Source organism: Zootoca vivipara, chromosome 13 (genome assembly GCF_963506605.1).
Source record: "Zootoca vivipara chromosome 13, rZooViv1.1, whole genome shotgun sequence".
Taxonomy (NCBI): Eukaryota; Metazoa; Chordata; class Lepidosauria; order Squamata; family Lacertidae; genus Zootoca; species Zootoca vivipara.
The window spans coordinates 41,773,610-41,916,996 of record NC_083288.1 but is presented as its reverse complement, the minus strand read 5'-3'; the positions used below and the strand labels follow the sequence as shown (position 1 = coordinate 41,916,996).

Here is a 143,387-nt window from a genome sequence, read left to right as displayed (position 1 = left end):
TTCCCTATCTCCCTTGCATTTTGCTTGCCTCCTCTCCTCCGCTATTTGTAAGGCCTTGTTGGACAGCCATTTTGCTTTCTTGCATTTCCTTTTCCTTGGGATGGTTTTTGTTGCTGCCTCCTGTATAATGTTACGAGCCTCCATCCATAGTTCTTCAGGCACTCTGTCCACCAAATCTAAATCCTTAAACCTGTTCCTCACTTCTACTGTGTATTCATAAGGGATTTGATTCAGATTGTATCTTACTGGCCCAGTGGTTTTTCCTACTTTCTTCAGTTTAAGCTGGAATTTTGCTATAAGAAGCTGATGATCTGAGTTACAGTCAGCTCCAGGTCTTGTTTTTGCTGATTGTATAGAGCTTCTCCATCTTTGGCTGCAGAGAATATAATCAATCTGATTTCGATGCTGCCCATTTGGTGATATCAATGTGTAGAGTCGTCTCTTGTGTTGTTGGAAGAGAGTGTTTGTGATGACCAGCTTTTTCTCTTGACAGAACTCTATTAGCCTTTACCCTGCTTCATTTTGAACTCCAAGGCCAAACTTGCCAGTTGTTCCTTTTATCTCTTGATTCCCTACTTTAGCATTCCAATCCCCTGTAATGAGAAGAACATCCTTTTTTGGTGTCATTTCTAGAAGGTGTTGTAGGTCTTCATAGAATTGGTCAATTTCACTTTCTTCAGCTCCGGTAGTTGGTGCATAAACTTGGATTACTGTGATGTTAAAAGGTCTGCCTTGGATTCGTATCGAGATCATTCTGTCATTTTTGAGATTGCATCCCATTACGGATGTGAGGGACAGGGGATATCGCGAAGTCCCTCCCCTCTGTGACAACACTGTGACAACAGCTTTTGCCACTCTTTTGTTGACTATGAGGGCCACTCCATTTCTACTACAGGATTCTTGCCCACAGTAGTAGATATGATAGTCACCCGAACTGAATTCACCCATTCCCTTCCATTTTAGTTCACTGATGCCCAGGATGTCGATATTTATTCTTGTCATCTCATTTTTGACCACATTCAGCTTACCTCCATTCATGGTTCTTACATTCCAGGTTCCTATGCAATATTTTTCTTTACAGCATCGGACTTTCCTTTCGCTTCCAGGCATATCCGCAACTGAGCGTCCTTTCGGCTTTGGCCCAGCCGCTTCATCAGCTCTGAATCTACTTGTACTTCTCCTCCGCTCTTCCTCAGTAGCATGTTGGACGCCTTCCGACCTGAGGGGCTCATCTTCCAGCGTCATAACTTTTATATGCCTGTTGTCTTTGTCCATGGAGTTTTCTTGGCAGGGATACTGGAGTGGCTTGCCAGTTCCTTCTCCAGGTGGATCACGTTTAGTCAAAACTCTCCATTATGACCTGTCCATCTTGGGTGGCCCTGCATGGCATAGCTCATAGCTTCTCTGAGTTATTCAAGCCCCTTCGCCACGACAAGGCATTGATCCATGAAGGGGATACCAGTTGGAAGGTTGTGTACAAAGGACTATCCCACTGTCTTAGCGACTCCGCTCTGGATTTGTGTAGAGTTTCCTCCTTAGCTTCTTCTCCCCACAAAGCTATCCTGCAAGGCAGTAGGGGATCTGAGATTTCCTTCTTTTAGATGGGCTGCCTTCCCAGGTTGATGTACCCCATCTTAACAGTTAAGGACTGACCTTATGATTACTGTAGAAGACTCTAAGAATAGTTTACCAGAGGTACTGTTGAGGATCCAAGAATTCAGAGAAGGAGCAGGCTTTAAATTAAATATAAATAAAACTAAGACCTTGGTGAAGAACGTGACAGAACAATATAAAAAGGATTTACAACTTATACGGTAGGTATACATAAGAAAGTTGAATATGTGGGTGTATGGCTGACAGCTAAAAATATTAATATATTTAAAGACAAGTACATAAATACTTGGATAAAGAGAAACTTAGAAATTTGGGGAAGGATGACTCTATCTTTGGGGGGAAGAATATCAGTTAATGCATTGCCAAGAATGCTATTTTTATTCCAGTCAATACCAGTGGTTGGCAGCACAGGACGCCTCAAGGAATGGCAAAAAGATATTTCTAGATTTATCTGGCAGGGGAAGAGACCAAGAATAAAATATAAATTGCTAACAGATGCTAAAGAAAGAGGGTTCTTCGCATTTCCTGATTTAAGACTATATTATGAGGTGTCCTGTATCTGCTGGCTCTAGGAATGGATAATATTGAAAAATGCAGATATCTTAGATGTGGAAGGACATGTCAATAGATATGGGTGGCATGCATACTTATGGTATGAAAAATCCAATGTGCACAAAGGCTTTCAGAACCATCTAAAAAGAAGACCAATATTTATGGTATGGGGGAAAATATAAAAATCTATTAGAGTGACTTTCCCCTTTAGAAGCAATATCTCTGAAAAAAACCGAGTATAAGAAGTAATTGGCCGACATATAGAGAGAGCTGTTAACTGAAGAAGAACATCAGGTGAATCTAAAAGATTATGATGAGATTGGGGGTTTACTAACAGATTGACTACAATCTCACCAATTAAATGATATTTTTAAGATAAATAAAAAGAAAGGTTTTAGTTGTGAAATATCAAAATTTCAAAAAGATTTATTAGAAACTAATCTTAAACTATATGTATAGCTTGCTTTTAGAATGGCACACAAAAGATGAACAGGTCAAGTCAAAACAAAATATAAAAATTCCTTCCAGTAGCACCTTAGAGACCAACTTAGTTTGTCATTGCTATGAGCTTACGTGTGCATGCACACTTCTTCAGAAGTCTTCAGAAGTCAGTAATGATACACTGGGCAAAAGATTTGGGACATAATATCCAGATGGCAGATTGGGAAAGGTTTTGGAAATCAGATTTGAAATTTGTGGCATGTTGTACATTGAAAAAAATATATATTAAAATGATGTACAGGTGGTATTTGACTCCTTCTAAGTTAGCAAAGATGTATAGGACAAGTACTAATATCTGCTAGAAATGTAAAGAAAAAGAAGGTACCTTTTATCAGATGTGGTGGACTTGTAAGGAAATAAAAGCTTTCTGGAAGATGATATATAATGAAATGGGGGGAAATGCTTAAAATAACTTTTGCTAAGAAACCAGAAGCCTTTTTATTAGGAATTACAGGTACCGACATACCAAAGGAACAGAAAAACTTTTCAACAGCTGCCCAGATGCTACTAGCTCAGAGATGGAAAGAAGATAAAGTTCCTACCAGAGAAGAATGGCAAACCAAGCTGATGGACTGTGCCGAGATGGCAAAACTGACTGGAAAACTCAGAAACCAAGAGGATAAAAACTTTATAAAAGAATGGGAAATATTTATAAGTTACTTAGGAGACCACCGTAAGCAGTTAGAAACAAAAGCAGGATTTTTACTTCACTTGTAGTGTAAAAATTACCATGGATAATGGGTGTAAATGGTTTGATATAAAAATTGGAGTATGGATGAATATGCAGTGGTAGATGTTTAAAACGAGACCCCATGGAGAGGATGGGAGGAAGTCCTGAGATTTGGAGAATCTCTTTATATAGATACATTTTTTTCTTCTCTCTTTATTTGTACTTTGTATTTGTAAAAACAATAACAACAATTTCAAAAACAACAGCAACAACCAGTTAAGGTTTAATTAATCACTGTGAATTGCTCCAGAGAATGTTTGGTGTAACTTAAAAACAACAGGAAATTCGTCTTTAGACTCCCATTCTAGCAATGGTTTTATATATTTTAGAGATTAATTTTTTTGTTAAGCCCCAATGCTTTGCAACATCCCGAGACCTGAGTGGTCCACTAGAAACTGAGCATTTTGCATTATTCTTACCCCTACCTCAATATTCTTCAAGGAGCAATTTGAGGCAGTATTTTTAAAGTATTCATTGCTTATAAAGAAAAAAGATATACAATGTATTTATTAGCAGAACTTCATATTGAGAAATTATATTAACAAGTAAAATCTACAACAAAAATTTGTAGTGCGGGGTACCAGGGGATTAGGTACACAGTTGCATTTCTCCCTGCCCCCCTCCAGATTTCATCTATTGTTGAGAGCCCAATGTCTGCTTTCGGTTGCTTGGAACAATTCCACCTTCTCCTGCAAACCTCCGTCTCAACCCTGCTGATACAAGTAGTAGTAGTAGTAGTAGTAGTAGTAGTAGTAGTAGTTATACCCCGCCCACATCTGGCTGGATTTTCCAGCCTTGAGTGTGCCTTTACGAGTTATTGTTGTTTACAATTAAGTACTATATAAATTTCATGATATAAAAAATTATAACATGTCTACATACTGAAGGACACCCAGAGCCTAACCACCAGAATTAGTGGGAATGAGAGTAGTCAGCATAGCTGCCAAGTACCCCATATTTCCCTGGAAACCCCTGCTTTTTCTTACCCTTGCCCGCTGATCTCCCCCTTTGATCTCCTCTCCCGTTAATCCCCCTTATTTTGGCTCCTGTCGGCGGCCATTTTTCAGTTGCCGCTTTGCCCATCTATGGGCACCAGAAAATGGCTGGCGCTGGAAGTCGCGTCTACGCATGTCCGGAAGTGCATAGACACAACTCCCGGCGTCGCTTTGCCCATCTATGGGCACAAAAAATGGCCGGCGCCGGCATCGGAAGTTGCGTCTACACACTTCCGGACATGCATAGACGTGACTTCCGGTGCCGGCGCTGGCCATTATTGGTGTCCATAGATGAGCAAATGACACCGGAAGTTGTGTCTATGCAACTTCCGGTGTCGTGCGGCTGCCGATCCCGGATTTCTCCGCAAGAGACCTGGCAGGTATGGTAGTCAACTGCCCCTATCTACTAGGGTCAAAGCACACATTAGTAAAAGATCAGAAGCTTTCTCCCCTTCAGAAATGTAGACACATCAGGAGATCAATTTAACAAATGCTTGGATAAGTGTCTCCATGCAAAGGTAAGCCTCATTTGAGCCAGTGTGGTATAGTGGTTAAGAGCGGTGGACTCGTAATCTATTGAACCGGGTTCACATCTCCTCTCCTCCACACGCAGCTGCTGGGTGACCTTGGGCTAGTCACACTTCTTTGAAGTCTCTCAGCCCCACCCACCTCACAGAGTGTTTGTTGTGAGGGAGGAAGGGAAAGGAGAATATTAGCAGCTTTGAGACTCCTTCGGGTAGTGATAAAGCAGGATATCAAATCCAAACTCTTCTTCTTCTTCATTTGTGTTCAATAGGGTTTACTCACCCAAACTGTGGATAGGATTACAGCCTTAGAAACTTGCATTCTATGCTCTGAAGAGTACATTATTTACCTGCCAGTAACAAATACACACTGTACTTGCACCCATTAAATATAAGCTATCTTCCTCCTGCAATCATTTGGTGGTTAGTGGCTATTTTATCCTGTTGAACCTGATGGTTGATACTCATTCAGATGATAAATGCACTCAGAAGTATAGGAAACTGCCTCATACCAAGCCAGACCATTGGTCCATCCAGGCCAGCACTGTCAATACTGACAGGCAGTGACTCCCCAGCATTGCAGGTATGATTCCCCCCCCCTATCCCTACCTTGAGATGTTGAGGAAAGAACCTTGGATCTTTCTTTTCTCTAATGCCTGATTAATGCATAAAATCACAGAATTGTAGAGTTGGGATGGATACCAAGAGTCATCTTTTGCCAAACAACTGCAATGCAGGAATCTTAGCTAAAGCATCCATGAAAGATGACCATCCAGCATCTTCTTTAAAACCTCCAAGGAAGGGAGTCCAAGGGGAGTCTGTCCCACTGTCAAACAGCTCTTACTGTCAGAAGGTTCTTCCTGATGTTTAGTCGGAATCTCCTTGCCTGCAACTTGAGGCCATTGGTCTGGGTCCTACACTTTTGAGCAGGAGAAAACAAGCTTGCTTCCTCCATCATCCATGTGACAGCCCTTTAGATATTTGAAGATGGCTATCATATCTCCTCTCAGTCTTTTCCATAAAGTTCTACACTTAAGCATGAAGAACCAGATGCACAAATATATGATGGGGGACAACTGGCTTGCAGGTAGTACATGGAGAAAGGATTTAGGGATCTTGGTAGACCACAATCATCACATGAGTCAACAGCATGATGCAGCACCAAAGAAAGCTAATGCAAGTCTTGGGACCCTCGTACCTATGGGACCGCCTCTCCCGGTATGCCCCGCAGAGGACGTTAAGGTCCACAAAAAATAACATACTGGAGATCCCGAGTCACAAGGTGGTTAGACTGGCATCGACCAGGACCAGGGCCTTTTCAGTACTAGCCCTGACCTGGTGGAACACTCTCTCTCAGGAGACTAGGGCCCAGCGGGAGTTGTCATCTTTTCGTAGGGCCTGCAAGACGGAGCTGTTCCGCCTGGCCTTTGGACTGACTCAGTCTCACTCCGGTGTTACCCTCCCTGAAGGCTTTATTCTACAGATATTTAAATGAGGTTGCACTTGTAGATTCCTAATTTTAAAATTGAATTTTAACATTCTATTTAATCTGCATTTTAATTGAATTGTTTCTTTTATGCTTGCTTTGATATTCTTGTTGTTAACCGCCCTGAGCCCGGACTCGAATGGGAAGGGGGGGTATAAATAAAATTATTATTATTATTATTATTATTATTATTATTATTAGTCTTGATTGCATCAAAACAAGTCTAGTGTCCAGATAAAGAGAAATAATAGTACTGCTCTATTCTGCTTTGGTCAGACCACACCTGATGTACTGTGTCTAGTTCAGAGCACCACAATATAAGAAGGATAAAGATAGACTTCCAGTCTGCCGCACTGGAGAAGAGGCACAGCAACCTCGAGCTCCGAGGTTTCTGGCTTGCGGGGGGGGGATTCTGCGAGGGTGTTTCACTGTTTCACCGGTGGGAGGGGTGGAACAGGGAAGGGACTTGATCCAAAAGTCCCCCAACAAAGGGGAAAAACAAAAAGGTTGTCACCCCAGTGAGAGAGGGGGAGAAGGAAGCAGGTGGGGGGGCAGAAAGATTGAAAATAAAATGTTGGGAATACAGCAGGGGGGAGGGTTGAGCAAAACTTAGAATGGGACAGAGCAGGAGTGGGGTGAGGAGGAAGTGAGGTAATTTCTATAGGTGGATAAAACACGGTTTGAACTCGGAAAGCATCAAGGAACTGGCTGAAATCTATGGAGACATCGATTCCAAGGAAAGGGGGTAGATTTAGTTTTAAAGGTGGGGGGAAAAGGGGGGAGATTTTGAAAATTTATTTTGAATATTTTTGGGTAAAAGGGTAGAGAATATTGGGTAATATAGGTAAAGAGAAGTATGAAGGGTAAATAGTCAAAAAGAAGTTATAAATTGGAAGAAAGAATGTAATTTTAGATTGGGAAAATGCAATAATTAGTGATCAATAAGGAACTCAAGAAGGGGGAATGAGGAAGTCTGAAATGTTTAGATTAGAAATTGGAAAATATGATTATGTCTTTTTATTATTATTTTGGTTTTTTTCTTTATATTTTTCCTTCATTCTTCTATATAAAATGAATAAGAATCATTTATGAATAAGGTATGAAATGGGAGATAAGACGTAATTCTATTATGTCTAGTTAAGATTTGGAAATGTTATGAGTTAATTATTAATAAGGACGAAAGAATTTGGAAATGTTATGAGTTAATTATTAATAAGGACGGAAGAAGGGGAAGGGAAGAAGTTTGAAGAAATAAGATGTGATAATATTGTTCTGCATTTTTGTATTTCTTTTTTAAATTTTTCTTTTTTCTTTTTTTTCTTTCTTCATGTAAAACCTAATAAAAATTATTCAAAAAAAGAAGAAGGATAAAGATGAGCTGGAACAGGTGCAGAGGAAGGCCACCAAGATGGGGAAGGCTCTGGAAGTCAAGGCTTCATAAGCAATGGTTGAGGGATCTGGGCATGTTTAGCCTGGATAAGAGGAGACTGAGAGGAGATATAATTGCCATTTTCAAATATCTAAAGGGCTGAGGCTACAGAGGGGGGTGGGGGTGGGATGCAGCTGGAGAAATATCTAAGTGGGAGTGGCACCTATAAGTTGGGGGTCAGATTCGCTGCCCGGGGGATTGGGGAGAGGTAGTCACCTCACATGGCCTAATGGGCAGGTAAGCCCTGCTTTCAGTCAAACCCTGTTTTAGGGCAGGGTTTGGGTGCTTCGAAAACATCAGGGGCTTTGGAGACAGAGCTCTGCACTTAGCAGACAACAGAATTGTATTGAAACCATGAAGGCCTGGTATATCTTCCTCCTCTGCAGGTCAATGTGTTAATGACATACTTGATCTCTGCCCCATGGATGAATTTATTGGTCAACGGAGGGACATTCCTGAAACAGCAACATACATTTTTCAAAATGTTTTAAATCTTAAGCATGAGCCACTCCGAGAAACTGGTTTGCTACCTTCTGTTGAAATTTGCACACTATTTCCCCCTGCTTTCCCTCAACTGATTTTACAGCTTTTTGCTTTGTCTCTCCTTTTCAGGATGTGGTCTTTGGCTGGTCTTTTCCCTTTTATTATTTATCAAACCAGTTAAGAACTGGTGCAATGCGCTCTACGTGGGGCTACCTTTGAAGGTGACTCGGAAACTACAACTAATCCAGAATGCGGCAGCTAGACTGGTGACTGGGAGCGGCCTCCGAGACCACATAACACCGGTCTTGAAAGACCTGCATTAGCTCCCAGTACGTTTCCGAGCAAAATTCAAAGTGTTGGTGCTGACCTTTAAAGCCCTAAACGGCCTCGGTCCAGTATACCTGAAGGAGTGTCTCCACCTCCATCGCTCTACCCGGACACTGAGGTCCAGCACCGAGGGCCTTCTGGTGGTTCCCTCGTTGCGAGAAGCCAAGTTGCAGGTAACCAGTCAGAGGGCCTTCTCGGTGGTGGCGCCTGCCCTGTGGAATGCCCTCCCAACAGATGTCAAAGAGGAAAACAACTACCAGACTTTTAGAAGACATCTGAAGGCAGCCCTGTTCAGGGAGGCTTTTAATGTTTAATAGATTACTGTGTTTTATTTTTCTGTCGGAAGCCGCCCAGAGTGGCTGAGGAAACCCAGCCAGATGGGCGGGGTATAAATAAATTTATTATTATTATTATTATTATTATTATTATTATTATTATTATTATTACATAAGAAGAGCCACAATAGGTCAGCTTCCTGTTCCTGTTGGTGAAGACTGGGGCATAGAACCATAGCCAGATGACTTGAGATTACTTGAATCCATGAAGAAGTCAATTATTTATATAATGCATATCTATGTCTCATCTCTTAAGCCAGTGAGTTATGCCTAAGTAATTAGGTGACATAGGGCATCTTCCAGCTGTTTGTGGAGATCCTGGGTATTGAACGTGGGATGTTCTGGAAACAGGAGGCAATGGGAGAATGTATGCTCAACGAACAGGTCATCTGCAAAGGAGCACAGGCAACATCTCCAATGTGACTAGTGGGGAATGCAGAAGGATCAAGGGGCAACCCCATGGGTGCTCTGTGGGAGACTAATCTCAGCATTCCAGCTTGGTCTTAAACAAAGATATGCTTGCTATGAGAGCGTCCTGTTTGCCTGCCCTCTTCCTATAAAATTGTGCATTCCTTTGGGTCTAGAAAGCAGCTATGAAATGTGGCCCATCTGGATCCACAAGACCCGGTGTGTTACATGCACAAGTGATTGGCCAGGATCTTTCATGACCCACCTCTGCAGCCCCTCACACCAGCTATTTCATGAATGGCTGGAGCCTTTCTGAGCACTAAGGAGAAGAAAGATGCTGTCAATCTTCTTGTTCCTCCTGGTCTGCCTATGTCGTCCATTCATACATGCAGCTTCCTCCATCCCCTGGCAACTTGCCATGTTATAGTGTAGAATAACTTTTGAATTTTAATTCTGCTGGTTGCAAAAATAAATAAATGAGAATGTCTTTGCTATCATCATTACTAGTGTCTACCAGTATTATAATCTTCACTATTGTTATTGTATAGAATCAGAGAATTGTAGAGTTGGAAGGGATTCCAAGGATCACCTGCTCCAACCCCTTGCAATGCAGGAATCTCAGCTAAAGCATCCATGACACATGACTATCCAACCTCTGCTTTAAAAGCTCCAAGAAAGGAGAGTCCAATACCTTCTCAAGGTCTCTGTTCCACTGTTAAACAGCTCTTACTCTCAGAAAGTTTTTCTTTAGAATCTCCTTTCGCATAAGGGGGCATGACTTGCCACGCAAAGGTCTTCCACAGACGTCCTCTTGAGAGTTTGCTGGTGAGAAAGTCAGTGGGGATCTAGCTGCCCTAGCAGGATGGCCCCAATTTGAGGGGTGCTAGGGGGTTTTCTCTACTGGTGCTGCTGGGACCATCACTTGCCTTGGAAACCCACATTGGCAAAAGGGCCTTGTAATGCCATGGGATTTCCTCTCTCTCCAAAGAACACCACCTGAGCAATGCTCACAGCTACCCTTTTAAGTTGAGCTGGGGTGAGAGCCTGTTTATAATGTGGTGCTTAGAACAGGGATGAGGTCCATTTTCTAGGCAGAGAACCACATTTCTCTGTGAGCAGCCCTCCAGGGGCCAGGGTATAGCCACAGGCAAAAGCAGGTGGAGCAAAGATCATGAGTCTTTCCTTTGTCATGAGTCTTGCCTTTGGGGTACATTTTAGCCACACAAATGGCAGGATAATAATAAGCATTAGGAAGAACTTACCCAACCTGGTGCTTTGAGATTCTCATAGATTCCAACTCTCATCAGCCCTAGCCAGGATGGCCAATGGTCAAGGACGATGGGAGTTGGAGTCCTTTGGATCACATCTGTGGATGCTATAAATAGTTCAAACCTTTTTCTTTGCTGAATGGGCAGAATGCAGCTGTATTGCTACAATTACTGGTGCCTATTAAGACCCTTTCTGCAGAACTCAATATTTTAGTATGGCAGGACCCACACTTACCTGCTGAGTTGCAGGACATCTTTGGGAGAAGAAAAGGCTAAGGAGTAAACCCTGCACGAATCATGAGTCAAGTTCCTAAGATGTTTGGATGGTGCTTCCCCTATACCCATAGATGGGGTGCCTAAGATATGCACCGCAGCCACAGCTCTCTCATTGCAAAAGGCTCTTAGAAACTGCCCTCCTTTCTCTTTGCAGATCAAACCAAGCAACTCTGCAGCTGGGGAAGGGGGAAATCGGCAGTGGAGGGCTTAGAGCAAAGGAAACAGCCTTGCAGTGGGGTGGCGGGGGCACAGTTGTCCTGCTTTTGTGCACCAGAACTAAGGGGGGGGGTGGACTTGGGAATTCCTGGACCTTGATATGGATGGTGCCCTGTATGCTTTCCTTTTGACCACATCAGCAAGGCTGAGGGTATGGTTCTTCCCATCTGGGCAGCCCAGGACCTCCATACACATTGCCCAGGTTTGTGCCACAGAGAGGTCAATTCCGTGCCGATAGCGCAGTGTTTTGACTTCATCCCCGGAAGTGCACTTCATTGTCTTTCAAGACAGATGGATGCCAAGAACAACAATTATTTCTTACATTTTCTGGCTACACTGCCTGTTGCAATTGAGTTCATCACGGCGGAGTCTTAAGCTACTCAGTTCCAGACAATCACACAACCTGAGTTCGAATCCCTTTCTGCAGTGAATGGCAAGCAAAGTCTGGGGTGAAAGACTGTGATGTTTAACACAGAAACTTCAGAGACACCAACCTTGCTTTATTGAATTCTTCCCAGCAACAAGTACAGCAGAGGTACGATACATCCCTTGATACACGAATCAGTTTTGGGGAAACTTCCTCCAGGAGACATCAAACAAGCCACCATCACTAATGTTTGTGATGTCTTAAATTGGGATTTAAGCAATAATGAAATGGGTTGAAACCTCAGGTGCTATTCAACCCCCCTCCTGGCTCCTCTATCCAGCTCTTTGGACTCTCCCCAATCTACCTTCCATTCCTTTCAACACTCCACTTCTCCAGGTCCTCCCTGCACTGATTCTGCCTCCCCCCCCCCCTTCCTGGCTGGAATGAGTCCTCAAACTCTGATAAGGCCACTTGGTTGTTTGGATGAATGAATGGGTGAAGGTGTTAGATGGGATGGTATCCTATCATGCAATGGTAACATTCCCATTTGCTGCTTTGCAACCTTTGTCACTGACTAACCCCACTTTGGGCTCTGGCCTTGCACATTGCTGTCATGTGGTCATGGAACTGTGCTCACAAGGGAAGATGGATCTCAGGCTGAAAAAGTTCCCTCACCGCTGCCATAAAAAGGGAGCTGCCCTCCAGTATGCTTCCTTTGATTTCTCAGTGAGGAAGTATAATTTGCCAAGCAGAAGAATAGAATTGTGGAGTTGGAAGAGACCTCAGGCTTCATCTAGTTGAACCCAGTGCAATGCAGCAATCACAGCTAAAGCTCATTAACCTCATAGGGAATAATGGGGGTTGCGGACGGACCCAGAGGAAAAGACTGTTTGTGTGTTAGGGGGTGGGCCTAAGCTGTAAGTGAGAAGATGATTGGAGGGCAGAGTGTTGCTGGGGAAAATTGCATGTAACCATTTCTTGATTGACAGGGCGAGTGCTTAAATACTCAGCGTTTTTTGGTAAACTCATTCCTGCTAGTGATTTCAATCTCCCTCCCGCCCACCTCCTTTTCTTTGCAGGTTTAGAGTGACCTTGCTATGGCGCCGCCTGGATTCAGGGGCCAGTAGGATTTTTTTCCATTTGGCTGACTGGCTGTGCCATCTGGTTTTTCGCCTACTGCTTAGCAATAGTCACAACTTGTTAGGTTGGCGGTTAGGCTTTGGTTGATGAGTTTGGGAGGGGCATCGCATGGAGGTGCATGCCCCTCAGTGTTGCTCTTATAGAAGTATTCCGTTAAAGGAATCCTGGGGCTCCAGGGCTCTAGTCCTTACACCCCCACAATGGTGCGGGGCTGGGGCCAATACAGAGCATGAGCCTTAGGGAACATTTCTGGTGGGGGAGATGGCATGGTTTCAGCTATCTCCACCACCATGGGGTGTTTATTTGACTTTCCTACCGTAGGAAGTCAGAGCTGGTCCTGTCCCACCGTGGGGCAGAAGATTAACCAAAGCCTAAGGCCAACACTCAAAATTAATTTGTAATTTTAAACAAAGTTGTGGCCAAAATTATGCCAAAACCAAAACCAAAATTAATGTGTCTGACTGAATTATTGGTGGGAATTTCTGGGGGTCTTGGCACGCAAAGAATCTGTGACCGATGACCATCCAACCCCCAATGGAGAAGGTTCAACTGCTGGGTGGGTCTTACTGTCAGAAATATGAATATTATCCATTCTATGTCGTATTGCTGAGAAGATTCCCAGAGGATTTTTCAAAGCAAAATCTGCCCAACAACCATTGACAGATGCTGCATAATATTCTCCTGATTGGCAGAATATTTCCTCCCTTTTCTGCATAGCCAATGGAAGTATATTCAATGTTTTCTCTTTATTCATTTTACTCGGTCCAATGTCCCTTGAATCTGGCAGACTTGATATTTAGGGACAGGAATCTTCTGCCTGCCAACTCTGTTCCATTTGGATTTAAAATCTAAAAGAAATAAATAGCAGACTAGAGGAGAGGCCTCTATTTGGCAAATTTCAATTTCCAAAAAAACAAAGTAACAGATCCTGACTATAATTAAGTATTGAGGAAAAAAAATGAAATGAAGGAATTATGAAAATATCTTAGAATCTGAAGGAGAAAGGCAATGAAGGACATTTTTCTTAAACATATCATTTCCCTGGTTATATGTATGCAGAAACAAATATATGTATTTAACAATTTTTGAAAAAGACAAAGAAAAGAAAAGCCCTTGGTGAGAGGTGCTGAGAGAATTAGTTGAGCCCTAACAGCAGATAATCAAAACTGGCACTTTTTTGCATGTTCACTTTTCCAACCATTAGCATAAAGCCGGGAAAGGGCAGCAACATACTCTGCTGGATTTCTATGTAAAATCAAAAATGGTAATTATGAGCCTGTACTAATGCTCAGTCAGTCATCTAGTCCAACCCCTGCAATGTAGGGATCTTTTTGCCCTGCATGGGCCTCGAACCCATGACCTTGAGATTAAGAGTCTCATGCTTTACCAACTGAAATGTCCTTGGAGCTTTGGAATTCAACAATGTAGGGCAGGCATCCCCAAACTACGGCCCTCCAGATGTTTTGGCCTACAAGTTCCACGATCCCTTGCTAACAGGACCAGTGGTCGGGGAAGATGGGAATTGTAGTCCAAAACATCTGGAGGGCCGAAGTTTGGGGATGCCTGATGTAGGGAGCTGCCATATACTGAGTCAGATCATTGACCCATCCAGCTCAGTACTGTCTACATCAGGCATAGGGAAACCTTGGCTCTCCAGCTATAACTTCAACCATCCCTGGCCATTAGACATGTTTGCTGGGAATGATGGGAGTTGTAGTTCAGCAACAGCTACACAGAGCAACCATAAGCATACAACCAGGAAGGGGTTGCATAGTACTCTGCATGGTTTCTATGTGAGATCAAAAATTGTACCTATGGGCCTGCATTAAGGCTCAGTCCCTTGTAGGCATTTATTTTCCAGCAGGCGAGGACAAAGAGGACTCCTCTGTAACCATCTAAATATTCTGTAAATTGAAAATATCAGAAGCCAACCACTAGGAGCTTTATGGCTTCTGAAAATTTCCATATAGGCCATCAGTTATAGGGCAGGTAACTTTTGGAAATGGATTGGTGGGATGCATTAGGACCTCTTTTAAGCCGAATTAGGCCTGTGGGTTAAAGGATCCCCACCACTGGCTGAGGAAGTGGCAGTCCCAGAAGGGCAGCTCTTCGCATTTCAGGCAACTGCCCACAAAACACTAGAGGAGATGAAGTGATTCATTTTTGGCATACCCCCAAACTGAAAGTGCTACCCTAGTAGAAAAAACAGTGCAGCTGTCTCTCTAGCCTTCGGTAGAATCAATGCTCTCAAAAGAGGTTTCTTTGCATTCATTTGTCAACCAATTCTGCCATACCCCACCTAATAAGTAACGGATTTTCAGTCCATTCTGATTCTTGGAGCTTTAGAATTTTGGAATATAGGGAACTGTCTTATACAGAGTCAAATCACTAATCCGTCCAGCTCAGTATTATCTACACTGGGAACGGCTTGGCCTGAGGAGAGTTGTAGTTCAGAAACATCTGCAGAGAGCCAAAAGTTTTCCCATACCTGCTAGGGCCCTCCCCCAAAGTAAGGAAAGCAAATAAAGAGAAACACAGATGGTGAAGTACAAGAGCCTGAAGAGAGACAATTTTCAAGTACCGCAAACCAGAGGAAAGAATTGGCAGCCAATCGGTATGTTATTTTGGGTTAATCAGCTGCTGGTGGCAATGGGACATAAGGAGGTGGCTTAGAAGTATCAGTAAAAGCCAGGTCACGGCAGTACAATATGTTGTCATTGCCGAAACCCATATTGTATTGCCAGACAAAAATGCTGGTCTTCGGAGGAAGATTGAGGCTGAGTTTTTCAGAGATGTCAGCTGCATCGCTCCATGTTTCATCTCTGCTGTCAATCTTTGTCCCACCATATTCAGCTGAAAGGGAAATTTGTGCCTGCAACAGTAATTTAGTGAGACCTGATGCCCCAACTTCCACAGACGAAGCGACTTTCCAGTTGCGTTCAATGCTCTGCGTCTTTTTCTTCTCATATCCAACCTTCTTAGTAATTTGCTGTTCCCAAGAAATACTTACTTTGGCATCATTTCTGATGGTTTTGACAGACTTCCAGACACCAAAAGCTTTACCATTGTTTATAGACACGCCTCCAGGGAGGAAGTTGAGCACATAAGCATGTATGGAAAATGTGGTAGGGCTTTTGTTTGACATGTCGTCGACTCGGTAATACTCAACTCCCCATTTACTATTTGGTCTCAGAAGGTATATTTTGTCCTTGGTTCCCCAGTAATACAGACCATCTTTGAGCTTTGGGTGAAGAGGAAGCTCCTTGGCATCTAGGTCTTGATTCATATTGGTGACACGGCGGTACACTCCCCTCTTCCTGAATATAATGAAAAAGTACTTATCGTAGGAGAAGTAATGGTCCCCGTTTTGGCAGTTCCGATGGAGAGTGTAGACCACACTATGACTGTCAGTGTTCAGGTTGCCTACTCGGCGGTAAGAGGTCCCCTTGATGATGTAAAATAAGTCATCACCATGGGCCAAGTAGTGGTCTCCACCACGGACAGAGTTGTGCAGACTGAAGATCTCCAGGCCATAGCCTAGATTGAAATTAGTAGATCTCATGTAGCAGCCCAGGTCTGAACGGATAATGTAGTAATACTCATCCACACCACAGAAATCAATTCCTTTAGTTTTGCTCTTGGGAAGTATTCCATTCACCCCTTTAGAAGAAAGAAGGAAGAAAGAAATGGCTAGTTAGTACTCTCATTTAGTTTGTTTAGCATCCTACCACCAACTTACTCCCACTGCATATTTCTTAGAGGAAAAACTGGTTTCTTATCTAGTAACAGCAAAAACCAATCAAAAATTGAATCACCTGGTATAAGTCAGGCAAAGATGATAATTCACTGCCACCCTCTACATGTCCTCCTGCAGGACACTCCATTCCATTCTGTCTCCTGTGTGCTTTCCATTCCCATACCCTCAGTCACCATTCCACGACAATTCAGCAAGCTTAGGCCTCACTGGCTGGTTTTCCCTCTCAATCATACCTGCCAAGTCCTGGACTGCAGAATACCAGACTGGCAGCCGCGTGACACCGGAAGTTGCCAGTAGTCAGCATAGCTGCCAAGTACCCCGTATTTCCCGGGAAACCCCCATGGTTTTTTTACCCTTTAACACTGGTCTACCATTTGAGCTCCTCTCCCGTTAATCCCCCTTATTTTGGCTCCTATCGCGTAGACGCAACTTCCGGTGTCACTTTGCCCATCTATGGGCACCAAAAATGGCCACCACCGGACATCTGGAAATGCGTAGACACAACTTTTGGCGCCAGCGCTGGCCATTTTTCGGTGCCCATAGATTGGCAAAGCTGAAAAAAATGGCCGCCGGCAGGGGACCGCCGGGAAAAGGTACGAAAAGGTATGAAAAAACAGGGGTTTCCTGGGGAAAACGGGGTACTTGGCAGCTATAAGGTAAAGGGACCCCTGACCATTAGGTCCAGTCGTGACCGACTCTGGGGTTGCGCGCTCATCTCGCATTATTGGCCGAGGGAGCCGGCGTATAGCTTCCAGGTCATGTGGCCAGCATGACAAAGCCGCTTCTGGCAAACGAGAGCAGCACATGGAAACACCGTTTACCTTCCCGCTGTAGCGGTTCCTATTTATCTACTTGCATTTTGACGTGCTTTCGAACTGCTAGGTTGGCAGGAGCTGGGACCAAGCAACGGGAGCTCACCCCGTCACAGGGATTCGAACCGCCGACCTTCTGATCGGCAAGCCCTAGGCTCAGTGGTTTAACCACAGCGCCACCTGGGTCCATACTCTCAATTACAGCTATACTCTCAATTAATTACGCCAACCCATAAATTTCTGTTATTTGTACTTTGAGAACCTTGGACATTCTTTTTAAAGCTTTATTTAAACAAAATAAGTATTACATGTATTACAAGTAAAATAAAAAAAATTCCTTCAGTAGCACCTTAAAGACCAACTAAGTTTATATTTTGGTATGAGCTTTCGTGTGCATGCACACTTCTTCAGATACACAGAAGTGTGCATGCACACGAAAGCTCATACCAAAATATAAACTTAGTTGGTCTTTAAAGTGCTACTGAAGGAATTTTTTTATTTTGCTTCGACTCAGACCAACACGGCTACCTACCTGTAACATGTATTACAAGTATTTATTACATGTTATTTAAGTATTACAAAACAAACAAGAGGGGGAAAACCCAACAATTCAAAACAAACATATATATTCAATATATTCAAACAAACCTAAAGAAAAAAATAACCTTTTCCCTTTCCCCCTCCCATCCGTCACACTTCCCTCTATCCATGTCCAATCTTCTTTTACCTACTGCTCTATTTATAGTTGCATTGTTCACTATATCTATTTATTTATCCTATCGTTCCTACTAAATTTCATGGTAAAGGTAAAGGGACCCCTGACCATTAGCTCCAGTCGTGACCGACTCATCTAGCTTTATTGGCCAAGGGAGCCGGCGTACAGCTTCCAGGTCATGTGGCCAGCATGACTAAGCTGCTTCTGGCGAACCAGAGCAGCACACGGAAACGCCGTTTACCTTCCCGCTGGAGCAGTACCTATTTATCTACCTACTTGCACTTGACGTGCTTTCAAACTGCTAGGTTGGCAGGAGCAGGTACCGAGCAACGGGAGCTCACCTCATCACGGGGATTTGAACTGCCGACCTTCTGATCGGCAATCTCTTTCATGTTACCTTACGGCTATTAAGTTATACCATATTAATTTTCAGACTCTAGCACCCACTTCCACCATGTGTTCCTTAACACAATTCCACTCTTTCTTAATTGCTTGATTGGATCACCCTCTGATTGATGCTGTTAATTGTGCCATCTCCGCAAATTCAAACATCTTTATTCGCCATTCTACTGATTCTGGTATTTTGTCAGATTTCCAGTTTCTTGCCAGTACAGTTCTGGCTGCCGCGGTTGCATAAAGAAATAGATTCTTGTTGTTCTTAGGGATGTCATTGGAAACTAAACTTAATAAAAAAAAAAGCCTCTGGTTTCTTCAAGATTGAAATTCTAAATATCCTTTTAAGCTCCTCATGTATCATTGTCCAAAATTGTTTCACTATCTTGCACCCCCCACCACGTGTGATACATCGTCCCCACCTCTGCTTTACATCTCCAACATAAGTTCATTTGTTTTTATTCATCTTTGATAGTTTAACTGGTGTGAGGTACCAGCGGTAAAACATAAAACATAAAATGGTCTCAAGAGCTGGGTCAAACAATTACTTTAGACAAATGGGAAAAACTATTGAAAACTGATGTAAATTTTACAGCGTACTACTCAATTAAGGAGAACCTTGGGCATTGTCCTGATCTTTTCTGAATGTTTGTGCACAAATTGTGCTATTTTACTACAGGGACTATGATATTCACCTCTGAAACACCTGAACTGCTTTGATATTTTTTAATGAAATAGCAGTCTAGAATTTTTTAAATAAACAAATAACTATATAAAAAATAAATGCTGTCCCCCATCCTTGGTCTAGACACTCATTTTCTATTTAAAAGAAACCATTACAAAGCACAAGCTGTTCAATACTCACCAGTTGGACCTGGGGCTGAAAGCCCCTGCCCACATAGGCACGGTAGAAGGAACAAGAAGATTGACAGCATCTTTCTTCTCCTTAGTGCTCAGAAAGGCTCCAGCCATTTATTAAAAACTGTAGCTGGTGTGAGGGGCTGCAGAGGTGGGTCATGAAAGATCCTGGCCAATCACTTGTGCACACAACACACCGGGTCGGATCCAGATGGGCCACATTTCATAGCTGCTTTCTAGACCCAAAAGGTATGCACAACTTTATAGGAAGAGGGCAGGCAAACAGGACCCTCTCATACAGGGCCGGTGCTAGGGTTTTTTGCGCCCTAGGCGAGATCACCTTCTGGCGCCCCCCGCCAATCATATTTCAAAACACAGATGTATTTCACATCCAACATGTTCCTTGTAACCATGATCTCTGCTACATGTTCCAAAGCAGTGGCAGTCCTGCTACCACAGAATAATAGTGCAGGGTGGGGAGAGAGGGAGGGAAGGAAGGAAGGAAGGAAGGAAGGAGAGGAAGGGAGAGGGAAGGAGGGAGGGAGGGAGGGAAGAGACAGAGAAGGGAGGGAGGGTCCAGTCACAAATTAGTTGCCATGGGTGGGGTAGGGGAGGTGTGGCACAACACAGAATGAGGGGGAGAACCACCATGGCAAAACTTCCCCCAAAATGGCATTGTCATAGGGAGAAAAAGTTTAACCTGTGGAATTTCTGCCTAGAAAATGAAACACTAACATTAAAAGGGATAGGGGAAACAGCAGCTCTTCAGGACCCCAGAAAGCCCTTTAAAAAATTGTTTATGCATTTTCCATTTGTCTTATTTACACATCATACTTTACCACCATACATAATTTCTGTGCACACTTCCCAACCTGACCTTCCATGGTATTTTGAACGTTGCTGCATCATATAAAGTTTATTAGTCCACCCTACTTTCCCTCTTCTAATCCCTCCCTGTATTTAACTGTTGTTCATAGGAATACCCCTGCTTGTAAATTGATTTTAGTATCTTTTTTAAAATATTCCCCAAAATTATCCTATTCACCCATGTATCTGAAGAAGTGTGCATGCACACGAAAGCTCATACCACAGACCAACACGGCTGTTGTTGTTGTTTAGTCGTTTAGCCGTGTCCTACTCTTCGTGACCCCATGGACCATAGCACGCCAGGCACTCCTGTCTTGCACTGCCTCCCGCAGTTTGGTCAAACTCATGTTCGTAGCTTCGAGAACACTGCCCAACCATCTCTTCCTCTGTCGTCCCCTTCTCCTAGTGCCCTCAATCTTTCCCAACATCAGGGTCTTTTCCAGGGAGTCTTCTTTTCTCATGAGGTGGCCAAAGTATTGGAGCCTCAGCTTCAGGATCTGTCCTTCCAGTGAGCACTCAGGGCTGATTTCCTTCAGAATGGATAGGTTTGATCTTCTTGCAGTCCATGGGACTCTCAAGAGTCTCCTCCAGCACCATAATTCAAAAGCATCAATTCTTTGGCGATCAGCCTTCTTTATGGTCCAGCTCTTACTTCCATACATCACTACTGGGAAAACCATAGCTTTAACTATACGGACCTTTGTAGGCAAGGTGATGTCTCTGCTTTTAAAGATGTTGTCTAGGTTTGTCATTTCTCCCAAGAAGCAGGCGTCTTTTAATTTCGTGACTGCTGTCACCATCTGCAGTGATCAAGGAGCCCAAGAAAGTAAAATCTCTCACTGCCTCCATTTCTTCCCCTTCTATTTGCCAGGAGGTGATGGGACCAGTGGCCATGATCTTGGTTTTTTTGATGTTGAGCTTCAGACCATATTTTGCGCTCTCCTCTTTCACCCTCATTAAAAGGTTCTTTAATTCCTCCTCATTTTCTGCCATCAAGGTTGTGTCATCTGCTTATCTGAGGTTGTTGATATTTCTTCTGGCAATCTTAATTTCGTTTTGGGATTCATCTAGTCCAGCCTTTCGCATGATGAATTCTGCATATAAGTTAAATAAGCAGGGAGACAATATACAACCTTGTCATACTCCTTTCCCAATTTTGAACCAATCAGTTGTTCCATATCCAGTTCTAACTGTAGCTTCTTGTCCCACATAGAGATTTCTCAGGAGACAGATGAGGTGTTCAGGCACTCCCATTTCTTTAAGAACTTGCCATAGTTTGCTGTGGTTGACACAGTCAAAGGCTTTTGCATAGTCAATGAAGCAGAAGTAGATGTTTTTCTGGAACTCTCTAGCTTTCTCCATAATCCAGCGCATGTTTGCTATTTGGTCTCTGGTTCCTCTGCCCCTTTGAAATCCAGCTTGCGCTTCTGGGAGTTCTTGGTCCACATACTGCCTAAGCCTGACTTGTAGAATTTTAAGCATAACCTTGCTAGCATGTGAAATGAGTGCAATTGTGCAGTAGTTGGAACATTCTTTGGCACTGCCCTTCTTTGGAATTGGGATGTAGACTGATCTTCTCCAATCCTCTGGCCATTGCTGAGTTTTCCAAACTTGCTGGCATATTGGGTGTAGCACCTTAACAGCATCATCTTTTAAAATTTTAAATAGTTCAGCTGGAATATCATCACTTCCACTGGCCTTGTTATTTGCAGTGCTTTCTAAGGCCCATTTGACTTCACTCTCCAAGATGTCTGGCTCAAGGTCAGCAACCACACTACCTGCGGTGTTGGTGTACACCCCAGGTACACCAACACGGCTACCTACCTGTAACTATTCCCCCTTTGTCTTTTCCCCCATTCTGATTCCTTTCTTGGGCTGCCATATTTGCAAGTTCTGTGAATTCTGTCAATTTGTGCAGCCGTTGTTTCTTTTCGGTTGGGCTTTCTCTTTCTATCCAATTTATGCTATTTTGGCCACTGCTGTTGCATAAAGAAATAAGTTGTGTACCTTCATAGGGATCTCATCACCAATTATCACTAATATAAAGGCTTCAGGTTTTTTTTTAAAAAAATGTGATTTTAAGAATTCTTTTGAGCTCATCATAGGCCAGCTCCCAGTATTTTGGGGCATGTTTGCATGGCCACCAGAGCCCTCTAATCTGGTGTCCAAGCAGCTCAGCCATCAATCACAATCCTCCCTTCACTCAGCAGCTGGGAAGGACTTGATAGGTACACAGGCGCTGGGCGCATGTCACAGAAACCACCTAGTCCTAGAGGCTGCCTGCAGGTTTTGTTTCATAACGTTGTTGTTGTTGTTGTTGTTGTTGTTGCTGCTGCTGCTGTTGCTGTAGCCTGCCTTTCCCACAAACTGGAACTCAGAGCCACTTTACACATCAAACAGAAGTTAAAATCATGGAAAAGATACAGTTAGGTAGCTGTGTTGGTCTGACGTAGTCGAAACAAAATTAAAAAATTCCTTCCAGCAGCACCTTAAAGACCAACTAAGTTTTTTATTTTGGTATGAGCTTTCGTGTTCATGCACACTTCTTCAGATACCTCAGATGGAAAAGATAATCATTAAAAAGTTATAAAACACAAATAGAATTAAAACAATGTATTGAAAAGATCTATTAGAAGTACAGATAATAGCAACAATAAAAATACCACAGCGCCGGCCCTTTCCTCAAAACACAGTCAGTTCCCATCTGCCAGCAAGGAGGGGGCCCATCTAGCTTCCCTAGGCAGGGAGTTCCAAAGTTCTCTGGGAGGACTAGAGACCTTGCACCAGTTCTTAACTGGTTTGATAAATAATAAAAGGGAAAAGACCAGCCAAAAACCACATCCTGAAAAGGAGAGACAAAGCAAAAAGCTGTAAAATCAGTTGAGGGAAAGCAGGGGGAAATAGTGTGTAAATTTCAACAGAAGGTAGCAAACCAGTTTCTAGGAGTGGCTCATGCTTAAGATGTAAAACATTTTGAAAAATGTATGTTGCGGTTTCGGGAATGTCCCCCCGTTGACCAATAAATTCATCCATGGGGCAGAGATCAAATTTGTTATTAACACATTGACCTGCAGAGGAAGATATACCAGACCTTCATGGTTTCAAAACAATTCTGTTGTCTGCTAAGTGCAGAGCTCTGTATCCGATGTCCCTGATGTTTTGGAAGCAACCAAAGAATGGCTACATGCCCTGAAACAGGGTTTGAATGAAAGCAGGGCTTACCTGCCCATTAGGCCATGTGAGGTGATTACCTCAGGTGTCAGGATCTGCCCAATCCACCGGGCAGCGAATCTGACCCCCAATTTATAGGTGCCACTCCCACTTAGATATTTCTCCAACTGCACCCAACCCCTATCTTACTGTGGCCTCAGCCCTTTAGATATTTGAAAATGGCAATTATATCTCCTCTCAGTCTCCTCTTATCCAGGCTAAACATGCCCAGATCCCTCAACCATTGCTTATGAAGCCTTGACTTCCAGAGCCTTCCCCATCTTGGTGGCCTTCCTCTGCACCTGTTCCAGCTTATCTTTATCCTTCTTATATTGTGGTGCTCCAAACTGGACACAGTACATCAGGTGTGGTCTGACCAAAGCAGAATAGAGCAGTACTATTATTTCTCTTTATCTGGACTTTATCTGGACTTGTTTTGATGCAATCAAGACTAGCATTAGTTTTCTTTAGTGCTGCATCATGCTGTTGACTCATGTGATAATTGTGGTCTACCAAGACCCCTAAATCCTTGCCCCATGTACTACTGGCAAAGCAGTTGTCCCCCATCATATATTTGTGCATCTGGTTCTTCCTGCTTAAGTGTAGAACTTTATGGAGAAGACAGAGACATCTTCAAATATCTAAAGGGCTGTCACATGGATGATGGAGCAAGCAAGCTTGTTTTCTCCTGCTCCAAAGGGTAGGACCCAGAGCAATGGCCTCAAGTTGCAGGGAAGGAGATTCCGGCTAAACATCAGGAATAACTTTCTGACAGTAAGAGCTGTTTGACAGTGGGACAGACTCCCCTTGGACTCCCTTCCTTTTTAAAGCAGAGGTTGGATGGTCATCTGTCATGGATGCTTTAGCTGAGATTCCTGCATTGCAAGGGGTTGGAGCAGGTGATCCTTGGAATCCCTTCCAACTCTACAATTCTGTGATTCTATGCAATAACAATAGTGAAGATTATAATACCGGTAGACACTAATGATGATAGCAAAGACATTCTCATTTATTTATTTTTGCAACCAGCAGAATTAAAATTCAAAAGTTATTCTACACTATAACATGGCAAGTTGCCAGGGGATGGAGGAAGCTGCATGTATGAATGGACAATCCCCTGCAACAAAACCTACCAACAAACAAAAAGCTGGACACAGAATAGCAGCATAGCAAGGAGAAGGCTTTAGTGTAGCTTTCTCGAGTTCCAATGAGCCCTCTGCACAAGCTTCTCCTGTGGAAAAGCTGCAAAGCTCTGTCTGTTTACAATGGAATAAGGCACGCCAACCACCGCAAACTCTCACACACAAATGAATTTTTCGCTAACCTATTGCAGCTCCTTAGTGAAGCAAATTCACTCATACATTTATACCGGTACATTTGTATCTCACTTTTCCAAGTTCAAACCATGCTGTTTGGCTTACCACATGAAGAATTAGTCGTAATGACAACATAATAAAAATAATCATAAGCATTAATCAAAACACCCAAAAGTGCATAACCAAATTGTATAATTTGTATAATTTCCACATAAATTGTAATAAGAACTTTTTACAAAATTAATATAGTGGTACCTTGCTTCTCAAACCTAATCCGTTCTGGAAGTCCGTTCCAAAACCAAAGCGTTCCAAAGCCAAGGTGCACTTTCCTATGGAAGGTAATGCAAAACGGATTAATCTGTACCAGACTTTTAAAAACAACCCCTAAAACAGCAATTTAAAATGAATTGATCCATCAGATGGAAGAAATAATCAATGTACTGTACTATAAAATAAATAAAACAGTATTGTAGATGATAAAAATAAAAATTGAAAAAAAATTCTTACCTACACTGATGATAGTCATTGTTGGGTGGGGGGGGGGCTTTTATCCATTTCCACAGTCACACAATCAATCAATCATAAAACGAAAAACAAGCCACAGACACAAAAATGAAAAAAGCCACACAAACAAAACCACAAAAGATAGCAAAACCAAAAGCACCAAATATCACCTCAGAACACTGCAATAAGAAACGGAAGGCTTTAATCACGATGGGGGGACTTAAATTTGCTGCTTAAGTGTTAAACAGGAGGGGGAAAGGCTTAATTACGATGGGGGGATTTAAATTTGCTGATTAAGTGTTAAACTGGGGGTGGGGCTAAAATTAACTGTGCAACAGTGAAAATGGCAATTCAGGAGGTTGTTTGGCTTCCGGGGCAAACCGGAACACCTATTTCTGGGTTTGCAGCATTCAGGCTCCGAGTTGTTCGGGAACTACCGTAAGCTGTTCGAAAACCGAGGTACCACTGTACTGTATACCAAAATTAAAATAAATCACAACAGCCCTTTCCCACTGCAACTGCACGCCCCTCCAAATCAGCGGGGGAGCAGGCCTTCCAAGTGGTTGGGCGAGCGCAGCAGGACGTGCCCAGGGTACGGGGTTCGGCGGCCTTGTGAGGAGGATGCAGCAGGAGAGTCACATGCCCTTCCAGTCAGACAGGTGCACACACCTGCCAGAGGCCAGCCCAGCGGAGGAGAGGGGCAGCGAAGCAGCCATTGCCTCTCTTCCTCCTTGCCGCTTCCGCCTCTGGTCAGGCCTGACCCGGGAGTGCAGCAGTGGCCAGCCCTCCCTCTCAACTGGCCCGGAGTGGCCCTAAAGAGAAGGAGCAGCTGCCACTGCAATTCCAGGGCATGCGAGGGTCTGTGTCATAGGGTCACCTTGTTGCACCCCCTCAAAAATGTGGCTGGGGCAATGGCCCCCCCAGCCCCCATCACCATTGCCCTAAATCAGGCATCCCCAAACTGCGGCCCTCCAGATGTTTTGGCCTACAACTCCCATGATCCCTAGCTAAGAGGACCAGTGGTCAGGGATGATGGGAATTGTAGTCTAAAACATCTGGAGGGCCGAAGTTTGGGGATGCCTGCCCTAAATTATATACCAGCCCAAGAGTATGTTCAGCAGCCTCAGCTTTTGTAGCTGACTTTTTGGAGCCAGTCAGGGCCTCACCGCCACCACCCCCAGCCCAGGTGGGAAAAGGCCTCCAAGGCAGGGACCAAGTCTTCCAGGACTCACTGCCACACATGAAAGCAATAGCCACACATACAGATTTCGAACAAAGGAAAAATAAGAAGGAAGGGAAAGTTAGCATGGCAGGGTTGAAAAGAGGGCAGGGAAAGTTCTCGGGTGGGGGGGGGGTGGAAAAGAAGGGAAGAAAAGACCAGCTTTGGGGCATAGAAGTGGGGGGAAGATCAGCATTGGCAAATGGAGGCTTTGGCTTTCCCTTCTTCTGAGTTGTCATCAGCTGCCCCTCTCCGGCCTTGGTGAAAAGAAGGCAAAGTTGTTGCTGCACAGGGGCCCGTGATGAAGAAGGAGTCTGAAGCTGAGCTGGAAGTCAAGGTCAGAGGACAGCCGTGGGCTGAAGACCTACGCAGGGGGAAGCACCTATGAGTTGGGGATCAGAACTGCTGAACTGTGGATTGGGCAGATCCTGACACCTGAGGTAGTCTCTGCACATGGCCTAATGAGCAGGCAGGCCCTGCCTTCAGTCAAACCCTGTTTGGAGGCAGATAACCATTTTTTTTTGGGTGCTTCCAAAACACCTGTTACTTTGGATACAGAGCTCTGCACTTAGCAGCCAACCGAATTGTTTCGCAATGATTAAGTTCTGGTATATCTTCCTCTTCAGGTCAATGCGTCATTGACATGCTTGATCTCTGCCCTGTGGATGAATTTATTGGTCACAGGAGGGACACCCCCAAAACCACAACATACATTCCTCAAAATGTTATAAATCTTAAGTATGAGCCACTCTTAAAAACTAGTTTTGTTACCTTCTGTTGAAATTTCCCATTTTTCTTCAACTGCTTTCTCCCCCGCTTTCTCTCAACTGGTTTTTTTTACAGCTTTTTGCTTTGTCTCTTATTTTCAAGATCTTGGCTTGGCTGCTCGGTGACTACTGGTGCATAGAACCAAAGACAGATGACTTGAGGTTACTTGAGTTCATAAAGAAGTGAATTAATTGTATCGTGCATATCTAGATCTCATCCCTGGAACCAGTGAGTTATGGCTAAGGAACCAGATGACACAGAACATCTTCCAGCCCTATGAGGAGATCCTGGGTATTGAATCTGGGATGTTCTGCAAATAATGCAGGTCATGCTCAATAAACATGTCAGCTGCAAGGGGCCACAGGCAAGATTTCCAATATGACTAGTGTGGAATGCAGAAGGATCAAGGGGCAACTCCATGGGTGCTCTGTGGGAGGCTTGGTCTTAAACAGAGATATGCTTGCTATGAGAGGGTCCTGTTTGCCTGCCCTCTTCCTATAAAATTGTGCATACCTTATAATCTGGAAAGCAGCTATGAAATGCTGCCCATCAAGATCTGCAAGACACTGTGTGTTATGGGCACATGTGATTAGCCAGGGTCTTTCATAACCCACCTCTGCAGCCCCTCACACCAGCTATTTAATAAATGGCCGGAGCCTTTCTGAGCACTAAGGAGAAGAAAGATGCTGTCAATCTTCTTGTTCCTCCTGGCCTGCCTATGTCAACAGGGGCTATCAACCCTACGTGAGTATTGAACAGCTAGCGCTTGGTAATGATTTCTTTTAAACAGAACATGAGTGTCTTGAGCAGTGGTGGGAAATATAGTTATTCATTTATTTTTTTAAAAAAAATCTCGACTGCTAAAAAAAAATCAAAGCACTCCTGGTGTTTCAGAGGTGAATGCCATAGTTCCTGTAGCCAAATAGCATGATTTGTGCACAAATAATCAGGGGGTATCAGGAGGCCCACAGAATGTCCAAGGTTCTCACAGTTCAAATAACAGAAATGTGTGGGTTGGCATGATTAATTGGGAGGGGAAACAACCCAGCGAGACCTAAGCTTGCTGAATTTTCATGGAATGTTGACTGACTGAAAGCACACAGGAGTTGAAATGGAGTGTGCTGCAGGAGGGCATGGAGAAGATGGCACTGAAATATAATAATAATAATAATAATAATAATAATAATAATAATAATAATAAAAAATTTACACCCCACCCACCTGGTTGAGTTTCCCCAGCAATTCTGGGCGGCTCCCAACAGAACATCAAAAACAGAATGCTTCTACAGGGAACAAAGCTGTGTTGGACTCCAGCTCTCATCAGGCACACCCAGTGAGGCTAATGGTCAGGAATGATAGGAGACGTAGCCCTACAAAATTTTGGGACACCATGTTGGGGCGGGGATCAGTCTTAGACCTGTCCAACAATCTGGTTTAGTGACCCAGTGCAAGAGTTTTATGAAGGGGGGGGGGGCTATGCACTTTCTCTACATGATGCATACATTTTATAAAACTCGACCTCAACCCCTATACTTTAGTTACCTTTTAACTAAACCAAAAAGGCCCAGACACTACTACTACTACTAATTTATTATACCCCACCTATCTGGCTGGGTCTCTGGGTTATTTGTGGGTCCTGCCTGGTGTTTTTACGTGAGTAGAATGTGTCCTTTTATTTAAAATGCATCTCTGGTTTATTTGTGGGGCATAGGAATTCATTCATTATTATTTTTAAAATATAGTCTGCCCCCCCACAAGGTCTGAGGGACAGTGGGCCAGCCCTCTGCTGAAAAAGTTTGCTGACCTCTGCTCTAGACGGTCCTGAAGGATGTCATGATTGATGGTATCAAAGGCCACAGAGAGATCCAGCAGAACTAGCAAACAGCTTTTAGCTTTATCCCTAGCCTGCCGGAGATCATTGACCAGTGTGACCAAGGTGGTTTCAGTCCTATGATGAGGCCTGAATCTTGATTGGAAGTGATATAAATGGTCCGCATCCTCCAGGCGAGTCTGGAGTTGTTCAGCAGCCACCCACTCAATCACCTTGCCCAAGAATGGAAGATTTGAGACTTGGCGGTATTTTGCCATATTGGCCGGGTCTAAAGATATTTTTTTTTTTTTTAAGAAGCGGTTTTATGACTGCCTCTTTCAGCAGATCTGGCCCTTCCTGGCACACTTTTATAAACCAGGATGGGCAGGGATCAAGGAGAAAGTTGGTTGGTTTCACTTGACCAAGAAGCCTGTTCACCTCCTTGGAGGTAACAGTTTGGAATTGATCCCATATAACATGACTAGACAGGACTCCAGCACTCTCCCACCTCAGTCCTGCTCCCATGGTGGAGTCTACCTCTTTCCGAATCTGATGACTTTATCTGCAAAAAAACATTTGCAAATTCATTGCTGGAGTTCTTGGGGGCCTTACCAGGCCGCGATAGTGCAGGCGGTTCCGTTAAATTACAAACCACCTGAAAGAGTATCCTGCTGCTGTTTTCTGCAGATGCCATAGAGGTGCTGAAGAAGTGCAGCGCCTCCCCCAACGGCGGCTCTTCTGCCTGCCCATGCGAGAGGCAGTGGCGGGACAATCGGCGAGAAAGGAGCCCTTTCTCGCTGCTTGTCCCTCCCGCTTACAAGAGCAGGCAGAGGAGCAGCCGTTGGGAGAGGTGTAGTGCAGCGCCTCCACCAACTGTGGCTCCTCTGCCTGCCCATGTGAGAGGCGGCGGCGGGACCAGCAGGATATTTTTTTTCTTGTTTTCCTCCTCTAAAAACTAAGTGCATCTTATGGTCCGGTGCGTCTTATGGGGCGAAAAATATTGTATGCGTTGGGGTAAGTTGGTGCAAGGAAGCTGAACAACAATTAACCAAACAACTGAGGGAACTAACTAGCCATTTCCTTCTTTTTTCTAAAGAGGTGAATGGAATACTTCCCAAGAGCAAAACTAAAGGAGTTGATTTCTGTGGTGTGGACGAGTATTACTACATTGTCCGTTCAGACCTGGGCTGCTACATGAGATCTACTAATTTCAATCAAGGCAAAGACCTCGAGATCTTCAGTCTGCACAATTCTGTCCGTGATGGAGACCACTACCTGGCCTATAAGGATAACTTATTTTACATCATCAAGGGGAACTCTTACCGCCGAGTAACCAACATGAATACAGACAGTGATAGTGTGGTCTACTCTCTCCATCCCAACTGCCGAAACGGGGACTTTTACTTTTCCTATGATAAGTACTTCTTCATTATATTCAAGAAGAGGGGAGTGTACCGCCGTGTCACCAATATGAATGAAGACTTAAATGCTGTTGAGTCTACCCTTCACCCAAACCTTAAAGACGGTCTGTATTACTGGGGAACCAAGAACTATATATACCTTCTGAGACCAAATAGCCAATGGGGAGTTGAGTATTACCGAGTCGAAGACATGTCAAGCAGAAACCCTTCCACATTTTCCATACATGGTAGTGTGCTCAACTTCCTCCCTGGAGGCGTGTCTTTAAATCATGGTAAAGCTTTTGGTGTCTGGCAGTCTGTCAAAACCATCACAAATGATGCCCTAATAACTGTTGCTTGGGAACAGCAAATTACCAAGAAGGTTGGATATGTGAAGGAACAGGTGAACAGCCTGGAGCACAACTGGAAAGTATCTTCGACTGTTACAGTTGGGGCAGAAGGTCTCGGTAAATTACTGATGACAGCACAATTTTCCCTAACAGCTGAATACGGTGGAGCAAGTATTGACACCACTGGTGAAACATGGAGTGAGGCAACTGAAGTCACTGAGAAAGTCAGCTTCCCTTTGCCTCCGAAGACCAGCATTTATTTCTGGCAATACAAGCTGGGTTTGGGCCAGGCTGACGTATTGTACTGCCGTGACCTAGCTTTTACTAATAGTTCTGGGCCACCTACTTATGTCCCATTGCCACCAGCAGCTGCAAGCGTGGCATAGTGGTTAAGAGTGGTGGACTCGTAACCTGGTGAACCAGGTTCGATTCCCTGCTCCTCCACATGCAGCTGCTGGGTGACCTTGGGCTAGTCACACTTCTCTGAAGTCTCTCAGCCTCACTCACCTCACAGAATGTTTGTTGTGGGGGAGGAAGGGAAAGGAGATTGTTAGCCGCTTTGAGACTCCTTAGCATAGCTGCCAAGTTTTCCCTTTTCTCGCGAGGAAGCCTATTCAGCATAAGGGAAAATCCCTGTAAAAAAGGGATAACTTGGCAGCTATGCTCCTTAGGGTAGTGATAAAGCGGGATATCAAATCCAAACTCTTGTTCTTCTTCTTAACCCAAAATAACATACCAATAGGCTGCTAATTCTTTCCTCTGGTTTATGGTACTTTTAAATTGTTTCTGTTCAGGCTCTTCTATTTCACCATCTGTGTTTTTCTTCACCTGCTTTCCTTACTTTGAGGTGTGGCCCTAGCGCAATTGTAACACATATACTTTCATTCGGTAGGTCCCAGGTTCAATCCATGGTAACTCCAGGTGGGCCTGGTTCAGACCCTTTCTCTGAAACCCTCGAAAGCAACTATCTGTCAATATAGATCAGGTGATGGAAAACCTGTTGCTCTCTGTGGATGTTGCTGAGCTACAACACCCATCTGCCCAGCAAACATTGCTAATGGTCTGAGATCGTGGAAGTTATACCTGGAGAGTCAGAGGTTTTCTAAACCTGATGTAGACAATACTTAGCTCTATGGACCAATGGTTTGACTCCCTACATTCCAAAATTGTAAAGTTTCAAGGATCAGGATGGTGCTGCAAAAGTAACTTTATCTGCATGGGTAACTAGTGGGGGCTGAGGAGTTTGCCCCCCCCAAAAAAAAATTCAAAGAGGGATCTGGGCACCCCAAAACTGTCTGGCAATGTGCACACACACATGAAGGGTATGCCCTCTGTAACAAACCTCTCCTCTCTATTACTAACAGAGTGCTGAAGGAATCTCAGTTGTTGTTCAAACAACACACTATTCCTCCTTCCTCCCAAATAAATTCTCTTTTTATATGGGGTTGCCAGTATATAGAGTACAATTCCAGCTTTCCAAATAACGTGGCTCTGTATCCTTAAAAACTCCAGGCAAATTTTACAGGAACAATCTTGTGCCCTCAGTAAGGTTTCCCTCTCAACTCAGGTTCACCTCAGCAGCCGTTTGCCTCAGCACTTTAGCTCAGGCATCCCCAAACTGCGGCCCTCCAGATGTTTTGGCCTACAACTCCCATGATCCCTAGCTAACAGGACCAGTGGTCGGGGAAGATGGGAATTGTAGTCCAAAACATCTGGAGGGCCGAAGTTTGGGGATGCCTGCTTTAGCTACTTCGTGGCACTCTTTCCCTTCACTTGCCTCTGCTGTGCGTGATTTTGAGATACAAACTATCCACCTGCTACTCAGGCTTAGTTTTATCTCCACTCTTCAGTCACCACTTTTTTGAGTTTAGATAAATTGCTGGATTAAGGAGGAACATCCAATTTGACACAACATAGATGAAAGCTTTATTTAACTGGAGAACATGTATATTTATTTATGGCTTCATTTGTTTAATCTCTTACTTCATATTATTACTTAAAGCTGTAAAACTAGTACATTGGAATTAGCCTAGCATCACACTCAACCTCCTGCTCTTTTTTTTCTTCACCCCAACTGTCATAACTGCTCTTTTCTCCTCATAGAATGTCCATAACGCTGCCCCCACAAGCATGTGCTGTCACTCAAGGTAGAAGATGTATTAACCCTTATACATCCAGGTTGTAACCAAATATATCATCTTAGGGTTATTTCGTTACACCCTCCACGCTTGCACCTTTAATGTCATGCAGGGAGAATGAGGCTGAGCTTGAAGCCAAGCAGCTGCACTTTGCCTCCACATCATCACACTGTGTGGCATGAGCCCCCTCAATTGTGTGTGGGGGGGGTGCATTAACTAGATGATGCCTGGGGTAGCTTCCAGCTTTACAATTCCATGATTGTTCTTCTTAGAAAACTATTGTTCTTCACTGAGGAAACAATGGAAGTGTACTGGAGGGCACCTCAATTCCATGGCAGGGCAGAGAGATCCTTTTCAGTCTGAGGTCCACCTTCCCCACTGAGCACAGTTCCATGACCACATGACAGCAGGATGCAGGGCCAGAGTCAAATGTGGGTCAGTCAGTGACAAAGGGTGCAGAGCAACAAATGAGAATGTTACCTTTGTATGCTATACTAACCCCTCCCCCTTCCGCTTTCCCCATTATATTACTCATCTAAACAATCAAGAGGCCTTATCACAGTTTGGAGACTCATTCTAGCCAGGTAAATATACTGACGGAGTGTGGAAGGCAGGGCCAGGGGTGTGGGGCCTGGCAAAGTGGAGTGTGGAAGGTAGGGAAGGTAGCCTGGGGAAGAATCCAAAGGGCTGAACAGAGAAGCCTGTGAGGCCATGCTCAGTCTGAGCTCTTTTTTTAAATAATAATTTTTATTGGTTTTCAATTACAATCCAATAATAGCCTAATTATAACAATACCAATTTATAATACAATTATTTATAAAACAATTACTAATACCAATTGTTCAAATACTGAATTTAGATAAAGTGGTCCCCCACATGCTAGATTTGATCATAGCTGCCAAGTCTCCCGTATTCCCCGGGAAACCCCCGTTTTTCCAGCTGTTCCCAGCCGGGGAAAAATGGAATTTTTTGTTTTTCCCCAGTTTATTCTGGCACGGTGGCCATTTTGGAACTGGGCGGAGCATGCTCAGAAGTGACTTTTGATGCTGCTCTGCCCAGTTCCAAAATGGCTGCAGCGCGACTTCTGGTGTGGCGGCCATTTTGGAACTGGGCAGAGCAGCATCAAAAGTCACTTCTGAGCATGCTCCGCCTAGTTCCAAAATGGCGGCAGCACTACTTCCGGGCTGCTACTTCCGGTCCGATCCCTTATTTTTCAGGCAGGAACTTGGCAGGTATGGATTTGATGGGTTGATTATTTGCTTTATTTCTGCATTCCAAAATCTTTTCCATTACACTCCAGGCATAATAATAATCCCTTATACAACAACTGCAATATTAATAACTTCTATTCATGTTGACCCATTAAACGATTTATAAAGCTACAAGTGAGGAATTCAAACTATATCCCCACCATCTTTCGCAGCGAATGAAGTTATCTCTCTAGTTCAAACCTTTATGACCTTGGAGCTGGTTCTGTTCCACAGTTTGTGATCTCACCTTTTCTAGCACGAGCCTGTACTTTAGTCCAAATTAAGCTCTAATTAACAAGAGTACCTCTGCTTCTTAATGGTGGCATTGGAGGGTTTTCGTCAGGCGAAGTGCTTTTGCACTCAGTGCATCCCTGCCTCCCGCAATCCATGCCGGAGCGAGACGAACTGTGAGTGAAGCAGATCCCCCCCCCGTCCCTGGGGGGAACTTGCAAGGATAATTACCCTCAATCATCCTTGTTTTTCCTTCGCCACTGATCTCCTACTGTCGTGGGCACTGCCTCCATTATGGCAAAGCAGAACCGGAAGCCTGCTTTATTACACTTTTTGTAATCTTATTGTACACTGCTCAGAAATTACAGTATTAAGCAGTATCTAAATTGCTCAAACAAACAAATGCTGAGAAAGAAATTGACACTGTTTCATTATCTCTAAAATTGGTAAAAATTATTGATCATTGCTTGATTTCACCTGGAGGAATTTCCCTCCAAACTGATGTCTTGCTGCTTGTTTCCCCTTACTGGTGTCTTCTGTACTTGTTGCTGGGAAGAATTGAATAAAGCAAGGCATAGCTGCCAAGTTTTCCCTTTTCTCGCGAGGAAGCCTATTCAGCATAAGGGAAAATCCCTTAAAAAAAGGGATAACTTGGCAGCTATGAAGCAAGGTTGGTGTCTCTGAAGTTCCTGTGTTAAGCATCACAGTCTTTCAGCATTAATCATACCCCTCTCTCAGTATGCTTCAAAGAGCAATTCTTAAAGCACTCATTGCTTATTAAGAGATCCCTATCTATTAGGGAAGGGACCCAGGTGGCGCTGTGGGTTAAATCACTGAGTCTAGGGCTTGCTGATCAGAAGGTCGGCGGTTCGAATCCCTGCAACGGGGTGAGCTCCCGTTGCTCGGTCCCAGCTCCTGCCAACCTAGCAGTTCGAAAGCACATCAAAGTGCAAGTAGATAAATAGGGACCGCTCCGGCGGGAAGGTAAACGGCGTTTCCGTGCGCTGCTCTGGTTTGCCAGAAGCAGCTTTGTCATGCTGGCCACATGACCCGGAAGCTGTTTGCGGACAAACACCGGCTCCCTTGGCCTATAGAGCGAGATGAGCGCCGCAACCCCAGAGTCGGACACGACTGGACCTGATGGTCAGGGGCCCCTTTACCTTTACCTTTATCTATTAGGGTAAAAGCAGACATTAGTCAAATCAGAGCCTTGGAAAGGGTCAGGCACTAGGGAATCATGTATGGGGAAAATGCTATAAATTGTCTTTGTAACCTATGCCCTGGGTCCAGAATCTGCAAAGAATTCCTCTGGCCAATTTAATGCTTTCTGCAAACTGCAATAAATCATATCTCTTTCCACACCACGTAAGTGTTTATTTAAAAGAACCAGCTATCTCCAGACATCCTTTGCAGGGTAACATTTTTACAAGAGCAGCATTTCCACACTTGAGGTATGTCAAAAATGAATCACTTCATCTCCTCTAATGTCTTGTGGGCAGCTAGCCTGAAATGTGTGAAGAGCTGCACTTCTGGAATTACCACTTCCTAAGGCAGATAATGGGGAGAAACCCTTATTCACAACAGGCTTAAAGAAAGATCCTTCTGACTCTGCTGAGGAGAGCGAGCAAGGTAGAAATGCGCAGGTCAAAAAGTGCTCTAACAAAGGACAGCCACCTGAAAGATTTAAGGATGCATTTGCCAAAAAAGGTGTTTGCTGGCAAAGCTGTTTTGGAACCAGAGAGTTTTAGGAAGATTCAGAATTTATCCCCTGAGGAAGCTAAGCCATTGATTGCTGCTATGCAAGCTGAACTAAATTCCTAAAACAAAAACCAAAAAAAGACATGGAAATTAGTCAAAAGACACTCATCCATGAAGCTGATAGATAGCAGGTGGATTTATAAAGGGAAAAGACAGATCAATCTGGTCCACCGGCACCACCTTGCATAAATTATTGAGGGGGCGCAACATAACTTACATGACCTCACACGTACATTGTGTCAGGCAGCTCAGTTTGGAGCAAGGGGAAGGGAAATGCAAGTGGGTCCCTGTCACAAAAATGCTTCCTGTGGCAGCGGCTCCATCCTTGCAAATAACACACCCTGCATGAAGCACACACACAAAGCAAGTTTGCTGCCCCACGTACTGGGGCACTGGAGCCCCTTTCTGCTTCTCAGTGGGGCAGGCGGCAGCAGCAGTTATTCCTGGAGACTTGTCCTCCCTCCGGCTCCAGTAGAACAGCCTTCTCAAAATCAAGCAGGCTTTGGGAAGGTGTTCCTAGTCCATGGGCAATGGTGTTTGCATAGGAAGGGCCCAGAGCAAGGCTTGGATAACTTAAGGTGGTTCTGGGGATTGTGCCAAAAGAATAAATACACAAGTATCTCTTTCCTTAATTGGGCATGCTAACTCATGAAAGAGAGGGGGAGAGAGGGAGAGAGTGTGTGTTACATCATAGGATAGACTTGGGGTTGAGGGTGACGTGGTTATCTTTCTTTGTACAGATCAGCAGTTTATTTAAGTATTAACTGTCATTTCAATATTTTTTTAAAGCTAATGAGTTTGGCAGAACTGTAACACTGTTTATCTTTTTATTAATATTGTAAATAACAACCCCTATTTGCATAAAATTGAAAATATACATTTAAATTATCAATAGGAAGCCAGAAATTAAAAATAAACAGGACTAAAAGAGTAATCCAGAGGCTGTTAAAATATACATATTTAAGAAACACATATTAAAATGCATGTGAGCTTCCTGCAGTGCAGGGGGGTGGATTAGATGACCGTTGGGGGTCCCTTCCAACTCTTATGATTCTATGTACACGACACTGAGATCCCCAGAAGACAAAGGTGGTATATAAATGTAATAAATAAATAAATAAATAAAATACATCAAAAGGGGAGGGAGAGCATAAAAATATTTTTTTTTAATTAAAGTCATCCTGAGGACCTAACAGCATGTTCCATTAAGTGTGTAATATTAGGGTTTGGGGTTGTTGTTTTAAAAGTTGATATGGGGAGGGTGGTGATTTTACAGAGGGACTAAAGTGCTTGGGGGAAAGAAAATTTCAACTTTTGTACCCCAAATCATTTGGAAGGATACAGTTAGGCAGCCTGCCCTACACCTGATATCATATATGATGTATGATGTCAGCTGTGTGTCAGGTAAAGATGCAAGAGGTGCAAAGGGATTTTTTTCAGACAACGATAAAAATCAGTGGTGCCCACAAACCCATGCACACTTTGCTTTGGAAGCACTGGCAATCAGCTGATGGCCATGTAAGGTATACTGAACGCCACCTCTGAAAAGAAAAAAATGTCTATATTTGGTCAAGGGGGGACATACACAAACACACAGATATAATATTGTGGCAAATAAGTCTTTCAGATTTATTGCATAGCCTTTAGCAAGGGAGGGGAGGAAAATGTACATTCTTCAGCTATGCCTTTTGGCATCCTCATTTTCTCTTAACGGGGCTACGAGGTTTGCAGATTCTGTCATGAGACAAAGGTTCTTGAGAGCAGAAGCAGTAAGGCTACAAAGGCTACACAATTATTCAAGCCTAAGCCTGCTAACTGCTAACTGGTAACAGCAAACTGCTAAATCACTGTGACTCGTGACTCATCTTGAGTCATGACTCATTCTCCCTATAAAAAGTAGCCAGCCTCTCTGTGGGTCTCTCTGTGTGTCAATGTGTGTATTGTGTTGTTGCAGACAGAGTGGCTCCAGGACTCTAGTAAATCAGTAACTAAGACTGTGCCTCTGAAGAGTCAGATAGCAGCTAGGAGCACTCTGTGTATGCTCTTTAACTATGCTGTTTATGAACAACTTAATTGTCTTCAGTAAAGTTTTATTCTGTTTATGAAGAAGACTCTGCATTGATTAATTTACCGCTTCACAACAGTGTCACCCTTTCTTGGGTGTAGTACAGAGCAGTGGCAGGCTGGAAGAAGGGTGCTCTTAAGTTCCCATACTCCCCAAGCCAAGCAAAGATGGCAGGTGACCCTGGAAATAAACAATCTACTGCATTACACACACATCCAGCGTTTTGCACATGCCTGAGAAAATGCTGACACCCACCTAGCCACACACTTTTCAACTTCAATTCCCTCAATGGTCCCCGCTCCATTCTCCACAATTTTTTTTTTTGAAAGTCCCTTCTGATTCAAAACTGGTTTGCCTTAAGATACAGGGCTCCCCTTTGAGGACATGGAAGGGAGACGGACCTCAGACAGAACCTGGTCCTTATACAATATTCAAACTGCTGTGACATATGTGCACTCTTCCACTTGACCCAAGAATGCTTTCTTCCCCCCTTCTACTTTCTCTTTCGAATAGGAAATTATAGGATGGCATCTTTAAAAATTTCACCCCATAACATGGTAATGGAAAACTATTAGTTGACTCCAGTCACACGGCTATTCGGAAAGCAGGAAAAGTCTGAGGCAATATTACAGTGATAAAACACTCCTGGCAAGAACTACTTGTACATTACCCATCACCTACTTTTACACAAAAATGGAAGAAAATGCAGTGGCTTTTTCCACCGCCCCATAGCCTCCTTCATTTCTCTATTTCTTAGTGTATATATGATAGGATTCAGTGCAGGGGTGACAATGGTGTAGAATAAGGAAGCCATTTTGTCCACACTGGAGCCGGAGAAGGGTACAAGATATACAAAGAGGCAGGGCACAAAAATAAGGCTGACTACTGTCAAGTGAGAGCTACAGGTCGACAGAGCCTTCCCTCCACTCTCCTTGAAGTGGCCTCGAAGGGTGGCCAGAATGACCCCATATGAGAGTAGTAAAACAAGGAAGCAAACCAGGGAGAGGAGGCCACTATTAGCTGCCATGAGGATTTCAGTGATGTAGGTATTGGCACACGCCAGTCTGACCACTTGTGGGACATCACAGAAGAAATTGTCCAGTTCATTTGGTCCACAGAATGGGAGTTGGACAACAAGGATAAACTGGGTGGCCGAGTGGATGATGCCTCCAGCCAAACAGAATAAGAGGAGCCTAGTGCAATGTGGGCGGTTCATTCTGGCGGTGTATGTCAGTGGATGGCAGATGGCCACATAGCGATCATAGGCCATGAGGGTGAGGAGGAACATCTCACTGCCCCCAGAGAAGTGAAGGAAGAAGATCTGTGTCATACAGCCGCCAAATGTGATTGTCTGGCCAGAACTGGCCAGCTCTGCTATCATCTTGGGGACAACCACGGAACCCACAGAAATATCAAGAATGGATAAACAAGCCAGGAAGAAGTACATGGGGGACTGGAGGAGGCGGGGCTCCACATGTACAGTCACCACAATGAGGAGGTTGCCCAATAGGATTACAGTGTAACAGGTGAAAACCAGAAGAAAGAGAAATATCTGGATGGAACGGGAATTGGAGAGACCCAGCAAGACAAACTCGGTGACATAGGAGTTGTTCATGGAGATGGATGGACCTGAATAGGAGAGAGATACAATGGGTGTTACCATGAGCAATTTTGATCAATCTATCCTACTATTCAAAGACAATACAGAAAAACCAACTATTGTGATATTTTCATAGGTCAACTACTACTACTGCTTCTACAACAACAACAACAACCATAACAACAACAACACTAGTAATTGCAACCTTAGATAAGATTCAGTTAAGTTAAATCATCTTTAAAAAAATTTAATATGATATTGACTTAGTAATTTAAAAGCATACATTGTGATGTTCCAATTATAATCATTGTTATTTGAATATTTTTCTATTGTCTAATGTAGTTCTAAATCATTCTAAATATAAAATATTAGGAATGTAAGAAGAAGACTTTAATTGATTTTAAAAATATTTTTTACCCATCAAGATACACGCACACACACACACACACACACACACACACACACACACACTGTACATCTTTATAATATCCATTCATTATTCATAATTCTCTTCTCCTACCAATAATAACATATTGGTGAACTGTGGAGGAGGGATCTCCCTGTAATTAAAAAGCAACATAAATTATATTGATGCATATTTTTTTTGCCAAATCATTTCCCCCCCCCCCAAAAAAAAATTTTTACCAACTCGGCCACAAAGTAAGACAAAATGAATACAATTTTTCCAAAAATTGGTTTCCCACACTCCGTTCTTGATGTGTCCAAGTTTTCATCTTGTGTTGATGCATTTTAATATATTTTAGTATACTTTTTTACTGTTTTTGAATGTTTTAAATTAACTATTTTAACTGTTTTTATTAATAATTTTAATATTTACTGTAACCTTTGATTGTATCACATTGCAACCTTCGATTGCATTGTTACAATCCAGCAGTATTGTATTCGAATTATGTTAATTAAATGATTTTTAAAAAAAATCTTCATAAGAGGTCATATATTTAATATATCCAAGCAATATTATTAGCAAGACCTTTAACATGTTATCACATTATACAAATGCAATATTAAAGCAACTGCTTGTTTTTGTTTAAATAATTATCTTTGTTTAATCTTTCAGTGCTTCATTAGAATAGAACCCAGAATACCAGTGGATTCTCAAACTTTCACAAGATATGAATTGGATTATGGAACATAATTAAAGATTCAGTCAGAAATATTCATTCAAATCTTTTATGCCAAACTAGTAATAAGGAAACTATTACCCCAGCCCACACCAAGTCACAAATTCATTCCTCAGTGCATTGCAGATATTTTGGAGAGAAAAAAAGATGCAGATATCTGTATGATTCAGTTCTTCCATAGGCTGACTCTTCTATAGTCTATAAGCAGATCAGTTTGTATTTGCCACAATGTGTTTTAAATTTAAAAAGCAAAGGGGTAGACAATGCATGAATGTCTTTACAGTGTTTAGCATCTGTCTGTCTACAGAGAAAATGGAGTACACCTCTGTGGGTGAAGTCAAGCTACTGAGTTAGCAGCACCAATGTGACCTTCCTGGGCACAAGCCAAGCCTGGGCAATCTTTGCCATCTCTATGCAAAAGTAAGTCTCATTGGGTAGTACTCACTCAGATGACAAACATACTTAGCAGTATAGAAACTACTACATTCCAAGCCAGACCATTGGTCCATCCAGGCCAGCATTATCAATACTGACAGGCAGTGACTCTCCCAGGCTCCAGGTAGGATTCCCCCCCCCCCCAGCCTCACTTTGAAATGCTAGGGATATAACTTTAAACCTTTTTAATGCAAATAATGTTTAAGGCATTGACCGTAGCACAATCTTAGAGGATCTGTTTTGTATGCAGCAGCTCCCTATTCAATCCCTGGCATCTCAAAGTAGGGCCGGAAAAGATACAGTGGTACCTCTAGTTACGAACACAATTCGTTCCGGAGGTCTGTTCTTAACCTGAAACTGTTCTTAACTAGAGCCGTGCTTTCGCTAATGGGGCCTCTTGCTGACGCTGCGCCGGCGGCACACAATTTCTGTTCTCATCCTGGGGCAAAGTTCTCAACTCGAGGTAACTCTTCCAGGTTAGCGGAGTTTGTAACCTGAAGCGTTTGTAACCTGAGGCGCTTGTAACTCAAGGTACCACTGTATCTGGTCTGAAACCCTGAAGAGACACAGCCTGTCCATGTAGACAATACCGAGCTGGATGGAGCAAGGGACTGACTTGGTAAAAGGTAGCTTCCTATGTACCATTAAGTTACAGCCCCTCCCAATTATAAATCCATTTCAGCGTAACTAACAATGCAACTAGGAACACTTTCCCATATTATCAGATTCAGAGGAATGGGCTCTCACAACAGCAACTAGAACCAGAGATGCAATGACAAAGCAATTCTGCATGCTTGTCCTTACCCACTTTGTCCTTACCCACAACCACTTCAAATTTGGTGATGACCTGTTCCTCCAGATCAGCGGCACAGCCATGGGCACCCGCATGGCCACACAGTATGCCAACATCTTCATGGCAGATTTAGAACAACGTTTCCTTAACTCCTACCCACTCAAACCTCTCCTGTACCTGCGATACATTGACGATATTTTTATTATCTGGACACATGGACAACAGACCCTGGAAACCTTCCACCAGACATTCAATGACTTTCACCCCACCATCAACCTAACAATGAACCAATCTATGCAAGAAATACATTTTTTGGACACTACTATAAAAATACAGGATGGACGTATAGACACCACCTTATACAGAAAACCAACTGACCGACAAACATATCTACATGCTTCTAGCTACCATCCCAAACATACCAAACAATCCATCGTATACAGCCAGGCCTTACGTTACAACCGCATCTGTTCCAACTCTACAGACAGAGAATCTCACCTAAGAGATCTACAGCAAACCTTTTTAGAACTAAAATATCCACCTGATGAAGTTAAACAACAGATCAACAGAGCCAGACAGATACCTAGAGAGAACCTGCTGCAAGACAGACCCAAAAAAGAAAATAACAGAACACCACTAGTCATCACATACAGCTCCCAAGCTAAAACAGTACAACGCATCATCAGAGATCTACAGCCTCTCCTGGACAATGACAGCTCCCTTTCTCAAGCTCTGGGAGGAAGACCTTTCATTGCCTACAGACAGCCACCCAATCTTAAACAACTCCTCACCCACAATAATACAACCACCAGACTTAACATGGACACTGGTACCAGAGCCTGCAATAAACCCAGATGCCAACTTTGCTGCCACATACACCCAGACAACACCATTACTGGCCCCAACAACATCCAACATACCATCTCAGGACTATTTAATTGCTCATCCTCTAACATTGTGTATGCCATCAAATGCCAACAGTGCCCTTCAGCTCTCTATATTGGACAAACAGGCCAAACCCTACGCCAAAGGATAAATGGACATAAATCTGACATCAGGAACCAGAAGACAGAAAAACCAGTAGGAGAACACTTCAATCTCCCAGGACATTCTATACAAGATCTCAAAGTAGCTGTCTTACTACAAAAGAATTTCAGAAATAGACTGGAAAGAGAAGTTGCTGAATTGCAACTTATCACCAAGCTCAAAACCATGGAGGGACCTGGTTTGAACAGAGATATCGGGTTCTTATCTCATTATACATGATAAGCGATCTTCAGCCATCTCAACCCTTGCTTTTTCATGCAAAACCATTTGCAGTCGTTTGCGGTCATCAACAGCTATCAGTCAGTCAATCACCCATTTCCACCACCCTTCTGGGTGATCCCCCCTCCCCATCCCCACCCCTCCCCACCCCTTCTCTACATAAGTGCCTGGAAACTTCCATTTCACTGTATCTGAAGAAGTGTGCATGCACACGAAAGCTCATACCAAAATAAAAACTTAGTTGGTCTTTAAGGTGCTACTGAAGGAATTTTTTTATTTTACTGCATGCTTGGGACATGGAACATACTCTGATCCAAATGATTCCCCACCCCCACCCCCACGTTAGCATCTACACTGCCTTCACTCAATATCTTCTTCTCATTAAAAGCGAGACATATATCAATGACTTAGTGTCTCTGCAATAATGATCCCACCTCATATTCAGAAACTTGAGGAAAAACCTGGATTACCACGACACCTATCTCTGATGCCTACTTACCATTCATGGATTCAGCACTCTGCTCCATTTCTCACATACCTTATTCTCAACCAGCATTGATCTGTCTTAATATATCCCCCGGGGTCATTGGTCTCCCAAGATGGCGCTGCAAGGATAAAGAAAGATTCAGGGGGAAAGTCTTAAGCACAAAAGGAAAGAGATGGGAAAGTGATAAAGAAATCTGGAAAGTCTTCTCAGATCTCTGTGTAACAAGAGCACCATCAAGGCTTAAGAGCAAGCATTGAACAATTCACAACAGCATCAAGTAGGAAATGTCTAGATGGAATCCTGACGCCCAGTCTTTCCTTTTACTCTAAAACACAAGCATAAGACCACTTACGCTTAGACCCAATGTGCATCTAGCCCACCGATCTGTTTACAGCAATAGTCAGGCTCATAACCTCTCAAGCACAGCATCATAGGTTTCTCATCTTCACACTTACCATCTCTTTAGGAAACCCCATTCTCTTTCTAGAGCTCAGGGTGAGAGATCAGCAGTGCTTGTCCATGCTGCTGGCAAGGTTAGAGGTTCTTTGAAAAATCAAGAACATCAGTAGCCATAAATCCATTACTTTGCTCCGCTTCCAATTCCAGAAGTTCCAGCAGGGCTCTGGCCAGGGAATGAGTCCTCCTCCTTCTCTCTCTCTCACACACACACCTTCCTTCTTCTTCTCTCAGTGGTGAGCCAAGAATATATCTAAAATATTTCAGCAACCCATGATTACATCCCGGGGGGGAAGGGGTCACAAAGGCAAATCCCAGATCCCCATTCAGATACTTTTGCCAAAAGAGATAATTGTTGATTCATAGATGCAGGGCTAGGAGCCAGAACTCTCAAGTCCCTTTTGTCTACTGCATGAGAAAGAAAATGTACATATGTGCTTAAATTCCAGAAAGTCCACTTAATACGATTATAACAATGGTACAACCACAAAGTCAAAGCCATCACACTGTTACACAACACCCCAATCTCCAAGATAACAGGGGTTCCAGGAGTCTATCCAGGGATCACTTTCCTTGGAATGAGGAACAGCAGAAACCACGGACTTTGTGTTTTATATGATTTATTTACAAATATATGCAACCTGAGCCTACAATGGAAGTGCTCACTACCTTCTCCCCTTGTCACAACCTTGGATTCAAGCAGAAATCAAGCATAGTAGCTAATGATGATGATAATAATAATACATAATAATTATTATTTATAACCTTCCCACTCTTGGCGGCTCCCAACAGAATATTAAACAGAATAAAACATCAAACATTAAAAACTTCCCTAAACAGAGTTGCCTTCAGATGTCTTCTAAAAGTCAGATAGTTGTTTATTTCCTTGACATCTGATGGGAGGGCGTTCCACAGGGCAGGCACCACCACCGAGAAGGCCCTCAGTCAGCAGAGCACGTGAATGTTAAACTCAGGGTTGTGGGTTCAAGCCCCATGTTGAGCAAAAGATTCCTGCTTTGCAGGGGGTTGGACTAGATTACGTTTGTGGTCCTTTCCAACCATACGATTCTATGGCTCTGTCTCTCCAGTTGCTGCCTGCATCGAAGCCAGCTCTTTCACAGCACTCTGGCATCAGCACTCTGGCATCTTCTTTCTCACTACTGGTAGCAGTCGTGAGGGAGGGGGACCCACCCATTTGCCCTCTAGCACAGAGCAGCTTCTTTTATTATACTCATGACTTGGGGTCCTTGCCTGGCTAATTCAACAAGGGAATCCTTCATTAGATTTTAACACTTTGATCCAGGGGTTAGATCTAGGAATTAGAAGGGACTCAGGCATAATGTAGCCTAACCTGCTTCCCTTTCCCCACAGAACTTACAACTGTATTTTTCTTGGAATTATAGGAAGAATATCAATGCCATTTTGTTACACTGGGTGTCTTGGGTTCTGTTTTAGAATTATGAGTCCAATTCCAATCCCATCCCAGGGAGTGCACTAAGGTATCCCCATCCCAGTTGAAAATGGAAACCTTTTAATGTTTAGAGGGCCTATTTTGTGACCAGTTTTCTCTGCCAGGCATGCCCCTCATTTGCAATCATCATTACCCTTTGCACAAGGGTGTGAAACTGGGAAATGAGGTGAATCTTGGAAGATGGTCCCTCCATGGCAAGTTAGTAGCCAATGGTCTCTTTGTCTCAATCCCAGCGTTGACTAGTTGGGGTAATATGCAGTTTTTGGGGACCCAGATGTCAAGAGGCATTCATGGAAGTTAACCAAGTGTGCATTAATAATAATTGGATAGGTATTCCCAAGTCTGTAATCCATTCACATTGTGTCATTATCAATGTGAGATAGCATACCAGTGGATGCCCATAGCCCCATCTCCACCCACATATTCAGCTCCAATGAGCTGTTGCTAAGAAATGCATGCCCTCAGCAGGATATGGAGGAAAGGCTTGCCATGGAGTGCAAGTGTGTAGCTCCCAAAAATATGATTCCCCATTGCTGGTGTAAACAGCAGTGTAACCCTGACTGGTTGCAATGATGCAGAAAGGAAGCTTCCCCTCTTCCCACCATTTGCACCCACTGGGTGGGTGGATAACCTGATGTAAAGTCTCAAAAGGCCTGATGAACTCATGACTTGTATCGCTTTATGAGATCACAAACACACTCTCCCTGAATTCCAAGTAATATCCAAATGGGGGATCCTGAAAAGTGGGGATATTGACAGACAGACAACACATTTCTCTACATCTGTGCAAGAGAGGTGGCTGAGATTTTGAGATGTATTCATTTCTGACAATACAGCAGACTGGTCCTCCACCACCTTCAGAAAACGCCTCAATCCGGATTTTATTTTGTTTTATTCTGTGGTAGATTTACAAGAAGAAAAACACAAACCAAGAAACAAATGTTAGAAAGGGGCAAGGTTAGACATGGAGGCACAAATCATTCTCTTTTGGGGGGGAGAGAGAAAAGGCTACCTGGCACTTCGCTCCCCTTTCTTCCCACCCAGGGGCCCCCACACTCTGCCTGACCTTCAGAGCCAGCACACCATGTGGAGCTTGGCCTCAGCAGCAGATGCCTCTTCCTCACCTGGTCTCCAGCAGCTGCTACGAGCTCCCCAGAGGTGGAGGTTGGCAACAGCAGCTAAGGGGATGCCATGGAGAGGCAATGGGATGCTCCCTCATTGCCACCACTACTCGGGATGAGTGCCGCCTCATCCTCCTGCTTGAACTCAGTAGTGGCAGCAATGGTGAGGGAAACAGGGAAATTTGAGGATCAAATCAGAAGCTGGGATGGCTTTCGTAATTCTAGGACTGTCCATGGAAAATCAAGACACTTGGAGGGTGTGTCCTGAGACTCCTCTAGTAGTATAACTGACCAGGGATTGCCACATCCCTCCAACTGGTTTGGGTTTCTTATCTTTCTCAAGAAGTTATTTCCCCTCCTTACTGAATGGAGACCTAAGTGGAGAACAGCTCTACTTTTCCCATCCCCAATTCAGCTTCCCATTTTTTCTCTTGCCTGTATACTTCTAAAAAGACACTAATTAGTTTCTTTCGATCTAAGCTCAGATACTTCCTTCTCTTGCTACAGATATGTTCCTCCAAGTGGATTCTACACACACAGTTCAGGAGCTTGCCCCCATAACCGCTGGGCACAGTGACATCACACGCCCACATTGTGGGCATGGTGACGTCGTGCACACACGCCTTATAGCATGTGCATGCAGCAGTCAGCACACTTTGTGGGTGCCCAGCTCTATTCAAACTGCTAACTAGCAGATGGTTTAACGATTTTCTTTTTTGGATACATTTTGGAATCATGTGAAATTTCCATTTGAGTATCGATGGTATGCACTAAAACATAATTCTAATATTTCTAAATTAAATGGCAAATACCTTTTTTTTCCATATTTCTTCGAAGAAAGTCATTGTTTTTTTAAAAAAGTTACTTAAATATTGTCAACCTATTTCGTATACCAACAGTTCAATTTGAATTTTATCCAAACATTTAGGCAGGGGTGGCTAACGTCTAGCCCTCCAAATCTTCTTGGACTACAACTCCCTTCAACCCTGACCATTGGTCATGCTGGCCAGGGTGGGTGGTAGTTAGCATCCAACAACATATGCAGAGCCACAAATCAACCATCAGTGCTCTAAGCAATGCCTATGTTTTGTGGTTGGCAAGATAAAATTGTGGAAGGAACCAAAATTTACATTCACTTCAAAATTTAGATCTAACCACATGGATTCAAGGAGAACATTTCTTTCTATCTGTGCATATGTGGGTTTTGCATAGCAGCTCCTGGGACACTAGCCATGAAATAGGCACAGCCAAAGACCTCTAATTATACAGAGAGCCAGTTCTCCGTAGGTTTTGGTGGCAAAGCCATTCATAAATCAGGAGAGGAATGTGGGACTGTAGTAGGTATAATATGTTGGGGGAGAACTCATTTTTGTCCATTGACACAAGAATGGAAGAAGATGCAGCGATTCTTCAACCGAACCATAGCCTCCTTCATTTCCCTATTCCTTAGAGTATATATCATAGGGTTGAGTGCAGGGGTGACTACAATGTAGAAAATGGAAGCCATTTTGTCCACACCAGTACTGGAGAAGGGTACAAGGTACACAAAGAGGCAGGGCACAAAAAAGAGGCTGACCACGGTCAAGTGAGAGCTGCAGGTGGACAAAGCCTTCCCTCCACTCTCCTTGAAGTGGCCTCGAAGGCTGACCAGGATGACACCATAGGAGACTAGCAAGATAAGGAAGCAAACCAAGGAGAGGAGGCCGCTGTTGGCTGCCATGAGTATCTCAGTGCTGTAAGTATCGGCGCAAGCCAACCTGACCACCTGTGGGACATCACAGAAGAAATGGTCCAGTTTATTTGGTCCGCAGAATGGGAGCCGAAGAACCAGGACCAGCTGGGTTATAGTGTGGATGAGGCCACCAACCCAACAGGATGCCAGGAGCCTCCTGCAACGTGGGTGATTCATTCTGGTTGTGTATGTCAGTGGGTGGCAGATGGCCACATAGTGATCGTAGGCCATAATGGTGAGGAGGAGCATCTCGGTACCCCCAAAGAAGTGAAGGAAGAAGACCTGGGCCATACAACCACCGAATGAGATTGTCTGGCCATAATTTGCTCGGCCTGCCAACATCTTGGGGACAACCACAGAGCCCAAAGAAGTATCAATGATGGAGAAGTTAGCCAAGTAGAAGTACATTGGGGTCTGGAGGAGATGGGAATCTGCATGCACAGTCACCACAATGAGGAGGTTCCCCAATAGGATTGCTGTGTAGGAGACGGAGTCCAGGACAAAGAGAAGGAGTTGGATGGAGGGGGAGGGGGAGAGACCTAGGAAGGCAAACTCGGTGACACTGGAAGTATTCATAGAGCTGGCTGGATCTGAAGAGGGAAGAGACAAAGACATGTTAAGAGTCAGTAGCTCTCGTCCATCTTTCCCTCACTGTTCAAAGACATCACAGAATAGCCTTTTGTTGGGATTTACATAGAAGTATGACAAGAAAGATTAACCTCAGATAATGATATTCAGTAGACTTAATATATTTTACCACATTATGCAGTGATAATGTTAAAGCATGTGTTTATTGCAATATGTCAGTTTAAATTATTAGCATAGGATGCAGAATAGTAACTCAACTAGGCAGTGGATCCAAAAAGTTCCACAATGCATGACTTTAGGGAACATATTGTCAGGACGATTCGTTGTAGTCTTTCCTGCCAAACCAGCAATAAAGAATTTTTTTAAGGAAAGGAAAGAAATTACATAGACCTAACCCCTTTCTGTGTTCTGATAATCTTCCCTTCTCACCCTAAAGCAAGTAACACCTTCACCATGCTTTCATCCACCCCTCTCTTGCCTTGACAAACCTAATCATGTCCTAGTTTGCATGCAGTGTGTTCTCAGGCATGAGTTTAGAGAAATGTGTGTTTAACTCTTTCTTCTGTTCAAACACATTTTATTAATTTTGCCAAACATCTCTAGTGAATACACTCAAAAAAGTCCCAGAACTGAGTATCAGAAACATGTTAACATTGCCTGCTTTCATGCGAACCAAACACTGCATAACACTGGCAAAGCATTTTGAGATCCCACAAATTATTCGGTGTGTTCTTAAGATACTTTTATCATCAAGAATTATATATCTTATCCTGGAATCAGAAATGCAATCATGGCTTGGACTCTCAGTCTCCATAGTCCCTAGTCTTCTGTGCTTCACTTGACCTTGAAGCTATCATCAAAACCTGTTTGCTGCTCAAGGTGCTATTCTTAGCCATCAGACAAAGGGCACATATAAGAACCAATAGATTAATGCAATAAATTATTTGACCAAAATATCTTGCTGTATGCATTCCCATCCATTTCTACTTTGAAGCCCCACTCAGTCCAATACTCCCAGGAAGTTTGGAAAGGTATGTAGGCTTAAAAGTCTGCAGTCTATACTCTCCCACTGTCAGTATTGACACACATTACAAAAAAACCTGTCTGTTTATATTCTGTAACTGTTTGGTGGCCAGTGACTTTTTTTGCCAATTTACAGTTGGGGGGAGTCCTCATTCATATGCTAAATACAGTAGAGTCATGCACACAGGCAAATGCTTCATGCCATGTCAGTCCATTTGCCTGTCTGCTGAAATATCACCAGCCAGCACTGACTGGTTTTCATATTGGTGTTTTCATACAGGAGTATTTCCAAGTAAAACCTTGACTAGAAACTGGAAACTTTCACATACAACATGTGCACTCTACCCCTGCCTAGTATCAACCCATTTTAGTGTAACTAACAATGCAAAAAGTAGCAATTTATGGGAAGGGGTGAAAATGCTTACCTGACTTTCCATCACTGTAGGTTAAAGGGAGGGAGAGGAGAGTGGAGCCTGGCAGGGGCCTGGAAGGTCAGTGTGGTGCAAACAAACCAGCAGAACTCCTGGTGCAATGGCACCATGCCATGTTCCTTGCTGTCTTTCCCTCCCCCTTTCTGGTATGCCATAAAGAAGCTGATGGAAGCTGAAATATCCAATCAATCAGTTTATTATGGTCATAGACCAGGAAGCTCACATAAGGGCTGTTGCCCCTCCCTTCTTACCATCTCTGAATGCAACCAATAAGCCATTTCAGAGTTAGAACTTCATTGGAATGGGTCCTTAAAGCCACACATATACTGTATTTTTTTGAGTATAAGACTAGGTTTCCCCCCTAAAAAATAATGTCAGAAATTAGGGGCTGTCTTATACATGGATAGTGCTGAAGGTGGGTTGTCTTAAATCTGAGCCCCCCAAAATAGGGGGCATCTTATACATGGGGTCGTCTTAAAGACGGAAAAATACGGTTACTTAGGCATGCAAGGACACTGCCAGAGCAATGTTGCATGTCTGGGCTACTGAGCACACTCAGATCCCAATCTCTTTTTTGCAATAAGCAGATATGTCTTCTCACTAAATTCATGTATGCAGTACTTCAGTGATCTAGTGCTCCCACAATGAAGCCCTCACCTCATATCCAGCAGCTTGAGAAGATCTTGGAACCCCAAGACACCAACCTCCGGTGCCACCTCAATGGTATCTTCCGTCATGCATTCAACATTCTACTCCTTTTCTCACATACCTTGTTCTCAGGCAGCATTGATCTGCTTTAGGGTGCCCTCCTGTGTTGTTGGTCTCCAGAGATTGCACTGCAAAGGTGAAGAACGATTCTGAAGAATAATGTTAACACTAAAGGGAAATAGGAGGAAAAAAGAGGGGGGAAATATTGCTACTTTTCTATGATTTCTTTATAACATGACCATCATCAGGGCTTGAGGGCAAGGAATGAATTACCTTGCACAGGCATTAAGTGTGGACTATCAAAACAGAATTGAGGAATCCAGATTCCCAGCCTTTGCCAAACACAAGCATAAGACAAAAGGTCAATCTACCATCCAATCTTCTTACAGCAATAGGCAGGCAGATGCCTTCAAAAGCTCAAGGACAGCATAATGGCTTCCTCAGCTTGGTTCGAACCTACCATTTCATTTTAAACCCTATTTTTATTTCTCTGTATTCTAGAGATCAGCAATGTCTGTTCTTTGTAGTAGCACAGAGTATTTCTCATCCAGGGCTACTGAAAAAACCTCCAGACTGTAATTTGGAGAACTAGATGTAACCATATCATTACCTTTTTCTGCTTCCAGTACTGGACACCCAGCAGTCTCTCTGATTATGGAACAAAGTGTCCTGCAGTTTCTCTCTACAGTGGAAGTAGAAGCACATCTATAATATTCCAGGAACCTGTGATTATACTCTGGGGGGCAAGGGGCGGATCCCAGCTGCCTTTCGGATACCTTTGCCAAAAGATTTTATTGCTGAAACAATCATAGAGGTAGCGGTAGGAGCAAGAATCTCAAGTCCCTTTTGTCTCATGTATTTCACAGAAAATTTAGGAAGGTGGCCAAAATCCAAAGGGACAGCCTAATGCAATGCATATAACTAACGCAACAACAAACTCACAGTGGTGCTATGCTATCTGGAATATCAACTAGTTGGCGAAGAGGGCACCCACTGACTCTTTATTGGCAGGACGTTCCACAGGACTGGGCTGATGACTTTAAAGGCTCGATTTCTCGTGGTTGTAAAACAAGACTCATCAACTCTGGGAGAGATCAAAGATGCTCCTGCGTCTTGTTGGAATAAGATATCTCCAAGGCATTTGGACCTATGGTTCTTAGCCTAATCCAACAATGCATTATTGTCTGGTTGCAGAAATATGTGGCTGTGCTCCGAGGCCCCCAAGACTGACCCCCTTGAAATAACTTCACACAGACACTTATTTTAGTTTTAAAGTTATTGGGCAAATTTTCCAGGACCCTAGCCCCTCAAGCAGACTTCGGACGAGATCCAGGACCTCCAGATTCCTTTAATGAAATACCCAGATCCTGGAGGTAATCCTTCAGACCATCATGGACTTCGGCCAACCATACATCATTACCTTCATCAAATAAATGAACACCATCAGCCCTAAACAGGGCCATATTTGTAAACTTAATACCTGGGTGGGGAATCGCCCTGACACGGCCAAGGACAACACCTTCCACATCACTTTCCGGTCAATCCATTTCCGAGCATTATCAGTTACAGCTGAGTTTAAACTGTTCTTCCAAGCATGCCGCACCAGGGATCGTGACCAGAAAATAATTGTGTAGGGGCAAGACACAGCCAGCTCCTGTAAGTCTCTTTCAATGCGGGACCTTCAGTCCACCCCCCTCAAAAATAGCAGGTCATTTTCACCTAGCTGCAGAATCATGCAGAATCATGGCCGACGGCGGACCCAGGCTTGCCACCCGAGCCTTCACTAATGGCAAAAGTTCTCTCCAGAGCATTCCACCTCCGCCAACCATGAAATTCTTAACTGAGCAGATAAAGCGATATCACGCCCCATGCTGGTCTCCACTGCTCGCATGCTGGCCCAATGTACAATGCAATGGCCCAGAACCCAAACTTGGAACACTGGTGGCACTAAAAGAAAGAAAATGGCAAACAGGTGAGTAACAAGGAAAACTGCAAGGAATCATCTCACGTAGCCCCTGTAGGTGTCAGACCTCCAGTGCCCGAGATTCTTAATCCTTTTTGGTTGACAAGCCCCAATGAGTGGCAGTCATCCTTGACCAGGCAGGGACCTCCAAGAGTCGATGCTGGAAGTCGGAGTTGTGCTCCCCTGGCCCGCTGGTCAATCTTAGACCTGTGAATCAAAACCTACAAACAATTCTGCTTCCCCCAAGGTGACAAAGTGTTTCCTACGTATAACTTATCACATGGACAGCATATACAGTAGACAACATTTTTAGAATTACAAGTAATTAATGAATTGATTGTGAATGCAAAACATACATTTTAACTTTTAAAAATTGCAAACCCTCATGTCAGATTTTCTAATAGCTCCTGTGGTGTTTCACCTCTAGGGGTCTAGCAAGAGTTAAGTTGCAAGGGAGGTAAACAGCCAATAGGAGCTCTTCAGGCAAAAGCAGGGGAATATAAGGAGAAGCAGGCAGACAGGAGGGGAAGATAAAGGAGTTAAGTTGATGGGAGTTGATGAGAGAGGTGGAGAGGATTTTTAGATAGAGAGAGGGTTAGAGAAGCTAGGGAGGTGAGCCGTGGTGCAGAATCTGTAAGAGTAATAAGAAGGGAACTTCAGTCAGGGAGGAACAGGGGGAGAACTAATACTAAAGGTTAAGTTTAAGTAAACATATTTGAGAAACCATGAATAATTTTTATGCTTCTAAGATCATCACCTAAATAAACTTAATTGTTTTGTTCACTGTTCATCTGACTGGATTCCAATAAATTGTGTACCAGTACACAGACTTACTGGTTGGTAGCAGCGAGGGAAGAAATAGGCAAGGGAGGTATTGGGTCAATAGACCGTTAAACGTCCGGGGGCCCTTTACTGGTGTATCTCGCCACAGCTCCATTCAGTGAAATAATAACACTCTTATGAAACCATCGTCAGTGGTTAGTTTGCCATGAATTGGGTGGAGCCCAGAGTGCATTTCAGTTAGAATTTGAACTCCATTTACTATTTAGAAATGCTCTTGGTGTCTGAAGGTTGTGGCAGCATTATCTTCACGTTAAGGCAGAAGCATTGTGTTATTTGATGGTTCAGCATTTCAATATACAGTAATACTGGAAAAGGAAACCTTATTTTTTTATTTCTTTTGCTTTAGATAAGAGGTGGGAAGGAAGGAGTTTGGGACATACTGGTAGATCTATGTAGCATTTCAGCAAGGACTCTAAGTTAATTTACTATGGCAACAACAGAATTAAGAGATGTTTTAAGCATTAACCATAAGTACGGTAATATTATTTATATTTATATTATATTTATATTAATTTGTCTAATCTCATTTCGGGCTGCTCCTTCCTCGTCCTCTGCCTTTGCTGCTCTCGGCATTTCCCACCCTTGGTTTATACTTAAGTCAATACGTTTTCCCAGTTTTTTGTGGTCAAATTAGGTGCCTTGGCTTATATTCGGGTCATTTTATACTCTAGTATGTACGGTATGAGTCCAACTCCAATCCCATCCCAGGGAGTGCACTAAGGTATCCCCATCCCAGTTGTAAATGGAAACCTTTTAATGTTTAGAGGGCCTATTTTGTGACCAGTTTTCTCTGCCAGGCATGCCCCTCATTTGCAATCATCATTACCCTTTGCACAAGGGTGTGAAACTGTGGGAAATTAGGTGAATGTTGGAAGATGGTCTCTGCATGGCAAGTTAGCCAATGGTCTCCTGTCTCAATCCCAGCATTGACTAGTTGGGGTAATATGCAGATTTGGGAACCCAGATTTCAAGAGGCATTCATGGAAGTTAACCAAGTGTGCATTAATAATAATTGGATGGGTATTCCCAAATCTGTAATCCAATCACATTGTGTCATTATCAATGTGAAATAGCATACCAGTGGATGCCCATAGCCCCATCTCCACCCACATATTCTGCTCCAATGAGCTGTTGCTAAGAAACGCATGCCCTCAGCAGGATATGGAGGAAAGGCTTGCCATGGAGTGCAAGTGTGCAGCTCCCAAAAATATGATTCCCCATTGTTGGTGTAAACAGCAGTGTAACCCTGACTGGTTGCAATGATGCAGAAAGGAAGCTTCCCCTCTCCCTCCCCACCATTGCACCCACTGGGTGGGTGGATAACCTGATGTAAAGTCTCAAAAGGCCTGATGAACTCATGACTTGTATCGCTTTATGAGAGCACAAACACACTCTCCCTGAATTCCAAGTAATATCCAAATGGGAGATCCTGAAAAGTGGGGATATTGACAGACAGACAACACATTTCTCTACATCTGTGCAAGAGAGGTGGCTGAGATTTTGAGATGTATTCATTTCTGACAATACAACAGACTGGTCCTCCACCATCTTCAGAAAACGCCTAAATCTGGATTTTATTTTGTTTTATTCTGTGGTAGAATTACAAAAAGAAAAAACACACACCAAGAAACAAATGTTAGAAAGGGACAAGGTTAGACATGGATATGTAACACATTAGCCCCAGGATGGAAGATTTATTACACCCTGGATTAGAAAGAGTTAATCCACCTCCAGTTTAACTGACAGCGCATCTTTAGGAGGCGGGACGGTGCCCGGTTTAACGTTTTGGCAGTTGGAAGAGGGGGAGTGGGGTGACGAAGAGGGAAGAAGAAGGTTGTGGGGCCAGGATAGTGGTGGTTTAGGTTAGGCTTAGGATGACTTGAAGTTAAAGTCTGACAGAGTTAATGTATAACTGTAACTAAACTTGTAAACTTATGCATCGTTAAGAAAGAAAAACCTATGTTCTCAAGTAAATAAAATTCATCTTCTTTTTGTGCCAAAGAGTATCATCTTGGTGATTCTTGGTTATTCCAGCAGCGTATTAAAACTCACAGAGGTGGAGACTCAGAAAAGGCCAAAACTTACCTAAGGAAAAGGGGATAGTTTGTGTCCTAGAGTCACACAGGAAGGGCAGTATGGTGAAAACCTAGAGTGCCACAAGTTTGCCAGGGTGATATGGCAGACTGATACAGTGGGGATCTGTTCTGTAGGCAAGAGGTTGTTCATTCAAATAGCCCTGATTGTTTGTGAGATCAGGCCACGAAAGCTGGAATTAGACTCTCTTTACTGAGAAGTCCAGAATTGAGGGTTTTATTTTAAGGTGTAAGGAATTGAGTGGGGATTGCTTTTCCCCTGTACCCTTTCGTCTCATAATCTATTGGCAACGTCGGCAAGGGGGTTCGTCGCAAGTGACTCTAGTTAAGCCTGACAGGACAGCTTACTTTCTTTCCAAGTATTTATGTACCTGTCTTTAAATATATTAATATTTTAGCTGTCAGCCATGCACCCAGATATTTAACTTTCTTATGTATACCTACCGTATATCTGTAAGTTGTTGGACATCCTTTTTATATTGTTCTGTTATATTGTACTGTCACGTTCTTCACCAAGGTCTTAGTTTTATTTATATTTAATTTAAAGCCTGCTACCTGTCCGAATTCTTGGATCCTCAACAGAACCTTTGGTAAACTATTCTTAGGGTCTTCTACAGTAATCATAAGGTCATACCTTAACTGTTAAGATGGGGTACATCAACCTGGGAAGGCAGCCCATCTAAAAGAAGGAAATCTCAGATCCTCTATTGGCTTGCAGGAAAGCTTTTTTCTATTGGCAACGTCACCGAGGGGGTTCGTCCCAGGAGGCACAAATCATTCTCTTTTTTTGAGAGAGAGAGAGAGAGAAAGATACCTTGCACTTCGCTCCCCCCTTCTTCCGACCCAGGGGCCCCCACACTCCGCCTGACCTTCAGAGCCAGCACACCATGTGGAGCTTGGCCTCAGCAGCAGATGCCTCTCCTCTTCCTCACCTGGTCTCCAGCAGCTGCTATGAGCTCCCCAGAGGTGGAGGTTGGCAACAGCAGCTAAGGGGATGCCATGGAGAGGCAATGGGATGCTCCCTCATTGCCACCACTATTCAGGATTAGTGCCTCCTGCTTGAACTCAGCGGTGGCAGCAATGGCAAGGGAAACAGGGAAATTTGAGGATGAAATCAGAAGCTGGGATGTCTTTCATAATTCTGGGACTGTCCATGGAAAATCAAGACACTTGGAGGGTGTGTCCTGAGACTCCTCTAGTAGTATAACTGACCAGGGATTGCCACATCCCTCCAACTGGTTTGGGTTTCTTATCTTTCTCAAGAAGTTATTTCCCCTCCTTACTGAATGGAGACCTAAGTGGAGAACAGCTCTACTTTTCCCATCCCCAATTCAGCTTCCCACTTTTTCTCTTGCCTGTATACTTCTAAAAAGACACTAATTAGTTTCTTTCGATCTAAGCTCAGATACTTCCTTCTCTTGCTACAGATATGTTCCTCCAAGTGGATTCTACACACACAGTTCAGGAGCTTGCCCCCATAACCGCTGGGCACAGTGACATCACACGCCCACATTGTGGGCATGGTGACGTCGTGCACACACGCCTTATAGCATGTGCATGCAGCAGTCAGCACACTTTGTGGGTGCCCAGCTCTACTCAAACTGCTAACTAGCAGATTTTCTTTTTTGGATACATTTTGGAATCATGTGAAATTTCCATTTGAGTATCGATGGTATGCACTAAAACATAATTCTAATATTTCTAAATTAAATGGCAAATACCTTTTTTCCCCATATTTCTTCGAAGAAAGTCATTGCTTTTTTTTAAAAAAGTTACTTAAATATTGTCAACCTATTTCGTATACCAACAGTTCAATTTGAATTTTATCCAAACATTTAGGCAGGGGTGGCTAATGTCTAGCCCTCCAAATCTTCTTGGACTACAACTCCCTTCAACCCTGACCATTGGTCATGCTGGCCAGGGTGGGTGGTAGTTAGCATCCAACAACATATACAGAGCCACAAATTAACCATCAGTGGTCTAAGCAATGCCTATATTTTGTGGTAGGCAAGATAAAATTGTGGAAGGAACCAAAATTTACATTCACTTCAAAATTTAGATCTAACCACATGGATTCAAGGAGAACATTTCTTTCTATCTGTGCATATGTGGGTTTTGCATAGCAGCTCCTGGGACACTAGCCATGAAATAGGCACAGCCAAAGACCTCTAATTATACAGAGAGCCAGTTCTCCGTAGTCTTCAGTAACAAAGCCATTCAAAAATCAGGAGAGGAATGTGGGACTGTAGTAGGTATAATATGTTGGGGGAGAACTCATTTTTGTCTATTGACACAAGAACGGAAGAAGATGCAGTGATTCTTTAACCGAACCATCGCCTCCTTCATTTCCCTATTCCTTAGAGTATATATCATAGGGTTGAGTGCAGGGGTGACTACAGTGTAGAATATGGAAGCCATTTTGTCCACAACAGAACTGGAGAAGGGTACAAGGTACACAAAGAGGCAGGGCACAAAAAAGAGGCTGACCACAGTCAAGTGAGAACTGCAGGTGGACAAAGCCTTCCCTCCACTCTCCTTGAAATGGCCTTTCAGGCTGACCAGGATGACACCATAGGAGACTAGCAAGATAAGGAAGCAAACCAAGGAGAGGAGGCCACTGTTGGCTGCCATGAGTATCTCAGTGCTGTAAGTATCGGTGCAAGCCAACCTGACAACCAGTGGGACATCACAGAAGAAATGGTCCAGTTTATTTGGTCCGCAGAATGGGAGCCGAAGAACCAGGACCAGCTGGGTTCCGGTGTGGATGAGGCCTCCAACCCAACAGGATGCCAGGAGCCTCCTGCAACGTGGGCGATTCATTCTGGTTGTGTATGTCAGTGGGTGGCAGATGGCCACATAGCGATCGTAGGCCATAATGGTGAGGAGGAGCATCTCGGTATCCCCAAAGAAGTGAAGGAAGAAGACCTGGGCCATACAACCACCAAATGAGATTGTCTGGACATAATTTGCTTGGCCTGCCAACATTTTGGGGACAACCACAGAGCCCACAGAAGTATCAATGATGGATAAGTTAGCCAGGAAGAAGTACATGGGGGTCTGGAGGAGATGGGAATCTGCACGCACAGTCACCACAATGAGGAGGTTCCCCAATAGGATTGCTGTGTAGGAAACGGAGACTAGGACAAAGAGAAGGAGTTGGATGGAGTGGGAGCGGGAGAGACCTAGGAAGGCAAATTCGGTGACACTGGAAGTATTCATAGAGGTGGCTGGATCTGAAGAGGGAAGAGACAAAGACATGTTAAGAGTCAGTAGCTCTCGTCCATCTTTCCCTCACTGTTCAAAGACATCCCAGAATAGCCTATTGTTGAGATATATATAAGTATGACAAGAAAGATTAACCTCAGATAATGATATTCAGTAGACTTAATATATTTTACCGCATTATAGAGCGATAATATTAAAGCATGTGTTTATTGCAATATGTTAGTTTAAATTATTAGCATAGAACCCAGAATACTAAGTCAACAAGCAGTGGATCCACAAAGTTCCACAATGCATGACTTTAGGGAACATATTGTCAGGACAATTCGTTGTAGTCTTTCCTGCCAAACCAGCAATAATGAATTTTTTTTTAAGGAAAAGAAAGGGTGGCACTGTGGGTTAAACCACAGAGCCTAGCGCTTGCCAATCAGAAAGTCGGTGGTTCGAGTCCCCGCGATGGGGTAAGCTCCCATTGCTCGGTCCCAGCTCCTGCCAACCTAGCAGTTTGAAAGCACATTAAAGTGCAAGTAGATAAATAGGTACTGCTCCAAACGGGCAGGTAAACGGTGTTTCCGTGTGCTTCCCTGGTTCGCCTGAAGCGGCTTTGTCATGCTGGCCACATGACCTGGAAGCTGCTGAATGCCGGCTCCCTCGGCCAATAAGGCGATGGGCGCCTCAACCCCAGAGTCGGTCATGACTGAACCTAATGGTCAGGGGTCCCTTTACCTTTAACCCTGTTCTGATAATCTTCCCTTCTCACCCTAAAGGAAGTAACACCTTCACCATGCTTTCAGCCACCCCTCTCTTGCCTTGACAAACCTAATTATGTCCTAGTTTGCATGCAGTGTGTTCTCAGGCATGAGTTTAGAGAAATGGGTGTCTAACTCTTTGTCCTGTTCAAACACATTTTATTAATTTTGCCCAACATCTCTATTGAATACACTCAAAAAAGTCCCAGAACTGAGTATCAGAGAGATGTTAACATTGCCTGCTTTCATGTGAACCAAACCCTGCATAACACTGGCAAAGCATTTTGAGATCCCACAAATTATTTGGTTTCTTCTTAAGATACTTTTATCATCAAGAATTATATATCTTATCCTGGAATAAAAAATGCAATCATGGCTTGGACTCTCAGTCTCCATAGTCCCTAGTCTTCTGTGCTTCACTTGACCTTCAAGCTATCATCAAAACCTGTTTGCTGCTCAAGGTGCTACTCTTAGCTATCAGACAAAGGGCACATATAAGAACCAAGAGATTAATGCAATAAATTATTTGACCAAAGTGTCTTGCTGTGAGTCCCATTGAGTCCAATACTCCCAGGAAGTTTGTATAGGATTGTAGGCTAAAAAGTCTGCAGTCTATACTCTCCCACTATCAGTATTGACACACATTACACAAAAACCTGTCTGTTTATATTCTGTAACTGTTTGGTGGCCAGTGACTATTTTGCCAATTTAAAGGTGAGGGGAATCCTCGTTCAGATGCTAAATACAGTACTGTAGATTCATGCACACAGGCAAATGCTTCATGCCATGTCAGTCCATTAGCCTGTCTACTGAAATATCGCCAGCACTGACTGGTTTTCATATAGGTGTTTTCATTCAGGAGTCTTTCCAAGTAATACCTTGACTAGAATCTGGAAACTTTCACATTTAACATGTGCACTCTACACCTGAATTTCAACCCCTGCCTAGTATCAACCCATTTTAGTGTAACTAACAATGCAAGCAGTAGCAATTTATGGGAAGGGGTGAGAATGCTTACCTGACATTCCATCATTAGAATCACTGTAGGTTACTGGGAGGGAGAGCAAAGTGGAGCCTGACAGGGACCCGGCAGGTCAGTGTGGTGCAAACAAACCAGCAGAACTGCCAGGATGCATCAGCAGTGGTACTGGTGCAATGGCACAATACCATGTTCCTTGCTGTCTTTCCCTCCCCCTTTCTGGTATGCCATAAAGAAGCTGATGGAAGCTCAAATAACCAATCAATCAGTTTATTATGGTCATAGACCAGGAAGCTTACATAAGGGCTGTTGCACCTCCCTTCTTAGCATCTCTGAATGCAACAAATAAGCCATTTCAGAGTTAGAACTTCATTGGAATGGGTCCTTACACAGCCACACATAGACCATATATTTCTGTGTATAATACTAGGTTTTTCCCCAAAAATAAAAATAATGTCAGAAATTAGGGGCTGTCTTATACGTGGATAGTGTTGAGAGTGGATTTTCTTAAATCTGAGTCTCCAAAAATAGGGGGCATCTTATACATGGGGCCGTCTTAAAGAGAAATACAGTTACTTAGGCATGCAAGGACACTGCCAGAGCAATGCTGCATGTCTGGGCTACTGAGCACACTCAGATCCCAATCTCTTTTTTGCAATAAGCAGATATGTCTTCTCACTAAATTCATGTATCGAGTACTTCAATGACCTAGTGCTCCCACAATGAAGCCCTCACCTCATATCCAGCAGCTTGAGAAGATCTTGGAACCCCAAGACACCAACCTCTGGTGCCACCTCAATGGTATCTTCCGTCATGCATTCAACATTCTACTCCTTTTCTCACATACCTTGTTCTCAGGCAGCATTGATCTGCTTTAGGGTGCCCTCCTGTGTTGTTGGTCTCCAGAGATTGCACTGCAAAGGTGAAGAAAGATTCTGAAGAATAATGTTAACACTAAAGGGAAATAGGAGGAATAAAGAGGGGGAAAATATTGCTACTTTTCTATGATTTCTTTATAACATGACCATAATCAGGGCTTGAGGGCAAGGAATGAATTACCTTGCACATGCATTAAGTGTGGACTATCAAAACAGAATTGAGGAATCCAGATTCCCAGCCTTTGCCAAACACAAGCATAAGACAAAAGGTCAATCTACCATCCAATCTTCTTACAGCAATAGGCAGGCAGATGCCTTCAAAAGCTCAAGGACAGCATAATGGCTTCCTCAGCTTGGTTCGAACCTACCATTTCATTTTAAACCCTATTTTTATTTCTCTGTATTCTAGAGATCAGCAATGTCTGTCCTTTGTAGTAGCACAGAGTATTTCTCATCCAGGGCTACTGAAAAAACCTCCAGACTGTAATTTGGAGAACTAGATGTAACCATATCATTACCTTTTTCTGCTTCCAGTACTGGACACCCAGCAGTCTCTCTGATTATGGAACAAAGTGTCCTGCAGTTTCTCTCTACAGTGGAAGTAGAAGCACATCTATAATATTCCAGGAACCTGTGATTATACTCTGGGGGGCAAGGGGCGGATCCCAGCTGCCTTTCGGATACCTTTGCCAAAAGAGTTTATTGCTGAATCAATCATAGAGGTAGCGCTAGGAGCAAAAATCTCAAGTCCCTTTTGTCTCATATATTTCACAGAAAATTTAGGAAGGTGGCCAAAATCCAAAGAGAAAGCCTAATGCAATGCATATAACTAATGCAACAACAAACTCACAGTGGTGCTATGCTATCTGGAATATCAACTAGTTGGCGCAGAGGGCACCCACTGACTCTTTATTGGCAGGACGTTCCACAGGACTGGGCTGATGACTTTAAAGGCTCGATTTCTCATGGTTGTAAAACAAGACTCATCAACTCTGGGAGAGACCAAACATGCTCCTGCGTCTTGTTGGAATAAGATATCTCCAAGGCAATTGGACCAATGGTTCTTAGCCTAATCCAACAATGCATTTTTGCCTAGTTGCTGCAATATGTGGATATCAGAGCATCACCAGAACAAGGGTTACCCAGGGTCCCACTTGGTCAGTGCGCAACAATACATTTCAGATCTGTTGGCTCCAGTCCAGACCATTGCAGTTACCACTGTTCCCAGCTCAGCAGCAAGCCTGGTGAATGCAAACTGAATTCTACTTTTTAATGTTTAATGTTTTATAATGAAAAATACAACATTACCAATATAATTTTTCAAAGAAGACAACTTTATTTAAACAAATAAAATAATGTCATTTATAATGTTTTTAAACCATGAATATGCGCAATGTTTTTGTCATATCAACAGTTCAAATACCATTCCGTTCAAACAATAAGGTGGGAACAATTTTATTTTATTTTAATTTTCAGTTGCATGAGATTTTTCAACTTTTTCATATATGTTGTTTCCATGCTGATTTCACATCTGAAGTCAGTTTTGTTCTTTAAGCTCTAGGGTTTTTGTTTTTGTTTTGCAATTCATGTTTTTCACCATAATCTTTGTTTTTCGCGATGCAAGAATTCAATATTTTATTAAACACATAGCCAAAGTAGTACAATATGATTATAAATGTAAGTGACTTAAATAGCATTCAACACAACATGTATAGCATTGAAAATGACATGTATATCTATGCACAGTTGAAGGTATGCAAAAAAAAATTGTATTCCCTTGGGATACAGTATATTCAGGTCAGAATTTGTGCTTTTTTACCCTCGTACTTTTCTCCTCAGAATTATCACCCTTTTCCTCAGCTGCCTGCCTATTGCCTCTTTCACCTGATCATTCCTCAGACAATAGATCAAAGGATTAAGAAAAGGTGTAATAGCAGTATAGAAGACTGTCACTGCCTTTGTGACCTCCAACTGGCTTTCTCCATCTGGAGTTACATACATCCCTCCCACTGAGCCATAAAACAGTGTGACAACCACTAGATGGAAAGATATGGTGGAGAAGGCCTTCTTACGTGAGCCTTGGTAAGAGGGTTTCATCAGAGTGAGAATCACAACACTATAGGATAGCACAACAAAGAAGACATTGCCTAAAACTAGAACATTCATGAATATCTGGCACACACGAGGAGCATTTCCCAGAGGAGGGCAAGCCAAGGACAGAATTGGACCAGGATCACACAAAAAATGGTCAATGATGTTGGGGCCACAGAAAGACAACTCGAAGATCTGAAAGACAGGAAGAAGGTACCACAAAAAGCCTAAGACCCAACAAGTGGCCACCAAGGCATAGCAGGCATTTGGGGACATAATTTGTGGGTAATGCAGTGGGTGGCAAATGGCCAGATAGCGATCCAAAGCCATAGTTGTAAGAAAGAAGCATTCAGTGCTTCCAAGAGAGAAGAAAACATAGAACTGGAGGAAGCAGGCATGGAAGGAGATGATCCCATGATGAGACGATAGGTCAAAGAGCATACGGGGTACTGTAGCAGTGACATAGCACATCTCCAGCCAGGAGAAGTTGCCCAGCAAGATGTACATGGGCAACCGGGCCAAGCGGCCATCAAGAAGCACAAGTGTAATAATGAGGATGTTTTCTGCCAAAGTGAGCACATAGAGAATGGTGAAGAAAATAAGGAGGAGGAAGCGCTTCTGTTGGTCAACTCCAAAGCCCAGCAAAACAAATTCTTCAATGACAGTCCCATTGGCCAAATTCATCTGTGATAAGATAACAGAATCAGCACTATGTATCAATAGGAAACATGTAATATATCATATAACGTAAGCGTTGTATACCATTAGCTGGCCTCTTTCCATTTGGAAGAGAAATATTAAGTTGGCTTCATTATTGAGTACAGTAGAAAAGGGGGGAAGCCTCTATATTTCAAATCATACCTCAAATTCATTTTTATTTTATTTTTGTTATTATATGTAAACTATGACTTTCATGATGTAGCCCATGGATCTCCCTCATCTATGATCTGATTATGGATGAAGAACCTGATCTGGCATGTATCACTGAAACCTGGGTGGGTGAACAGGGTAGAGTTGGTCTCACCCAGCTGTGCCCTCCTGGGTACTCAGGGAAGCAGCAGGGCCGACTCAAGGGTCAGGGAGGGGGAGTTTCTGTGGTCTATAAAGATTCTCTCTCTATCTTCAGGCTCTCTGTCTAGACGGGGTGGAATGTAGTGTGTGTTCCTGGCGTTGGGCAATCGGGACAGATTAGGGATTCTGCTGGTTTACTGTTTGCTTTGCTGCCCTGAGCGCCCTTCTCACACTTTGTGGAGCCCGTTTGGCCCCCTGGTATACTCCAGAGCTTAAGGGGAGGGAACAAGATGGGTTTTATATTTTGTGGTTTTATATTTTGATTTTATTCTGTGAACCTTCGGGCAAGAGATACAGAACAATTAAATCAAGAACAAATCGATTAAAAAACAGTTTCTATCCAAGAGCTGTAACAATCTTAAATGCTGTAACTAAATAATATGATCCTGGGGAGTTGTGATGGGTGTGTGTGTGTGTGTGTGTGTGGCTGTAATTGTGTTTTTGTTTTGTTTTTATGGGATGGCATTCAATTTCATTGTACTGTACTATGTACAATGACAATAAAGTATCTATCTATCATCTATCTATCTATCTATCTATCTATCTATCTATCTAACCACCCTGAGACCCCTGGGTATAGGGTCGTATATAAATTCTAATAATAATAATAATAATAGTTGTCACAGATGGGTGTTGGCTACTCCCGAGTAAGCACTCCACACCTCCTCTGGATTTTCAGAGTTTTATTGTGCATGCTATATACAGTGGTGAGATGTCTCAAATCATGTCTGCTCTGCATGGGGCATAAGCCTGCAATAGCCTCTGGCAGGCTCTGACCCAGCCTTTAAGACTGGTCCCCAAAATGCCACTCCTACTGGCGCTACGGGATCCCCATTGTGTCAAACCTTTCTCCTCAGCTGTCACTGATTCTTCCCTCTCCTTTCCACCCTCTGATGCAGCTGGCTCCACCCCTTCTTCTCTGCTTCCCAACTGCAGTTGAGGCTCCAGTATGCTGCTAGAGCCCTGGAACCTCCTTCCTGCCTTGATGCTCTTGCTGCTGCTCTCCCATCTGATGGAAGTAAGCAGAGTGGGCTGCTCTCTGCAAGCCCTCTCTCTTACAATAGTAATTCTGAAAATATCCATGAAGAAGTTCCGCACCCACCCAACCCACCCGAAGATGATGCACATTCAAATTCATCCCTCCTCAGTTCCCACTCAAGTCTTTTTTTGCTCTGGTAACAATTCCCATTTACTGTATGTACCTTATTAAGAGTCAAAGCATCATCTCATTCAGCAGAAAGCCTCTGCAAGAATTTTGGGCAATGAACATTCTTCCTTGAGCCCTGGCATGCTGCTTATATGCAGGTTGGATGGCGTGAAGAAGGAAAAGGACCATAATGTGAGCTTCATAGAAGGGAGATTCCATGTGCCTGTGCTGATCACAGCTTCAGTGCCATTGGCCAACTCTGGCTGCAGTTTTTTAAACATTTACTGAAAGGAACCTTGGGAACATCTCTCTCAAGAACAATGAGAACAGCGCAATATATACACAGAAACACCATCCCTTGGGAGACAGAATTCTCCCATAGGTCTCACAGCTCTTCATTATAGTGCATGCTGCATTATAAGTTTTTTAAATGAGTTTTTCTTAAGGATTTTTTTTGTCATACAAAGCAAACAAATAAGCAAGGAAAACTACATATAGCACTGTAGAAATTTTAATTGTGCATTATGACTAGATGGTGCACGCTTTTTAGATGTGTTTTTATTGCTTCTTTTATTTCTTGTACTTTATTGTATTACAACATCCACTCTGTAGAATTCAAAGTGCAATACAAGAAAATACATTATTGGGGGGGGGGCGCAAAAGAGAGAGAATTAAAATCAATACAAATATTTAATATGCACATTCTACAGACACCTGAATGAAGCTCACAGACCCCTGGTAGTCTGTGGATCACAATTTGGGAACCCCTGCTTTAGAATTAGGAGTGGGGGAAAAATTTGATCCAGTTTGAAACTTAACACAAACCTACGCAGCCTGCATTCTCTACAACAATATGTGAACTCAAACACTTGAAATTTGCACTTTACAAAATTTTGTGATGCAGTTCTCCAACCAAATAATGTGTGTAAGAATGCATTGAAGAGAAGTGTACATATCCATGAAAGTAACATAAAAGGCATTGCATAATGGAAAATATTTACGGCAGGCATAATTGTATAGAGGAGTCTGTTTATTAGGAAACATCAACACTAAAATGCTGCTGAATTTTCATGGTGACGTTTTTAAAAAATGCAAACTGATGCAGGAATGTGGAGCACTGCCTGGAAAACAGAGGAACTGAGAGATATCAAAACTAGCAGATTTGTCCGATCCCTTTTTGCAACTTGCATAGGCTCATTAATATGTATTTTTAAAACGTTGCTGCACTAAAACAACAAGTCAAGGGGGAAGCATGGCTATACCCCCTTTCCTTGGCATGCCTCTTCCAAGGACTAATGTTTGCCCCGCAGCTAGACTGGTGACTGGGAGCGGCCGCCAAGACCACATAACACTGGTCCTGAAAGACTACATTGGCTCCCAGTATGTTTCCAAGCACAATTCAAAGTGTTGATGCTGACCTATAAAGCCCAAAACGTCCTGGGTCCAGTATACCTGAAGGAGCATCTCCAGCCCCACCCCATTGTTCAGCCAGGACACTGAGGTCCAGCGCCAAGGGCCTTCTGTCAGTTCCCACACTGTGAGAAGTGAAATTGCAGGGAACCAGGCAGAGGAGAGCCTTCTTGGTAGTGGCGCCCGCCCTATGGAACGCCCACCCATCAGATGTCAAATAAATAAACAACTATCTGACATTTAGAAGACATCTGAAGACAGCCCTGTTTAGGGAAGCTTTTAATATCTGATGAATTATTGTATTTTAATATTTTGCTGGAAGATGCCCAGAGTAGTTGGGGTATAAATAAATTATTATTATTATTATTATTATTATTATTATTATTATTGTTGTTGTTGTTATTGTTATTATTATTATTATCCCATTGTCCCTGTGCCTGTCCTTTGCCCATGCTGCTTGGACTAAAGGTTCTATTGTCACCAGGCAGTGTGGGTTGGGGACTCATTCAGAGGAAAGTGTAAAAGACCCCCATACCCCAACATCGTGGTCCCAATCTGGGGTCCATCTCCTATTGCTGCCATGGCTGCTGTTTGTTTACTAGTTTTAAATGCAACCATACAGGAACTAATTATGTGATATGTCTAGTCTATATACAATAAAAACAAACAACTGAAAGCCTAACAATGAAATAACAGTTCAAGCAATAACATCAGGAATTCAGCTTTGGGAAGCGCTTGCCCAAACAGGTGTGTCTTCAGGAGCCGGCAGGATGCCAATGCTGATGGCAATTGCTATTTATTAATTTTAGACCATCACTTCATTGTCAAATGCGGGGAAATTGAAGAGAGTTATTGGGCACAGCCCTCTACATGTCCAAAGCAGAAGAAACATGGACCCTCTATCTGTGATGGTGCCCCTTCCTATTTCACCCTGACAATGTGATTCCAAACACAATGGTTATGGGCTTTTGAATTATGGTGCTGGAGGAGACTCTTGAAAGTCCCATGGACTGCAAGAAGATCAAACCTATCCATTCTGAAGGAAATCAGCCCTGAGTGCTCACTAGAAGGACAGATCCTGAAGCTGAGGCTCCAATCCTTTGGCCACCTCATGAGAAGAGAAGACTCCCTGGAAAATACCCTGATGTTGGGAAAGATTGAGGGCACAAGGAGAAGGGGATGACATGGTTGGACAGTGTTCTCGAAGCCACCAACATGAGTCTGACCAAACTGCGGGAGGCAGTGGAAGACAGGAGTGCCTGGCGTGCTCTGGTCCACGGGGTCACGAAGAGTCGGACACTACTAAACAACTAAATAACAACAACATGTATGAGTATAGGATGCTTTTTCTGTTAGAGGCAGGGAGTGCACAGAAAACAGCAGAAAATGGCAGAACATAGAAAGTGAAGTCATGTTTGTTTATTAAAATGCTACATTTGTGTTCAGATTGTAAATGATGAAGTGTTCACCCTTTACTAAAACATACACATACACTGCCTATATAGGCACACCTGTTTGGAGTTTCCATCGAATTATTTTTTTATTGCATTTATAACATTTCAGAAACATACACAAATCACACTAGTGAGTTTATCACTTTAGGAGAAAAAACACACGCCCACAGATAATCCTTTTTATGTGCTATTTCCCATCAGTTTGCAAAACAGATTATTCGCTTTATTTTGTTTTATGATCAGACTTCTGCTCGCATAAGGGACTTTGCCATCTTCTCCTCAAAATCTGCTTTGAATGGTTCCTCTGGAGGAGATTTTGGGGGGTTATGCAAGGGGAAAGAGAGGAAGGTTAAGTCACACTATACAAATAAATGTCAATTCAGGCAAGTGTTCTATTCTACCTTATGGACTCCAACTGTAAATACATTCATTTTAATAAATTTGAATACATGCTTAGGTGTTTTGTGACACTTGTTTCCTTCAGCCTTATTAAACTACCATCTTTCTCCTCAACCATCTTTCCTTTTTCCTCAGCAACCTGCCCACGGCTTCTTTCACCTGGTCATTCCTCAGGCAGTATATCAAGGGATTAAGAAAGGGTGTAATTGCTGTGTAGAAGAGTGTAACTGCCTTACTGACTCCTGAATGAGTTTTCCCACTTGGAATCAAGTACATCGCTGCTAATGAGCCATAAAAAAGTGTGACAACAACTAGGTGAAAAGATATGGTAGCAAAAGCTTTCCTACAAGTGCCTTGGTTAGAGGTTTTCATCAGGGTGAGAATCACAATGCCATAGAATAGTAGAACAAATAAGACATTGATTAAAAACAGAGCGTGCATAAATATCTGGCAGACAAGGGGAACATTTCCGAGTGGAGGGCAGGCCAGGGACAAAATGGGCCCAGGATCACACAAAAAATGGTCAATGATGTTAGGTCCACAGAAGGACAACTTGGAGATCAAAATCACTGGGATAGGGTACCACATGAAACCAACAACCCAACATGCACCTACCAGAGCAGAACAGGAATGTTGGGACATAATTTGTGGGTAGCGAAGTGGGTGACAGATGGCCAAGTACCGGTCCAAAGCCATGGCTGAGAGGAAGAAGCATTCAGTGTTGCCAAGTGAGAAGAAGATGTAGAACTGGAGGAAGCAGGCATGGAAAGAGATGAACCCAGGAGGAGACACCAGGTCAAAGAGCAGTCGGGGCACAGTGGTGGACACATAGCACATCTCCATCCAGGAGAAGTTTCTCAGCAGTATGTACATGGGGAGCTGAGCCAGGTGGTTATCTAGGAAGACGACTGCAATGATGGTGATGTTCTCAGCCATAGTGAGCATGTAGAGAATGGCGAGGAAGACAAGAAGGAAGTATTGTTTCTGCTGTTCAACTTCAAACCCAAGCAAAATGAATTCCTGCACTGCAGTCCCATTGGCCATCTCTATCTGGAGTCAAATAATATAATCACTATTGCATAGCATAAAGAGGTATACAGTTGTTTAAATACCATTAGCTTGCATTGAAAAACAAAGGTTATACAGACTTGCCATTTCAGAATGCTGTGGGACATTTCTTCTGCCCACCCCATTTTACAGTTCACAAGTGATTATTCACACAAAGCACCTATTTTTCCTGGTTAAGTATAAAATATAACATAATGCACTTAAAATATATTGCTTTGAGGCTATTTAATTCTGATATCCTAGAGCTTTGCAGTGAATAGCATATCCCCAGTTTTGCGAAAGTCTCACTCCTCTCAAACACCACTGAATCCAGAAATAACACCAAACTGATAGTGTGCCGAGATTACTTAATTTTAAAATGATAAAGCAAGAGCAGCACAAAACCTTGATAAAATAATATATTTGAGATTTATTGTACAATTTACATTAGAAAGTCAATTTTTATTTCATTTTGTATTTCTGGACTTTGTGGAATTTCTTTTCTGGTTTAAATGTTTGTGAAATGTGAGTTCGAACTTTATTGTTAATAAGACTTGAAGAATGCAGCCAGCTTGTTAAAATGGAGTCGAGAAAATAAACTGTGATCATATTCCACCCCACGTGACAAGTTTTGACCTTGGCAGGATTGAATTATGTCAACAAAAAAGTGTTCCCCTGAGTTCCAGCGGTCTGTTTTGACCTTAATGTGGGAAACAAGAATAGAGCTATGTCAAGAGGAGACACGACGGCAAGAGTTACAGAAAAAATTTCAGATGGTGATGGCAGAATATGATTTTTTAGGAGATGAAGCTTTTGACACTGAAAAAGATGAATGTGAGAATGACAATGATGATGACTGTGATTTGGAAGGAAAAGATGAAGATGAGGACTGTGATGATTCAACACAAAATGAAGCACACCACGGAAAAAATGATGACTTTACTCTACAAAAAGTTGGATGGAGTGCCCCGCTTTTGAGGGGGGCACGATTGGTATTATTGGAACTCCAGAACGCCCACAGGGAAGAAGGAAAAAATATGCAGAGAAGAGAAGAAATTCAGGGGCCCTGTATGGTGGCCTGGATGGCAAAAGACTGTAAACAGGGGGTGGGGTGAAGGGAAAGTGATGTTGTGATTACATGGATGGATTAACAGGTTTATAACTGGTCTGCTGATTATGGAATTTGCTGGATTGGGGGGGTGGAGCCGGTAATCGGGGATGTAAGGTTAAATTGAGAATAGTTATAGTTTTAAAAGTGAATGGATTTTGGAAAATGTGAAAATATGGAGGCTTATAGAGGGAGAAAAAATTAGGCACGGGAAGATAAAATGGGAGTTTGATTTTTCAGTGATTTGAAGTTGTATAAGATACAAAGGTGTATTTCTATAAAGTAAGAAACTGTTGCAGATGATAAAAAAGGGATGAAAACTGGGGAAGGGGGGGGAGGGGAAGCCCACAAAATATGGTTTTAAAATCATGAATGTAAGAAAAATTTTTCTGTTTTGTATTGTTTTTTTCTCTTTTTTTGCCCTTTCTTTTTTTTCTTTTTTCCTATTTCTATTTTTCTCTTTTTTTTTTGGTATGACAATAGATGGTTGGATGGATGGCCTCCTGCGTACTGCCCTGGTTTGCTGGAGCTCCCTGGTGGCAGGGGGGGGCTTTGGGGTCAGGGGAGGGGGAGGAGGACAGAAATCCAAGCATAAAATGGAACATCTCTGACTGTTCACATACATGGGATACTTCTGTGGCAGGGGAGGACCCATGTGGGTGGGTAGGAAGGAGGTGGAAAAGGTGTTTATGTATGTACGGTTTTTTTTGTTTTTTTTGTATTCTGTAAAAATAATAAAAAGTATGTTTAAAAAAAAATAGAAAGTTTGTTCTTTGAATTATATCCTAGAACCAATCGCTGCTGCTGTTTTACAGTGGTTAGTCTTCATTCTATTGTTATGCATTCCCAAATGCCTTGCCCATCCTTTTGATGAGAGAACAGCAGGTATTTGAGTTGCAGCTTCTACATTTGCTTTATTTACAAGTATACAAGCACAATGGAAATAAATAGGGTCCTGTAAGAATGCAAAATAACTGGAACTCCTGCTTCAAAGTCCCCTGAAGAAAACTAAACCACAACAATGATTCTTAAATTCAAACTAACTCAGTGCCTTCCGAAAGAGATATATATTACCTTCCGAAATAGATATTTTCTCGCCATTAGAAGTGCACCTATTTCACCTACCGTGTTTCTCATATTATAAGACATGTCTTATATTCATTTTTTCCTCAAAAAAAACACACTATGGCTTATTTTCAAGGGATGTCTTATTTTTTTCCTCCTCCTCCTGCCGCGGCCGGCATTGCTGCTGCACCTATCACTATGTCTTATTTTCGGGGTATGGCTTATATTCCTTGAATGCTTAAAAATCCTGCTATGGCTTATTTTATGGGTATGTCTTAAAATATGAGAAACAGGGTATTTACAAGTTATCAGTCACACAAAGGAGGGTTTCCAGCCATCATTTTAAGCAATGCACATGCAAGTTGCATGAAGGGGAAAAGTTGGTTCATACCCTTTGACTTAATAAAATCTGGGGTCTAAAATCCGGGATGTAGCTTAGAATCATTGGCATGTCCCACGATCCTTTCCTCTTACTCTAAATTCTCCCCACAATCATTTTGCAATGTTTTCTTTAAATTTCCTAGAAGAAGCCAGAGACCCCCACCCCCCACCCCGTGAGAAATGACATTCAAATCCACAGTTCCCACCTAGGTTTCTTTTTTCTTTTTTGCTGGCAATGACTCCCATAAGAAGATCCTTACTGGGTCACATCAAAGGCCCACCTAGCCCAGCAGGTGGAAAACCAGTAGCCCGTGGGAAGCCCACAAGCACAACACAACTATAACAACACTCTCAGTACCTCAGTAGGAGTCAAAATGCTGCTCTGTCATCCAGGAAAAACTCACTAGACGTTCATGACATGATTTGGGGGAAAGGTTGTCAAGAGGAGTTAAAACATTGACCCGGCACTGGCTCATCAGAAGTGCAGCAGCAGAATCTGGGATGGAGGTTAGTGTTCTCTGTGCACTGGTAGTTGTCTTCCAGGCAGATGGTTTGAAGGACATAAAGGACCATCCTGCAGTTCTGGAGGAAAGGGGGGGAAATCACCAGATATACCGTACATGGAGAGTGGAGTTCAAATGCCCCTGATCAGTGCTGACTACAGCTTTAATCAGAAACTGAAATGAATCTTGGGAATATCTCTCCCAGGAACAATACATTTTTATTTATCAAAACAGCACCCTTGGGGAGTGGGATGCAATGCTATACCACTGGCTGCCTCCCTCCACTCTGGCATGATGCACGCCTCCTGTTTTCCAAAGCGCTACCTCTTCCAAATGTTGCTCTTCTTAAAGAACAAATTGGATGGCCAAAGCTTGGAGCACATGAACCAGAGCCGGTGTGATGTATTGTTCTTAATATTATGGTCATTAATTTATAGGGTGCCTACAATTTTCTAAATTCTGCTTACTGATTGGAAACAATTTTGTCTCTGCCAGCAGGCTTCCAATTGAGAAGATGTGACACTAAAGGAGAAAAGGAATGAAGAGGGAACAGGAGAACAGGCCAACTCAGTTAGCTGTTCTAAAAAATTATGTAATTGGACTTACTGTAGCAAATTCATGTTACAGTATACCAGCACCCTTTTTTTCCTAGAGGGAAAGCACTGCAATTAGCTAACTTTTTAGTTCCCATGGAACATCCAGCTCCTCTGGGCCATTACTCTAGGGAAGGGGTCAGCAAGGTTTATCTTGCCTGGGCTAATTCGGTCCCACGGAGATCCCTCCGTAGGCCGGATCTCTCGCGCATGAACGTGCACACCCATGATTTTCGGCATCTGCATGTGCACAGACATGATTTTTGGCATCTGTGCATGTGCAGACGCAATTTTCGGCGACTGCACAGATGCGATTTCCGGTGTCGCGGAAGCGAGTCCCCGCACCGCACTGCACCGGTTTAGTGCAGCACACGAGTGGGCAGCTCAATTCAGGGGCAGCTTGTGGCCGGTCAAACGACCTTCGCGGGCCGCTTCCATCCCATGGGCCTTAGATTGCTGACCCCTGCTCTAGGGTGTCATATATTGCAAAGAAGATCTGGTATATATTGTTACAAAAGTTAGGTGCATCTCTTTCTCTTTGTGGACAGTGGCGTAGCAGGGCCAGATGGTACCCATTGCAGAAATTCTTTGTCACCTCCCCACATTGAAATGCCCCCTTCCTCCCTCCACCCCTGTCAAAGACAGCTGTGCAGGCAGCTATCTGATGTAGATCCCGCCTTCTCCGCTTTCCTCCCTCCACCCCCCCCTGAAAGACAGCCACGCAGGCAGCTATCAGATGTATATCCCAGCTTCTCCCCCTTCCTCTGGCCCAAGGCGATGCGTGCGCAGCCGGGCCATCACATGGCCTCCCTGAGAAGAGGAGGTGGAGGAGGAGGAGCCGCAACCAGGCTCAAGGGTTGGTGATGGTGTCCTGGAGGTTTGGGCTCGCTCTGACTTCTCCCCACCCTCAGCCTCCACATCCACATCCACCTCCACCCTGCTTCTCCTTTCCCGCCAGGGCAACTGGCGGCGGCGGCAGAAGGAGTGTGGTGACGTTGTTTGCCTAAAGCCACTGGTGGTCAGGAGTGGGCGCATTGAGCATTTTGTCACCACCCTCATAATGACACCCAGGGCGGACCACCCCTACCACACCCAGCTTCCTCTGCCGCTGTTTGTGGAGTGGTCTGTGAAGAGTCCACGGGGCTCCAGGCACTCACCCAGGATCTGTGTTGCTTTGGAGAATTGAGACATGGTGGGAGACTGCCGTAGCTTTAAGAAATATGGTTTGTTTACCTATTTACACATTCGGTCTGCATGGAGGGAGTCCAGATCTTATATCAAGTTCATTTCAAGAGGGGCTTATCCCCCACAGAAGTGCAGCCAGCCTTCAGCCAAGATAGATCCCAGTCTCTTTACACCCTTCTTCTTCCCAGCACCCCCTGTTCAAGACTCTCTTTTCCTGCTCCTTCAAGCACACACCCCATCACCTTGACAACATCTGTGTCCCAAGCCAAAGGGTTCCTCTCAGATGGCCAATCAACACCTTTTGTCATATTAACAGATTTGCTCTCCCCTAGGCCAGCCAAGCTGGTTTGTTATGAAGCAAGTTCTGGAAGTAAAAGTTGTAATTAAACTTATGGGCCTTGACAATGTTTTATTTCCAAAAAGGAGTCAGTTTTCATGCATCTACAATCGTGGTGTGCCCCCCCTTTCCACAAGCAATTAATCATTCCAGAAACACCTTAACCAGAATCAGTTTTGTTTGGAGGAGAGGAATTCAGACATTTGTGCTATTTTACCAATATTTGTTTTATTTCCATATATGCAAGAATAAGTTGCGTAAGACTTATTGCATAAGACAATATTAGCAATATTTGTTTTATTTCCATATACTGTATGCAAGAATAAGTTGCATAAGACTTATTGCATAAGACAAGAATAAGAATAGGACACACACTCCTCCAAAACAGCAGAAACCCTGAGAGAGGCACCCTGCACCACAAGGTCCATTCAGCCTACACTTCCCTCCCTGATGGACCTTTCTGCCTCTCTCTCTGCCTCTGCTATTTCTTCACACACTCCTACACACCTACACTACATCATTTCAGGGTGGGACTTTGACAGAGGAACTTCCTATAACACCATCAAAACCCTTAGAAGGTGTGGGGCTTAAGGGTTTTGAGAGGATATGTTCCACCTATACTACTATGTTGATTGACTTAACTTAAAAGAGGGATGTGTGCCCCGCTTGCATGTCTTGGGATAAATTAACTTGATCTGAGGTTGGTCAAAATGACTCTGAGGGTCCCTTCCAACTGCATGATTCTATGATCTCTTCAAATGGGCATATTGCTTTGTTTTAACTTTATTTCCCCCTCCTAGCAGCATTTTTTATACCATGCCCTTTGTCACCAGCAGGCGTGATATTCTCCTTAGCAACTTGCCCAGAGCCTCCCTCACCTGATCATTCCTCAGACAGTAGATCAGGGGGTTCAGAAATGGCGAAATAGCAGTGTAGAAGAGCGTGGCTGCCTTTGTGGCCTCTGGTTGGCTTTCTCCATGTGGAATTAAATACATAGCTCCCACTGTGCCATAAAAGAGGGTCACCACTAAGAGGTGCATAGATACGGTGGAGAAGGACTTCTGACGACTCCCTTGGTCAGAGGACTTTATCAGGGTAAAAATGACTGTGCCATATGATAACACAACAAATAATACATTGACTAAAAACAAAACATGTATGATGACCTGGCATATAAAGGGAACATTTCCAAGAGGAGGACAGGCCAAGGACAGAATTGGCACAGGATCACACACAAAATGGTCAATGATGTTAGGTCCGCAGAAGTTTAGCTTGGAGATCAAAGCAGCTGGGACGATATAGGCCAGAAATCCAAGGCCCCAACAAGAGGCCACCAGGGAATAGCAGGAATTTGGGGACATTATTTGTGGGTAGCGTAGTGGGTGGCAGATGGCCAAATATCGGTCCAAAGCCATGGCTGAGAGGAAGAAGAATTCAGTGCTGCCAAGTTAGAATAAGAAGTAGAACTGGAGGAAGCAGGCATGGAAGGAGATGAGCCCAGGAGGAGACACCAAGTCAAAGAGCATATGGGGCACAGTTGTGGTCACGTAGCATATCTCCAGCCAGGAGAAGTTGCTCAGCAAGATGTACATGGGAAGCTGGGCTAAGTGAGCATCTAAGAAAACGACTGTGATAATGGTGATGTTCTCAACTAAAGTGACGATGTAGAGGATGGTAAAAACAATGAGGAGCACTAACCGCTTCTCCTTCTCAACTCCAAATCCCAGCAAGATGAATTCCTGCACTGTGGTACCATTGACTAACTCCATCTGGAATCACATAACAGAAGCAGTATCATACACCATCGGAGAGGTATCGGTTTCGTCACATACCATGAGCCTGTCTGCCTGTTTGTACCAACATACAAAGGCTAAACAGCTATGAAATTTAGGGAGTGCAGTAGGGCCTTTGCTTCCTTGCACCCTGTGTATCAGATCACAAGTGAACAGTGTTCAGAAGCAATTATTTTTTCTGATTAGCTATAAATTTAAAATGGATTAAGAGCAAATGTACTTAAAGCAGACAACTATGGGGACATATAATTCGGAATAGTTCTAGCAACTTTGCAATGAGCAGCTTGTCCCCAAATCCACTGAATTCTTTCACCTGCCCTGCCACAAACACACAGTGAGTGAGAGAGACAGAAATAAAGAGAGAGGAAGGCTACTAAATCCAGAAATGGCATCAAACCAAATAACAAAATTCAATATATAGTACAGTGGACGCTCGGGTTGCGAACGTGATCTGTGCGGGAGGCACGTTCGCAACCAGCAGCGTTCACAATCTGCAGCCCTGTGTCTCCGCACGTGCGGGTCACAATTCAATGCTTCTGCATGTGCGCAAAGCACAATTTAGCGCTTATGCACATGCACGAGCACCGAAACCCCGAAGTAACCCGTTCTGGTACGTGTGTGTGTGTGTGTGTGTGTGTGTGTGTGTGTGTGAGAGAGAGAGAGAGAGAGAGAGAGAGAGAGAGAGAGAGAGAAGACTGATAAATACTTTACCTAAATCTGGTTATGAGTGAAATATGTCAGGGGATGGGACATTGATGCCCTGAGACATTTTGCTGTTTGCTACTATGCTTTGGATCAACACTTTTATTTTGTATATAAATTTTTTTATTACATTTCCTGTTTTGCACTTTAAAGTACTCATTTTTACATCCTTAAGATATCAATGACTTCTCTTCTCTTTTCATGGTTCATTCTACATATTATAAATCCCTGCATATTTTACAGAAACTGTACCATTCAGTATTCCATTATTACTTCCATCATAACTTATTCATACTGTTGAGTTTATCTTAATACTGCCAGCATTTTCGGCTGTACACAGTTATTTTCCACATATCCAATAAATGTTTTCCAGTCTTCTCTAAACATATGTTCTTCTTGTTCTTTTATTCTATATCTGCAAACTGCATATATTCTGTCAACTTAAGTTGCCACTTTTTAGGGAAGTTTTTAATGTGTGATATTTTAATGTATTTTAATCTCTGTTGGAAGCCGCCCAGAGTGGCTGGGGAAACCCAGCCAGATGGGCGGGGTACAAATAATATATTATTATTATTATTATTATTATTATTATTATTATTATTATTATTGGAACATTGCTTGTTTTCCATTTGGGGGCTAACAAAACATGAGCCGCCGTAGTCGCATACATAACTAACCTTTTTTGACACTTTTAAAAGTCTTGCTGCGTAATTCAGACCACAGTTTCATTTGTCCCTCTAATTTTGCCACCTGAAATAGCCTTTGGCACTTTGCTCAATTGTAGGGACAGCCCTATGGTAACAAAATAGCTCCTAAAATATACATTAATTCGATTTAATCAAATTTAATTAGATGTAAATACATTTAATATCATATTCCTTTCCCTCATAATTATCTTAAGGTTTCAGCATTTAACTTTTTTACTTTGCTGGGTTAACTGAAAACAACAGGAATATTTAGGAAATTAAATTTCAGATTGTGTTTTTAAATTAATTTTGATCAAAATATTGTGTGTCAAAATAACATACATACATACCATTAATTAAACTGCAACAGGTTTCAGAACATCTCAGATATTTGTTTGACACTGCTGTTGTCCTGGGTGCTTAATGTTGAATGATGGTCCTTGAGGAGCCACAGTTTGGCATAGTATGTTGGTTGCCCCATGTAATCTACTGGGAACGACCTCCTTCTTGAGTTGGCATTCCAGCTCTGATACAAGTTCCCACCTAGGTATCTTGTGCTTCCATCAAAAATCCAGTTTATGTCCCTTAATAGCTAGTAGTTTGTTTTCATCATTCGTCAGAAATGCTCGCCCCAAGTCCTCTCTCAGAATTTGGCAAGGAAGCATGCTCCTCTCCTCGTTTTATATTATCACACACAGTGCCGGATTTACGTATAAGCTAAACAAAGAGTTCAACTCAACAGCACACAGAAAGCTGATCCAGCCATCCAAAGACCTGATGCAGATAAAGTCTCAGTATTTAGGGTCCATGGATATTTAATTCTGTCATTGCACCTGCTCAGAACTGGGTTTGGAGACTGATAAATAAAGGACTACACTGCAGGGTGTGTGTCTGGAAATCTTAGTTGTGGGTGCCATGCTGAGTTCAGAGCATTATTTCAAAAGCTTTGCATAGGTTTTAATTGCAGAAAGGAAGCACGCTCGGGAATTGCCCTATCGAGGGTAATTCTGTTTTTCTTCAAAGCAAGAACTCCTCAGAGATTGCTGAAGACCTTATAATTTATAATATCTTAGTTTGCTAACACCCAGAACCCTCCAAATTGGATTATTGGAAGGTGCTTCTCTTTCTTTTTAATTTTTTAAATTAAAAATGGATTTCTATTTTGAGATAAAATTAAAAATACAAGCAGCAAAACACACATCACAAACAAAACAAGATCACTCATTAAAGGAAATAGAAAAGACACTGATTATAATCTTTTGTGTATTACTATGGTTAAGGTGTGGAGCACTTAGAGAATGGGTAGGCAAACTAAGGCCCGGGGGGCGGGGGCGGCCCAATTGCCTTCTAAATCTGGCCCATGGGTAGTCTGGGAATCAGTGTGTTTCTACATGAGTAGAATGTGTGTTTTTATTTAAAATGCATCTCTGGGTTATTTGTGGGACATAGAAATTCGTTCATTTCCCCCCTCTAAAATATAGTCCGGCACCCCACAAGGTCTGAGGGACAGTGGACCGGCCCACGGCTGAAAAGGGTTGCTGGCCCCTGACTTAGAGTTAAAGACCCTAAGGAGGAACTCACAAACTATTGAGGAAGTTTGGTGGTATATCATGTGGCCAAATCATATTCAGAAATAAACCAATGGGAAGTTTTTGAGGGGAAGGGTCATAGGTTAGTGGTAGGGCATCACTGGAAAGGGCTGAACACCCCTGGCTGAAGCCCCGGGGCATAGGAGCCAACTCCTAAGGGCTGAGGGGTCTTCGGCTCCCTCAACAAAATATTTGGGGGGCAGGCCCCCCCAGGTTGATGGGCATTGCCAGGGCCCAATATCTTATTCAAGTTGGGACTCCTGCCCTGGGGAGCCACTATTAATTGAGTATAAACACTGTTTATACTCAGACCTACTGAGCTAAGTCTGACTCATTGCAGCTTGCTAGCTTGTTTACTGATAAGATTGCCAACATATAGAATCTGAGGAAGACCTGTGCCCCAAAGGTGGTCCTGTTTTTCAACTTAGGTTCTCTGTGTGTAAAGCATTGGTTGATTGATGAAGCTTTGGTTCATAAGGGAAGGGAAGGGAAAGGGAGGGGAGGGGAGGGTCTTCATGTGCCACCTCCATATGAGGTCCACAGGGTGGCAACACAAGGATGGGCCTTTCCTGTAGTGGCCCCCCGTTTGTGGAATGGGCTCCCCAGGGAGGTTCGCCTGGCGCCTTCATAATGTATTCTTAGGCACCAGGGGAAAACGTTCTTCTTCAACCAGGCCTTTGTCTGATTAATATCCCACAGCCTTTTAAATGTATCTGTGGGAAGGAGGTGGTTATTGTTTTGTTCTTTCGGTTTAATTACTTAATTGTGTTTTATCTTTTATTTTATTCTGTGAACTGCCCTGGGATTGCTTGATGAAGGGAAGTATATAAACCTAATAAATAAAATACATAAACTAGTCCAAACCCCTGCAGTGCAAGAAATTTCAGCTAAAAAGGTCAATTAAAGCATCTTAAATATTTTGTTCCTATCTGGTAACAAGGTTCATACTGTGCTACTATTTTAATATTGTGAATGAAATATATTCTTTATTTTTGTGGGATTATTTGGGCAAAGGCCTGGTCTAAATCAGTGCTTCAGATGACTTCAGTCACAACTGATTACTGCATGTTTGCCTCGTTTTGCTTCAGGCTTCAGGAAGCAGAGAGTGGGGACTTTAGATCTTGCTCCAAATTCCAAATTCCACCACAGAACCTGTTCCATGACACAACACAGCCATCTGATTACTCTTCTTCTTTTTATTTATTTGCAGTAAAGACACCATTATGACATTTTAAAACATTAGCAATAAATAGCATTAATAAAAATGCACATTAATACAACTAAAAGCACGCAATGACAATAATAGATAAAGGAATCATAAGTGGTCGGATAACAATGGTCTTATTACATTGCCACTTGCCCTGTGAGTGATTTGTTGGAGTCCTGAAGCAAAAAGACTCATAAGAGTGTCCAGGGAAGGGTTGTGTAATGAGGCATTTTAGATATTTCCTAGCCCCTTGACAAAAGGGGGGACATGAGAGACAGAATCCACCTTTGTGTTGCTAGAAGGGAAATATCCATTGTTCATTGGCGTTTTATTGTATCTGCCATCAAATAAATTAGAAGGGAGAACATTAAACCTTACCAAAGAGAAAACCCTGCCATATTTAGGCATTTTTTACGTATCCCAAGTATGGTATTCCATCTTTACAGGGGGGGCATGGTAACCCCAGTAACTGAGGGAAACAGGGTCCCCATGAAGGTCATTGAAACTAGGTCCATAAACCTTTGTTTAACAATTGATTTGGCACCCTTTAGACATAGTTAGCAGGTAAGAGGGTGATAGATCTGTTGAGGCAACCACAATCTTCAACAAAGGTGATTAAAAATAACCAAACATTGCCTCAGAGTCCAATGAATTGGGGGTAAATACAAGACAGCAGTGGAGCCAAAAATAGGTAGAATAAATTCACACAAAACACAATCAGAATATTCAGTCCATGTTTAGCCAAAAAGAAAACAAAGGTTTTTAACAATGGAAATTGTCTGTGTTTTCACCATGGTTGAAGGAAGTAACCTGTCTCTTGGCTTTTAATAGCTAATGGCATTGGTTCTTGAGGGACACATTCCCAATGGACGCCTAATATTTAACATGAGCATTCAGGATTTCTGTAGTAGATACAAAGACTCACTCATTCTTCTCATATAGCCCATGAATATGACAACTGAACACCCATGCAAGGCAGAGGGAACAGCAACATGTTCCCATCTACGAATCCTGACACAACATTTGTGATGAGCCTTCAGCTGGATGGAGGAACGTATCGAAAACTACTGAGGTAAAGAAATGGAGACTTCTAGAAAGAGTTGAAGGCTGCTTCAAGGAAATGTGATAGATCATTAGAGAAGTGTGTGGTCAAAGAGACATAGATGAGTACTTGGGAAGGGCTGTGAGATGTCTCTGGGATTCCGAGCTGCATTCCCTGATTTTTACTTAACAATCATACCAAATAATTTGGTTCTCTGCTATCATTTGTGGCCTACAAATCCTCTTACCTTGCAAATTGACACCAACTAACTAACTAAGTTAAAGTAACCTCACTGGCCTGTCTTAAAAATCTCTACAGCAAATTTCATGGGCAATAGTTTTATTAGGTCAACTGAAATGCCACAAAATAAAGTGGAAGCTTCATTGGGCTTGATGGTACACAATGAAAGGGTTGTAGGGGGGAGTTGACTGTTCCACGAGTCTGCATCTCAAAAGAGTCTTAAGATGGAACATGGGAGAAGAGTGTTAGCTACATCTCTCCTCCTTCTTCCTACGCTCCATCTTAAGGCTCTTATAAAAGGTGCAGGCTCATGGCTTAGCCGCCATCCAAAGTTTCTTCTACTCTCCCCAGCACCCTACCCCGCAACTTTACTTGACATCTAGTCTGATGAAGAATTCTGGAGAACATGAAGACCTGTGTGCTATTTTGTGATATTTTGGTTGGTCTAATGAAGGTATTACACTAATATAGAATTTTGGAATAGATCTCACCCAAAAGTATCATTTAAATTGTTTAGTAATGTAAGATGGGATGACTTTCACTCAAGGTGCCTGACACGTCTGTGTTTGCTCCTTGTCTCAGGAAAGAGCTGAGAAGCTTTTGGGAGGGGGTCACCTATCTGCAAAATAACAAAAGGTGGTGGTGCAGGGGGGATAGACTAGGAATAAAATTGTAGTTAGATCAGTGTATTTATAGTTTATTTCACTTTTGGAGGTGTTCATTCATAAGTCTGTTCAGTCTTGAGTCTTCATTAAACTGTACTTTAATAGCTAAAGGAAAACTCCTATTTAAAACAGTATTTTTATATGGATTTTCTTGAAAAATACACATTTCTAAATATATATCCTTTATGAAAGGATGCATTTCTAAATATACTTTATCCCAAGTGTCACATTTTGTAAGTATTGTGTGTGTGTGTGTGTGTGTGTGTGTGTGCGTGCATAAATATCATTGCAAAATTAGGAGAAGGGCTAACTTCTAAGTAGATACACAGGGTTTCAGTGGAAGTAGGTAATATATAATCCCATGTTGGATAGGATAACATGTTGCAAAATAATAATAATTAAGGAGTAAGAACATACGCACAAACCTCTAGTAAGGCATTTTATATAGGTGATTATTCACTACCTTTTAAAAAAAGATAGCAACTTTCAATGATTATAAATTACATTTTTAGCTTTGCCTTCTTTGTTTCTAGGACACCTAGGAAATGTTTGCTGCTGGATAGCTATTTAAGTTCAATGAATTAAATGCCTCATTTCAGGTTCCAGCAGACAAATGATGATACTTCTCTGAGACTGTGAACAATATTCACAATCAGGGTCAAGCTTGGATATGTTCAAGATTACACTAACCCAAGCCAAACTATTCTGAATACATTTGCCATGTTTACTTTTTAGATTCAAATGTGATCTGAAAGAGGAGTTGGAAGGATCACTTTTCCTCACTTTTCCTCTGCCTTTCAGTGGTAACAGACAGACATAACCTCTATGTGGTTTACAGTGCATCCATCTTATTCCAGATGGAGATGGACAATACGACTTCTGTCCAGGAATTCATTTTGCTGGGATTTGGAATTGGACAGCACAAACGGTTCCTGCTCCTCATTTTTTTCACCATTCTCTACATGCTCACTTTGGCGGAGAACATCACCATTATCACACTGGTGTTTCTAGACAACCACTTGGCTCAACTTCCCATGTATATTCTACTGAGCAACTTCTCCTGGCTAGAGATGTGCTACGTATCCACCACTGTGCCTCGCATGCTCTTTGACCTGGCTTCCCCTCATAGGGTCATTTCTTTCCATGATTGCTTCCTCCAGTTCTACATTTTCTTTTCACTTGGTTGTACTGAATGCTTCTTCCTCTCAACCATGGCCTTGGACCGGTACTTGGCTATCTGCCGCCCCCTACGCTACCCACACATAATGTCCCCACACTTCTGCTACACTCTGGTCGCTCTGTGTTGGGTTGTTGGTTTCCTGTGGTACCTTGTCCCAGCAGTTTTGATCTCCCTGTTGTCCTTCTGTGGATCTAACACCATCGACCACTTCTTGTGCGATCCTGGACCAATTCTGGCCCTGGCATGCCCTCCACTCGGAAATGCTCCCCTCTTCAGCAAGATTTGCCTCAACGGCCTGATTATAGGCAACGTCTCCTTTGTTGTGCTGTCCTACAGCACTGTAATTCTCACCCTGATGAAAACCTCTAGCCAAGGTAATCGTAGGAAGGCCTTCTCCACCATATCATTCCACCTTGTGGTGGTCACACTTTTCTATGGCTCAGTCGCAGGGATGTACTTGATTCCAGGTGGAGAAAGCCAGTCAGAGGTCACCAAGGCAGTGACCCTCTTCTACACAGCCATCACGCCCTTTCTCAACCCTTTGATCTATTGTCTGAGGAATGATCAGGTGAAAGAGGCAGTGGGTAGGTTGCTGAGGAGAAAGGTGAGGTCTCTGGGGAGAAAGGAAACAACTTAAAAAGTGGGGAAGGAAAACAACGACAACAAAGCAAAGCACCCAAATATGTAACCAATATGTACAGCTGATATGTACAGAGCTGGATAGAAAGAAGCAATTTTCTTTATTAATAATAATAATAATAATTTCATTTTAATATTCATTTTATAAGAAAACATAAAAAATACATAAAAAATAAAAAAAGAAAAGTTTCCCTTACAACATCATAACATTTTCCTTACACCAGTAAGTGACTTCCCCCTGTTCCCCCCTTCTGAATTTCATTTTCCATATATTATTCGGCAGTTTCTAATAACTAATCTCTTATACAATGTTTCCGTGAAAAACATCTTAAATTTAACCTATATCCTAAGCAAATTCCGAAAACCTATACCTCCTTTCCTAGACAATATTAAATATTACAATATTTTTTTCAGATATAAATTAAAAATTTTCCCAATCTTCTTCCACCGTCTCTTCTCCCTGCTCACAAAGTCTCCTGGTCAGCTCAGCAAGTTCCATAAAGTCCATCATCTTCATTTGCCATGGGTAGAAAGAAGCAACTTTCCCTGCTGATGTGTTTTGCAAAAATCTAAGGTATGGTGAGAAATCAGGAATGAGTTCATAGTTACCTGATGACCACATTCCCTGACAACGCAGTTCAGTTATTTGCTTTAAGAACAAGCCCAAAACCAGTTGTTGGGATTTTTTCACAATTTGTCTGATGGCTAGTTGCTAAACTTATAATGAAATGAATCTCACCACCCTTGACAACATCAGGGTTGGGGAAGCCTATTCAGACCGAACTCTATGTTGGCTTCTCGTCAAGCTTCCAAGAAGCACATGCCGGTGGGCAGGGCCAGAGGTGGAAGCAGGCAGAGCACCAAATGTGAATTCTAGCTTTGTGCTGTGGGTTCGTTTCCACACACATTCACACATCCTTCTCTGTTCTCCAGCCTAACAAGCAAGAGGCATCAGCTAAGTTCAAGGAAACATTCCATCAAGGGAAAAACGATGATTTCTTTTTGTACATATCTCCCAGGGGGGCTTATGGAAACAGTGAGGATGTTGGCATAAAGTAGACAGAGTCACTGATTTTCTTAACAGGTGCAACAGGAAACACAGATAGAAGCTTTGCATCATCCTGGCGATCTGTTATTGGATGAGAAAACCTCTGTCAATTTCTAGTTCTTATCACTTATGTTTAGTCTTTATTAGTCTTTGTTCCAAATCTGTGTATACTGTAATTTGTGGTGGGTGGGTGTCTTGCAGAGTCTCTTTTATTTGTATAAATGATAAAGTCATGCCACACTAAGAATGAGCCTGGTATTGATTGTCCCTTGAAAAAATCATTTTGGTGGGTTAACTGTTCTGGAATGGCTATAAGCCTATATAGATATAGATATAGACATACACACAAACACACACACAAGCTCAGGTCTTTCGTTGTTGTGAAGTGATCCATCTGGCTGCAATATAAACATGAATGGTTTAAAATTGTGTATATTATGTAATATTTTGCATTTTTTCTTAATAAAAAATCATTTGAAATTGTGCTCATTGTATACTTATGGATTTGGATTACATTTTAAAATGTTGGTTTTTTTATTATTGTAAGCAGCTTCAAGACCTGTAAACATTAAGTGATCATGAGGTGGATGGACCAAAATAAATAAATAAATAAATAAATAAATAAATAAATAAATAAATAAATGTTACTTATTCCTTAGATTTTATATCCATATTAATGTTGCCACGTACTCTTTTCTATTTGCTCTATATCTTTAGATGACCTCAACAAGTGGTTTCATACACTGTAGATGTTAAACAGCACAGAACATGAGAATTTAACTGGATCAGTCCAGGGGCCCATGTAAACTAGCATCCTCTTCTCACTGACCAAGCATATGCCTATGTATAAACACACAACACAACAGCAATTCACCCCACCATTGTCTTCCAGCAACACAACAATGTAGGGAGACCGTAGCCACAGTGTCTAGTAGCCATTACTGTAATAACATTATTATGATGAGTAGTAGTATTTTAAATTTATATACTTCCCTTCATCTCAGGCGCGCCAAGTTGGGCCCAACATGTACATGATGTCACATCATGTGTGATGTGCCAGGTCTAGCCGGGATGGGCGGCTGTCCTTTTGAAGAGTCCATCCCAAATTGTAGAAATCTAAATTACACTACACTTGGGGGGGGGAATAAAAGGCACAAATACAGGATGGGAGACACCTGGCCTGAGAGCAGTACATGTGAAAAGGATCTAGGAGTCTTGGTAGACCACAAACTTGACATGAGTCAACAGTGTGATGCAGCAGCTAAAAAAGCCAATGCAATTCTGGGAAGCATCAATAGGAGTATAGCATCTAGATCAAGGGAAGTAATAGTACCACTGTATTCTGCTCTGGTCAGACCTCACCTGGAGTACTGTGTCCAGTTCTGGGCACCACAGTTCAAGAAGGATACTGACAAGCTGGAATGTGTCTAGGGGAGGGCAACCAAAATGGTCAAAGGCCTGGCAATGATGCCATATGAGGAACAGCTTAGTGAGCTGGGTATGTTTAGCCTGGAGAAGAGAAGGTTAAGGGGTGATTGATAGCCATGTTCAAATATATACAGTGGTACCTCGGTTTATGAACACAATTGGTTCCGGAAGTCTGTTCATAAACTGAAGCGTTCATAAACTGAAGCAAACTTTCCCATTGAAAGTAATGGAAAGTGGATTAATCTGTTCCAGACGGGTCCGTGGAGTACTCAACCTGAAGCGTACTTAAGCCAAAGCATGGGTGTAATTGGTTCCGGAAGTCTGTTCATAAACTGAAGCGTTCATAAACTGAAGCGAACTTTCCCATTGAAAGTAATGGAAAGTAAATTAATCCGTTCCAGATGGGTCCGCGGCGTTCGTAAACCGAAAATTCGTAAACCGAGGTATTCATAAATCGAGGTTCCACTGTAAAAGGATGTCAGCTAGAGGAGGGAGAAAGGTTGTTTTCTGCTGCTCCAGAGAAGCGGACACGGAGCAATGGATTCAAACTACAAGAAAGAAGATTCCACCTAAACATTAGGAAGAACTTCCTGACAGTAAGAGCTGTTCGACAGTGGAATTTGCTACCAAGGAGTGTGGTGGAGTCTCCTTCTTTGGAGGTCTTTAAGCAGAGGCTTGACAGGCATATGTCAAGAATGCTTTGATGGTGTTTCCTGCTTGGCAGGGGGTTGGACTGGATGGCCCTTGTGGTCTCTTCCAACTCTATGATTCTACGAAATTCAGCACTTGAAGGAAACATATTGAAAGCAAGATGGGAGGTAGAGAATGTTTTGAGTTGTGCTAGTTATCATTAAATGTTAGAATAATCAAGCAGGAGTAATAGAAAAATGATGGGCTTCATTTAAACCAGCTGGCATTCTCTTTCTCTGCCTCCTTCCTTAATCTGTGCCTTCTCTCTGTGGTACTAAGTTTCTGTCTTAACCCTCTTGCTTTATGACACATTCAGGGAATACCATTTTTGAATCTTTCCTTAAGTAAAAAAACCCAAAAACAAAAACAAAAACCATGCTAGTATAAACTGGCCAATGCATCATACTTCTAGCAGCAAGAATTTCATGTAAAAATGTCACATGTTGGGAAATGATATTCAATGAACTGAAGAAATGTTTACAATAACATTTGTTAAAAAAACAGAAGCTTTGCTGTTAGGTATTTTAGGAAAAGAGTTACCAAAAGAAAATGGACTTTATTTACATATGCTACAACAGCAGCAAGAATCTTAATAGCACAAAATTGGAAGACTGGAGAAGTACCATCAAAAGAACAATGGCAAGAAAATTGATGAACTATGCAGAGTTAGCAAAGTTAATGGACAAATTGTGTGAAAAGGACAATAGTGACTTTGAAAAAGAATGGGAACCCTTTACAATATAATTGCAGAAACAAAAAGAAAATGGACTCGCTGGCAGGATTTAAATAAACATTTACAATTTTATTTACAGAGAACAAAAGTAGAACAATGTGATAACATAGTATTATATATAAATAGCAGAACCTATCATTGGATGTAATAAACCAGAAATGGAAGTCGAGGGAAGTCAACAGGGAGGGGGGAAATTGAAAAACGAATGTTTAGTAATGATACTGGATATTTGTTATGAGAAAAGAAAGTCAATAAAAATTATTTTTTTAAAAGAAAAGAATTAATAATAATAATAATAATAATAATAATAATAATAATAATGTGATACACTCATCTGCTATAAGAAGTGCAACAGCTCATCCTACCGCAATTTTTTATTGTGGTAGGCTGGTGTTCTGCTTCTCCTTTTTCTTTTCTTGCAATATTTTTACACTATCGATATTCTCCAGTGCAACACCATTTCTCCATTCTCTTCAACAACCTCCCTGCTGCCTCTTTGATCTTATCATTCCTCAGACAGTAGATCAGTGGGTTGAGGACAGGTGTGACGGCAGCATAAAAAACTGTTGCTGCCTTTGTGATCTCTGGGTTGCTTTCTCCACCTGGAGCAGCTAAGTATACGCCTCCCACAGAACCATAAAAAATCGTCACCACCATTAGGTGAAAGGATATGGTGGAGAAAGCCTTCTTACGACTTCCTTGGTTTGAGGTTTTCATCAGAGAGAGAATCACTGCACCATAGGACAGGATGACACACAACAAGTTGCCCAAAATCACAGCATTCACAAAAATCTGATAGATGAAAGGAGCATTTCCTAGTGGGGGGCAGGCCAGAGACATAAGTGGCCCAGGATCACACAACAAATGGTCGATGACGTTTGGTCCACAGAAGGACATCTTGGAGATCAAAGTCACTGGGACAATGTTCCACAGGAAGCCAAGGATCCAACAGGTAGCCATCAGGGCATAGCATGCATTCTGCGACATAATTTGTGGGTAGTGCAGTGGGTGGCATATGGCTAAATACCGATCCAAAGCCATGGCAGAGAGGAAGAAGTCCTCAGTGCAACCAAGAGAAAAAAAGATGTAGAACTGGAGGAAGCAAGCCTGGAAAGAGACCTTCCCATGAAGGGTTATTAGGTCAAAAAGCATGCGAGGTATAGTGGTGCTCACATAGCAAATCTCCAACCAGGAGAAGCTCCCCAGCAGGAGATACATGGGAAGTCGTGACAAGTGGGAGTCTAGAATGACCAAGGTGATAATGGCCATGTTCTCAGCCAAAGTCAGCACATAAAAAGCAGTCAAAAGAATGAGGAGCAGCAAATGCTTCTTTGGCCCACCTCCAAATCCTAGCAAGATGAATTCTGTGACTTGAGTCTCATTGGCCATCTCCATCTGCAATCACAAAACAGAAACACAGTCACATACCAAGAGCGAGTCTCATCTGCCTGTCTGCTTGTAGACTCAGCAAGCTTATCATTTGAGGGTGGTGTGTGCTGAGGGAATAAATCCTTTTGCTTAGAGGAAAACACTACCACAAACCAATGTCTCCCTCTCTGCTTTCATTGAAAGGCAAAGACTAACCAGGCATGCTGGTTAAGGAAGGCAGCAGAATAGTCCACCTCCTTCATTTTAGATTACATATACTTATTTTTGAGATTACATATCAGTTATGAGGCATAACAAGTAATTGTGTTGCATCAATTTTATTTATATTTATTTATTGAGGGGGAAAATATAGGCCACTTTATCAGAAGAATCTCTAAATTATGAACATAATAAAGTAGTCAATAGCACATAGATAAAGACTTAAAGAGAAATATAGGTAGCTAAATTATAGCTGAATTATACATTTTAGGACAAAAATATGTAAAGTTTCAGAAGAATATAGGAAGCTGCCTTATACCAAGTTGGGCCATTGGTCCATTTCTCTGGTCTTTGACAGTAATAAAGATTTGTTGTTGTTGTTGGTCCATTTTCCTCAGTATGGTCCACACTGATGGCCAGCAGCTTCTGAAGTTTCCAGAGAGGTGCCCCAGAGATCCTCTGTATGCAAAGCAGTTGGTCTACCATTGAACTACGGCCCTTCCCAAGTATTCTAAACTTACCTATGACCGCTAAAATGTGCACCACCACATCATTATCAGAATGGTATGTGAGAACATGGAATATCTAAATGGCACTTCCCAGGTTATGTTGGACTCCCCACTCCCATCAGCTCCAGCCAAGATAGCCAATGGTCCAGGATCATGAGAGTTGTAGTCCATCATCATCTGAAGTGCATCCTGTTGACTACCTATGTTCTTATTTCTTTAAAACATCCTTTTAGTCCATAGGACTGGACTTCCTTAAGCATCTGTTGTTATCAACATGGTCATTTCTTTTTATGTGTTTAGGAATCTAGTGCTAGTGTATTGTTTGTTTGTTTGTTCATGTATTATGTATTTTGTGTTCTTATTTTGTATATATTTTTTGTGTGTGAACCATCCTGATTTAGTAAGAAATCAGGGGTGGACAAGTTTTAGCACTCTGTATGTTGTTGGATAACAACTCTGAGGAATTCATCTGAGAGCCCTGTACTTGTTTCTCCCTCCCTCCCTCTGACAGAGACCCTCTTGCATTATGATGATGATGGTGATGATGTTATTGATGATAGTGTTGCTGCTGCTGCTGCTGCTTCTCTGGGATCTTTTTTAGATTATGAGTGTGGTAAGGTAAAGGGACCCCTGACCATTAGGTCCAGTCATGACCGACTCTGGGGTTGCGCACTCATCTCGCATTATTGGCCAAGGGAGCCGGCGTATAGCTTCCAGGTCATGTGGCCAGCATGACAAAGCCGCTTCTGGCAAACCAGAGCAGCACATGGAAACGCCGTTTACCTTCCCGCTGTAGCGGTTCCTATTTATCTACTTGCATTTTGACGTGCTTTCGAACTGCTAGGTTGGCAGGAGCTGGGACCAAGCAACGGGAGCTCACCCCGTCACAGGGATTCGAACCGCCGACCTTCTGATCAGCAAGCTCTAGGCTCTGTGGTTTAACCACAGCGCCACCTGGGTCCCCTATTAGTGTGGTAGAAAAGGTATAAATAGTTAAGTAAGTAAGTAAAGATCTTTCTCTCCTACTTTCCTCTTTGTCTCAAATGATGCTCCATATTGGTGTGTCAACATTTCCTTGCCCATAATCTTATTTCTGAATAGGGCCACCCATTGAAATAGATCCCCTCTGGTCTCTTACCACAATCTCCTTTGCCTTGTTAAAGGTATCAATTTATGTACCTCAGTAGCATGCAAGGAGTCAATCCCTCCAGCAGAAGGCTCACCACATTGGCTGTGTTGGAGTTCACAGATTGTGCAAAAGAAATATATAGTTGTTTCCCGTGTCTTTTAGAAAGAGATGGTAGACTTATCTGGAATAACGCTTGAATGCTGGTGTTAAATATTCAACAGCCTTTGGAGACGGGTCTCTAAGGAATGTTCTCATTATCCACTAAAACAAATTCTCTTTTGGGATGGAACATCTTCATTTGCTATAGTGAAACATGGGTAATTCCACAGGCAATTGTTATTTTGAGTTGAAGACACTGTTCAGGGTGGTAAAAACAAAAGGGGATTGTGAGGAGCTCCAAAAGAGTCTTTCCCCAATGCATAAATGTGCATTAAATTGGGGGGGGGGGTTGTAACTCAGTGTAAATAAGAGTAAATTGATGTACATTGGGACCAAAAATCCTAACTTCACATACACAGCTTGGTGAAATTGTGGAGCCATGTGTGGCAGCTGTGAATTAATTTCATGTTAGGGATCGTCTGGAAAGGGGTTGAAAATAAAACGGTCAATTTCTTAAAGATTTACAGTACCTAATCTTAAGTGGCATAGAGAGTCTGCTCATTTACATAATACAGTGGTACCTCGGTTTAAGTACACAATTGGTTCCAGAAGTCTCTACTTAACCTGAAGCCTACTTAACCTGAAGTGAACTTTCCCATTGAAAGTAATGGAAAGTGGATTAATCCATTCCAGACGGTCTGCGGAGTACTTAAACTGAAGCGTACTTAACCTGAAGCGAACTTTCCCATTGAAAGTAATGGAAAGTGGATTAATCCGTTCCAGATGGGTCCGCGGAGTACTCAACCTGAAGTGTACTTAACCCAAAGAATGAGTGTAATTGGTTCTGGAAGTCCATACTTAACCTGAAGCATACTTAACCTGAAGCAAACTTTCCCATTGAAAGTAATGGAAAGTGGATTAATCCATTCCAGACGGGTCCACGGAGTACTTAAACTGAAAGTACTCAAACTGAAGCATACTTAAACCAAGGTATGACTGTATTCTTTTGAACCTGCAAGCTTCGGGTTCCATAGTTTAAAATGGAACGTGGTAGAGTTTGAGATTTTCTACAATCACTCCCTTTACAAAAAACACAGCCATGTACTGGAAGGCATAATCAACCTTTTTGAAGTCAGATTTGATGGTATGGAAAGAATGGAAGGCAAAACTACTACCTATTGATGCACCCCTGCTCCCAATAATTAAAAACTTCTAATTCTGCAGAGCAAGTAGATCATGCTTATTCACCAGATTGGAATCAATGGAACCACCAGATTGGAATCAATGTTAATTTACAAATTAAATGATTTTTAAAAAGCAAAACAAAAACAAAACCTCACAGCTCCAGAAATTAACTTTATATTGGGTGACATACCCTGCCAGGGCCGGCTCTAAGGCAAGGCTGGGTGGCACAAGGCGCCAGGGCGCCGGGCCGCCAGGGGGCGCTGTGCTGCGCTGCTGTGCTTGCGGCAGCCGCGCTGCGCCCATCAGACAGCCGCGCTGCAAATCGGGGTGGGGGGACGCGCCAGAGGGATCTTTGCACCACGGCGCCAGGGCGCCAGATACACTTAAGATGGCCCTGTACCCTGCAGCTGGCTATAGATTTACCAGGCCATACACTTCAATCAAGTATACCAGTTCAGGCACCATGTGACCGAAATAGTGTTGGGTAACTTGAAAGATCCAAGCCTCTAGGGAAAGTCATTGTTTTTCAAATATTCAGAATTGGCAGAAAAATCCAAACAGTGATTTAGACCTCAATTCCAATTAAAATATAACATGATGATGGAAAGTTACGTCAATTCTTTATTTTTCTAAGTTGCTGCCTTTTGTTCAGTTCAGTCCTTGACACAATAAGAAAACATTTGGGGGAACATATGAAGCCCAGCAGTGGAGGCCAGGATCTCCACAGCAGCCATTCTGTATATCATCCTTATGTGCTCAGATATGTTGAAACAGAGGAATTTAACAAAAATATACCACAGATTTATAAATAATTGCTCCTCAAGTAAGCATACAGATTGCATTCCATTTACATTTTATTGAGGGAATAAAAATAGTTGCAAATATCCCATTGCTTTACCACAGCTGATTTAAGATGTATAAGGGCTACAGAATGTTAGATACGTCAATCATTTCTTCTTCTTAGTTGCTCCCTGCTGTTCAGCTGAGGCCTCACCAGAATAATATAACACTTTGGGGAAAATATACAGCTTAGTAAACCAGCACTGGAGGTTAAGATGGAAAAAATCTCCACAGCCACCATATATTTTCCTCTGGTGCCCAGATAGGTGGGAACAAAGGACAGCCACACACTGCAGAAAACCAGCATGCTGAAGGTGATGAACTTGGCTTCATTAAAACTGTCAGGCAATTTCCTGGCTAGGAAGGCTACAGTGAAGCTGACAATGGCTAGCAAGCCCATAAAGCCCAAGACACAGTAGAACATGGTGACTGAGCCTTCATTACATTCCAGAACAATTTCTTTAGTCATAGAGTGTGTGTCTAAATCTGGGAATGGGGGAGACGTAGCCAGCCATACACAACAAAGAACGGCTTGAATCAAGGAACAGGAAAGAACAATGGAGGTGGCCTGTTGTTTACCCGTCCATTTCCTCATCTTGGACCCTGGTTTGGTGACCCTAAAAGCAAGGACCACAATGATTGTCTTGGCCAACACACAAGAAACTGCCACTGAAAAGATGGTGCCAAATGCTGTTTGTCGAAGGAGACATGTCACTTTCTCAGGTCGACCAATGAATAGCAAAGCACAAAGGAAGGCGAGAAAGAGGGAGGTGAGGAGAGTATAGGTGAGGTTCCGGTTGTTGGCTCTGACTACGGGAGTGTCTCTGTGTTTAATGAAGACCCAAAGCACCAAAGCTGTGGTGAAAGAAAGAGAAAGAGCAAAAACGGTCAAAGTGATCCCCAAAGGTTCTCCGTAAGACAAGAAAATTATGTCCTTTGGAATACATGAATCCCGTTCCATGTTTGGGTATTGATCTTGTGGGCACGGAAGGCATTCATCCATGTCTGAAAACAAACAACAAACAACATGATCAGGTTTCTATATCTTGCAGCAGAATTTGTGTTGTTCTAAAACAGGGTTCCTCAAACTAAGGCCCGGGGGCTGGATGCGGCCCAATTGCCTTCTAAATCTGGCCCACGGACGGTCCAGGAATCAGCATGTTTTTACATGAGTAGAATGTGTCCTTTTATTTAAAATGCATCTCTGGGTTATTTGTGGGCCATAGGAATTTGTTCATATTTTCCCCAAAAAATATAGTCCGACCCCCCACAAAGTCTGAGGGACAGTGGACCGGCCCCCTGCTGAAAAAGTTTGCTGACCCCTGTTGTAAAATATTCAAAACAAAATTAAAAACAAAATACTAACTATGACTTGCCATATTTAAATCTGAAGGACACTTCTGCATTCTTCTCATATAACCAAGGTGACATATTCAGGGATGGTTGATTGCCTCCACCCAACCCTCACCCCCGACTGTCACCCCCACAATTGCCACCCCACACATTGCATGCAAGATTTTAGGACTTAACTCGGATTTGGAGACCAAGTGTTATCACTTAAGGTGAGGGTTCTTGAGAATTTTACTTTCTCCATATTTTAAAACACCCCAACAGGACTTCCCAGTCTAGTATGGGATAGAGCACAGCTGTCCTTCAATTTTACCTCATCTCTAAATTTTGAGGAGCAGTTCTTGCTTCAAAAAATGCCCCGGATTTAATTTTAAAATATTGTTTTTGATTAAAATATGAAAAATGCACATTTCAGGAAAATTTAAACAAAATGCATATTTGAGGGTAAAATGTGCATCTGTAGTGAGTGACAGTACATTTGATAGGCTGTGTACATGATTTCTCTTACCCATCTGGTTGGAAAACTTCCCTTCAGGACATAGAATGCAATCATAGCAGCAAAATGGCTCCCCTTCCTTCTTTGCTTTATGGTAACCCAAAGGGCATTTATCATTACAAACAGAAAGGGGCTGCACCTGTCCACAAATGAAAGAAGAGAAGGTGTTCTCTTTTGCAAGATTGTATAGCAACAATGTACTGTATTCTGGAAAACTTCCTGAACTGTCTTCATACAGAGCTGCCAAAATGAGGAAAAAAAGACAAATAACTATAAGGCCAGAACCTCCATATGAGAAAAACCCCTGTGAATTTGGTTCTGGGGAAACGCAATCCCAACATCTTCACATCAATTCCCATCCAAAGTTAATTTGTTGGGTGGCTTGGTGTTCCTCCACACCTCTTTCAATTTATGGTTTGTGGATTACAAAGCAGGTTCTCCCCATAGAGGAGAACATGGGTTGTGGAAGGGTTAACAAGACATCCCAGGGTTGAAGAGGCGGGTCAGTTTGGATGGCCATATGTGTGATTGGTGGGTGTGCTGTTGCTGGGGAAATTTGCAGGTAGCAAATGATTGATTGAAATCCTGGGGCTCTACATGTTTGTCCATTTATCCCCGTTGGGGGCCAGGGCCACGCATGAGCCTCAGGGGAGCATCTGAGGGATGAGGTCAAGGGCGTGGGCCCCTGCCCCGATCTCTCCCAGAGGGTGCTTACCTACTGGCTCCCCTACTAGGCTAGTGGGAGTCAGATCTGTCCCAGGCGGGGGACAGATGGCAAGAACCAATGCCTAAGCAACCACTCACATTCAGTTGTATTTAAATAAAGTTGTGGCCAAATTAATGCCAAAAACCTTAAACTTAAAATATTGTGTGAAGTGTGAGTTATTGGGGGGAATGTCTTGGAACCTCGGCATGCAACAGCTCTGCAGACGGTTTTCTGTTGACTCGCTTGGAGTGGGAAATATCCACCCCTGGAGAAGAGACTGAGACAGGTAAACAGAATTAGCTCTCATCTCATTGAAGACACTTTAATAAATGTCTGGCCCTTATTGAACTTCAAATTACATCTCACTGTCTCTTCTTTCTCGAGTTCATTTGCAATAGGTAGGGTTGATGTTAGGATTCTTTGAGGTGCTCTGCCTGCCCTCTGCCATAGCTGCCAAGTTTTCCCTTTTCTCGCGAGGAAGCCTATTCAGCATAAGAGAAAATCCCTTAAAAAAAGGGATAACTTGGCAGCTATGCCCTCTGCAACAGATTTGGGGAGGGTAAAGGACAAAAGTGGGTAGGAGAGGAGGCAGTGTTGTTGCACTAAAGGGATCCCTCTTCTGGCTTCCATTATCAAAGTATTTAGATCTATATACCTTTACCTGTTTCCAGGTGAAGATTTCATGGTGAAACAGTGGTTCAAATGGCTGTCACTTAACTTACATTTTCAAACATTCTTCCACACCTACACTAAGGATGTGGGAGAACATAGAACTGAGCAATGTCAGTATGTGAACTGATATTATTCTGAAAGTAATGGATATGCTACAAAATATGAATGGACTTCACCTGGTTAAAACTTCTTGGCCACACAATGGCGTCTTCACAAATGCTAAGCGCTTCTTCTTGGGGAGCCATGGAGTCTACCTTTCCAACTTTGACTCTCTGAAAGGACTGGTTTGGAAATGTGACCCAGTTTATAACATCAAATCCAGCCTCTAGCTCTCCATTTTCATTGAAGGAAACCTTTTCCCCAGCACTATTATTAAATACGATCCTTTTAACAAAGTGGTGAAGCTAAAGAAAGTGGGTGTAAAGAAAATAAAATGAAGGCAATTCTTTAGGATATGCCAAAGACTGGTGATCATCCCCACATAATTACAGAACCCTTGAAAAGCTTTGTGCTGAGTAATCATTGACATAGATTCAGCTAGGTAGCCGTGTTGTTCTGACACAGTATTTTTTTTAAAAAAATGTCCAGTAGCCTTAGAGACCAACTAAGTTTGTTCTTGGTATGAGCTATCATGTGCATGCACACTTCTTCAGCTATAGAGAGTGGGAGATGTGCGCATACCACCTTGAGTTAGTAATCTATTATTATTATTATTATTATTATTATTATTATTAAATTTTTATTCACTTATCTTTTTCTATCATTGTGTACACCTCATATCAATAACGTTTATGTTCCATCACTTCTTCCCTCCCCCTCCTGGGCTTTCCCCAACTTCCACTTCTAGTTTGTTTCCCTCTTATTACATACTGCTGTTTCTAAAAAGTCTACTATATAATTTCTGATATTGTTTTAAATATTCTTTGTTAATAAAGATTTGAAATTTTATTTAAATCCTGCCACCAAGTCAATAGTCTTCCTTTGTTTCTGCAAATATGTTATAAATGGTTCCCACTCTTTATCAAAGTCACTGTTGTCTTTTTCTCAAAGTCTGTCCGTCAATTTTGCCACTTCTGCATAGTTCATCCATTTCTCTTGCCATTGTTCTTTAGTTGGAATTTCTCCAGTCTTCCACTTTTGTGCTATCAGAATTCTCACCGCCGAGAAATTTAACAACCCAATAAAAACCACAATAAAGCATTCCAAATTATAATACAGTCAAAAGAGCTAATTATTCAGTGCCATATTATATATCTTTTGGATGACTTCCCATGCTCTGAAGTTCAGGGAATGATGATCTAATGTTGTACTAGGAAGCAGGAAATCTATTGCTAGTATTCAATGCTGTTTTATACATTCTCAAGAAACAGACATCATGCATCTGAAAACCAGGCATTTTGGGGGGGGGGGACAGTGGGAGAAAACTATTGCTATCTGGTTGGCTGGTAAAGGAAGGCTTTGGACTGATCAAGTGGGATCCTTCTTGGTGTATATGGCACATTACCTTCCATAACTCTTGATGCTGAAGCTTTACTCCTCCATCTACTATCATTCTGGCTTTGAATCTAGATGAATGCATGGCCTGCAATGCATCTGCAACCACATAGGCTGCTGTGTAGACACTGTAGCTGTGGCCAGTCATGCTCATTTCAAAAACAGATGCAGGAAGAGTCTCCAACTTCTCCTCTCCACTGCAGATTTTTTCATCCTGTAGGTCTACCATGGAGTTGGGGAACTGACACCCAAATGCCTGCTCCCAGAAAACCCTAAGGAAGTCATCGTCTTTCTCTGAAGAAGGATTTCTCAACAAAAGACATTTCTGGAATCCTAAAACCTCACTGGAGTGAACAGCAAAGGATATAGCACCATGGAGGAAGTCTATGTCCCAATCTCTTTGAAGAGGAATGGAAGTGAACTCTATCTCGGCTGTCATAATCCAGACTTTACCATTTCTCTTTGTTGATATATGCTCATATGCTGAAGCCCTGGAGAATATCCTCATGATGAGCATGGTCTCGATTTCACCATGAATGACCAATGCAATGACAGTGCTCCTCATAATGATTTCAGTCTTCTCAATTACATCTCCCACCATATCATTAATATCATTGGAAAAAGACACTTTGAGAAGTCTTACTATGAAATCAAAGCAGATACCTCTTTGGGCAAACATGGGGATAATACTCTGTTCAAACCTCTCTCCATTGTCATCGTGCCGAGAAATTATCCCAATCCATGTCCACTTGAAATATAGCAGTATGTGGAGAATTGTCTCATGTTGAAGCTTCAAATTTGGGAACATTTGGAGATAGAAAGCAGCTTGGGATTTCTTATCTATCACCACAGGAGAGCCATATATGATCTAATGGAAATTTCAAAAGTTAAGGAGTGAAGAGACCAGCAGGGTAGGGCAGGTATGCTCAGAGATTCTGTGATGTTCTAGAACGGCAAGTAGGAGGGGTGAAGTAGCAGTAAGGTTTGTGCAGTGCAAATACACTGGTGATGTTGGAAGCAGTTAACAAAATCCACACGCCTCTTTATTTACAGAGTGGGGGAAAGCCTTTAATGCTATTCAAAATCATCTAGAAAAAACAAGTCAGAAAACACACAAAAAATAGAAATAACTCCAAATGAAGCTACAGAACTGAGTGTGTGTGTGGGGAATCTAATCTTTCTAAAATGTAAGAGGAGAATTTTAGTCAGAGTGAAAGGGTGGTCAATAGGGAATAAAACAGAAATGCTGCTGCTGCAAGAGAAAAAGGCAGGCCCTGAACTTTGGTACAGAGAAATTACAGGCATTATTATTGGGGCAAATATTACTGGGGCTTCCCGTGACATTTGTGTAGAAAAGAAGAAGAAGAAGGAGGAGGAGGAGGAGGAGGAGAAGAAGAAGAAGAAGAAGAAGAAGAAGAAGAAGAAGAAGAAGAAGAAGAAGAAGAAGAACCAACAAAAACTAGTGAAGCCACTCAGTGTTGTATGTTGGAAGTCACCCTCTTCCCTCTTCTAAGAAATGTGAACCTCACATTTGGAAAATGAGAGAAGAGCCCAGAAACACCAGTCCATTGCATTAAAATTATTTCTCCCTGTATCTCATCAATCTAAATATTAGCTTTCTTAAATTCCAAAACCTAAAAAGCAAGTGCTCTATCTCACTGCTGTCATTCAATTAGCAACTTTTGGTTGATAGGTTAGTTATAATAAAAAGTTATTTATATAATATAGTTAATTCCTCATGCACTCCATAGGAATAATATGATTTACTTCCAATATGCAGAGGAAAAGTAGTTCATATTTTTTCATATATCATTCACTTTCTCCTCTTCAAGTTAGTGTTGTACCTTTGCAGGCTAAAACACAATTTAATTGTTGTGTTACAGGATTACAGGATTCTGCTTAAGGTCCTTTGCATATTGTTCGTTGTTAATGTTCGCTTTTATTTTTTGCATGTTTGGAACCCTGACTGGACACAACTTTACTGAAACAATATATTTGCTGATCATCTGGATAATCCTTTTTCACTATATGTTGGGATTTGCTATTTGTTTGATAGTGTTGCATGATAGATCTCATTTTCAATTCTATATTTTAGATGTCTGAATTTTTCCAAGGTAGTACCTTGAAATGTTAAAGGTTTTGGCAATCAATTTGAATACATCTTAACTGTGGGATCTTATGTACAAGCATACAGCATCTTGAATTAGATACTGAATTCCAATTGCTGGGTATGGCAAATGTGGACAGTGATGTTGCAGTCAAGTCCTGCCTTGTGGACTTCCTCAAGGTAGTTCGTTGGCCTCTTTGAGAAAAGATTTCAGGTCTAGTTAGGTTCCTGGCCTGATTCAGTAGGACTTTTCATATAGTCTTACTTCTGGAAGCCTCACATGAAGAAACATTGCAAACACAACTGTTAAAAGGAAAACCTTTACAAGTAAACAGATGAGCAAATGGTTTGTTTAACTTTCCTACTGCTTGCATACCTGAGGAATTTTATAGATGCACAGGGTATCTGCCATGTAGAGACAGACCTCAGAGATAGGTCCCCCAATGACTGCTCCTAGATTGTTCTGACTATCACATTTGTAGTTGGGGGTGAATCTGTCCAGTGTAGAGAAAAGTTCCAGTGTTGCTTGATAGGTCCACCTTGTGTCAAAATAGCTATTATAGATATGAAAGCCCAAGGTGATATTAGGTAAAATCTGGGGGTTTTCATTGATCTCCTTTATAGCAAATATCAATGCCAGGCTATGCTGATAGATCTGGGTCATCATCCTGTAATTAAAGTTACTTGCACTGTGAGAGTGGATTTGTTTCAGAATGTGACAAATGCTTCTCTTCAGTTAAATGCATTATTACTGAATACATTCTGATCTAGATAAGCATTGTGAAATAGTGTCAAATGCATCTGTACTTTTATCTTTTGTTTTGACCTGCACAATGCTGATACAGTATTCTGGGCATCTTTCCAGGTGTTGAAGGTCTTTAATTACATTATTGAAATAAACTGAAAAAAGTAACCCAATTTTCTTGATTTCAATTGGTTTAGTTGACTATCACCCATAGAATTGCCGTTCAAAATGGGATCAGATATAAATCAGATGAAATAAAATACAACTTAGGAAACCAAGAAGCTGACATATTGTCTATACTGGCTGTCTGTGGATCTCTGAAGTTTCTATTAAAGAAACCTTCCCTGCCCTACTTCAAGATGCCAGGCATTGAAACAGTGACCTCCTGTGTACCATGAAGATGCTCCACCTTTGAATGACAGCACCTTCCACTTATCAATACTTTCTCAGAAAATATGACCAGATTGAAGAAACAATCCAGAGAAAGCAGTAAACATAGTTGCTCAAAAATAAAAAGGACCAAAATTAAAAATTAATCCTCAACTCCAGCCACAGCTCTCTCACAGTTCCTTCCCTCCAATCTGGACATTCTTAAATACTTAACGCTCCTAAGCAGAAAACAGCAGGATCATCAAAATGCTGAAGGGAAATGAGGCATAGCTAGGACAGATAAATGACATTACCAAGGAACCTTTTTTAAAATAAAAAAGCAAAACAAACAAAGCCTTACACAGTGTCTTCAAAGATGTCATCAGAAGGGAGTGTTGTGAAACTGATTGGAACGGAAAATCTATATATCTGAGATATAATGCTGGGAATTATGAAGTCTCCTGATTGGTAAAACTTGTGGAGAATGGGAAGAGGGTTGCTGACACTGCATTTGATGTCAGGCGTCTTGAATGCCACCAGAGGAAAAAAGACCAGGACTGCCAATGGCAGTAGCTTCTGTAGAAGAATTCCTTCACAACTCCCATTCTGCTGCCTCCACATTATACCTTACTGGGTTCTGTGTTGAGTCCCACAGCCTGATTTGAATGCCCCCACAAACGATGATGTGTGGCTCAGACTATGCCTTCTAAAATGTCCATGATCTGATTTATAAAAACCCTCACACCAAATTGGATGGGGGATAGTTATTGAATCCTTGTGTCTTGTAGTTTTTGTCAGGGTTACTACAGCAGCCTTGAGAGCAGAAGATGTAGCATGTAATCACAATTAAGTAGATAATTATAAGGGAGATAATCACCTATTCAGAATTACAATTTCTGTGAGACCTTGCAGAATAAACCATGTATCTCCCCGGGATAGCAAGAGATACCAAGGCTTCTACTGATTCACATAAAAAAAAACCTTCTGTATAATGAGATATTCAGAAGAAAAGGGTACCACAGGAAAAGTTTGCATTTGACTTAAAAGTGGGCATTTTATTCATTCATTCATTTATATCATTGCATGGTTAAGTTCTCTTGGGTGGAGAGAGATACTAAGCCCCCTGCTGGCTGACAGCAATAATGAAGGGTTTCAGTATAATAAGATATTCAGAAAAGAGTATCACAAAAGAAGTCTGCATTTGACAGACATTTTATGCATTCATGTTTGTTCGTTCATTTATATTATTGTCTTTTTAGCTGTTTTCAGAAAGAACAGGTAGCAGGTGTGCATCATAGTTCAGAACAGAGGAAGAAAATCTGAAAGCCCTGCTTTGATTTACTATGGAACAGGCACCTAATATTTTACATGTTGTTGTTGTTGTTGTTTGTTGTTGACGTTAGGTTACTCATTTTCATGGCTTTATTGGGTCCACAGAAGGACAACTTGGATATCAAAGACACTGGGATAAGAAATCAACAAAATCCAACATTCCAACAAGCAGCCACCAAGTCATAGCAGGCAAATAGGGACATTTTTGGGGTGGGGGGGGGGCTCTTCCTCATAGTTGGTACATATAAGTATGTGCATGTGGTGGGACTGCTCAAAGGGGGCTGAATTTTGGAATAAGGTATTCACTGAAAGCACTTTGACAACCAAACAATTACCCAATAATTCCACCAAGCACTTTTGTATCTGTATATGGTAACAGAATGAGATTTAAAAAATAAAGAACACACTTATCATCCCTTAACAGCAGTCCGGGGCTCTATTGCCAAATCCTGGAAGACCTTTAATCTTAATCATTTGGATAGTTGGTATTCAAGGGTTTGTCAAGTTGCCCTTCTTGAACTAAAAAGGCAGAGTCTGACTTAATGTCTCTGGGGGGGGGCATGATTATATTCAGTGGAGTTCCTACCCCAGCTGGTAGCAGGGGCGGTGCCTGTGTGGCGCCCCATGTGGACTGCCCATGCACGGCATCCCATGCATGTGCACCCCATGCATGTGCACTAGAGCAGCACCTGGGGCGGCAAAACCAGAGCACAGGGTGTCGTGACATTGCACGCATGCGCCGTGACGTACGAAGCATGCGCAAACATTGTGCAACGCTGCGTACATGTGTAGATGTTGTGTGGCGCTGACATTGTACAATGCTGCGTTGTGGGGTGCCCCCCCCCGACTCCCAAGCCTCGCTCGGGGCGACGTCGCCCGGTAAAAAGACTTGTTTGTCGTGCCGGCAGCTGGCTTCCAGCTGACCCTGGTGGCGAACAATTCTTTTTACTGGCCTCCGCCTTGCCGAGCGAGGCTTGGGAGTCGTGGGGAGGGACCACCCCGCGACGCAGCAGCGTCACACGATGTCAGCACAGTACAACGTCTGCGTAGACGTTGTGCGATGCTGAGTCACAGGGTGGCCCCACCTGTGACTCCCAAGGAAACAGGCTCCCATGTTGGAGCTTCCGTGCACAGACCCGACCCGACCCGCCATGCCGGTCACTCTGTTGAGTGGCGGATGGCAGCCAGCAGCATCAGGGCGGCCTCTCTGCGATGGCAGCCGTGGCGGCTGCTGTCGCTGGGTACGAAGAGGCCATGGCACGCTGCCTCCCGAAGAGTGGAGTGCGGGGCAGCCTGCCCCCTGCCCCCATTGCAATGCCCCTGATTATATTTTAATACAAATACTGAGGCACATGGTCACTCAGTGCCATTGGTATATGTAAATGTCTGGTTCATTTAAGGCTATATAGAACCTTTAGTCTTAAAAATAATAGAATTCACAGTTTAGAAAACTTTTATTTTTCTAATTTTTTATTATTTGGAAAGGAAATATCCGTATAAATTAATTCTTTATCATCCCCTTGCATCAGTGCCGTATCTTTGTACTTTTGTCCTTTGGATTGTTTGTTTTCTTTCTTTTCGCTATGTTGCACTTTTTAATTAACTCATCAATACAATTTTTGAAAAGCAAAAAATAGAATATGAGTTTTATCTCTTTGGATGACTGGTTGGGTCTTCCGCTTCATTTTCTTCTCCCAACATCTTCACACCATCAGTGTTCTCCAGTTCGCCACCATTTCTTCATTCTCCTGAACAACTTCCTTGCTGCCTCTTTCATCTGATCATTCCTCAGACAGTAGACCAGGGGATTAAGGAAAGGTGTGATGGCAGTGTAGAAGAGTGCGGCTGCCTTTGTGACTTCTGAGTGGCTTTCTTCACCTAGATCCGCTAAGTATACCCCTGCCACAGAACCATAGAAAATAGTCACCACCACTAGGTGAAATGATACTGTGGAGAAAGCCTTCCTACAACTGCCTTCGTTAGCAGTTTTTATCAGAGTGAAAATCACAATGCTATAGGACAGCATGATGCAGGATAAGTTGATGAAAACCACCGTTTTCACAAAAATCTGATGGATGAAAGGAACATTCCCTAGTGGCGGGCAGGCCAGAGACAGAAGTGGCCCAGGATCACACAACAAATGGTCAATGACATTTGGTCCACAGAAGGACAACTTGGAGATCAAACTCACTGGTATAATAAACCACAGAAAGCCAACAATCCAACAAGCAGCCACAAGGGCATAGCAGGCATTTTGGGACATAATTTGTGGGTAGCGTAATGGGTGGCATATTGCCAAGTACCGATCGAAAGCCATAGTTGAGAGAAAGAAACCTTCAGTTCCGCCGAGAGAGAAAAAGATGTAGAACTGGAGGAAGCAAGCCTGGAAGGAAATTTCCCCATGACTGTTCACCAGATCAAAGAGCATGCGGGGTACAGTGGTGGATACGTAGCACATCTCCAGCCAGGAGAAGTTGCTCAGAAGGAAATACATGGGAATTCGTGACAAGTGGGTGTCTAGAACCACCAGTGTGATAATGATTATGTTCTCAGCCAAGGTGACCACATAAAGAACAGTCAAAAAAAGGAGCAACGACAAATGTTTCTTTTGCCCTCCTCCAAATCCCAGCAAAATGAATTCTGTGACATTGGTCCCATTGGCCAACTCCATCTGGAATTACAGAACAAAAACACCTTTTGCATTTCAAGAGCAGGTATCATTTGCCTGTTTGAGTATAGGCTAAGCAGGTTTGCCCTTTGAGGGAGCGGTGTTAACGGAATAATTCATTTTCCTTCCCAAATGTGTGCTTTGGATCCTAGTGTTGGATTCAGACTTACCGTAAGTCAGGTTTAGAGATTTATGCATGCAGAGTTATGTTCATAGGAAACATCTTCAATTCACTGCTTATACTCTAAACATAACTCTGGATCCAACCCATATATTATTACTCTTCTGAAACATCCCCTTTCTGGATTCTTTATTACACAATAGAGTCATGTGCTTTAAATATGCATTGGATGTGTTTTAAAAGTGTGGTCTCGACCTTTTCTAAGTGTGCTTAAGAGTCCATCTATGCATGTTCCTCTGCATTAAGTGGTGCTTACTTTTTTGGGCTGCAATGCTCTTAGTGAGACCTACTTCTGCTTGTCCTGTGCCTATAAAGCACAGGTCTGAGTGGTTTTGTGCTTGTCTCATGCTTTTTAGGCATGAGTCCTAGCAGTTTTGCCTTTGCCCAGATGCTTTCCCCTGGAAAACCCACTCTTTAGCACTACACCAGAACAAACATCAATCCATAGAAATCCTGATTTACATTTGATCCCATTCAGTGCTGGTTTTCCTAGGGGGAAATGGTAGACCAAGCAGAAATGTACATGAGTCCTAGATAGGGCTTCCTTCTGAGTAGACCTTTCTAAGACTCCAGCCTATTGGATTGGGTGCAGTTGGAAGAGAAAATGAGTGGTAACCACCATACACTCATTGTTTTGTTTTCTTTCAGATTCCTCCTCTGCAAAAAAGCAAACCTTCAGTGATTTCACCTGGTGGCTTTTGTAGAAATCACAAAATTGCCTCCCTCTCTCCTGCCCCTCCACTTGCCTCTAAACCCCTTTCTGCCCCAACTGCTGCAACACTTTCTCCCCACAAGCTTTACCATGTGAAGAGCCCATACAGTCATTTAATGTGAATAGTACTCTTCCTGTACTTCTCCATAGTCCATATGTTCCCCGCTCCCAAATTGCTGCTTTCTCACACTCTTCCCCTCCCTCAAACAAGATTTTCTCATACCAGAATACTCCAAACACATGAAGGTATGAGAAAATCTGGATTAAGGGAGGGGGGGGAATATTTGGGAAGGCAGTTTGTAGATGAAGTTTGTAGACGAGGACATCATATGGACAATGGAGAATTAACGGACGCTCTTGCTATCCATATTAAACAACAGTATGGATGAGCCAAGAGACATTCCTGTTTCTCCATCATATGATACGAAAACAACTACAAAGCTTTCTAAACCAGAATGAAGAAGCAGCAAATTCATAAAATATGACACAACTGTGAGCTGGTATCAGTGGAAGATCCCTGGAGCAGCGAGTAAAGAAGTTTATTATAGCAAATCAGATTCTTACCTTCACTTTATTTTGGCACTGCACCCATTCAGACCCGTCTCTCATTCATTTTTACCTCAGTCTCCTTTGACTGATTCTTTGCCTCCATAGCATTCAACACATTAAACCATCACCCTGAAGGCATCTCATAAATGTTGTGTGTGTGCGGGCATGTTGTGTGTGTGCGGGCGCTGTCCTATGTGTCTTACAGTGCAACATGGAAAGAATAAAAAGTGTTCCTGTTCACATATCATAGCTTTGATACATCTGACACATATCTATTTCTGTTCATGGGAATGAGTACCTCAATAACAATGTCATTAGTATCCGCTGAAACACTTATTGCCTCCCTCTGGCATACTGAAGCACTGGGGAACCTCTGCACATAATTGCTGTTTTCCTGGGTTCTGCTTCCTAAGCATGGATGTGTTGGAACAACCAAATGGATACAGTGTGTTACGGAATTGAGACAGAAGGGGCATTCTGATCCCAATCATGTCCTGTAGGAAGAAATTGTCGGCATGTTGCCTGTCACAAGGGACTGAGGGAAAGAGTCTGCCTTCCTGGAGTCTCATGTGGATACAGACCCTTGGTTCACCATCTTTCCTTTTTGGGCTGCTGGTGGTAGATAAAAATAAGCAATGGTTTTTAAAGGAGGGACAACACAGTGGTAGGAAGGCTAGGTAAGGGTAAAGGGGCCCCTGACTATCAGGTCCAGTCGTGTCCGACTCTGGGGTTGCGGCGCTAATCTCGCTCTAGAGGCCGAGGGAGCCGGCATTTGTCCGCAGACAGCTTCTGGGTCATGTGGCCAGCATGGCAAAGCTGCTTCTGGCAAACCAGAGCAGCACACGCAAACGTATTTATCTACTTGCACTTTGATGTGCTTTCGAACTGCTAGGTGCGCAGGAGCTAGGACCGAGCAATGGAAGCTCACCCGTTGTAGGGATTCGAACTGCCGACCTTCTGATAAGCAAGCCCTAGACTCTGTGGTTTAACCCACAGCGCCACCTGGGTCCATGGTAGGAAGGCTAGTGTTTATCTATTCTTTTCCTCCTCCCCTTTGAAACATCCCCTTTGAAACATCTACATATAAGAATGAACAAATCTACTAGGTTTGGTTTCCTATACAATATATATATATATATATATATATATATATATATATATATATATATATATATATATATATATATTCTGTTTTACAATTTCAAATTAACATTTTACAAACTTCCAATGACTTCCCTTCTTCTCTTTTCATGGTTCATTTTACATATCTTGAATAATAATAATAATACATTTATTGTCATTGTACAACCTGTGTACAATGAAATTGAACGAGCCTCCCCACCCACCCAAACACTCAGTCTCGTTGCACTCTACATCCCACCATAATACCTTTAATTTCCCTATTTCTCCTTATATTCTGAAGTAATATTTCTAATGTCATGATAAATAACAATGGAGATAAGAGATAGCCTTGTCTCGTTCCTTTTCTATTTGACATTTGTCAGTATACATTGCTTTAATTCCTGCTAGGAAAGAATTATTTCCATTTTCTCTAATACCTTAATCATGATTGACCATGTAGTATTATCAAAGGCTTTTTCCACATCTAAAAATTTTTTAGTGCAGCCTGTTGTTCATTTCTTACGTAGAAATACTCTATCAGATTAATTATGTTTCTTATATTGTCCTTCATTTTTTGGCCTGGTAAAAACCAGGCTTGATTTCTGTGGACTGACTCAGTCAATGTCCTTTTCAATCTACTAGCTAAAATTATAGCAAATGGTTTAGAAACACTGTTCAGTAATGAAATAGGTCTGTAATATTTAGTCTTTGTTAAGTCACTATCTTCTTTGAGGATCAGTGTAATAAATGCATTCTTCCATGATGCTGGGATTACTCCAATCACCCAAATTCTACTCATGGTGTCCATAAGTGGTTCTGTAAGTGCATCCTGGAACTTTTTATAATAGATTGCAGTAAGTCCATCTGGCTCTGGTGCTTTTCCCATCTTCATTCTGTTTATAGCCATTTGCAATTCCAATATTGATATCGGTGCATTCATGCTTTGTCGATTTTCCTTAGATACTTGGGGTATGTTATAGTCACTCAAATAAGATTCCATTTTATCAAAGTCCTCTTTCTCACAGTGATATAGTGAAGTATAAAAAAAATTCAATCGCTTTCCTTATTTCTTTTGGGCTAGTCAAATTCTTATCCTCATCTACAATATTGTTTATTGTCTTATTCTTTCTTTCCTTTTAAAGCTGCCATACTAGCAGTTTACCAGCTTTATTAGCAAATTCAAAAAATTTCATTAATTTAATTTTCTGCTTGATTTCTTGATTAATTAACATGAAAATTTGTGCTTGCAGGAGTTTAATAGCTTGGGAAATATCTTTGTCCTTTGGTTTTACAATTAACTCCTCCCCTGACAAAGTACTCTGATATCAACAAGGAACACAGACAGCTATTAGGGCATGAACCATAACCACTTTTCATTCTTGTCTGAATTTGATGTCCCATCCCATACTAATGTTTAAAAAGGAACCCTTCTGTACAAATATTTTAAATTTTGAATTAAAAGCTAAAGGTTGCATTTCAAACTACTAAATATGTTGTTGTAAAATTCACCATATTTTACAAGTGATTTAAAAAACAATGGAAGCTTAGCCCCAGGTAACTACTATGCGTAGTGTTGCAGTCATGCCACATGGCTGGTGGGAATCCAGGTCTGCTCAGCCAAATTCCACCATACTACATTTTGGGATCTCCATTGGTTACAAGGTCTTCTATGATGAAGCCATTTTTGGATATGAAGCATTTCCTGCTTAATGAGAAGGGTATCTGAATTGAGTTGCAGGGGAAGCGGGGAAATTGCTTACAGGATAAAAATTCACAAGTATGTCCAAGTCCAGGGTTCAGCAAACTTTTTCAGCAAGGGGGCGGCGGTCCACTGTCCCTCAGACCTTGTGGGGGGCTGGACTATATTTTATATAAAAAAATATGAATGAATTCCTATGCCCCACAAATAACCGAGATATGCATTTTAAATAAAAGGACACATTCTACTCATGTAAAAACATGTTGATTCCCGGTTCATGGGCCGGATTTAGAAGGCGATTGGGCCGCATTTGGCCCCCAGGCCTTAGTTTGGGGTCCCAGTCGAAGTACAATAATTATTCCTCTTCACAACACCACACCCAACGTGTGAAAGTTTAGGTGGAAAGGGCTTTCAAATTACACACACTCTGGAGTTATGGCAAATTGCAGATACAGTTAATAAGGAATAAAAATTAAAGAAATAATATCCTGCCCTTTGCTGTATTTTGTGCTTTTCTTTTTGTGTGCAGTAGAATATTTGCAAACACATGTTCACCAGTTGTGTTATATATATTTTTCTAGACATGGTCATTAATGTTAGCCAATCGTAAATATTGTCTATTGAATTCTCTCTGGATAGGTTTAACCCCTGATGCTCTGAAAAAGTCATTTTCTGTGTTGGGGAATTAAGAAGCTGTCAGCTCCCAGGAATCCTGACATAGTTAAGAAACTTATGAGTAGAAGAACCAACATCTTGCCTCATTTTGGGATATATTGAATAATTTCCTCAATGTTGAAAAAGTCACATTTACTCCTGATTTTGAAGTGGCTGTTAAAATGCTGAAGACAATTGTACTGAATATAAACAACACTGTCGTAATGTGTATTTTGTCTCTTCTTTTCTTATTGTGGGTGAAGGACTCCAGTTATAGGGAAGTTCACCACATAAATACACTCAAGAATTCATTATATTTCCTTATGGCAGTATCAACCAATTCCTTCACTGCAGAGAAATAAAAATGAAATAAAACTCCAAAACCTATTTTTGGATTAAAAACAAACAAACTACTTTATCATTTACTAACAGATACAATATGTCCCATTTCCATATGTATAATGATCACTGCAGTTCAGGTTATAAAAGAGCTAAAAAAAAGAAGGAGGTAAGGAATGTCATAAGTAGACATGTTCTATTTGACAGTTGCCACCTATTTAATAGATTGATACCTTCTATTTTATAAATAGATCCACTACAATCCAGCTTGCTCCTATCAGCGTTTCAAATGCTTAAACTAATTGCTCTAACATTCAAAATTGTGAAATATTAGCACCCACAAAGCATATTTAAAGGGTTAATGGCAAGAACTGAAGAACTCTGGGATGTCACACTCTGTGGCAGTTATGGCAGTTAGTTTGTAGGAGGGGCCCAAAGGGCCACAAATAAGGTGAAAACGTAAATCCTTATGAATCTTGGCATATGCTTATATTAGAAGAGTTATGGTAACCTGATGCTTTAAAGGAACTGATGATTCAGCAAGAAGCCGTTCCCACTGGGATAGAATGTCAGCTAATACGTCAAAGAAGCAATTCATAAATTGAACATAAATTGTTACATCCACACGAAACACAGGTTTCGCAGTTTTGCGAAATGATTCAACTGTAGCCTTATTGCTTTGCAATAAACTAAGTGGACTCCTAACTCCTCTTGTCTCGTGAGTTTTATTGGCCTAACACAGAAGATAAGCCATTTTTTTTGGCTTGCAACAAGTTGAACACTTTTAACTGTTTGTTGTGTGGTGGCTGTCTGCCTAGGAGTTTGTCAGCCTGTGGCATGTTTAATCTATGTAAAACGTATTAGCAATTTAACTACCGCCTATCTGCATTCACTATAATAATCTGCAACTTCAAGAATACTAAGACAAAGTTATTTGTTCTTAAAACTTCAAACACAGAGTGTCTTGTGTAGTTTTTTTATAGGAGGTAAAAGAGAACTAATAAAAGGGTCGAACGATCCAGGGCTGTCTTCCACATCCTTCACATGAGGTAACTTGGTTGCCTGAACAGAATATCAGATAAATTCATAGAGGATAAGAATACTAGTGGGTTGCATCAGTTGAAACAAAAAGACTGTGCAAGCCCCAGCCCCAAACACACAAATCACACAAATCACAACATATAACACCTTCAGCTGCTAGCAGGATGGTGGAGATTTGTTTATATTTCTGGATTTGCTTGGAACCCATGAGAAAGAAGGCCCTTGATGCCATTGATCTCAGATTATGCAGGAAGTAGAATTTCCTATAATAATTACTAAAAATTAACATTTGATATTTCAAGTTCACTACCCTCATTCAGGAACAGAATGCCACACTTAAATATCATATTATATCTATTTTTCACATTTGATTTCAGACATGGATGATTGTTTTCAATGTTCAGAAGATCATTATCCAAACATTGGCCAAGATGGATGCCTCCCAAAATACATAATCTTCCTGACTTACAATGATCCTCTGGGGATCATCTTGACCACATTTGCAGTTTTATTTTCTTTAATCACAACTTTGGTTCTTGGAATATTCCTCAAGCACCAGGACACTCCCATAGTCAAAAATAATAATCAGAACCTCACCTATGTTCTCCTCTCCTCTCTCCTCCTCTCCTTTCTTTGTGCTTTGCTATTCATTGGCAAACCAGATTCACTGACATGTCTCCTACGACAAACTACTTTTGGTGCAATCTTCTCAGTGGCAGTTTCCTGTGTATTAGCCAAAACCACAATTGTAGTTCTAGCTTTCATGGCTATCAATCCAGGCTCTAGGATGAGGAGATGGGTGGGGAAACAACTGGCAACCTTTATTGTTCTTTCCAGCTTCCTTGTTCAGACTGTTTTTATTACTGTGTGGCTGGCAACCTGTCCCCCATTCCCAGATGTTGACATGCACTCAATCACTGAAGAAATTGTAATAGAATGCAATGAAATATCATGTTTTGCTCTGTTTTGAGCTTCATTACTTTCCTGGCCATTGCCAGCTTAACTTTGGCTCGCCTAGCTCGGAAGTTGCCTGATAGTTTTAATGAAGCCAAGTTTATCACTTTCAGCATGTTGGTCTTTTGCAGTGTGTGGTTGTCTTTTGTCCCAACTTACTTGAGCACAAAAAGGAAACACATGGTGGTTGTGGAGATTTTCTCCATCTTGGCCTCTAGTGGTGGCTTGCTGTGCTGCATCTTTTCCCCAAAATGCTTTGTCATTTTGTTGAGGCCAGAACTGAACAGCATGGGACAACTAATACTGAGAAATAAAGAATAATCAAGTGCCTCATCAAGTCAACCCACACAGATCTGTGATGAAAACCTATTGATTTCAATTGCATCAAAATTAATGATTGACACATTACAATTCTCAATGGTGTGTTTTAAGTTGCAACATGAGTGATATAAATATGGAGTTCTTAACACCAATGTTATTCATAATCAGAGTAGATGCACAGAAATATAATTCACAACTAATGGGTGTGCTCTCAGTATGAATTGGACTGGACATCACCCTCTAAGAATAATATGACAGTAAATCATAATTTTTATTGCTTTGAATTTCTTCAGTTTTCTAATTTTTTCTAAATATCAATAGTGCACTAAAAAGAAGAAAAGAAGAAAGGGCCTACCATCTATCTCTCCCACTTAAGAAAAGGCTTTAACTGAGATATGATAAACAAGTTTTCTTTAAAATATTGCACAGCATCTGTAATTCAAAGCAAGTGATTACCTTAGCTGTAATTACCAGCTAATTCAGAATTACATCTTCTCCTCTTCCTTAGGGATCTCTTCGGCCCAAATGCAAAATGATGAAACTAAGACTAAGACTGGAGGGTCTTATTAATAACTATGAACTATACATGGTTGGGTCTATAGATATACAGAGACTCATTCATCAGTCTGGCTTTGAATCAGCTGTGTGAGTGACCATTCGAGTTAGGCTTTGCTGATCAGGATCATGGGAATGGCAGTAACAGAAGAGGCGAACTTGTGCCTAAATGACCAATCCCTTGCAAGATGTTAGTGTTTCGGTTGCTAGTGCTCTTACTGTTGGTTCAGGGAATGTGCAATTTTCTTCATATTCCTCAATGTTCCATCAGAGAACCTGTTCCTATTCTTCACAAATATTATCAGTCAGGAGACCTCATCATTGCTGGCATTATTTCTCAGATCTACATATTTTCAGAGACCCTATCCTTTCAAAAACACCCATCTCAGGAATTTTCAGATGACCATATGTAAGTACCTGAATTTAGAAAACAAACAAACAAACAAATTATACCCTAAGGAAATTTATAACCTGTTGGACTTCACTTGGATTTAATTCCAGTGGTCTGACAAATCATTAGATCCTCATTTCTTTACATGCACTGCATTTGATCTTACATTTATACAGACAGCAATCTGGTATCTAAACCCATCCTCTGGAAGTTATGTAAACTCAAGATGGCAATAAACAGTGTGTTAGGCAAGATCATATTTGTGTTCTCTCTCCATTTCACTTTGGGAGGTTTGACAGAACTCCTGGAACTGATTTAAATAGGGGTATTGTAAACAGATCATTAAGTTTTAAGACGCTCTTTAAATTGGCATTTCTTATTTAATTTCGTAAGGAAAAGTGGAGGTATAATGCATCTTGAAAGATATAGTGTATTTCCTAGGACAGAGCAGCTACCCATAAACCAAGTTCAATTACTTTTTTTTAGCCCCCCCCCCCTTCACTAAAGTCTAAGTAGTTGTGGCAGTGGGGGGGGGGCACGTTCACTGCTGATATTAATCATTTGATGAATACAGAGGGAGCAATTTTTCTGCTTATAGGGATTCTTGCTTGAACACATGCTAACCTGATCAAGTCAATGGAAATGTGGGGAGAGGGTCTGTGATCTGCTTGTGTGTATACAGTATGTGTGTGTGTTCATGCATATTTAGGGTGACCACATATACTACTGATTCACATACTGTTTCATGATCTAGTCTTCTTTTACACACCTGTGAAATGTGAGATTACAAACTATTTTTGAATGGGATACTGAACTGAAAAGTAGTCAATGTTATGGTCTGAAGCAAATGAACTGTAATGTGATACGTAACTCTCAATACAGGGTGCTGACTCACCTCTACCAGCACATCTTAGCCTTGGCATTTGCTGTAAAGGAGACCAATGAAACTCCCCAGATCTTGCCCAATGTCACCCTGGGCTTCCACATATATAACAGCCATTTCAGTGCAAGCTGGACCTATGAAGCCTCAATAGAGCTTCTCTCCAGAAGGACCAAGGTCATCCCGAACTATAAATGTGATGCTGAGAACACTCCAATAGCAGTCATTGGGGGACCTAACTCTAATGTCTGTCTTCATATGGCACCCATCCTGTCTACCTACAAGATACCACAAGTAAGATCTAAATGCATTCACATCAGAATTTCACAGAATTCACATGCAACCATTCTCTGAAATTCAAACTTCCCCAAATTGTGCAAAGCATGTATTCAGTCAAATAATGTGTCCCAAAATGCACAGATTAAAGTAAAGTGTGCATTAAAAAATGCACGTTTGTAAAAAAATAACATTATTTTGGTGTATTTGCAAAAATGTGCATATAAGGCAAAAATAGTATATAAGATTTGTATTTAGTCAGTGATGAATTTTCATGAGGCTTTAAAAAATGCTAGTTGATGTGATTGTATGGAGAATTAAACATAAGATTTAAAAACACAAAACTGGGATAAATATTGACAGATCCATGCACACATCAAACACAGGGAGAGAGCAGTCAAGAAGGAGTTGCAAGGACTTTGCATCAGATTCAGTCAAAGCCCAGATCCTGAAATAAATTTGGCCAATTTGGGTGGAATGAGATGAGCTAGGTAGAGACAGTCCCAGATTCAGTCTCCCCCCCCCCCCAGGAGTGCTCCCAGGCTTTCAGGGGCAGGGTCTTGGGTAGGAAGATTTGTCAGCACGTGATTGTAGCAAGCAGTTGACTGAAACACACAGTCAGATGGAATCCCCTAGGCAGAGCATCTGGTGAGTTGAGGATTCAGTCCTGATAGTTGCAGGCGCCTGCTTCACCAGTGTGTTCTTTGCAGGGAATGCACAGGGAAAGTAGACCCTGGCAGGTAAGCAGAGAATTCAATCCTGCAATCTGTAGGATCTGCTTCACCAGTATGGTCTCTGCTAAAAATGAACAAAAGGAGGTGACCCTAGCAGGATTGTATCCTCTACTCATCATTGGAGAATTCACTCCTGCAGCAGCTATTTCTGATATTTTGAATCACTGTGAGTTTGCACTGTTATTGTGATTGTAATAATAATAATAATAATAATAATAATAATAATAATAATAATAATAATGCTGTCATTATTGTGAGCAGCTTCAAGATAAAAATTTGTTCCTTCAACACAAATTGTAAAATGCGCAGCTGTCTCTGTTTGGAAGGCAATGGGGAATATTAGTTCAAAATCACTAGTCAAATAAATATGTTCCTTCCAGGGAATGTGTTGGCAAAACAGTTTCCAACAGGACTGAATCTACTGCTGTCTGCAGTGTCATAGTAGTAGTTCAGCCGTGCCTTTGTGTGATATTGCCTCTCACTGATAGAAGCAATGGGCCTTCATTCGCATTAATCCCCCTTATATAAGCATTGAAGGGTGGATTGGATTTCTGTAGATGTTTGGATATAATCACAACAATATGACAAGCCTATCATGAAAAATTCAAACACAGAACACAAATACGCACAAGCAAATGTTTTATATTGAAAATCACTTTCTCCCTCTTACTTCTTTTTAAAAATCCTTAGCTCATATATGGTTCTTCGCCAGTCATGAATAAACAATCTGAAGGAGTTTTCTTCCACCAGATGTTCCCAGATGGGGACCATCAATATAGAGGAATTATCCAGTTATTGCTGCATTTCCAGTGGACATGGATTGGAGTGGTTTCTCAAGATGGGGAAAATACAGAAGGGTTTATAGAGAATGTACTTCCAATGTTTTCTCAGAGCGGCATCTGCTTTGACTTCATAGAAAAATTCCCCCAACAAACAACATCCAGTGGTGTCACGGACATGGTGGAGGAGGGCTTTCACACTATCAGTGTTCTTATGGGAAGCACTACCAATGTTGTGGTTGTACATGGAGAAATTCAGACCATGATGGCACTGAAAATGGTGCCCCAGGTTTTAAACTTTGAGCATATACCAATGAGGACCAAGGGTAAAGTCTGGTTCATGACAGCCCAGGTGGATATCACATCCTTTCCATTTCAAAGAAATTGGGACATAGGTTTCCTTCATGGTTCTCTGTCCCTTGCAGTTCATTCAGTGGACCTGTTACCTTTCCAGAAGTTCCTTCAGATCAAGAACCCAACCACAGGAAAAGAAGATGGTTTTATCAAGGACTTCTGGGAAGAGTCATTTGACTGTTCATTCCCCAGTTCTGTGGCAGATCATATAGGTGGGCAAATTTGCACTGGGGAGGAGAAGATGGAGGCACTTCCCATGTCTGTTTTTGAAATGGGAATGACTGCTCATAGCTACACCATCTACAATGCAGTCTATGCGGTGGCACATGCTTTGCACATCAGACATTTATCCCAACTAAAGCACAGGGGGATGACGATGGGAGTAGGAAGGGGGCTTCCAAATCAACAACCATGGCAGGTAATTTCTTGATCTGATAAAATGAAGATACCTATATATCTTTTTTGGCAAAAATGATGGGTGAGTTTTCTCAACCTTCCATGAGATTAACAAGTAAGTTAATCTCATAGAAAAACTTTACCATACATCTAGCCTTTTATTTTGCCTGGGCAGCAGAAATTAACAGAACCCCTCTTAGTTTGTAAAATAATCCCTTTCCACCCTTTCACAGTCAAGAAACAGGTGCAGCTTTGCAGCTTTTTTGTGGAGGGAGTTTCAAAACATTGTGCTGCTCTGATATGTTGTCCAGTATGTAATTCAACCATTCCTTGAGAAGGATGGGAGTAGATGTTAGCCTCATTTATTTGATTAAAACTTTGGTTAGTTTTAAGTTCATCTGTTCTTTGGTGGAGTGGGCTTGAAAGATGTTTTAAAAAAACAAAACAAAATAAATAACCAAGTTGGGGCTAGGGCAGGCATCCCCAAACTTTGGCCCTCCAGATGTTTTGGACTACAATTCCCATCTTCCCCAACCACTGGTCCTGTTAGCTAGGGATCATGGGAGTTGTAGGCCAAAACATCTGGAGGGCCGCAGTTTGGGGGTGCCTGGGCTAGGGTATCAAATATTTCTCCAGAGTGTTTTACATTGCGTAGAAAGCTTCTTTATACCACTGGTCCATGTTGATTGGCATAGTCTACATTGACTGGCAGCAACTCCCCAGTATTTCAGGCAAAAACCTTTCCCAGCCATAGCTGCCAAGTTTTCCCTTTTCTCGCGAGGAAGCCTATTCAGCATAAGGGAATTTCCCTTAAAAAGGGGGAGAACTTGGCAGCTATGTTCCCAGCCCTACATGGAGCTGTTGGGGATTGAACCTAGAACCATTTGCATTTAAAGCATAAGTCACCAGTGAGCCAATGCCCTTCCCCAGGTGCCTTACTGGAGAAGGAGAAGGCACTGCCCTTTCCTTGCAGCTTTGCAAATACCGGAAGCAGCAACAGGGCTGCAGCAACAGAGTGATATCTCACTCCACAATAGATACATCCATACCACAGACTTAAACCATGGGGACTGTGGTCTTTTAAATGTAGTAGAGGTCTCTTGAAGGAAAAATCTTAACCTTTCTTGATCATAGAATCATAGAATCATAGAGTTGGAAGAGACCACGAGTTCCCTCCAGTCCAACCCCCTGCCAAGCAGGAAACACCATCAAAGCATTCTTGACATATGGCTGTCAAGCCTCTGCTTAAAGACCTCCAAAGAAGGAGATTATGCATTGATAAGCCTACAATGCATAAGGTTCTTTAACGGTAAAGGTAAAGGGGCCCCTGACCATCAGGTCCAGTCGTGTCCGACTCTGGGGTTGCGGCGCTCATCTCGCTCTATAGTCTGAGGGAGCCAGCATTTGTCCACAGACAGCTTCCGGGTCATGTGGCCAGCATGACAAAGCTGCTTCTGGCGAACCAGAGCAGCACAGGGAAACGCCATTTACCTTCCTGCCGGAGCGGTGCCTATTTATCTACTTGCACTTTGATGTGCTTTCGAACTGCTAGGTGGGCAGGAGCTGGGACCGAGCAACGGGAGCTCACCCCATTGTAGGGATTCGAACCGCCGACCTTCTAATCAGCAAGCCCTAGACTCTGTGGTTTAACCCACAGCGCCACCTGGGTCCCCTTCATAAGGTTCCTTAGTGTAAGCCAAAACAGTGAAAGTTAAAGTAGTGGTGCAGATGTGGCCTATGTTCTATGATGTAGGGTTTTATGTGACCTTTTGCTGTTTCTAACATTAGCTTGCACAAAGCTTTCATGGGATCATAATCACGGACCTTGGATGTATTTTCACCATGTTGTATGATAACGTAATTGGAACATTTATATATTTTTTTCCTTCTTGTTTTTATTATTTAGCTCAATCACATTCTCAGAAGTATTTCATTTAACAACAGTGCTGGAGAAAGGGTGCACTTTGACGAAAATGGCAAATTAATTGCTGACTTTGACATTATAAACTGGCTCATGTTTCCAAATCAGTCCTTTCTTAGAGTCAAAATTGGGAAGATAGACTCTGTGGGTACCGAGGAAAAATCGTTCACCATTCATGAGGATGCCATTGTATGGCCCAGCCAATTTAACCAGGTGGGTTCTCTGCACTTTTCAGGGTTCATTCCATCACCTGCTGTTTCTCAGTATTCTGTAAATATAGTGAGCCTTCTTCAATCTGAACATTCATGTGCCACTTAATGTTCCTTCTGCACTTACAAGGAATCATTCATTCAGAGCAGTAGCACCAACACTCTAGAACCCACTCCCGATTAACATTAGGCATGATCCTTCACTGTTTGTTTGTTTCTTGGTTCTTGGTTTGTTTTTTTTGCTAAAACCCCTTTTCATTAAGCATGTGATGGCAGGATAGGTAAGTACCAATATCTCTCCATATTGAACACTACTGTCAGCTGAATGAAGTGGATGGCACTGTGGTCTAAACCACTTGGGCTTACCGATCAAAACATCAGTGGTTCAAATTCATGCAATGGGGTGAGCTCTTGTAGCTCGGTCCCAGCTTCTGCCAATGCAGTAGTTCGAAAGCATACCAGTACAGGTAACTACCACTGTGGTGGGAAGGTAAATGGTGTTTCCGTGCACTCTGGCTTCCATCAAGGTTTTCTGTTGCACTAGAACAGGGCCGTCTTAAGCGCCCCTGGCGCCGTGGTGCGGGCAGGCAGGCACAGCGCAGGAGAGCTCACTACTTACATCACACATTTAACTTGTGGTCATTCAGCTTTATGTGCTCGGCAAAATTAATAAATAAAATATTTAAAGGGGGTGGAAGTCGGGGGGGGATCCCACCCACCATTGAATCCAATATGTTCTGATTATGTGCAATTTTAGCTTCACAAACTATCACTGGAATTTAAACCCCTAATAAGCTGGAATTCAAACCCCTAATAAGCTGGCTGTAGAAGTGTAAATGAAACAAGTGACGACACACTTATTCCAATATACATTTACTTTTGTTTTGAATTTGATTAAAATAATTATTTTAAGTCTTTGTGTTGCACGATTGCTGTTTTCTGTTGTTAACCATTTTTTGACCTTTTGCAGAAAGGTGGCAAGTAAATTTATCAATAAATAAATAAAGTATGCCAGGCCTCAGTGATCAAATAAATAAATAAATAAATAAATAAAGTATTTATTTATGAGGTTATTGAGGCCCTACATATCTGAAGGCCTGTGTCTTTCCATAAGGACTCTTTTGGGTATAAAGATAGGCAAAAGGTCCCTCTGGGTACTTCTGCCATGTTCAGAAACCTAGGGCATGGCAGTCTCTCTGTGGTTCCTCTGTGGCAGCTCCCAAAATATGTCCCCTTCCCCACAGAGGCATGTCAAACATCCTCATTTTATAGTTACTATTGATTGGTGAAGATGCAATTAATGACAATTAAGACCACCTCTTTTGTTTGATGTACATTCCTTTGGTTTGTTTTAACATGTGTTGTAGATTTTAATGACAATTTATGATTTGATTTAATGGCATATATACAGCTGCATTTATGTTGCTCACCGGTTTGGTGGTCTTTGGTGATGATCTAAAAAGTGTTATATAAATAAACCATACTGTGCCATAATGTGAGCCAGGGACTCAAGTCATGGTGGAGGTTCTAAAAGTCCACTGCATTCACAATACTCTCTCATGATATTACCTAAAACATTATATTCTAATATTTATGTACAGACCCGGCCCATTTCTATATGTAATGATCATTGCGGTTCAGGTTATAGTCGGACCAAGAAGGAAGGGAAACCATTTTGTTGCTATGATTGCATTCCATGTCCAGAAGGAAAGATCTCCAACCAGAAAGGTAAGGAAAGTTATAAAATGTTAAATAGAGATGTATGTGTGCTTCCTTATTGAAACATGATTTTGACCCTCCCTAGGGTATACAAACGTTCAAGAAGGTCACTCCGGGCTGTTAATGAGTCTTGTGTTTTCTTTAATCTGTATATGCTCTCAGCTCAGCTAAAGCCTTACCAAAGACCAGGTCCAAGCAAACAGAGCCCTTCCTATCATTAAAACAAATTTTAGTCTCATACCCTTCAACATTTCTCTGATCAAAAAAGGATGTCCTATTTCATAATAGTACTAATAATAATTTTACTATTTATACCCCATCCATCTACCTGGGTTGCCCTCTGTGCAGCTTCCAATATATATATAAAACATTAGATATTTAAAAAGTTCCCTATTTAGGGCTGCCTTCAGAAGGCTCGAGTTTCAGATTTTTCCATACCCTCCAACATTACTCTGACGAAAATAGGCTGATCCCACCATACCCTCCAACATTTTACCAATGAAAATAGGGACATCCTAAATGTGGGACATTTGGGGATCAAATCAGGACATCCCTGGAAAATACGGACACTTGGAGGGTTGTAGTCTGCTGAGATTTAATTGCATTCCACCAAAATATTGAAGTAGCTTATGAAGTGTGCAGCTATCTGCATTATTTCCACAAATATGACACTAAATGAGAGATGTGAGGGGGAAAATGTGGTCTAGGGCCAACAGACACTTGCCTTGTGGGAATTAATAACAGAGCAAAAGACCACATCAGGGCCTGGTTCAGTTGGCTAAAGACAGAGCTCACTGAAGAAATATCTGGTGCTCGCTGCTGTTTCAAGGGGCTGGTAGTTTTGCCTTGTTTTCTAAATATTGTTGAATGCTTTGAAGAGTCAAATAAAAATGGGATATAAAACAAAAAAGCCTTTCCCCCTACCACCAATGGACTCTAAAAGTCTTCAGTAAACATGTTTTTGTTTTTTGTTTTCAGACATGGATGATTGTTTTCAATGTTCAGAAGATCAGTACCCAAACATTGGCCAGGATATATGTCTTCCAAAAGATATAAGCTTCCTGTCTTACAATGAGCCTCTAGGAATCAGTTTAGCCACTTTTGCTCTTTTATTGACTTTCACTACAGCTTCGGTGCTTAGGATCTTCATCAAGCACAAAGAAACTCCCATTGTAAAAGTCAACAATCGGACCCTCACCTATGTTCTCCTCCTAGCCCTCCTTCTCTCCTTCCTCTGTCCTTTACTATTCATTGGCCAGCCCACAAAAATGACCTGCCTTCTTCGACAAACTGCTTTTGGAATGATCTTCTCAGTAGCAGTGTCTTGCATCTTAGCAAAAACAACTATAGTGGTTCTAGCTTTCATGGCTACCAAGCCAGGGTCCAGAATGAGGAGATGGGTGGGGAAACAACAAGCCACCTCCATTGTTCTTTTCTGCTGCTTGATTCAAGCCATTCTTTGTAGTGTGTGGCTGGCAACATCTCCCCCATTCCCAGATTTGGATATGCAATCTGTAACTAAAGAAATTGTTCTGGAATGTAATGAAGGGTCAGTCACAATGTTCTACTGTGTCCTAGGCTTCATGGGAATGCTGGCCATTGTCAGTTTCAGTGTAGCCTTCCTAGCCAGGAAGTTACCAGCAAGTTTTAATGAAGCCAGATTTATCACCTTCAGCATGTTGGTCTTTTGCAGTGTGTGGCTGTCATTTGTTCCTACCTACCTGAGTACCAAGGGAAAGTACATGGTGGCTGTGGAGATCTTTTCTATTTTGGCCTCTAGTTTTGGATTATTGGGCTGCATCTTTTCCCCCAAATGTTATATCATTTTGCTGAGGCCGGAGTTAAACAGCAGGGGGCAGCTTATCATAAGAAAGAATTAAAGCATGAAGAAGTCTATTTGACAAAACTGTCCCCCAAAGTCCATAGAGCAGCCCATGTAGCTTGTCTCCCTGGACTTTCCCCTGACAAAGTACTCTGATACCAACAAGGAACACAGACAGCTATGTGGGCATGAACCATAGCAGAGTCACTCTTCATTCTTCTCTGAATTTAATGTCCCCCCCATACTAAAGTTTAAAAAGGAACCCTTAGGAACAAATAATTTAAATTTTGAATTAAAAGTGAAAGGTTTCATTTCAGACTACTAAAGATGTTGTTGTAAAATTCACCATATTTCACAAGTGATTTAAAAAACCATGGAAGCTTAGTCCCAAGTAACTACTACGTGTAGGGTTGCAGTCATGTCACGTGGCTGGTGTAAATCCAGATCTGCTCAGCCAAATTCCAGGAACCTGACTACACCATACTACACATCTTGATCTCCTTTGGATGCAAGGTCTTCTATGAAGAACTTCAAACTTCACCAATACACCACTGGTCACTTATTATCTAATTAAGGAAATTAAAAATAACAGTCCTGAATATGTGACAAACACATTTCCTTCAGCAATTCCACAGGGAATCCCTAGCATGAAATACTGTACCTACGGTAGATTTCTCCTTGGTTATTAACAGGTCTATGATTAAATCTGCTCCTCCTCAAAAATCCCCCAGCAACAAGAGAGAAGTGATCTCACTGGCAACTGGCAACATAACACAAAGGATACTGCAACTTAACCAGAATTACTTAAATAGTGTCTGGGATACTCCCAGATTGCATCCTCTCAGGAAACTTAACTACGATCCAAATGAGACAATTTTTATCGTGGAGAAGCTGATAATACTATTGCCAGAGAAATCATGGTTTCTGTGTAGAACAAACAGTTGCCCTTGTATGGATGCTGCTTTTAATCGTCTTGCTGCTAGAACTGATTTCTTACAATGTATGTCAAACTCACATAGCAAAATGCAGGCTCCAAAGTCCACACCGTCCACTTCACATGTATCATCAGCCAGGAGAGTTCCTCATTGGTGGCATTGTTTTCCATGGTGGCTTCATCTCCTCTCCAGCAACATTGACTGAGGAACCTCCACCAGCGCTGCCTGAAGAGCTTGTGTAAGAACTAAGTCACTCATTTATTACTGCAGAGAAATGATCACGTAGAATTGCAGCCTCAGCATAACAACTTAGACTGCAAGCTTCTACCGATTGACCTAGGGATAACCACTTTTGATTTCATTGGGACATATGCTGATGTAAAAATACATAGGAATGTCTTCTGAATTAAGAGAATACTCTAGAAGATCCCATTTATTGATAGGGAAATGAATATAAATGTATTGAAATGTATACTGGTACATATCTATGTGTCTGAGATAGCCCTTTTAAACAGCCAATTTTGATAGACTTTATCTGAACAGGAGTGTTAGTGAGAATGAATTAAAAAGCTTTATAGAAGCTGAATGCTCATATTGTTTCATTTCCTGATCTTAGGCTTATAATATGAAGTATAGAATTCTGTGAATTGCAACCACCATCTCTGCCTCATTAGTAAGGAAGGGGTCATTGCAGGAGAGAGCTCAGAAACTTTGTAAATGTCAGAAAAAGTCTTCAGATGTTTCAGGGAAAGACCCCAGGAGTTCAAAGTTCCTACGGGCACCACATTAGCAACCCTTGGTCTAGAAACCATTGGCCTTACCAGAATGGAGAACTGGGACAAAACTAACAAAATGAATTTCAGTAGGGACAAATGTCAGGTTCTGCACTTAGGCAGGAAATACCAGCTGCACAAATATAAGATGGGGAACACCTGGTTTGCCAGTAGTACCTCTGAAAAGGGTCGAGTCTGCATCAACAGAAGCATAGTGCCTCAATAAAACAAAACAAAAAACCCAGAAGAGATCTCTTCTGCATTGCGCAGAACACACCTAGTGTATTGTGTTTCGTTGTGCTCAGCAAAATTTAAGAAGGATACTGAGAAGCTACATGTGCAGAAGAGGCGGCCACATATGATCAAGGGTCTGGAAGCGAATCCTTATGAGGAAAAGTTGAGTGGGTTTGATATATTTAGCTATGAAATTAGAAGACTGAGGGGATATAGGATAGCCATTTTCAAATATCACAAGGGCTGTCACCAGGAAGATGCAGCAAGCTTGTTTTCTCTTGCTGCAGAGGGTAGGACCAGAACCAATGGATTCAAGTTGCAAGAAAGGAGATTCTGTGTAAATATCAGGAAGTACTTGCTGATTATTAGAACTGTTCAGCAGTGGAATGGACAGGGAGTTAACTCCACTGAACTCTGTAAGATTAACTATTCCTAATCATATCTGTTCCTTCTGATACTGTTTTCAAATCTCATTCTAGGGTGGTGCCTAAGCTTTACCAGCACATCGTGGCCTTGGCATTTGCAGTCAAGGAGATCAATGAAGACCCTCACATCTTACCCAATATCACCTTGGGGTTTCACTTATATGACAGCTATAAAAATGCAAGGAGCACGTATCTTGCCACACTGCTGCTTTTATCCAGGGTGAAGAAATTTGTCCCAAATTATATATGTGGTGTTGAAAATAATCTGGCTGGGGTCGTTGGGGGACTTGATTCTGAAATCTCCTTTTATGTGGCAACAGTGTTGGATATCTATAAGATTCCACAGGTAAGACACCCATGTACAATACCTCTCTTAGCTTGCATAGAGAATGAGGCTGAATTCACAGCACCAGTTCAGAGTGTATTCCCACTTCAGGGCGAGGATGAAATTGGGGGCAGAACCATGCACTCCACCCTCACCAGCCAGTTTTGGATATGAAGCATTTCCTGCTTAATGAAAACGGTAACTGAATTGAGTTGCAGGGGAAGCGGGGGAATTGCTTACAGGATAAAAATTCACAAGGAAGTCCAAGAAGAATTATTATTCCTCTTCAGAACACCACACCCAAAATGTGAATCTTTAGGGGGAAAGGGCTTTCAAGTTAAACATACTCTGGAGTTATGGCAAATTGCAGATACCGTCCAGTTCTGCAGGAGAACATCAATAGTTTTGAGCAGCTGGTTACAAAGTGAAATAAGTGTTCCTAGACAAAGTCTAAGAAGTCTTGAAAAAGAGGAGGCAGAAATGAAATCGTGAAATAAATGTTCATAAGTGAAGTCTGAGAAGCCTTGGGAGAGGAGGAGCAGAAATGGAAGTCGTGTCAGTTGGGGTATGTGCATAGTGAAGACAAAAGAAGCTTGAGAGAAGGAATTTGTATCCAACCCAAGTTGCAATTCTGACATGGCTACAGTAAATAATGTCTCATGTAGGGGTAGGCAATCCTCTGTTTAGGGTATGGTGTGTCCCTCCAATCAGTTTTATCCATTATACAAGGTAAAGGTAAAGGTAAAGGTAAAGGGACCCCTGACCATTAGGTCCAGTCGTGACCGACTCTGGGGTTGCGTGCTCATCTCACATTATTGGCCGAGGGAGCCGGCGTACAGCTTCCAGGTCATGTGGCCAGCATGACAAAGCCGCTTCTGGCAAACCAGAGCAGCACATGGAAACGCGGTTTAACTTCCCGCTGTAGCGGTTCCTAGTTATCTACTTACATTTTGACGTGCTTTCGAACTGCTAGGTTGGCAGGAGCTGGGACCGAGCAACGGGAGCTCACCCTGTCACAGGGATTCGAACCGCCAACCTTCTGATCAGCAAGCCCTAGGCTCAGTGGTTTAACCACAGCGCCACCTGGGTCCATTATATCCATCGTACAAGACCCTGCCAAATTTTGAAAGTATGCCCATTTCGGGTCAACAGAACAAATGTGTAAAAAACAGGAATGGGAGATGATCCCAATTTCCAGACCATATGCATGTTTGTCATTTATGTAAATGAGAGAGGGCATGCAATGCCTGGTGGGTGGCCAAGGGCATATCTGACTAACAGGATTCACTACATAATGTATATGAGTAGTTTGAAAGAATTCTGCAACTATTACTTTGTCTCTTCTCTTCCTCCATTCCCGCTTTAGCTCATTTACGGCTCTGCTCCAGTGATGAATGATAAAAGCCCAGGGCTTCGCTTCTACCAGATGGCAGCCCCAGAAGCCCTTCAGTATAAGGGAATTCTCTCTTTGCTTCTGCATTTCAGGTGGACGTGGATTGGAGTCATTGCAACAGACAATGACAATGGAGAAAGATTTGTGCAAACCATTTCCCCAATGTTTACCAAGAATGGTGTCTGCTTTGCATTCCTAGAAAGAATCCCCAATTTTACTTTTATTTCTGAAATTTTTGGCATGGTAACACAGGGGGCAATAATAAGCAATAAAATTTTTAGCAGCAAAGCTAATGTAGTGGTTGCCTCTGGAGAATCTTATTCCATGGCAACTTTTATGGTCCTTTCATACATATCAAACCATGATGACATAACAAAGAATGTAAAAAGTAAAGTATGGATAACAACAGCCCAGGTTGAGTTTGCTTCATTTGTCTTTCAAAGGTATTGGGATTCAGGAATATTCAATGGCGCTATAACCTTAGAAATTCACTTCAGAAACCCACCAGGATTTCATCAGTATGTTCTGCACAGAAACCCTTCCAGCACAGATGGGGACGGTTTTATCAGGGACTTCTGGCAACAAGCCTTTGAATGTGTACTCCCAGATATCAGTTCAGACAAGGTTGAGGTGAATATGTGCACAGGAGAAGAGAAGCTGGAGAGCCTTCCTGGATCACTTTTTGAAATGAGCATGACAGGCCACAGTTACAGCATCCACAGTGCTGTCTATGCCATGGCCCATGCTTTACATGCCATGTCCACATCCAGACTCAGACACAGAGTAATTGCATATGGAGGGAGTGGGAAGAATCCAAATCAAGAGTTTTGGCAGGTAAAGGCTGAACATCCTCAACTTGCAGAGCCCTGTTCCTTCCTGACAATGTATGGGTTCCCAAAATGCTTTCAGCTTGCTCTTTCCTCTCAGAGGTCAAACACTTGCACTAGTGCATGAGGAAGAGGAACCCAGAATTGAATTTATAATTCTGAAAACAAAGTAAGAGGTGGCACTGATATGATAGTATCCTAGAAGATTCCCCGTATATTGTTCGGCTTGCAAATGGCAGTAGACCCTATGGGAAAGGGAAATGATGGTTGTGTCCTTCTTTGAGCAGGTACTGCCCTGTGTTCGAGCAGAAAGCATTGGTATGAGGGAAGCTTTACAGCCCAGTGAGGTGCCACTGCATTCATATATAGGAAGTAGTGGTAATGGTTGAGAGAGATGTTCAGCATTCCCTCCATCCCATATCAACAAAATCCTTCCTTAGAGCTGGTGGATACACACCACTGCCGTGTCTTCCGAGATGTTCGGGGGCGGGGGGAGAGAGAGAGAGAGAAAGAAAATTGATGTGTGAGAGAAATTGTGTGAAAGAAAGTTTATTGACTCTCTCCATGCTTGGACCTGAATCCACTGGCAGTTGATGGAATCACACACACACCCATTTGTTGTAGGTTCTTCCCACAGAAAAAAGAACTACTCCATCCTGGAAGCTGCAATCTTTTCCAAACCCTTGTCTTTTCTGTTTTCAATCTAGCTCCATCACTTTCTGAGAAATATCTCATTTAACAATACGGCAGGAGATGTGGTCTTCATCAACCAGAATGGAGAGGCAGCATCTAGCTTGGATATTATGAATTGGATTATATTTGCTAACAAAAGTTTGCAGAGAGTGAGAGTTGGGAGGATAGATCCGCAGGCTCCACCAGACCAATCATTATTCCTTGATGAAGATGCCATCACATGGCACAGTTGGTTTAACCAGGTAGAGTTGCATTGTTTGCTAATTCAAAAGAAATTCAGTATTGAATAAGCAATCATTATCCACTTGCAGGTCTACTCACTGTCTTGAGTCGTAAATTGATGAGTGGTGTATGACCAACACATCCAGGTAAAGATTAAGAGCCAAAAGCTTACTACTAGAAGCCACACACAGATTCAAGGCAAATATTTTATTAATGAGGATACAAAACATTTTACTACCGTACAAAATGCAGTTAAGCAAGGCTAACAGTGTAAATATTCCTTAGGTTATCCTAGTTCAAATGAAAATAAGAAAAACTAGATTACCTCACCTTAATCCCAAACATTTGCAGACCCCACTACAAGTGCATCCATGAAAATGTGGGTTTTGCATCACAAAATTCTTCATTTGAATGTGGGTCATTAGGTCCAGGTGAAATATCAGTTTTTCTATGAAAACGCCTGGAGACAGGAGGGCAGGTTTTCTTCCAGTCAAATGGAGCCTCTGGGTTCATTTCCCCAGCACAAGAGGCTATACATGCTCAGAGACCATGAAACTTTGAAGTGGATTTGGAACACTTTCCCTGGCAGCATCGGATGGGTCCTAGAAATTGCTAATAATAATAAGAAAAGGAGCAATGGCTCTTTTTATAGCCATTACATATTACTGAAATGCTGTGTCAGTTTGGTAACTTAGAGAAAGGACCAAGAACATAAAGGATTAAAAGTCTATTGTTGAACCTTCTGCTGTTTCATTTATGCATTAGACTCAGCCTCTTTCGGTCTGTACTGAGAGTTGTCTTCCAGGATCCAGCAAGAAAGTGAAGGAGGGACAGCCCCCTTGCTGCTATGATTGCATCCCATGTGCAGAGGGGAAGATTGCAAACCAGGATGGTAAGAGAAATAAATATATTAAATAGATTCAGACTCAGCACTTAGCATTAAAAGGTGCTGTAAGGATGGCTGAGTTGAAGATTCAAAAGAGGAGATGATCTACTGTGTGTGATCCTACCTCTTTGTGATCATTGCCCTTCAGATAGTCTAAATATGTTAATCATATGAGAATGACTATGCATTGAGAGTAGACAGGTGATATGTGATTCAAATCAAATGTAGAAGGGGCTTTACATTCTTTGACTTACAGAGGCGGCAACCAGGCTACTGTAATGATATGTTACAAAATCAGGTGGAGGAATGACCCTGGCTCTGCAGTTTATAGACCAATAGCTCTGAACCAATTATATACAACAATACCACATTACAGAGTATCAGACATTATGAAATATGTGTTTTAATTTGAGCAGAGCTCTTTTCTTCTCAGACAGAAAGTCAACATCGGACCCAACAAGGTGATATGAGCTAAAGACCATTTCCTTATTTTCTCCAGATATGAATGACTGTAATAAATGCCCAGACAAAGAATATCCAAGCAAGAACCGGAATGCATGTCTACCCAAGGATATCAGCTTCTTGTCTTATGAAGAACCTTTGGGAATCAGTTTAGCTTGTTTCTCTCTTTCCCTTTCCTTGATCACAGCTCTTGTACTAGGTACATTTATGAAACACCACGACACACCCATTGTCATTGCAAACAACCGGAACCTCACCTACGCTCTCCTCATCTCTCTCCTGCTCTGCTTCCTTTGTGCATTGCTCTTCATTGGCCGACCAGAGAAGGTGACCTGCCTCCTCCGACAAACAGCTTTTGGCATCATCTTCTCAACCGCTGTTTCTTCTGTCCTGGCAAAAACTTTAACTGTGGTTTTGGCCTTCCTGGCTACAAAACCAGAATCCAGGATGAGGAAATGGGTGGGGAAAGGACTAGGCCACTCCATTCTCCTTTCCTGCTCCATGGTTCAAGCAGGGATATGTACTGTGTGGCTGGCAACCTCTCCCCCATACCCAGATGTGGACATGCACTCAGTGACAGAAGAAATCATACTAGAATGTAATGAAGGGTCTGTGACAATGTTTTACTGTGTCCTCATCTACATGAGCTGCCTGGCAACTGTAAGTTTTGCTGTGGCTTTTCTCGCCAGGAAGTTACCAGACAGTTTCAACGAAGCCAAGTTCATCACTTTCAGCATGTTGGTCTTCTGCAGTGTTTGGCTGTCCTTTATTCCTTCCTATCTGAGCACCAAAGGAAAATATATGGTCGCTGTGGAGATCTTCACCATCTTAACCTCCAGTGGTGGGTTGCTGAGCTGCATCTTTGCCCCCAAATGTTTCATAATCATTCTGAGGCCAGAGCTGAACAATAGGGAACAGCTAATTAGGAAGAAAAATTAAAGAAATAATAACCTGCACTTTGCTGTATTTTGTGCTTTTCTTTTTATGTGCAGTAGGATATTTGCAAACAAGTGTTCAGCAGTTGTGTTATATAATTTTTTCTAGACATGGTCATTAATGTTAGCCAATCATAAATATTGTCTATTGAATTCACTCGGGAGCAGGAAGGGAAAAAACGCTCCCAGATGCAGGAAGGGAAAAATGCTCAGCTACGCTCCCAGATGCACCCCTTCCCACCAAAAGCCTTTGCTAAACTGTAAAGCAGTTAAAAGGCAGAAAATGCCCAATTAGGAAGTAATCAGCAAAGAAAAAAGCCTCCGAAACAAGACCCCCCCCCCACAGGTACAAGCCCTGATCCCCGAACGTTACCACTCCCAGGGAGAAGGAACCTATTCCGCTTCTGTGGACAAACCAGGAAAAGCCGAAAGGGGCGAGCGGCGAGGTGCTGCCGGCTCAAAGCCCAAGGTAGTCAGCTGAGCGAAGGAGGACTGGAGGCAATAAGGATGGATGACTCAGGGCTGCCGTGGCTGTTTGAATGCAACTAAACCCCGCCCCCAAGCCAGCCCTATTGGCTGGGTGCAGTAGGCAGGGCGTGGCAGCTGGGACGGCTAACGCAGGGAACCGGCTCCCGCTCACAACTCCCCCCCTTTGAGAGGCTTTGCCGGAGAGACAGCCAGGGAGGGAGCGGGGGGGGAGGACGGGGAGCCGCTTTTGCCATGCTTGTTTTTTGCTTCTATTTTTTGCTCCGGCCCCGCGCTGGGTACGCCCATGAGGGGGTCTGTGATCTGCTTGTGTGTATACAGTCTCTCTCTCTCTCTCTCTCTCTCTCTCTCTCTCTCTCTCTCTCTGTGTGTGTGTGTGTTCATGCATATGTAGGGTGACCATATATACTACTAATTCACATACTGTTTCATTATCTAGTCTTCTTTTACACACCTGTGAAATATGATATTACAAACTATTTTTGAATGGGATACTGAACTGAAAAGCAGTCAATGTTATTGTCTGAAGCAGATGAACTGTAAATGTGGCATGTAACTCTCAATACAGGGTGCTGACTCACCTCTACCAGCACATCCTGGCCTTGGTATTTGCTGTAAAGGAGATCAGTGTAACTCCCCAGATCTTGCCAAACGTCACCCTGGGCTTCCACATTTATAACAGCCATTTCAGTGCAAGCTGGACCTATGAAGCCTCAATAGAGCTTCTCTCCAGAAGGACCAGGGTCATCCCGAACTATAAATGTGATGCTGAGAACACTCCAATAGCAGTCATTGGGGGACCTAATTCTAATGTCTGTCTTCACATGATACCCATCCTGTCTACCTACAAGATACCACAAGTAAGATCTAAATGCATTCACATCAGAATTTCACAGAATTTACATGCAGCCATTCTCTGAAATTCAAACTTACCCTGATTGTGGAACGCATGTATTCAGTCAAACAATGTGTCCAAAAATGCACAGATTAAGGTAAAGTGTGCATAAAAATGCACATTTGTAAAAATAACATTATTTTGGTGTATTTGCAAAAATGTGCATATAAGGCAAAAATAGTATATAAGATTTGTATTTTAGTCAGTAATGAATTTTCATGAGGTTTTAAAAAATGCTAGTTGATGTGATTGTATGGAGAATTAAACATAAGATTTAAAAACACAAAACTGGGATAAATATTGACAGATCCATGCACACATCAAACACAGGGAGAGAGCAGTCAAGAAGGAGTTGCAAGGACTTTGCATCAGATTCAGTCAAAGCTAATTTGGGTGGAATGAGATGAGTTAGGTAGAGACAGTCCCAGATTCAGTCTGGCCCCCAGGAGTGCTCTCAGGCTTTCAGGGACAGGGTCTTGGGTAGGAAGATTTGTCAGCACGTGACTGTACCAAGCAGTTGACTGAAACACACATTCAGATGGAGCAGTAGAATCCCCTAGGCAGAGCATCTGGTGAGTTGAGGATTCAGTCCTGATAGTTGCAGGCGCCTGCTTCACCAGTGTGTTCTTTGCAGGGAATGCACAGGGAAAGTAGACCCCGGCAGGTAAGCAGAGAATTCAATCCTGCAATCTGTAGGATCTGCTTCACCAGTATGGTCCCTGCCAAAAATGAAAAGAAGGTGACCCTGGCAGGATTGTATCCTCTACTCACCATTGGAAAATTCACTCCTGCAGCAGCTATTTCTGATATTTTGAATCACTGTGAGTTTGTACTGTTGTTGTTGTTGTTATATTACAATCACAATAACAACAACAACAACAATGCTGTCATTATTGTGAGCAGCTTCAAGATAAAAATTTGTTCCTTCAACACAAATTTTAAAATGCGCTGCTGTCTCTGTTTGGAAAGCAAATGCGAATATTAGTTCAAAATCACAAGTCAAATAAATATGTTCCTTCCAGGGAATGTGTTGGCAAAACAGTTTCCAACAGGACTGAATCTACTGCTGTCTGCAGTGTCATAGTTTTAGTTCAGCCGTGCCTTTGTGTGATATTGCCTCTCACTGATAGAAGCAATGGGCCTTCATTCACATTAATCCCCCTTATATAAGCATTGAAGGGTAGATTGGATTTCTGTAGATGTTTGGATATAATCACAACACTTTGAGAAGCCTATCATGAAAAATTCAAACACAGAACACAAATACGCACAAGCAAATGTTTTATATTGAGAATCACTTTCTCCCTCTTACTTCTTTTTAAAAATCCTCAGCTCAGGATTGAATTCTAAAATTCCCTTGCACAAAGCTTTCATGGGATCATAATCCTGAACCTTGGATGTATTTTCACCATGTTCTATGATAACATAATTAGAACATTTATATAAATTTCCTTTTTATTTATATTATTTAGCTCCACCACATTCTCAAAAGTATTTCATTTAACAACAGTGCAGGAGAAAAGGTGCACTTTGATGAAAATGGCAAATTACTTGCTGACTTTGACATTATAAACTGGCTCATGTTTCCAAATCAGTCCTTTCTTAGAGTCAAAATTGGGAAGATAGACTCTCTGGGTACCCAGGAAAAATCGTTCATCATTCATGTGGATGCCATTGTATGGCCCAACCAATTTAACCAGGTGGGTTCTCTGCACTTTTCAGGGTTCATTCCATCACCTGCCAAATGGTCAGGAAGAAGATAGTTACCCAAACGGCTGTTTCTCAGTATTCTGTAAATATAGTGAGCCTTGTTCAATCTGAACATTCATATGCCACTTAATGTTCCTTCTGCACTTACAAGGATTCATTAATTCAGAGCGGTAGCACCAACATTCTAGAACCCACCTCCAATTAATATTAGGCATGCTCATTCACTGTATTTGTGGGGGGGGGAGCTAAAACCCCATTTCATTCATTAAGCATGTGATGGCAGGATAGGCAAGTACCAAGTCTCCACATTGAACACTACTGTCAGCTGATTGAAGTGGGTGGCACTGTGGTTAAAACCACTGAGCCTCTTGGGTTTACCAATCAACACGCCAGTGGTTCAAATCCGTGCAATGGGGTGAGCTCTTGTTGCTTGGTCCCAGCTTCTGCCAACCTAGTAGTTCGAAAGCATACCAGTGCAAGTAGATATATAGCTACCACTGTGGTGGGAAGGTAAATGGTGTTTCCGTGCGCTCTGGCTTCCATCATGGTGTTCTGTTGTGCCAGAGGCAGTTTAGTCATGTGGCCAAAGCTGTGGATAAACGCCAACTCTCTCGGCCTGAAGCGAGATGAGCATCGCAACCCATAGTCTCCTTGACTGGACTTAACCATCCAGGAGTCATTTACCTTTACCTTTTTACCTACACAAATACATGAGAGGGGGGAGAGAGAGAGATGGAGCAGAGGAGAGGGAGAACTCACTACTCACACATTTAACATGTGGGCACTCAGCTTTATGTGCTTGGCAAAATTAATAAATAAAATTTTTAAAGGGGGTGGAAGTCTTGGGGGGGGCATCCCACCCACCACTGAATCCAATATGTTATTATTTAACCAAACCAAACCAAAACCCTCTTATTTATCACAAAGTGCCCAGAGTTGTTGAGCTTGGGGGTGTGTGCAAAAGTTGCTTTGCTTTTGGGGGGGATACCCCAAAGCTGTTGCGCTTTTGGGGGGGGGGAGAGAACAGAATTAAATGATGAATAATACCTTCGCTGGAACTAACACGCAGCACCAACATATTCTGACAAAGCGCCAAAAAAGCCAGCACAGAACGGGTTAAAAAACGAACGCTGTTACACCCAATCATAGTCTGCCAAAGCGCATGGGGAAAAAACAGCACAGAAAGGGTTAAAAACGATCTTTGGCTACCAGCAACAACAACAACAAAAAAGGATCCTGGTTTTAACAGCGGAGACAAGCTCTAGCGGAGACAAGCTCTAGCGGAGACAAGCTGTAGGAGGAGCGGAAGAACAAATGGGGGGGGAAACAACAACAGCGCGAATGGGCCGATGGGGCGTGTGTCAACAGTGAGGGCTCTGTGTCTCACGTCTGACACGTGTGTCATAAGTTCGCCATCACTGTCCTAAGGAAAAGTGGGACATTTGGGGATCAAATCAGGACATCCCTGGAAAATATGGACGCTTGGAGGGTTGTAGTCTGCTGAGATTTAATTGCATTCCACCAAAATATTGAAGTAGTTTATGAAATGTGCATCTATCTGCATTATTTCCACAAATATGACATTGAATGAGAGATATAGGGGGGAAATGTGGACTAGGGCCAACAGACACTTGCCTTGTGGGAAGGAAGAACAGAGCAAAATACCACATCAGCGCCTGGTTTAGTTGGGTAAAGACAGAGCTAACTGAACAAAGAAACATTCGGTGCTCACTGCTGTTTCAAGGGGCTGGTAGTTTTGCCTTGTTTTCTAAATATTGTTGAATGCTTTGAAGAGTCAAGTAAAAAATGGGATATAAAACAAAAAAGCCTTTCCCCCTACCACCACTGGACTCTAAAAGTCTTCAGTAAACAGGTTTTTGTTTTGTGTTTTCAGACATGGACGACTGTTTTCAATGTCCAGAAGATCAGTACCCAAACATTGGCCAGGATATATGTCTTCCAAAAGATATAAGCTTCCTGTCTTACAATGAGCCTCTGGGAATCAGTTTAGTCACTTTTGCTCTTTTATTGACTTTCACTACAGCTTTGGTTGGTTTTGTTGTTGTTTAGTCATTTAGTCGTGTCCGACTCTTTGTGACCCCATGGACCAGAGCACGCCAGGCACTCCTGTCTTGCACTGCTTCCCGCAGTTTGGTCAAACTCATGTTTGTAGCTTCGAGAACACTGTCCAACCATCTCGTCCTCTGCCGTCCCCTTCTCCTAGTGCCCTCAATCTTTCCCAACATCAGGGTCTTTTCCAGGGAGTCTTCTCTTCTCATGAGGTGGCCAAAGTATTGGAGCCTCAGCTTCACGATCTGTCCTTCCAGTGAGCACTCAGGGCTGATTTCCTTAAGAATGGATAGGTTTGATCTTCTTGCAGTACATGGGACTCTCAAGAGTCTCCTCCAGCACCATAATTCAAAAGTATCTATTCTTTGGCGATCAGCCTTCTTTATGTTTCAGCTCTCACTTCCATACATCACTACTGGGAAAACCATAGCTTTAACTATACGGACCTTTGTCGGCAAGGTGATATCTCTGCTTTTAAAGATGCTGTCTAGGTTTGTCATTGCTTTTCTCCCAAGAAGCAGGCGTCTTTTAATTTCGTGACTGCTGTCACCATCTTCAGTGATCATGGAGCCCAAGAAAGTAAAATCTCTCACTGCCTCCATTTCTTCCCCTTTTATTTGCCAGGAGGTGATGGGACCAGTGGCCATGATCTTGGGTTTTTTTTTATGTTGAGCTTCAGACCACATTTTGCACTCTCCTCTTTCACCCTCATTAAAAGGTTCTTTAATTCCTCCTGCCCTCGTATGGATGGTGGTTTTAGTGGTCTTGCTGCTGAAACTGATTTCTTACATGGGACTAAGCTTCCATGGTTTTTTTAATCACTTGTAAAATATGGTGAATTTTACAACAATATCTTTAGTAGTTCTTTGAATTAAAGGAGGAATTAAAGAACTACTAAAGATATTGTTGTAAAATTCACCATATTTTACAAGTGATTTTTTAAAAAAACCATGGAAGCTTAGTCCCAAGTAACTGCTACGCGTAGGTTTGCAGTCATGTTACGTGGCTGGTGTGAATCCAGGTCTGCTCAGTCAAATCCCAGGATCCTGACTACACCATACTACATATCGGTTTCTCCATTGGATACAAGGTCTTCTATGAAGAACTTCTAACTTCACCAATACACCACTGGTCCCTTAATATGTAATTAAGGAAATTAAAAATAACAGTCCTGAATATGCGACAAACACATTTCCTTCAGCTATTCCACAGGGAATCCCTAGCAATGAATACCTAGATTCCTCCTTGGTTATTAACAGGTCTATAATTAAATCTGCTGCTCCTCAAAAATCCCTCTGCATTTTCACTGGCAACTGGCAACATGACACAAAGGATACTGCAATTTAACCAGGATTCCTTAAATAGTGTCTGGGATACTCTCAGATTGCATCCTCTCAGGAAACTTAACTATGATTCAAATGAGACATTTTTTAACTTGGAGAAGCTCATTATACTATTGCCAGAGAAATCATGGTTTCTGTGTAGAACAAACAGTTGCCCTTCTATGGATGGTGGTTTTAGTGGTCTTGCTGCTGCAACTGTTTTCTTACAAAGTATGTCAGGCTCACATAGAAAGATGCAGGCTACAAAGTCCACACCGTCCACTTCAAACGTACCATCAGCCAGGAGAATTCCTCATTGGTGGCATTATTTCCCAGGGTGGCTTCATCTCCTCTCCAGCAACATTCACTGAGGAACCCCCACCAGCGCTGCCTGAAGAGCTTGTGTGAGAACTAAGTCACTCATTTATTACTGCAGAGAAATGATCAAACCTAGAGTTGCAGCCTCAGCATAACAACTTAGACCGCAAACGTCTACCGATTAACCTAGTGATAACCAGTTTCGATTTCATTGGGACATATGCTGATGTAAAAATACATAGGAATGTTTTCTGAATTAAGATAATTCTCTAGAAGCTCCCATTTCTTGATAGGGAAATGAATATAAATGTATTGAAATGCATACTGGTACATATTTATGTGTCTGAGACAGCCCTTTTGAACAGCCGATTTTGATAGACTTTATTGAAACAGGAGTGTTAGTGAAAATGAATGAAAAAGCCTTACAGAACCGGAATGCTCATATTGTTTCATTTCCTGATCTTAGGTTAAAGTTTGTTTCACAATGATGACATATATTATGAAGTAGAGAATTCTGGTAATTACAGCCACCATCTCTGCCTCATGAGTAAGGAAGGGGTCATTGGCAGGAGAGAGCTCTGAAACTTTGAAAATTTCAGGAAAAGACTTCAGATGTTTCAAAGTTCCTATGAGCACCAGATGAGCAACCTTTGGTCTAGATACCATTGCCCTTAACTGAATGGAGAACTTGGAGAAAACAAAGAAAATGAATTTCTATAGGGACAAATGTCAGGTTCTGCACTTAGGCAGAAAATACCAGCTGCACAAATATAAGATGGGGAACACCTGGATTGCCGGTAGTACACCTGAAAAGGGTTGTGTCGGCATCAACAGAAGCATAGTGCCTCAATAAAACAAAACAAAAAACCCAGAAGAGATCTCTTCTGCATTGCACAGAACACACCTAGTGTATTGTGTTCAGTTGTGCTAACCAAAATTTAAGAAGGATACTGAGAAGCTACAACATGTGCAGAAGAGGCGGACACATATGTTCTAGGGTCAGAAGCCAAACCTTATGAGGAAAAGTTGAGGGGGGTTGGTATGTTGAGCTATGAAATTAGAAGACTGAGGGGATATAGGATAGCCATTTTCAAATATCTCAAGGGCTGGCACCAGGAAGATGGAGCAAGCTTGTTTTCTCTTGCTTCAGAGGGTAAGACCAAAACCAATGGATTCAAGTTGCAAGACAGGAGATTCTGTGTAAACATGAGGAAGAACTTGCTGATTATTAGAACTGTTCAGCAGTGGAATGGACAGGGAGTTAACTTCACTGAACTCTATATGATTAACTATTCCTAATTATATCTGTTCCTTCTGATACTGTTTACAACTCTCATTCTAGGGTAGTGCCTAAGCTTTACCAGCACATTGTGGCCTTGGCATTTGCAGTCAAGGAGATCAATGAAGACCCTCACATCTTACCCAATATCACCTTGGGGTTTCGCTTATATGACAGCTATGACAATGCAAGGAGCACATATCTTGCCACACTGCTGCTTTTATCCAGGGTGGAGAAATTTGTCCCAAACTACACATGTGATGTTGAAAATAATCTGGCTGGGGTCGTTGGGGGACTTAATTCTGAAATCTCCTTTTATGTGGCAACAGTGTTGGATATCTATAAGATTCCACAGGTAAGACAGTACCTCTCTTAGCTTGCATAGAGAATGAGGCGGAATTCACAGCACCAGTTCAGAGTGTATCCCCACTTCAGGGCGAGGATGAAATTGGGGGCAGAACCATGCACTCCACCCTCACCAGTCATTTTTGGATATGAAGCATTTCCTGCTTAATGAGAAGGGTATCTGAATTGAGTTGTGGGGGAATTGCTTACAGGATAAAAATTCACAAGGAAGTCAAAGTACAATAATTATTCCTCTTCAGAACACCACACCCAATATGTGAATGCTTAGGGGGAAAGGGCTTTCAAATTAAACACACTCTGGAGTTATGGCAAATTGCAGATAGAGTCCAGTTCTGCAGGAGAACAGCAATAGTATTGAGCAGCTGGTTCCAAAGTGAAATAAATGTTCATAGACAAAGTCTAAGAAGTCTTGAGAAAGAGGCAGAAAGGGAAGTGTGCTAGGATATGTGCATAATTAAGACAAAAAAAAAATCCAGCAAGAAATGTGTATCTGACCCAAGTTGCAATTCTGATGTGGCTGCAGTAAATAATGTCTAACAGATTGAGGTTGAATCCTGACAAGACAGAAGTACTGTTTGTGGGGACAGGAGGCGGGCAGGTGTGGGGGACTCCCTGGTCCTGAATGGGGTAATTGTGCCCCTGAAGGACCAGGTGCACACCCCGAGAGGCATTTTGGACTCACAGCTGTCCATGGAGGCACAGGTCAATTCTGTGTCCAGGGCAGCTGCTTATCAGCTCCATCTGGTACGCAGGCTGAGTCCCTACCTGCCGGTGGACTGTCACGCCAGAGTGGTGCATGCTCTAGTTATCTCCTGCTTGGATTACTCACTCTACATGGGGCTACCTTTGAAGGTGACCCGGAAACTGCAACTAATCCAGAATGCGGCAGTTAGACTGGTGACTGGGACCACATAACACCTGTCCTGAGAGATCTACACTGGCTCCCAGTACATTTCCAAGCATAGCTCAAAGTGTTGGTGTTGACGTTTAAAGCCCTAAATGGCCTTGGCCCTGTACACCTGAAGGAGCGTATCCACCCCCACCGTTCAGCCCGGACACTGAGATCCAGCGCTGAGGGCCTTCTGGTGGTTCCCTCATTGTGAGAATTGAGGTTTCAGGGAACCAGACAGAGGGTAGCAGCACACGCCCTGTGGAATGCCCTTCCATCAGATGTCAAGGAAATAAGTACAGTAGCTATCCTAATTTTAAAATACATCTGAAGGCAGCCCTGTTTAGGGAAGCTTTTAATATTTATTGCTATATTGTTTTAATATTCAATTGGGAGCCACCCAGAGTGGCTGGGGAGACTCAGCCAGATGGGCAGGGTATATATAATAAATTATTATTATTATTATTATTATTATTATTATTATTATTATTACTCTGTTTAGGGCATGGTGTGTCCCTCCAGTCAGCTTTGCCCTGCCCAATTGGGAAAGTACACAAAGGGGATTTCTTTGTTTTTTTAAGAATATAATAGGGGAAATGCCCCTCTCAGGTCAACAGAACAAATGTTTTACAAGCAGGAATGGAATATGACCTCAATTTTCAGCCCATCTGCATGTGTGTCTTTTGTATGAATTGGAGAGGGCATGCAATGCCTGGTGGGTGGAAAAGGGCATATCTGACTAACAGGATTCACTACATAATATATATGAATAGTTTAAAAGAGCTCTGCAAATATTACTTGGTCTCTTCTCTTCCTCCATTCCCACTTTAGCTCATTTATGGCTCTGCTCCAGTGATGAATGAGAAAAGCCCAGGGCTTCCCTTCTACCAGATGGCAGCCCCAGAAGCCCTTCAGTACAAGGGGATTCTCTCTTTGCTTCTGCATTTCAGGTGGACGTGGATTGGAGTCATTGCAACAGATAATGACAAGGGAGAAAGATTTGTACAAACCATTTTCCCAATGTTTACCAAGAGTGGTGTCTGCTTTGCATTCATAGAAAAAATTCCAAAATATAGTTTATTTCTGAAATTAATGGAATGCTAGAACAGGGTGCAACAATAAGCCAGAATATTTTTAGCAGCAAAGCTAACGTAGTGGTTGCCTATGGGGAATCTTGTTCCATGGGAACTTTTAGATGGCTTCCTTACCTATCAGAACATGATGACATAAGAAATAATGTAAGAAGTAAAGTATGGATATCAACAGCCAAAGTTGAGTTTGCTTCATATGTCTTTCAAAGGGACTGGGATTCAGGAATATTCAATGGTGCTATAGCCTTTGAAATTCACTTCAGAAACCTACCAGGATTTCATCAATATGTTCTGCACAGAAACCCTTCCACCACAGAAGGGGACGGTTTTATCAGGGACTTCTGGCAACAGACCTTTGGATGTGAATTCCCAGATATCACTTCAGACAAGGTGGTGGGGAATATTTGCACAGGAGAAGAGAAGCTGGAGAACCTTCCTGGATCACTTTTTGAAATGAGCATGACAGGCCA

General features: G+C 42.3%; 12 protein-coding genes and 1 pseudogene across 12 annotated transcripts in view; 4 read left to right on the top strand and 9 right to left on the bottom strand.

Annotated features, from left to right (window-relative positions):
* Positions 1 to 31,347: 31,347 nt before the first annotated feature.
* LOC118095632 (olfactory receptor 4Q3-like) lies at positions 31,348 to 39,735 on the bottom strand. Its single transcript, XM_035136878.2, has 2 exons — positions 38,786 to 39,735; positions 31,348 to 31,387 (listed from the first exon to the last, which is right to left on the bottom strand). Exons 1-2 carry the CDS (start codon positions 39,733 to 39,735, stop codon positions 31,348 to 31,350), a joined length of 990 nt encoding a protein of 329 aa, XP_034992769.2.
* Positions 39,736 to 48,206: 8,471 nt separating this feature from the next.
* LOC118095634 (olfactory receptor 4Q3-like) lies at positions 48,207 to 51,354 on the bottom strand. Its single transcript, XM_035136879.1, has 3 exons — positions 51,275 to 51,354; positions 50,612 to 50,625; positions 48,207 to 49,165 (listed from the first exon to the last, which is right to left on the bottom strand). Exons 1-3 carry the CDS (start codon positions 51,352 to 51,354, stop codon positions 48,207 to 48,209), a joined length of 1,053 nt encoding a protein of 350 aa, XP_034992770.1.
* A 6,164-nt stretch (positions 51,355 to 57,518) lies between these two features.
* Positions 57,519 to 59,443, bottom strand: LOC118078060 (olfactory receptor 4Q3). The gene is made up of 2 exons (XM_035101786.2): positions 58,551 to 59,443; positions 57,519 to 57,579 (listed from the first exon to the last, which is right to left on the bottom strand). The coding sequence occupies exons 1-2, from the start codon at positions 59,441 to 59,443 to the stop codon at positions 57,519 to 57,521; spliced, it is 954 nt and encodes a 317-aa protein (XP_034957677.2).
* A 4,424-nt stretch (positions 59,444 to 63,867) lies between these two features.
* LOC118095636 (olfactory receptor 11G2-like) lies at positions 63,868 to 64,827 on the bottom strand. The gene has a single exon (XM_035136881.1). It carries the CDS (start codon positions 64,825 to 64,827, stop codon positions 63,868 to 63,870), a length of 960 nt encoding a protein of 319 aa, XP_034992772.1.
* A 4,887-nt stretch (positions 64,828 to 69,714) lies between these two features.
* On the bottom strand, positions 69,715 to 74,549 carry LOC118095637 (olfactory receptor 11H6-like). Its single transcript, XM_035136883.2, has 2 exons — positions 74,448 to 74,549; positions 69,715 to 70,674 (listed from the first exon to the last, which is right to left on the bottom strand). The coding sequence occupies exons 1-2, from the start codon at positions 74,547 to 74,549 to the stop codon at positions 69,715 to 69,717; spliced, it is 1,062 nt and encodes a 353-aa protein (XP_034992774.2).
* Positions 74,550 to 76,652: 2,103 nt separating this feature from the next.
* On the bottom strand, positions 76,653 to 77,612 carry LOC118095920 (olfactory receptor 11G2-like; annotated as a pseudogene).
* A 7,009-nt stretch (positions 77,613 to 84,621) lies between these two features.
* Positions 84,622 to 85,584, top strand: LOC118095638 (olfactory receptor 11G2-like). The gene has a single exon (XM_035136884.1). The coding sequence runs from the start codon at positions 84,625 to 84,627 to the stop codon at positions 85,582 to 85,584; it is 960 nt and encodes a 319-aa protein (XP_034992775.1). The 5' UTR covers positions 84,622 to 84,624.
* A 4,333-nt stretch (positions 85,585 to 89,917) lies between these two features.
* On the bottom strand, positions 89,918 to 90,880 carry LOC118095639 (olfactory receptor 11H6-like). Its single transcript, XM_035136885.2, has one exon. The coding sequence runs from the start codon at positions 90,878 to 90,880 to the stop codon at positions 89,918 to 89,920; it is 963 nt and encodes a 320-aa protein (XP_034992776.2).
* A 4,057-nt stretch (positions 90,881 to 94,937) lies between these two features.
* LOC118095257 (vomeronasal type-2 receptor 26-like) lies at positions 94,938 to 100,360 on the bottom strand. Its single transcript, XM_035136353.1, has 4 exons — positions 99,563 to 100,360; positions 98,235 to 98,462; positions 96,693 to 96,819; positions 94,938 to 95,839 (listed from the first exon to the last, which is right to left on the bottom strand). The coding sequence occupies exons 1-4, from the start codon at positions 100,358 to 100,360 to the stop codon at positions 94,938 to 94,940; spliced, it is 2,055 nt and encodes a 684-aa protein (XP_034992244.1).
* Positions 100,361 to 105,816: 5,456 nt separating this feature from the next.
* LOC118095640 (olfactory receptor 11G2-like) lies at positions 105,817 to 106,776 on the bottom strand. The gene has a single exon (XM_035136886.1). The coding sequence runs from the start codon at positions 106,774 to 106,776 to the stop codon at positions 105,817 to 105,819; it is 960 nt and encodes a 319-aa protein (XP_034992777.1).
* An 8,312-nt stretch (positions 106,777 to 115,088) lies between these two features.
* LOC118095641 (vomeronasal type-2 receptor 26-like) lies at positions 115,089 to 124,439 on the top strand. The gene is made up of 6 exons (XM_060282241.1): positions 115,089 to 115,309; positions 116,288 to 116,465; positions 117,872 to 118,732; positions 120,617 to 120,844; positions 122,442 to 122,568; positions 123,538 to 124,439. The coding sequence occupies exons 1-6, from the start codon at positions 115,089 to 115,091 to the stop codon at positions 124,437 to 124,439; spliced, it is 2,517 nt and encodes an 838-aa protein (XP_060138224.1).
* A 4,720-nt stretch (positions 124,440 to 129,159) lies between these two features.
* Positions 129,160 to 132,495, top strand: LOC132592970 (vomeronasal type-2 receptor 26-like). Its single transcript, XM_060281277.1, has 4 exons — positions 129,160 to 129,300; positions 130,001 to 130,228; positions 130,974 to 131,100; positions 131,594 to 132,495. The coding sequence occupies exons 1-4, from the start codon at positions 129,160 to 129,162 to the stop codon at positions 132,493 to 132,495; spliced, it is 1,398 nt and encodes a 465-aa protein (XP_060137260.1).
* A 7,204-nt stretch (positions 132,496 to 139,699) lies between these two features.
* The window catches only part of LOC132591135 (vomeronasal type-2 receptor 26-like), a 9,442-nt gene continuing 5,754 nt past the window's right edge, over positions 139,700 to 143,387 (top strand). The window contains exons 1-4 of the mRNA XM_060281276.1: positions 139,700 to 139,764; positions 140,635 to 140,926; positions 142,658 to 142,740; positions 143,127 to 143,387. The exon at positions 143,127 to 143,387 is cut by the window's right edge and continues 130 nt beyond it. Coding sequence (XP_060137259.1) covers positions 139,700 to 139,764; positions 140,635 to 140,926; positions 142,658 to 142,740; positions 143,127 to 143,387 — 701 coding nt within the window. The remainder of the gene's footprint in view (positions 139,765 to 140,634; positions 140,927 to 142,657; positions 142,741 to 143,126) is intronic.

Coding starts and splice junctions, on each gene's coding strand:
- LOC118095632 (XM_035136878.2), bottom strand. CDS start 39,735: ATGGTAACACCCATTGTATCTCTCTCCTATTCAGGTCCATCCATCTCC. Junction 31,388..38,785: donor GCTATGGGGCGGTGGAAAAA/GCCACTGCATTT, acceptor CATAAACCAGAG/GAAAGAATTAGCAGCCTATT.
- LOC118095634 (XM_035136879.1), bottom strand. CDS start 51,354: ATGACGGAAGATACCATTGAGGTGGCACCGGAGGTTGGTGTCTTGGGG.
- LOC118078060 (XM_035101786.2), bottom strand. CDS start 59,443: ATGAATACTTCCAGTGTCACCGAATTTGCCTTCCTAGGTCTCTCCCGC. Junction 57,580..58,550: donor ATGAAGGAGGCGATGGTTCG/GTTAAAGAATCA, acceptor AGAAGTATACAG/GCAAGAGAAAAAGTGGGAAG.
- LOC118095636 (XM_035136881.1), bottom strand. CDS start 64,827: ATGAATTTGGCCAATGGGACTGTCATTGAAGAATTTGTTTTGCTGGGC.
- LOC118095637 (XM_035136883.2), bottom strand. CDS start 74,549: ATGGGTGTGCACGTTCATGCGCGAGAGATCCGGCCTACGGAGGGATCT. Junction 70,675..74,447: donor TTGCTGACCCCTTCCCTAGA/GTAATGGCCCAG, acceptor ATTTGACTCCAG/ATAGAGATGGCCAATGGGAC.
- LOC118095638 (XM_035136884.1), top strand. CDS start 84,625: ATGGAGATGGACAATACGACTTCTGTCCAGGAATTCATTTTGCTGGGA.
- LOC118095639 (XM_035136885.2), bottom strand. CDS start 90,880: ATGGAGATGGCCAATGAGACTCAAGTCACAGAATTCATCTTGCTAGGA.
- LOC118095257 (XM_035136353.1), bottom strand. CDS start 100,360: ATGTTCCCAAATTTGAAGCTTCAACATGAGACAATTCTCCACATACTG. Junction 98,463..99,562: donor AGCATCAAGAGTTATGGAAG/GTAATGTGCCAT, acceptor CACTTTCTTTAG/CTTCACCACTTTGTTAAAAG. Junction 96,820..98,234: donor GGCCAAGAAGTTTTAACCAG/GTGAAGTCCATT, acceptor ATTTGTGGACAG/GTGCAGCCCCTTTCTGTTTG.
- LOC118095640 (XM_035136886.1), bottom strand. CDS start 106,776: ATGGAGTTGGCCAATGGGACCAATGTCACAGAATTCATTTTGCTGGGA.
- LOC118095641 (XM_060282241.1), top strand. CDS start 115,089: ATGTTAGTGTTTCGGTTGCTAGTGCTCTTACTGTTGGTTCAGGGAATG. Junction 115,310..116,287: donor GAATTTTCAGATGACCATAT/GTAAGTACCTGA, acceptor CATATATAACAG/CCATTTCAGTGCAAGCTGGA. Junction 116,466..117,871: donor CTACCTACAAGATACCACAA/GTAAGATCTAAA, acceptor AAAAATCCTTAG/CTCATATATGGTTCTTCGCC.
- LOC132592970 (XM_060281277.1), top strand. CDS start 129,160: ATGACAGGCCACAGTTACAGCATCCACAGTGCTGTCTATGCCATGGCC. Junction 129,301..130,000: donor CAAATCAAGAGTTTTGGCAG/GTAAAGGCTGAA, acceptor TTTTCAATCTAG/CTCCATCACTTTCTGAGAAA. Junction 130,229..130,973: donor GGCACAGTTGGTTTAACCAG/GTAGAGTTGCAT, acceptor TTTATGCATTAG/ACTCAGCCTCTTTCGGTCTG.